General features: G+C 41.4%; 3 protein-coding genes across 6 annotated transcripts; 2 read left to right on the forward strand and 1 right to left on the reverse strand.

Annotated features, from left to right (window-relative positions):
• Positions 1-13,063: 13,063 nt before the first annotated feature.
• Positions 13,064-22,468, forward strand: KCNK18 (potassium two pore domain channel subfamily K member 18). The gene is made up of 3 exons (XM_028728556.2): positions 13,064-13,283; positions 14,343-14,486; positions 21,657-22,468. The coding sequence occupies exons 1-3, from the start codon at positions 13,064-13,066 to the stop codon at positions 22,466-22,468; spliced, it is 1,176 nt and encodes a 391-aa protein (XP_028584389.2).
• A 29,532-nt stretch (positions 22,469-52,000) lies between these two features.
• SLC18A2 (solute carrier family 18 member A2) lies at positions 52,001-79,160 on the forward strand. 4 transcript variants are annotated; one of them, XM_028730122.2, is made up of 17 exons: positions 52,001-53,134; positions 53,550-53,652; positions 56,617-56,767; positions 60,922-61,279; positions 65,285-65,343; positions 65,971-66,054; positions 66,609-66,701; positions 67,617-67,706; positions 67,817-67,860; positions 67,940-68,000; positions 70,424-70,519; positions 71,912-71,990; positions 72,228-72,279; positions 73,966-74,029; positions 75,633-75,752; positions 76,755-76,888; positions 77,465-79,160. In XM_028730122.2, exons 3-17 carry the CDS (start codon positions 56,647-56,649, stop codon positions 77,573-77,575), a joined length of 1,566 nt encoding a protein of 521 aa, XP_028585955.1. In that variant the 5' UTR covers positions 52,001-53,134; positions 53,550-53,652; positions 56,617-56,646; the 3' UTR covers positions 77,576-79,160. The 4 variants fall into 4 exon arrangements, with proteins under 4 accessions (XP_028585955.1, XP_077786406.1, XP_028585954.1 ...); XM_028730121.2 differs by lacking the exons at positions 52,001-53,134; positions 53,550-53,652 and adding an exon at positions 53,671-54,151; XM_028730123.2 differs by lacking the exons at positions 52,001-53,134; positions 53,550-53,652 and adding an exon at positions 53,671-54,005.
• A 2,296-nt stretch (positions 79,161-81,456) lies between these two features.
• PDZD8 (PDZ domain containing 8) lies at positions 81,457-121,638 on the reverse strand. The gene is made up of 6 exons (XM_077930279.1): positions 121,163-121,638; positions 120,231-121,125; positions 103,170-103,292; positions 99,560-99,662; positions 88,597-88,759; positions 81,457-85,811 (listed from the first exon to the last, which is right to left on the reverse strand). The coding sequence occupies exons 2-6, from the start codon at positions 121,100-121,102 to the stop codon at positions 83,521-83,523; spliced, it is 3,552 nt and encodes a 1,183-aa protein (XP_077786405.1). The 5' UTR covers positions 121,103-121,125; positions 121,163-121,638; the 3' UTR covers positions 81,457-83,520.
• Positions 121,639-128,376: the final 6,738 nt, after the last annotated feature.

The following is a 128,376-nucleotide window of genomic DNA, read 5'->3' on the forward strand; positions in this document are numbered from 1 at the left end:
CTCTTTTTTCAGGTACAGGACTAAGATAGAAACATGGTTCACTAAATACAACTAGTCTATCTCTTAGATGTTAATTATCTAATTAACAATTTAAATTATATAATTAACATGGCCTAAATGAAACAGTAACTGCTGTATTGATTGCACTTTCTACGCATCCCGCTTGGCATAGTCAACTAGGAGGACCAAGTTCTTTCCATCCTGACAATCTTCAAAGTGATCAGGTGCCCTCTTGTGGCACAATTAATTATTTCTGCGATACAGTGGTACCTCAGGTTAAGTACTTAATTCATTCTGGAGGTCCGTTCTTAACCTGAAACTGTTCTTAACCTGAAGCACCACTTTAGCTAATGGGGCCTCCCGCTGCTGCCGCGCCGCCGGAACACGGTTTCTGTTCTCATCCTGAAGCAAAGTTCTTAACCTAAAGCACTATTTCTGGGTTAGCGGAGTCTGTAACCTGAAGCGTATGTAACCCGAGGTACCACTGTACTTTCAAAGGGCACAAAGTTTCTATAATTAATCACAACAAAGATCCACTACAGATTTGCTAAAGAAGAGATACGGACTTCGTCAAAACTACTCATTGAACTGTATGGCTAAGAGCTAATTTATACCAGCATCAACAACAAAGAAGCCTGTGGACCTTAAAATCTTACAAGATTTATTGCGGCATAAATTTTCATGGCCTTCATCATAGAATCATATAATTATAGAGTTGCAAAGGACCACCAGGGTCATCTAGTCCAACCCCCTACAATGCCCCTACAATCTTTCATCCAACGTGGGGCTAGAAGCCAGAACTCTGAGATTAAGTGTCTCATGCTCTACTGACTGAGCTAGGTCCATGAGGCTCAAAAGAGCTGCTTTCTTACAGATGTGGGATTTTGCTTGGAGAATCCACCTACCCACCACCAATGCCTTTCTTTTAGATAAAACAGAGTTCAGCAATTGAGTGGAGAGTGTTATAAGGTTGGCACTGCGCCTAATTGTTTCTGGATGGAGTCAGGAGTTTCCTGTTACTGCCCCGTGCTTGTTTGAGATGCAGAGTAAAGTTCTTAACTGGGGTGGAGGGTGCCCAGGTAGGAAAAGAGGACAGGGCTCCTCTGCACTTTTAGCAGTTGTGTCAAGGTGGGATTTTCAGAAGGTGTGGCTTGCATGACTATGTTGTTGCTGTTTTGTTTTTGATGTCCTGGTTGTAGAGTGTTCAACAAGAAAGGACATGACACACAAGGAATAAGGAATGGGGGGGGGGCATCTCTTCAGTTATTATGCAACGCAGCATCCTGATGGGCAGCACAAGATGATTTTGTCTGGCTGCTGCAACTTGACTGTGGACTCAGGGTACAAGGAAGGAGGTTGTGAAAGCAGACATGACTTGGCTATCTCCTTTAACCAGCTGCAATAGGAGCAGAAGTGCCTTGATTTCCTCTACTACCCTTGCATCACCAGCTTTAGAGGAGAGAGGAAAGTAATGAGGAGACATTTCCACCTGAACAGGTGATTAAAACATCATTTCCATAAGCCTATGAGGAGTAGTGGCTGTTAGAATTCCTGCTCCATGATTGCAGTCATGGGATTGTTGTCTATCACATTACGGTATATGTTTTGACTCCACAGAGTGGGAAGTGACGGAGACAGGATGTTTGTGTTACTGTGTTCCGTGAAGTGGGACTATTGTCCTTCGTTCTTTCTCTTTGCTGTCTGATGCTAGAGAAAGAGGGAGCCATGTTGCAGTGCTCAGTTTGTGTTTATATGTAAATAAAGTAGATTAGCCAAAATGCTGAGTTGCTGAGGTCTGTTATACAAGCTGCGAAGACTCTGCGGATCCCTAAGTGTGCCGATGTCTGTTGGCATCCGTCGCTGTGATGTTTGGGCTGAAGAAAGCTTTTGAAGCTCCTGAATGAATGATCAGGCAGGAGAGAACATGCCAGCCGGGCATGTGTCTCTACCAGGGTCCTACTCGAGTGTAGGACGAGCTCCTGACAGTGGCATCCCTGGGCTTCTGATGAGGTCCACAGCCCCACAGGGGGCCCACTGCCAAGCTCTGGGACCTCCTGACTCTGTTCTGCTCCTCATCGTCATTGGCTTTTGACCTGCCTTCTCTGAGTAGGCAAGCAAGCAGGGACAAGAACGAGGAGACAGGGCAGCACAGGAACACAGGAAGCTGCCCTACGCCACCAAGGTTGTCCACAATGCGTGGCTGCAGTTCTCCAGGGTTTCAGACTGGGGGCATTCCCAGCCCTATCTGGAGATGATGGAGACTGAACCTGGGGGAGCAGATGCTTTACTACTGAGCTATGGCCATTCCCCAAGCACCCTCCACTCTTCTTGCCTTTTCTTCCCTAGGCAATTGTGTGAATTGAGCCCAAAGAGAGAGGGCAACTCAGTGGATAGTGGAAGCAGCCAGACAGGTGCTCCACTAAGAGCATCTTATCCAAGAGGCTTCCCAAAGTCTGAAACTGGCACTGCCTGCAATGATCTATATATTCTAGTACCAGAATTTCTCACTAACTCAATACACATCACAATAAAGTCATATATCTAACCTGAGCCTGTCTTCACACATATATGCAATGCTTGCTTTTTTCTTTTTCTTTTAACTAAGCGTCAACAGGTTAAGAAATGGAGCATGCAAGCTTTGAGAAACAGTATATATGGATTTACCAACAAGCACCACCGTCTTGGGGATCAACAGGCTATAATTAGAATTTAATAATATGAGTGGAGGAGTGATCTGCATGCTGTTTGAAAAATTGGAGCTTTTTCTCAACACTTCTGAACATTTTCCTTCCTAGATTGGACTCCAACTTGCCTTGCACAATATCCCTCCAGCTGAGACAAACGTGATACAAATAAGAACAATGAGATCAGCAACACTCTAGCTTTAAACACCATAAACAAAGGGACTAATTGAAACACCTCTAGCTAGTCCTGATGGAATCTGCACAACTGGTTAGCTTGGGGAGACAGAAAAGCAAACTGGATTCCCAGACTTCAGAGGGATCCTTTCCTTATAGGCCTTGCCCATGATCATAAACATTAGATTCAGTCTAGTCATTTATTTATTTGTAATGTATTCACTTAAGCAAAGGGTGGCGGTGATATTCTGTAAACAATGCATAGCAGCAGTGGTGGATGGTGCCCATTTGGGCTGGTAGAGAGCAAGGCAGGGTGGCTGGCAGTGGGTGGGGCCACAGTCAATGATGGGCGGGGCCAGAGTGAACAACAGGTGGAGCCAACTCATGTGTCTCCACCCCCTGCTGAATTCTACAAGGGACAACATTGAGAATGAGGAGGAGGAAACTGACAGGCAGTGCTTCCCTTTGGGCTGGATCTAAGGAGGTAGGTTGGGATGCGGGTGGCGCTGTTAAACCACAGAGCCTAGGGCTTGCCGATCAGAAGGTTGGTGGTTCGAATCCCCACAATGGGGTGAGCTCCCGTTGTTCGGTCCCTGCTCCTGCCAACCTAGCAGTTCGAAAGCACGTCAAAGTGCAAGTCCAGTGGGAAGGTAAATGGCGTTTCTGTGCGCTGCTCTGGTTCGCCAGAAGCGGCTTTGTCATGCTGGCCACATGACCCGGAAAAACTGTCTGCAGACAAATGTCAGCTCCCTCGGCCAGTAAAGTGAGAGGAGCGCCGCAACCCCAGAGTCGTTCGCGACTGGACTTAACAGCCAGGGGTCCCTTTACCTTTACCCTTTACCTTTAAGAAGGTAGGCAGGCAGGGACTGGTTGAGGGCAGTGCCCCATTTGCCCTAATGGACAATGGTGGTGATGTGGGGAGCAACAATTCTGTGCACCCTTTCTTGAGAGCAAGCCCTATTGAATACTGTGGTGTTTACTTCTGAATGGACATACAAGTGTAGATTGCATGGTGCACTATGCTGGCTGAAATTCCCTTTTCTTCTTTTGTATCTGACAACTCTGTTATGCTGCAATCCTAAACACAGTTACAGTGAAATCCTATATTTGTCTACCCAGAAGCAAACTACAGTGGTACCTCTGGTTACGTACTTAATTCGTTCCGGAGGTCCGTTCTTAACCTAAAACTGTTCTTAACCTGAAGCACCACTTTAGCTAATGGGGCCTCCCACTCCTGCTGCACCGCTGCCGCACAATTTCTGTTCTCATCCTGAAACAAAGTTCTTAACCTGAGGTAATATTTCTGGGTTAGCAGAGTCTGTAACCTGAAGCGTATGTAACCTGAAGCGTGTGTAACCTGAGGTACCACTGTAATTGAATTCATACCTCCTGGATTAATACATGGCTTTGAATACAGCCCATAAGATTTTGCACTTCCGTGGATTTTGCAATTTGCTTTTCAGCTCGAGAAACATGCCAAAACATCTTAAGCATGTGCATTTTAGGATCAAATATATTCAAAAATGCATATATCCATGAGACAAATATGCATTTAAATATGAATTTGCATATGAATTTATATATTTATTTTTCAGATTAATGCAGCAATGGGATGGAATAGGCTTTTGAATAATACATGCATTATTGCCATAGACTGGAAATATTACAGGGCAGTTGAATTGGTTTGTTACGCATATGGCACATGAAAAGGTGGCCCATTCTGTTTTTAATAAAGCCCACACCCCTCAAGAGAGTAAGATGAATCTGCACACAAACATCCTTGTGTGCTATTGTGCGCCTTTAACACACAAGCCGTTTAAAACCAAATTAAAGCTAGGGAATCTTAGACTCATCAGAGAAAGCAATGAATGCTGTTAATTCCAAGTGATGTTAATTGTGATAGTTTCTGGAATGTGAGCTTCACTCTCTAATGTGTCATCTCCAGTTAAACTGGTAACAACACAATTAACAGGGCCACTCTTCTAACTTGCAGGGCCAAACTTGAAGAAGATGAGTATATTGTAAAAGAAAATATTGACTTGTTGATAGTAATTTTCAGTCAAGCATGCACTATTTGTCTATTTAGAAACTTTTTAGCTTGCCTTTCAGTAAAAGCAAAGTGTTCCCAATGCAGGGAATGGCAATATCAAAGAGCCATAATCCAATTAACAAAGCCATCCAATAAGCCATAAAAACAAATAAGTTTCAACTGCAGGGAAAAGCAGCAATTACAAGTCTAATTGATATATTCCATAGTCTGTCTGCTTAAACACAATCTGGTTGCTTTATTGTGGGAGATGGTTTCCCTATATTGTGTCTTTAAGCAAAACAGCCTCCCACAGAGCTTGCCCCAGGGATCTGTGACGAACAACAGATGCTGATGGACTACAAAGCCCATCACCCCTGACCATTGGCCTTAGGGCTGATGGGAGTCCAAAATAAAAGGAGGGCACCAAGCTGTGGTAGCTTATATACAGCAGAGGGTATTCCTGCAAATGTCCTGAACTCAAGCCATGAACGGCTCCAAAGGCTACCAGCACTTTAAATTGGTCCCAGAAACAAACTGGCAGCCAGTGATGCTCATGCAGTTGTACATTTCCTATAACTAGAAGCAACAGTCACAACAGCGTCTGCATTCTGCACCTGCCAAATCATTTTAAAGAGGGTGTATCATAGTGGTCTAAATGGAGAGCAAAAGGTGCACTTGCAGATTTCCTGTGGTCTAATCTGTGTCTCTCTGGTATTTTGATATCTGAAAGTGTTTGGCTTGATACCTTATTACCTGATCTAATTTAAAGCAAAGTAAAGGTAAGAAAAATGCAGTGCGGGCTATCTGAATAATCTAAATTTGCAAACATATCTGCAAGAGTTAATACTAAGATGGATCAGGGCGGGGTGGTTTGGCTCATGAACTAGCCCAGTTTCATAATAATAAGGGTATGAGTCGAGCTTGCCCAATTATTGATTGTAGCCAAGGACTTTCCTACATATACTTGCCTGACATTTTGAAACACCTTTGAGTTGTTGAAGTGAAACATCTTAAATGAGGCTTTCCCCGCCTTTCCCTAAAAGCCTGGTTTAACAAATCATGTGTTCCTTGAGTGCCCTCTTGTGGCTCTTTTTACTTAAGTCAAAAAAAGGCTGTAAATAGCTGAATGGTGCATGTAGGAATTGTGGAGCATTCCTGACAGTTGACTTCCAGGTGGGTACATGGCTGCTGTGCTTTGAATCTTAACAGCAAAAAATTATAAAAGGATCCCATGGAGGCAGCAAAAACGACGCATTTACACATTATATAACTTGGTGTCCTATACTGAAGAATGCTTAGAATAATGGATAATCCAGCACAGGTCAAAATCCACGTATTATTCTTTGATCACCATCAATTCTATGCATAACAAGCTAGAGGGAATAATCAATAAGCCAAAGTGAAAAAACAATCTTGAAAAATACTCTGGTAATAGCTCATCAATAGTCCTGCAAATTTCCCGTTGTTTCTGTTACACCACCAAACACTGGGCAGCTTCAGCGTAAATGAGGTCAGAATCTGGCCACAATCCACCACAGACTGACCAGTGCCAGGCAATTTATTGTTGTTACTTAACTTTAAATGGCCCATTGGCTTCCTACTATTTGTGGTATGCTTCAGAAGAACTCTCAGTCCCAAATGATTAAATACAAAATAACCGTGAAGCAGACAGGTAGATGAAATGGCTCTCTAATGGAATGGGCCTGCTGAGCTAATCACTTTTGCTCATATAAACATTTGATGATATAGAAGGATACCATCTTTGTCTAATGCAGCAAAGAAATACTTTGGAGTAACCGTAAACAAAACCTATTTTCCTTCTGGGGTACAACTGTTGCACACTTTGTACAACATTTACAAAGTGTAAGCATTTACTGTACGAAGATGTCTAAAGCAACTGACGGCAGTTGCTTCACATATGGCAGAGGGAAGGGCATTCCACAGTACAGGGGCAGCAGAAGAAAATGCCCTCTGCAGTGAGCCGAGAAGAATTTCCCCATATGATTGAAGTGATCTTACAGTTCTATGCAGGGCCAGGTGGACTTCCAGGTAACCTGGTCCTGAGCTGTTCAGGGCTTTATATATTGACAATGTGATTCTTTTCATTTTGCCTTGAGAGGGATGTTACATCAATGTGCATAGTACTCAAGGTTTGTCAAGTAATGTTGACGTCCATCGGGCAGAAAACCCCACAAATATCTCTTAACCCCCACTCTGAAATTAATAATAATAATAATAATAATAATAATAATAATAATAATAATAATAATAATTTAAACCTCCAATGCAAACAAATTAGATGACCAACAATTTATTGCTTCCTGAAGTGATTGCTTTACTCTCATTAGCCGTGCAGCTCAGCTTCCTTTGGTGGCTACTTCAATCTGCCTAATGGTAGGGTTGGACATTGTCCAGGGTTTAATGAGTGAGGCCAGTTTTCTGAGGCCTGGAAAATCTGGTTTCTAGCTTGGGCATTGGGGCAGAGGTGGCTCCAGTTGTCCTGCTAGATTATCTCCACAAATGATGTCCCCAGGCTGTTGGTTCTGATAGACCCCTCCACAGCTTCCATTACCATCCGCTATGTATCAGGATACATAGAAACAGGTCTCAGAGGCATAGTGTATGGTGGCTCTTGTCAGGGTATGTTTCAGAAGGTCCTGCTTGGGGATTCTTCTTCCCCATGGACTTGTGGCACATGAGCTGGGGCATTGTCACTGTACTACCCTCTTGGCTGTGATGGCGCTACTGCTCATCAGGACTAAGATGGGTCAGGGTAGGTGGCGACAAGGGCAGGGGAAACTTTGGGCTGGTGGGAAACTTTGGGTTGGTGGGAAACTTTGAACTAGAAACTCTTGGGCAAGTCACTATCTCTTAGGTGGCCATTGTAGATATCACATTCCCTGTCCCTCTGTATGGTGTCAGCGGACATATAGGTCATGATCACACAATACTTCAAGGACCGCCTCTTTCCATATGAACTTACCTGGAAGCTGAGATCATCCTCTGAGGCCCTTCTTTGTGTGCCTCCTCCATGGGAGGCCCCGAGGTTGGCAACGCAAGAACGGGCCCTTTCTGGCTATCCATTTGTGGAATGCTCTCCCCCAGGAGGTTCGGCTGGCGCCTTCATTTTACACCTTTAGGCACCAGGCGAAACATTGCTCTTTAATCAGGCCTTTGGCTAATTGACATCTGATGCCCTTTTAAATGTTTTGTGGAAGGGGGGATTATTGGGTTGTCTCTGTTTTTGTTTTTATTTGTGTGTTTTATATTGTAATTTTGTGTTATAAACAGCCCTGAGATCTACAGGTATAAGGCGATATGCAAATTTAATAAATAATAATAATATGTGTTGGTCTTCAAGGTCATTAGTTTTAAGCCTTTATGTCAAAAGCAAGCGTATTTCTCTCTTAAGATTGTTAACCTTCTGCATTGGGAATGAATCACACATCAAGAGTTGGGAGTGCTCCTGCTATTATTTAAATCCACAAGCACAAACTTGTTCTCTAAGCACCATCAATGCTTGCCAGGTGCTGTAGAGCAAAAATGTGACCTGAGTATGAAGATAGGATTGTGGTGCAATTTCAGGATGAAGTAATGGCATCTCTCTGTTAAGTATAATAGTGGCACAAAACCACCATTCCCATTTGGCTCTTTTAAATGCTACTACAAAACTTGGCACAGTGGGATATGCCCTTGATACTCTAAATGGCATTCCTCAATAAGGCCCATCAATAATTTATCTAAGAGCAATATTTGTAGAAGCATTAAATTAAACAAAGGTGCCATGGGGAATTTAAAGATCCTCTTCTGCCAGGTTAAATCGGAAGAAGAAGAAAGCAGTAAGCGGATGCCCCATTTCTCTTGAAAGAAAGATTCCCCCGATTAAGCCAGTATCTCAGTGGCTAACATTAACTCTACCCCATACCGCACAACTGTCCCATTTTAAGCAAGACATCCTGGATTTACAGAAACTACCCTGGCTTCTGAGCCCAACACCAGACGTCCCGTTTGGGCTGTGCCAGAGTGTAGGACCAAAAGACACAGATTTTTTGGTTCCATGCTGTGGAGCAAGTCAGTTGGCTCACACCAGAATGTGTAATTTATGTACTAATTTATCCAAAAGAGATAGAAAAAGCAGAATCATGCTATTACGAGTTGTGTGTGAGATTCCTTCTGCCTTCATTGTGATGTGCTTAGAGCAACCAAAAACAGATTCTTAACCCAGTCAACTCTTCAATACAACTCATTGTTTATTGTTGAATAATTTTCGTATAAAAATCGCTGTATCAATAGAATAAGGGTTTTTTAAGAAAAGAAAAGAAAAGAATCTAAATTGTTCAAATGCAACCAGCACAGACACATTAAAAATATTTTCCTTTTATTTTCTGGTGCTGTCTAGATCCTGAGAATGGTATATTTCAGTCCTAAACACACTTATATACCTGTGGAACATATTCCTTAATAAGCAAGTATAGTATTTAAGACCATAAAACCACACTGACAACAACAATATTACAGTCAGCCAGGCTTAGGATTGTAGCTTATCTTAATGAGATCACCAAATAAATAATAATAATAATAATAATAATAATAATAATAATAATAATAATAATAATAATAATTTATTATTTATACCCAGCCATCTGGCTGGGTTTCCCCAGCCACTTTGGGCAGCTCCCAACAGAATTATATTATATCTAAATGTAAAAGGTTTTCCTTTATGATAACACAAACACAGTGAGCTTCTTTACTCCATAAAATGCACATCTATTGTTAGTTTAACAACATTCAGCTCCTCCATTTAAGCATTTACAGATGACTTGGTTCAGAGATCCATTTAGATGAATATTTATTAAAGGTAACTGAAAGACACCTTTGGCTGTTTCCACCCTGTTCTTTCCAGCTCTATGAGAAGTCTAATTAATTTATATTCAGGATGTAAAGCATAATTCATCACATATAAAAACTGTTCGGGAAAGCATGAATTGAAATTTAAAGGTACTGTGAGATATATAAAAAAGACCATACTTCTGGGTCAAGTCCTATTTATATCTGTACTATTTAAAAAACTAATATAATTGAAGAGAGGCCACCAAAGAGGTAAAAAAGGAATATAATTTCATGGTCATAAACCAGCGTTGGGTTATGTGAGCTCAAGACCATTGATTTTAGTGTAATGTTAATGTGCATGTGTTGGCTTTTGATCATTTGGAATGCCTTGAGAAGCTACTATCCTGGTCCAGCAATGCCTAATGGAAGATACAATAACCCATCTATTAATATTTCAAGAGAGCAGCAGGCAAGGAAGTTCAAAATAAGAGATGAAAATCAATGTCCATATAAATGAAATGCTGTTGTTTGGTTATTGGCTATGGCTCTGTCACATCTAACCATATGGTTTCAGGTAGTACCATCTGTGCTGGTGGTAATACATAATATTCACCATAGCAGTCTTATATTGTAAGATGTGAAACTGGGATAATGGCTCAAAAGATGAAATGGACAAAGAACGTGACAATATTGATTTACGTACCCAGATTTGTCTTAGCATTAATATCTGATCATTGTGACCACAGGGACCCCAAAACATGGAGATAGTTAGTTGCATCAAAGCAATAGCCAATCAGAGGTGGTCAAAATGGTGCATCAATTTAGACTGTATACAAGTTGCACCTGCAACAAAACAGTGATGTGCAGAGTGGGCCTGTTCACATTTCTACCCACTCCAGTTCATTCCCCTTGCCCTGCCCAGTTTCTCATTTTCCTCCCAACAAACTATTGGGATTTGTTTATGATGAATGCATTTGCTTCACCACCACATATCTCCCCACTTTCTATGTCCTGGCAAGCAGCAGCAGCAGCAGCATGGCTGACAGGAGGACAGGCACATGGTGCCACACTACCATGCTATCTGCCACTGCTTCTGCTCTTGATCTCCAAGGCCTGCCAACCTGCCCACTCAGCTCAGTGATCTTGAGGGTGGGGGATTCCTGCAGCCGTTCTTGTCTGATGGAATGCCTCGAGTACAGTGTGGCATGTAGCAAACATTGCCCCTTTCCTTTTACTCCTTCCCCCAATGAATCACTTAGTGATGGGCAGGAAGGGAAGACGTATAGTATATGTATAAATTATATGGACTTGAAATCTGAGCATTTAATGCTTGGAAGTACAGCAGTTGACTATAATGGAACACCTAAACAACAGCTCATTGATAAAATAATGCAGGGAGAGTTGTTATTGATTATCTAAAAGCCTTTCAGTATCCAAAGAAAGAGCTTTCTAATTTGAACTACTGTGATCCAAGAAAATTAGAAGAACTGCCTGCATTCTAATTTGCACTTATCTAACGGAATAATTGAATTAGGCTTGTCTGCAGTAATCCCCCTCCCCCTATTTCCACAGAATATTTTCATAGCACAACATCTCTGTGTTAGCAAATGAAATAGACTTTTGAAAATGTGTTGGGCTTTACCTTTTATTAGTACAGACCTGAACATGGGGAGGGAGTGCAAAGATACCCAGTTTCTTGATTCATGTAGACTGGATTGTGCTCAGGAACGGGTCAGGTAGTCTGTGCCCAGTCAGAAGGCTACTCAACATCTTCTTATCCCAACATCAGGATGCTTTCAGGAGCATATTAAACAATGTCCCAGCAATTTCATGAAAATACTTCTCAGAGATATAACAGCACCTAGCAAATAGGGACTGGCAGCCTGGTTTGAGAGAAATGAGTAGAATTCCCAGGCCTAGGAACTGAATGTGGTCCTTCAGGCCTCTTCCCAAGTGTCACACTCTCATCCCCAAACACAACAACAGTGGCTCTTAGTTGAGAATAAGAAAGGGATCTTTATTTCGGCTAAAAATGTTACAGGCTCAGCAGCAAGCATAGGGCCCAGAAATCAGGATCCCAAGGTAACTCATACAGAACTGAACAGAAGCAATGCAGATGTCCCAACAATTTCCCCTCCCCTCCCACCAAGCTTTTAAATATGAGTCAGGGTGAGTTAACTTGCAAGACTCTCTCACTTACGTGACCATTCGAAGTCATGCTCTGTCTGGGCTAGTGCATCTGATCCAGTCCACAGAGGCAGCACTTGGTTACCGGCAACAAGACTGTGTCCTGCTAACTCCTGCTTCTCCTCCACCTCTTCCTGCTCAGCCCCTCCCGCTGGATGGAATGTATCCAAACTGTCCAGTACCTTGCTGCAAACACTCCATTTGGGGGTTTAATGTTGCCTACTGCTGGTGGGAGACTGTCTGGAGGAATCTTCTTGTCCACTTGGGTATAGGTTGGGGTTCCACCACAGCAGAGCCCCCCCAATAATAATCTACCCTTGCAGAACACATTTTAAAAGGGCCATCAGCCAAAGGTTAAAGAGGAACGTTTTTGCCTGGCACCTAAAGGTGTATAATGAAGGCACTTAAGGCATTCTAATCTGTATATATACACAGGATACTGACCTACAACACAGTCCTAATCCCGTCTACTACTTGAATTCAATGGGGCTTATTTCCAGGTTAGTGGGGTTATTGTTGTTGTTATCATCATCATTAGGACTGTAGTCTTAGTGCAGCCAGGAGGCACCCAGAAAGCCAGGATGAAAGGGTGGGAGGAATAGCAAAACAGAGTGATATTTTGAATTCCCTGGGAAATAGACATTAATCCATACAATGGCAGAAGCACAGTAGATACTACATCTTCACTCCTTGGGGACACCCCCTGATCATATTCCGATCCATTATCTGTATCCATTATCTATACTCTGCAGTTTGCTTTCTCTTACTGGAAATTTCGTTTCAGTTGTTGCCAGAGGGCAGATCGCAGGAAGTTATACTGCACAGTACCCAAACTATCCCCTCCTTTCAAATATCACGTAACTGTCGGAGAGGCTGTACTGTAGCTTGTCATCTGCATGCATTATAGCTCCGGTGGAAATCAATAGCCATTCTGCACAAAGTATTAACATCTGACAGACGGATATTTCTCAGACATGATTGGTTGCAAGCTCTCTCCAGGCTCCTTTGGGTATTGTGAGGATAACTCCAGTTATAATATCAAGAGCGCTTTAAGCATGGAACAGAAATAGTGTATTCTATTCCTCTTAAGCGGAAGAGGTTTCGCAGGAGTGCTGGAGCCTTCTTGAGTCTGCTTTTGCCTAGACAAAGTTTTGAGAAGATGAAGACAGAACCACCGCCTTCCCAGACAGAGAAAAAGTCCTGCAACCAAGTGTTTTGGACAGTCTTCCCTCATGTCTGCTTCATTTGTTCCTTAGTGATCTACGCATTGCTGGGTGCTCTCATGTTTTCTCACGTTGAAGGCAACAGAGAAAGCAATGAAACAGAAGCATATCAGACTTTCATGCGACAGCTTTGGAATCTGTCAAAGAATTCATCAGGTATGTGCACAAGTAGCATTGGCAGAGATGTATTAACCCAAGTTTATTTCACAGAGTGGATGTCAATTCTCTTGTCCTTTTGAATGTCTGAATCCCTGTGACTCTGCAATATACTGTGTTGGGTGGTTGGTTTGTTTTTTTTGCTTGTTTTAATGTGAAAGGATTTCTCATCCTCGGAGGAATCTCTGCTCCCAGTTTCTGAACATCATACTTATCTCTGGTTTATGAAAACAGCTGCTGCTTAGGTCTTCTTCCCCATTTTATGACTTTACCGTTGTATAAATCTTTCTCACCCCGCAATCTTGGTCATGGGTTGTGGGGCACTGCCCATGAATGGACATTTTGGTGTGAAACAGATTCCTTGGTTCCAGTAAAGCAGTTCATCATTTCGAGACTTTCTTTCACACCAATCACTGTAGGCGGCTGTACCATGCCTGTCCTACAATGCTACAATCCTAAAGTCAAGTTTTGTACATATCCTAAGAAGCAATAAGTCCTTTTCGAGGAATGTGATTGTTCCAGGATGCATCATTTTAAGAAAGAACGGGTTTGAAACAACGGTGATAATTTATTGAAAAAATATTTATTTAAATTGTCAGGAACATTTTGTTAAAATTATGCTTTGAATTCAATCTCAGGTTTAATTTTATGATGTTTTCTTTCTTCTATCAGTCCTCAGTATTTTCTCCATGCCTTCACTCAGTGCTATGGAAAACATGTAAAAGCACATGATTGTGTTACCAAGCAGGTGCTGTTTGCATTTATTTCAACACCAGCTAGAGTGGAAACCCCCACCCCCACCCAGGAATTAGGGGAGAACAGCTGCCAAATCATAAGCGCCCCCCCCATCCAATCATTACTTTCCTCTCCATGGAATGATGCACTGGAAGAGAGGCGTGTGTGGACTTGTTTTTAAAAAAGCTAAACCTCAATAAAAGCCAGCCAGCCAGCCAGTCTGTGCTGAATAACTCAATGGTCCATAACCCTTACTTATTGTCCATCATCCAGGACCATAATTTTCAGTTTGTTTAATACTAAATCCCACTTTCTTATGAACAGGAAATGAGATCTCCTTTGATGAGTTCAAGGAAGAAGCACGTAAGCTGATTGAAACAATTGAATGGGAATGGTTTGGCGACCCTAAAAAGAAATGGTCCTTTCTGGGCTCTCTCTTTTTCTGCTGCACTGTGTTCACAACAGTGGGTAAGTATGTCTTTTCGAAAGTATTTTGCACTTGACTTGTTAAGATAATTGAGCTCATCAGCATGTCTGCAAGAAATATATAAACCCCAGTGGGGACCTGTAGCTTCTTCAGCAACAGCATATGGCACCAGAATCTCAAAGTTACCTACATTACACCATGAATATAGTCATTTGAGGGTGAATGTCGGTGTCCATGTACATAGGAGTAACTCTCATTGAACTCAGAGAGATTACTTCCAAATATATTTATGCATAGGGTTTATGGTTGCAAAGCTACAATCCTGTGCTCATTTATCAGACAGTAAGTCACATTGGGACGCGGGTGGCGCTGTGGGTAAAAGCCTCAGCGCCTAGGGCTTGCCGATCGAAAGGTCGGTGGTTCGAATCCCCACGGCGGGGTGCACTCCCATCGTTCAGTCCCAGCGCCTGCCAACCTAGCAGTTCAAAAGCACTCCTGGGTGCAAGTAGATAAATAGGGACCGCTTACTAGCGGGAAGGTAAACGGCGTTTCCGTGTGCGGCTCTGGCTCGCCAGATGCAGCTTTGTCACACTGGCCACGTGACCCGGAAGTGTCTCCAGACTGTGCTGGCCCCCGGCCTCTTGAGTGAGATGGGCGCACAACCCTAGAGTCTGTCAAGACTGGCCTGTACGGGCAGGGGTACCTTTACCTTTACCTTAAGTCACATTGGATACAGTAGGATTTACTTCCCAGAAAACATGTGATTGTACTGCAAGTTACATCAAGGACCTCTCATAAAGTTTTTACATACAACGTGAATACACTTCTTCAGTGTTATAAAAATAGCTGAAACAAACAAGTAAGTTAACTCATCATTGGCTGCAGAAACCTCGCATAGAAAGATGGGGTAAAGCTTCCAGGATTATTCATTGGGGCAGCCATATAAGGGAGTACAGGATGAGGGTCCCCAAGCACACCAAATCTAGAAATCTTACATTTCTGTTTGGAAAAGGTTTAAAGTTATTGATGCTAAAAAAATAATATTTGCAATATTCGAATATAACTTTATTATGTCAGTTAGTATTACGTGTAAAGACGTGTCTCTAATTTATATACATTCTGAAGACTTGTGCTTCGTATTTTAATCCCCAATTAAATCACATCACATCAAATCTTTACTAATCTTGTCGATGAACAACATTTAGAGAAGAGGATGAAACACACGTAAAACACATTTCCTTCATATTTAATTATATTCCAACAGAATATTAATACAGTATTATTAAAAATAAAGTGATAAAATATCAAACATTAAAAACTTCCCTAAACAGGGCTGCCTTCAGATGTCTTCTAAAAGTCAGATAGTTGTTTATTTCCTTGACATCCAATGGGAGGGTGCCACTACCGAGAAGGCCCTCTGCCTGGTTCCCTGTAACCTCACTTCTCGCAGTGAGGGAACTGCCAGAAGGCCCTCGGAGCTGGACCTCAGCGTCTGGGCAGAACAATGGAGGTGGAGATGTTCCTTATTTTTAATTTTGTTGGCCTCCATCTATCTTGAGAGATAATGGAGTGTGCCTGGGGGGTAGGCGCAAGTCAAACTGCTGTGCTAGCAGCACTGAAATGATTCCCATGGGGCACAAACCAGGGCAGTGTGTATGGAGGTCCCGGGCTGCCAAGATGACAAGACAAGATCCCCCTCTCAGCCTCTCTGTTTTGGTTCAAAGGAAAGCCGAGCAATATGTTTGGCACCAGCATTGCTGCAGGAGTTGCCGGAAGGAGGTGTACAAGATGCCATCCAACTGTCTTAGGGACTCGACTCAGGATTTGTGTAGGGTTTAGTCCTTAGTCCTTTCTTCTCCCAAAGATATCCCGCAAGGCAGCAGAGGTTTAGGATCAGCGTTTTCCTTCTCCTAGATGGGCTGCCTTGCCAGGTGTATGAGCCCCATCTGCTCGTCACTTCCCTCTACAAAATGTGCAGAAACCCACTTCTTTCTTCACCATTGGACCCACTACTGGTCTTGTCCACTCAATCTGGCAGCGCCTGTCTTCACGTGCAGGAGAAGTCCCTAACTCACCAAGGGTTTGAGACCCATCGGCTACCCTCACCTGGTTTCGCCAGCCAGTTGAAGTCATTCCTGGGATATGGCTGCTGTCATGTGCTGACAGCTTCTAAGAGCCACAGGTGAGAGCTGAGTGCAGGGTGGGGACCAAAGTGGACAAACTACCCCAGAAGAAGAACCACGTGTCCCCCACCACAGGTACTACCCCTCTCTTAACACCCCATTTACCCCTCATATTTAATTCAGCTGCTAATAATATTATTTCATCTCCTGTCAGAATATACTGGTATATAATCAAATTACGAATTGGGAGCTCCCCCTCCAGAAAAAAACTCCAATTTTTTCTCAGTGAAATATGATTGCCACTACCTCAAACCAGGAAGAAGAAACCAGTCAGGAGGACACTAGTCAGCCATGAAGCTCACTGGGTCACTACCTCTCCACCTAACCTACTTCACAGGGTTGTTGTGAGGGTAAATGGGAAGGAAGAGGAAATATGTATGCCACCTTGAGCTTCCTGGAGGAAAGGTGGAGTATAAATGTAAGAAATAAATGAATGAATCTTCAGGTCATCAGTTGGTATACCCCAATTTATTTCTTGAGATTGAGGTAAAGACAATAACTTATAGGGGCCACTTCAATAAACATATTATGTGGGTAACCAATGATATTCAAGGAGCAAGTAAAATCTCACTTGGAGTTCTCTTAAAGATATATTAGCAAGGATCAATGTTAAAGGTAAAGGTAAAGGTACCCCTGCCCGTACGGGCCAGTCTTGACAGACTCTGGGGTTGTGCGCCCATCTCACACAAGAGGCCGGGGGCCAGCGCTGTCCGGAGACACTTCCGGGTCACGTGGCCAGCATGACAAAGCTGCATCTGGCGAGCCAGCGCAGCACACGGAAACGCCGTTTACCTTCCCGCTAGTAAGCGGTCCCTATTTATCTACTTGCACCCGGGGGTGCTTTCGAACTGCTAGGTTGGCAGGCGCTGGGACCGAGTGACGGGAGCGCACCCCGCCGCGGGGATTCGAACCGCCGACCTTTCGATCGGCAAGCCCTAGGCGCTGAGGCTTTTACCCACAGCGCCACCCGCGTCCCAGGATCAATGTTAGTTTTTAACATTTGCATTTTCCTTCCAGTGTAGTACATCATATGGGGAAATCTAGTCTTCTTCTGCTAGCTAAGTCATTTAAGATGACTGTTTCAAGAAAGAATCATCTAAGCAACATATGCATACCAAAAGATTCACAGTAATAGGGACCTAATTCGTTTGTGGCTGACAAATGTCATATTGCTATTTCTAGCAATTGAATTTATAGTAAAATAATCAACAGGGTAGATCCAAAAGGTATCTCATAACAGAAATATTACATGACATGTAATAATACATGACAATTTTTAACAAAAATAAAATATAAATATTAGTATTGATGTCATATGATGATTTTCAAAAGTTAAGACGTGATTGACACGGTTCTGCATTCTCTTCCCCCCCTCCTCACTTGTGGCTGGTTGCCATACATTGGCAACCTATTTCTTGATTGTGAGCACTTTGGAACTACACCAGCTTTTTGCAATTATCATTTTTGCTGTCGTGTCATCAACAATTCTGGGATTACAAGACAGTGCATGTCTGATTCATAGTCACTTATGAATCCAGGCAATAAGGATTTGGGAGTTAATGGCCAATTATAGTCTGTCATTGATTTCTGTTTAAAAAAAATTCCCAAACTGTTTAGACAACAGTTTGGGAAAGAGGGGATGTTCACTGAGACCTTTCATGAGCATCAGAGGAGGTACCAACTGGCACAGCCATCCTTTGAAATTCGCACACCTTTGAATTTTTCAAATCACTCCTCCAGGGTAAAATGTGCATGAGAATCAACTTATTGTTGAAATATATATATTAAAATACATTATATTCAAGAAAACTGCTTTCCAAAAATGTGTATATTAGGTAAAACTGTGTACAAAACTGTGTATATTAGAAGAAAAGGAATATAAAGGGACAGAAGAGTAAAGACTACTTAGCTAGATGGACCTGATATGTGGCAAATTCCTACTATCTAACTGAGATCCAGTTTAGTATAGTATTTAGAGGGCCAGGGAGTTCCACGTTCAGACACCTGCCCTCTGTCCTTGGGCCAGAAGTTATATCTCAGCCTAGCCAAGACTGCTGTGAGGATTAAAATGGACCATAAGACATTTTATTTTTGACACCACACATTGCAATCCAGCAACAGCATTCCAAGTGAGATGGGCTGAATCAGTTTGACAGCTGGCCCACTGCAGACAGCGAGGCTGCAACCCGCAACCCACTTGCTAGGGTAGAGCTTGGCAGGTGGGTTTGGATCTTATGGCCTTTAGGTTGCAGAAAGCTATTGGATCAGATGTCTGTCAAGAGCCATCTGTCCCCGTCCCCTTGTGCAGGCAGAAGAGTGGAAGAGAGAGAATAAAGACGAGGATGGGTGTGGGGGTTAGGTCCACTTTCAGCTCCGGTTATGCCAACTGCTGGCATTCAGCCCGCCATAGCTTACTCTCAAAGACAGATGAAAGGTTGACCATCCTTGCACTAAGGAGTAAGCTTCATTAAGCTTAGTGAGATTTGCTTCTGTAAGCATGCAAAGGGAGTTTGCAGTGATGCAAGTAGTTCATGCAGAGTAGTGACCTTACTCATTCTGACTTTCCCATGCTGTAGCCTCACAGTTAGAAAAGCCGTAGAAATGTTTCTATAACTGAAGTATCAAAAAGTTGATTGTAAAAAATATTTCCAGTGAAATACTAGTTTTCAAATCCTGGTATGGGGCAAATGATAAATGAGCAAATAAAGGAATCCAGTTTGAATATGACATTCTTAGCAGCTGCAGCAAAGTCCATTTGTATTAACCTAGAATCATTATAAAAAATTCATATGTTGGGTATTTGCCACCTTATATGTTGAACAGAATAGATAACATTGACTATTAATTACTGGAAACATACAGGTGTTGTGAATGAGGCAGAAAAATAAGAATCTATCTTGCAGGGAAAGAAAACCTCCAAGAAATTTGAAGATATTTTAGTACAGCTGGTTTTCAACGTTATCTTAAAGCAGCAAACATATAAAAGAATATTTGTCCAGCTGTAGACTTGAGCACTGGAGATTTCATACTATCATAAAGCTGGGAATAATAATAATAATAATAATAATAATAATAATAATAATAATAATAATAATAATAATATAGTTCCCTGCTCCAAAATAAGGCTTATCCCTCCACCAGTTTTCTTCCCCTTCCTGTTCCAATCCATATACGCAATTCAGACTGTTGTGGCTCATGAACTAGAAGGTGCCTGTAAGACAAAGATTTCCCTGGACTCAGGAAATCAAGCCAAGCCAGCAAAATCATGAAAGCGATGCCAATCTATTTGCTGAGGTTTTTGTTGTTTATTTGAGATAGGAAAGGAGGACACACTCTCTGTTGCCTGTAACCTCAGGCAGAATTTGTTAGTATTTGGGTGGACTGTATTGTTAAAGTATTTTACAAATAACAACCCCACCCCCCCAAAAAATCCCAGAGTCTGGGCTTAAGCCTTTTCGATTACTATCATTAAGAGATAAAAAGGAAACAAAAAACCCCCCACTCCATACATTTAAATTATAGCAATTAACTTCCTCCTCTAGCCAATCCCTGAAGTCTACATTATTAGTTGCTTCCAGGTGGGAAAGTAAGGAGGGAAAGGCATTCCAAGCTTCAAGGCCACACATCAAGTTGGCTGTAAAGTTGAGAATGGAATCTAAAGACTGTAGGAACACTTAGTAGCAAGAATGCATGCAGTATTTGGGACATACTTCTATAACAACTTTTCTGGGAGTAACTCAGTGCAACATGCTTTTGAGTAGACACAAATAAGATATGCTGTTAAACCTTTGGTTTGCTAACATCTCTTGATGAACTAAGTAGCATATGTAGTGGCAGATCTTCTCATAAACTACTATCTTCACATTGTACTTTGTATGCAGTGTGGAATCACTGTACCCGCCCTAACCCAATTTTCTATTAGTTCTTAGGAGGAAAGGACTCTGATCATAACATATAGGAATGTTATTAATGCAAGTTGACATTATGTGATTTGATTTGTTGACACTTTGCCCTTTGCTGCTAGATCTTTAAGGGAGAGTGAGGCAACTGCCTCAGGCAGCAGAAACTAAAGAGAAGGGAGCAGGCAGAACCGTGTGACCCATACAGACTGCCCTGAAAGCCCTAAGGTAGCTTGCTGTCCTCAGATGGGGTGGATAATTTTGTCCCATTGCCAGATGTAAGAGTCAAGTACAAGTTTTGTCAACTTCCATGCATGGAATGGGAGAAGTGCCATCTTTCCCTTTGCCTCAGGCAGCAAAATGTCTTGGGCTGGCCCTGTGTTGTAGTCAACTGGTATATTACAAAGAGATGAAGTTGAAGTATGCTAACATCTTGCTAAATCACCTACCAGCACTTAAAAAAAGAAAAATCAACCAAGGATTACCAATAGTCAGTCTTTAGTTGAGCAAAATATACCCAAGTTAGATACAGTGGTACCTCAGGTTACAGGTGCTTCAGGTTACAGACGCTTCAGGTTACAGACTCCGCTAACCCAGAAATAGTACCTCAGGTTAAGAACTTTGCTTCAGGATGAGAACAGAAATCACGCGGTGGCGGCAGAGGGAGGCCCCATTAGCTAAAGTGGTGCTTCAGGTTAAGAACAGTTTCAGGTTAAGAACGGACCTCCAGAACGAATTAAGTTCTTAACCCGAGGTACCACTGTACTGGAAGAATGTTGTTATTTGCAGATAAGCATGAAGAAACTAAGGATAAACTCTACAAAAGGAGGCATCCTTTCCAAAAGAATTTAAAAAATGCACAAAAGGGGACTTAAAGAAACCATTTCGTCTTGCATTGTAGGTAGGAAAACGAAGTTCTGCATAGTATTTGTCACCTGCAATGGAAATACATGAATGTAGTAGAGCCGTCTGTTTTCAGACTTCACGTTCTGGGTGGCAGGGAAGCAATATTAGATAAAGGGAAGAAATTCTTTGCATATTTCATCAGCTTGGATTTAATTGACATACCAGTGAACAAACAAATCAAATGGAATTTAAATTGTGCTTCTCTGATTCTGTTTGGTTTCAGGTTATGGTCATACCTACCCTGTGACAAGACCTGGGAAATACTTGTGTATGCTGTATGCATTATTTGGCATCCCTCTAATGTTCTTAGTTCTCACTGATATGGGAGACATCCTCTCATCTATATTATCCACATCTTACAATAAAGGGAGACAACTACAGTCAAAAATATTAGCCAGACTTTCTCTTGCATCCTGCTGGAAAAAGAAGAGAGACTCAAAATCTAGATCCTTAGCCCTCAGGCAAACCAAAGTAGTCCTTCATGAACCTTTAAATATCAAAGAAGTGCTAAGACATCATTCTTCACTGAAAATAAAGCCTGGGCAAAGTCGAAATGTTGAAATATTTGAACAACTTATTGCCAGGGAGAACCAGTTTCTTGAACTACCGAGACCTGGCAAGTTTGAACGATGGAGTTCATGCCCTGAACTGGATTCAGGGACAATGATGAACCACATGATTGACAATATTGACAATATAGGGAAAAAAGTAGAAAAGCTGGATGTGCCATTTTGGTTGATGATGCTCATTGTCTTTGTATACATTTCCTGCGCTGCGGCCATCCTTCCACGCTGGGAAAGCCGTTTGAATTTCGAGGGAGCTTTCTATTTCTGCTTCATCACCTTAACAACAATTGGCTTTGGTGACGTTGCCCTGGAACACCCCAACTTCTTTTTGTTTCTGTCATTTTATATTGTGGTCGGCATGGAAATCGTCATCATCGCTTTCAAGCTGGGACAAGACAGGCTCATTTCTTTGTACAAAAAGTTGATCTGCTGCATCGGACGGAAAAATGCCCCACAAAAAATGGTATGAAAAATGTCCATCTAACTAAAAGGAGAGGAAGCAACATCAGTTCCAAACTCATGTTGATGGGCAGCTGCCGCAGGCTATTGCAAATGCTTTTGTTTTTCCACCTTTGATTCAGTAATGGAAAATCACGATGGGTGATTATTTTCATTGACAGTGGGATCTGCTGTAAACTAGCGGAATGGTTATGTAGCAGCTGAACACAAATGATAGTGAGGGCATTCCTCCCCTTTAAGGAGTAAAACTAATGGAATAAAACTATTCTTTGGAACACTAGGTATTATAGATGGTGCCTCTCTGTTAAATATGAATATTTACAATTGTGTGGACATATCCACCATTTGGCTCCCCCTACTCCATTGGCAATGACAGCGGTGAGCTAGAATAATTGATAATAACAATGAAATATTTACAATATTAATATACCACATCTTACTGAAATTGGTTCCATGTACGTTTACACAATTGAAATAACAAAATAAAACAGACAATTGGTAAGATTTCAAAATGCTTAAAATTAAAAAGCCTGGGATAATAAAAGGGGGGTTGTTTGGCACCTAAAATATGATGGTGATTGATCTATCGATCAGTCAATCAATCAATCAATCTAAATAACACTTGATGCAAAAAAGGGACTTCAATATGGTTTCCAGGTATATTTTAAAAAATACAGAATGATTGAAATATAGGCATCCAAAATTAAAATGTGCAATAAAACAATTTAATCAAAATATAGACAATTGAATCTGCAATTAAGGGGTCATCCATAACAACAGGAACTCCTTGATGGACATCGGTGAATGAAGAGGTTCCTGTGGAAGCTGGTTTTCTCTCAGCTGCCCCTGATCTCAGCATGGCAAATGGCTTTGAAAACCACTGAGAAGAAATCCAGAAGAACCCACCATGTTACATTCCCTCTGTCTCTCCTAGAGATGGTTATCAACCAGGGCAACCAAGGCAGTTTCAGATGGCAGCATTACTACCATGTGAACTTCCTGGGGGATGCCATTCCATGAATGAGGCACCATGGCTGAGAAAGCCCCCTCTCCAGTTATCACTCACTTCACTGATGTCACCCAGGTCTATTTAGTTGTCACATCTGAACCAGAAGTGGCTGTATAAGTTCTGGACTGGATGCTGTGGTGGGCTGGATGAAGGCTAGGAAACTGAGTGAATCCTGGCATGACAGAGCTTCTATGGGCAAGTGGTTTCTGTGGTCAGAAGACAGGCCAGCTGTCTGTTCTGGGCAGGGTTGCATGACCTTTGAAAGTGCAGGCATGCAGTCTGGGGGATGCTCCTACAAGTGTCTGTCACTGGAAACTCAGGTCTCTTCCTAGGCTTGAAAAATCTGCCAATAAGCCAATATGCTACTGGGTCCAATCTCTTTTTTTTTTATATAAAATATTTATTCAAGATTTTAAACATTATCACCAGACATATAAACCCATCCCCAAAATACAATAAACAAAGAAAAACACACAGAAAAGAAAAACATACAACATCAAAATCAAATTCTTAATATCCAAACTTTCTTGACCTTTTTAGACTTCCTCACGTCTCTCGTTCCTGTATTCCAAATTTATAAAATTCTAAACAGCAAGTTATCACCTTGTTTCAATTCTTATTTTATATTTATTCCAATATTATGTCTCTAGTTTTACCTACATTAACCAAAAGCTTAAATATTTAATTTAGGCATAATATTAACTCCGAAATTAACTTTTTCTGAGATTTCACCTATTCTCAAAATCCTTTCAACTAGCTTACTGATGCCACATTTATTTTTATTCTTGCATCTTTCTTAACACTCATAAAGTTTACAATGTTTTTGTAGGTAATCCTTGAATTTCTTCCAATCCTCTTCCACTGCTTCTTCTCCCAGGTCGCGGATTCTGCCAGTCATTTCTGCTAATTCCATATAGTCTATCAGTTGCATCTGCCATTCTTCCAGCGTGGGCAAATCTTGGGTTTTCCAATATTTAGCTATAAGTATCCTTGCTGCTGTTGTTGCATACATAAAAAATGTTAGATCCTTCTTTAACACCCTCTGGCCAACAATGCCCAGAAGCAAGGCCTCTGGTTTCTTAGGGAAGGTATACTTAAATACCTTTTTCAACTCATTGTATATCATTTCCCAGAAAGCCTTAACTCTAGGGCAAGTCCACCAGAGGTGAAAGAATGTTCCTTCAGTTTCTTTACATTTCCAACATTTGTTATCAGGCAGGTGATATATTTTTGCAAGCTTGACTGGGGTCATGTACCACCTGTATATCATTTTCATAATATTTTCTTTTAAGGCACTACATGCCGTAAACTTCACACCGGTGGTCCATAACTTTTCCCAATCAGCAAACATAATATTGTACCCAATGTCCTGTGCCCATTTTATCATAGCTGACTTAACCGTTTCATCTTGTGTATTCCATTTTAGCAGTAAGTTATACATTTTTGAAAGAACCTTAGTTTTAGATTCTAACAGTTCTGTTTCTAGCTTCGATTTTTCCACCTGGAATCCTATCTTTTTGTCCAAATTAAAAACCTCTTTGATCTGAGCATAATGTAACCAGTCCCGCACTTTATCTTTTAGTTTCTCCAAACTCTGCAACTTCCAAGAATCTCCGTCTTTTTCTAGTATTTCCCAATATTTCGGCCATTTGGCCTCCATGTTGAGTCTTTTCTGGGCCTTAGCTTCCATTGGTGACAGCCACCTTGGAGTCTTATTTTCTAGTAAATCTTTATATTTTATCCAAACATTAAACAATGCTTTCCTGACAATATGGTTCTTGAAAGCCTTATGACTTTTAACCTTGTCGTACCACAAATATGCATGCCATCCAAATACATTGTTAAAACCTTCCAGATCCAAAACATCAGTATTTTCAAGAAGTAGCCAGTCTTTCAGCCAGCAGAACGCTGCTGCTTCATAGTACAACCTTAAGTCTGGCAGGGCAAACCCCCCTCTTTCTTTAGCATCAGTTAATATTTTAAACTTAATTCTGGGCTTTTTGCCCTGCCAGACAAATTTAGAAATGTCTCTCTGCCACCTCCTGAAACACTCCATTTTATCCATAATCTGTAAAGTCTGGAACAAAAACAGCACCTTTGGCAATACATTCATCTTTATAGCAGCAATTCGGCCCAACAAGGAAAGTTTCAATCTAGACCAACTTTCTAAATCCCTCTTAGTTTCTGACCAGCATTTTTCATAGTTATCCTTAAATAAACTCAAATTCTTGGCTGTTATATTTACCCCAGGTATCTCACTTTCTTAACCACATTTAAGTCTGTCTCCTTCTGAAACCTTTCTGACTCTGAAGATGTCAATTTTTTTCCCAATACCTTGGTTTTCTGCTTATTTAATTTAAATCCTGCCACCCGACCAAACTCATGAATCAATTGTAATACCCTTTTCGTATTAGATTCTGGCTCCTGTAATATCAAGACCAGGTCATCTGCAAAAGCTTTAAGTTTATACTGTTTGGCTCCGACCTGAATTCCTTCCACCAACCAGTCCTCAATCTCTTCTTCTTTCTTTGGCAATCACTCATAGCCAAATATGGTCTTAACAGTGTGTCCGTAAGTGACTGTGGAGGCCAATTCTGGACCCACAGATCAAATTTAAGGTGCTGCTGTTAGTATGTATATAAAGCCTTAAACAATTTGGGGCCACTGCCAGGCAAAGCCACCCCCTGAATGGTCGGCAGCAAGAAAGTGGACAGGTGAGAGATGGCTGAGGGCAATCTGAGGTTGGTGGGCCAGTTGCCCATTTGCCCTAACAGATCAACCTCTATCAGTAGCAGCAGTGATGTTATGGAACTCCCTGCCAAAGAAGATCAAGCAAGTTCCATCTGTATTAACTTATAAGCAAAGATCTTTGTTTAATCAAGCTTTCCTGAAATGTGACCAGTTTTGTATTATTAGTTATTTGACTGACAGTACAGTTTTCCTGTTTGAATTTTATATTGTTTCATGTAATGTTTTGTATCATTCAGCACTTAGGTGGGACTTTCCTTTTGACTGAACAGTGTATAAATTTGCTAAAGAAAATAAAGAATAACAGGAAAGAACCTTAGCTAATGATCTGAGAGTGCAAGCAGGAAGGCACTCCTGGAAGTACTGGGATCCCAAGCTGCTTAGGCTTTAAAAGTCAATGCTAGCACTTTGAGTGGGCATAGAAGTGGGCAGCCAGCCAGTTGAGCTCTTTTAATGATATATGACCTGAATAGGCTGTGCCAGTTAAAATCCTGGCAGCTGTAGCAGCTCAAGCTTCCAAACAGCTGCCTTCAAAGGCAGCTCCAGATGGAACACATTATAGGAATCCAGTTGGGAGGTTATCAGGGCATGGGCAACTGTGGCCAGACTAGCCTTGTGCAGGAGAAGCCACAGATAATAAACCAGGCAAAGCTAATGAAAAGCACTATGACAGCCTAGGTTGTACTTTGCCCCATGAGAGAGAGAAGGAAGGCAACTAAACCAGTCCAACCAACCCCTTCTTGGCCACTTCACCACTGTCACCAAGTGGATGTCTTTATTTTTCTCCGGCTTCCTCTGCTAAAAAGCCCTTTAATTGGCACAACTTGCTCCTAATACTGAGCAGTGTGGCATTTAGGGTGCAATCCTAATCCTGGCTGCCAAGTGGCAAGGCTTTACCAAGCAACAGGCACTCTGCCACATCTCCAGCCCCGACACACACAGCAGCCCACATGGAAGGTGGAGGGAGGCAGCAACAGTGCTGGAGCTGATGCTTCAACTGGGCCCAGTGCCATCACACAACAGCAGTGGCTCAGGATGAACAGATCCTAGGGCAGCTTCCCACCTCTACAAAAATACTCCATTTCAGGGTAGAGGAGATCCCGTAGGAAGCACTGCTGCACACCGAACATTTCGTAGGCAGAAGGATAATAACATCAATGGAATGAAACCTGCAACATTTCATCAGTGGCAGAAGGCTGGAGGCTAGCTTAGCCAGGAGAGCTGGGTGCAAGTGACTGAACACTCCCACCCCTGGGCCTGGGGCAAGAGAGAAGATTGAATTGGTTTGCCAGGCACTGAATGAATAACAAGGTCTCATACCCCCCCCCCATGAAGCTTTTCACAATGTTCCTGCATATGTCCGATCTTTCTTTGTTACTTTGCAGAGAACACTTGGATAGAGTTTAAGCACTCCTCACACATCCTAATCTTCTTCTTTTTTATGGCTCAACTATGTATTATGCGCTGCTGATAATGGATGGTGTTCAGAATTGTGTGTGTGTGTTACTAATAGCTTTTGTGGAATGTGGAGGTGAAGGGCCAACTGATTCTCATGCTTACAGAGCTGGAGAAATGAAACATGGCTGAGAGCAAAAAAACAACAACAACCCAAAACAACCCAATAATTTCTCAAAATCATAAATATCGCAATTTTTCTTATTAAGCATAGTGAATGCATTTCTTCTATTTCCTACAGTACTATCACTAGAAACTTTCTTTCACAACAATGTACTCCTGTTATTAAAGCACATAATGAAAACTCACCTTGCAAACAGCAAAGATTCCTCCCCCCAGGCCTGCACTTGCTTTGAGTTAGCAGTCATTGTGTGCACAACTAACCTGATTTAATGTTCTAGCTGCAGTTACTACAATATTTTCAGAGAGTCAGAGTTGGGCATGCACTGTCAGTGTTTCTGTAAAACTGCAGTCTGAAAAGCACTTTAAATTCTTACACCAAATTTTGCCAATGATAACTTGGCTGAACAGACTGGTGCCTTCTCACTAACCTCTTTCATTTTCACAGTGAAATAACCATCATCTCATAGCAGGGCTGTTACAAAGATTAAATCAATAAAACTTAATGTATACCTTGATCACAGAAAAGCGTTGTCATCCTAATGCATGAATATTTTCCCAATGGTGCTTACACTTGGTCTCGAAAGTGGGTTTGATTCTCTTTGTCACACAAATCCTATATACAAGTGCATTTTGATTGTCAGAAAGTTCAGTAGTGCAGAACTAGGTATACAGGCTCTCGTATCAGTGAAGTATTCCTGGTAGGGTCACTGCTCTGACTTTTAAAACCCTGCTTCAATACAAATGGGCAGTTCTTCAGTATGTATCATTTGATTATGCTGGACTCCTTTTACAGTTGACATTTTGATCTGAGCTGATTGTTTTTCCCGTATAAGAAGCAGGAGCACTGCTAGGTACTTAAGAGATTAACAACCCAGGCCCATGCCACAAATTGGCACAACATGTGCATATGCTAATTTATATGCATAGATGCAAGTTTAGGTGTCTGAGTGAATTAAGATGGTGTGGCTGGGGTCTCTCTGCCACTGTGCTTCATAGCATCCCCAGCATGCCCTGTAAGCAAAGGCTGCCCCCCCAAACATTGCACTAATTTATTGCCCTGCCAGTGCAAGGATTTCTGCTTGCACAATGGGCCTTGCCCCCTTCCCCATGTGTGCCCCTCCCCAAATCTGCTCCAGAGGCTAGGGGATACCCCCAGATCAGATTTAGGGGGCCTGTGAGGGAAGAAAGTCCCACTGCACAAGCAGAAATCCTTGTGCTCATGGGACAGTTCCTTAGCACTACATTCAATGCAAGCCAAAGCAGATTTTTTAACAGTTTGTTTTTAATGGTAAAGGAGTCCAGAGATCTGGGGCCCAGCATAAAAGATGTGGGTCTTGGAGGGGGCCTGCTAAACCACCCACTAACCACACCCTGGTAAGAAGTGGAAAAATAAAAATCCACGTTCTGAGTTCCTGATCTTTTTGCAAACTGTTAATGATGTTTGTCCAATAAAAGCAGTTATTTTATGTTTGTTTCCTATGGTTTAAGCAAAGAGTATTTAAATAAATGGGCTTTCAGTAACCTCAATAATCATGATTGATTGCTAGGAATTAATGAATAATTTATCATATGCTTTAATGTATGCAAAACAATACCAATAAAGGTTATGCCTGTATCACACCATTCTAGGTATTTAATCTTTAGTTTCATTTGGCAGCTGTTGTTCCAAAATAACAGCACTGTTTGGAGTGACTTACGAATTTCTTTCAGGTTGCCTGATATTTACTTATGCTCTACAATGCCTCTAAGCTTGCCCTGATATAACTGAAAAGTAACGCACACAATTTCACCCAAAGCTCAACTAGTGCTTCCAGGAAAACATAGGTAAATATGAAGCTGTCTTGAAATTACTCTGGAGATGTAAATTTGGGTGGCCCCTCTGAAGTGGCACTGAGTATGGACTCTTAAGTCCCCAAAACAGCACTATACACACAGAAGAGGGAGATATCAACAGACCTGGTGCAACCCCAAGGCTTGCAGATAAACAAAAGGAAACCTTTAGAAAAAGCCTTAGGCGTGGAAACCCTAAAGCAAACTAAACATAGTGGAAAGGGAAAATTGAAAATAGGCGTGGGTGGGAGATGGAATGCCATAGGAGCACCAGAAGCTGCCTTATTGCCAGACTCACATACCCCAAACACCACCGCTGAATGTCCAGCACTCATTCAGCAATTGGGTTCTCTCCAGATTGACGTTTGCTGCAATTTAGCATAAAAGAGCAGGTTTTCTCCGGGAAAGGAGCAGGGCAAGGGGGAAAGGCACAGCACAAACAGAAGTGTGGAACACTTAAGAGGTGTTTTTAATATTTCATTCAGAGACACCCAGAGCGGCTGAGGCAACCCAGTCAGTTGGGTGGCATATAAATAATAAAATTATTATTATTATTATTATTATTATTATTATTATTATTATTATTATGTGTAAGTAAGACTAATAGCAGTATAGGCTCAGCAGCAAACCTAAGGTCCAGAAGTCTAGATTCTAAGAGATTCATAACCTAATGGATGCTTCGAAGACGTCCTGAAAGGTAACATGTCCCTTCTGCCAAACTTTTAAAGACAAGGCAGGCTGAGCTTCCTCGTTACACACTCTTGTTCTGTGGGCCTGCTTTGCAGACATGTGCTCTCTCTGGGTGCATTTGAACCCACCAAAGAAGGTGGCACCTTGTTTTCAGTGACAAGACCGTGTCCTGTCCCTCTGCCTCCAGCACCACTGCCATCTCCTCCTGTTCTGCCCCTCTCTTTGACTGCTTGAAGTCCTGCCCGCTCCCTGAGGCTTGGTACTCCCTGAAGGGGCAGGGGAGAGAGCTGGCCCATCTGCTTCTCTCTCTTTGACATCCAGAGGCAAAAGCAGAGGACTTCCCTTCTCCATGTCTTTGTGCCAGCTTTCCAGCCCTCCATCGGCTCTTCCTCCTTGTCCATCTGGGGTAGCCAAACTATGACACATCCTGATGGAACCACAGGGTCCATGACACCTATTCTGAGCCAGACAATTGGTCCATTTAACTCAGTGTTATCTAAATTGACAGGCCACAGCTTTTCAGGGTTTCAGGCATGATTGAACCTGGGTCCTTCTGTACATAAATCTGTGCTCTTCCACTGAGGTCTAATGTCAGAAATGTCAAACAAGCATGCTCAACGGTTTGAAGTGTCTCTCACAATAATGTGGAAATGAAAGAGAATGGAACTTGATCTAATATCACCATAATTCTGAGGATAGTTTCTCCCAGGAAGACACCAACAATGTAAAATAGAATATATTCTTTGACACAACAGAGCTGTGTCAAAAGCCTGATATTGGCTTGGAAAGGAACATTCTCAATAGTGACAGTGCATTTTTTCTGGGGGTACGCAGGGATACGCATTCTTCTAAACATTTTGTGAATCTAAGTTTGGCCTCCTTGAGGGGGAGTATTTCAATATGAGTAGGAAAATGAGAGTACCCCTAAACATATTTGTTTTAGAAAAAAACACCCTGAATAGTGGCATCCCAGTTTGGAATGCCCTCCCCTCCCATGATAATAAAGTGTCAGCTCCACATAAAAATGTGACTATTCACATAGCCATTTGGCTAGACTAGTGCCCTCTCTTGGCTGATGGAGTTGCTGTACATTGCTAGCACATTGCTTGGTGTTTGTTTTTTGTTGTTTTTTTACATTAAGTTGTATTTAAATGGAATATTTTTGTTGTTGTATTTTAATGTTGTTCCTTGGCCTGAGACTGTGTGAAGAATAAAGGGCTGCCGCAAACGAACAAATAAAAGTATGCTGTGAATGTCTTCATGCAGTGCGAGCAAAATGCTCTTGTAAAAGTGATTGTGTCTTGGGGGTGGGAGGAGATCATCTGAATGTATCCGTAATTCCATGGAAACAAGATAATCAAGAAAAGCTCTAGCACAGACCTTCTTCTAAAAGCTGGTGATACTTGATTCTCCGCTTCAGCAGAATTGCTTGGCTTTCATGCTATGTTTGCTGTTGGTTGGCTCCATGCTGAGTGCTCTGAAGGAGCAACTCATTGACTTGCGGAAAGAATAAGTGACTGTTGACACTGCTGCCTATTGCCATATGTGATACAAGGTCTCAAGAAACAATCACATGTTTAGAGGATTGTGCTTCCAGACGGCACATACTACTCTTCCATAAGCTTGCCTTGCTATTCATTTCAAACAATGGGTCAAGTACTGAGAGACTAAAATGCAAACAAGACCAGCAGTGTTAATTCAGGTGAAGGCTTTCACATTTTAGGTGGTTTTGTCCTGCAGAAACATACTTCAATACTGCAAGATGTAACTGATAACTAGGAGTTTGTGGTTCGAGGACCCGACCCCCGCAGTGTGAAATGAATACACAAGGACACGTGATATAAGGTTAATGGGCAAAGAAAGGCCACAACTTTATTGATTACAGCAGTGAAAAGGTATTGGCTTAGGCATTGGATGTCTAAAACAAGGGGGTTTATTCACCAGTAGGTGGAGCCTGTTGATGCTAATCCAACTATAGGCTCTCCCCTGATGTCACCGAGGGTCGTGCCATGGCCTCCCGCCAAGCAGGCATCGGACAGAATACACGACCGCCAGATTCCTTTAACGGAATACCCAAAAATTGAAGGCATAGGCGATGGCCACACCTAGCCCTTCGACACACCACAGCACATTATTCCAATGCCTAACCTACCCACCAATACCACAAAAGTTGTGACGATTGCTACGAGGTAGGCGAAAAAACCAAAAAGCCTAATGCCAAATGGAAAAACTCCTACCAGGCCCCCTGGACAACCAGGGCGACCAACCTAAGGTCCATAGCAAGGCCAATGACCTAAGCCCTAACTCAAAGGGAGTGGAGGGTGGGTGACTCGCGACGAGACGACGGCGAAGAATGAGGCCGGGGCAAGGCTGGTGCCGCAGCAAAAGGCTGCTGAACACGCCCCCTCTGAAGCACCTGGTTGGATGCCTGCCGAGGGGCGTGGGCGCCAGCCAGGTGAGGTGGAGGCAGGGGGCAACGCCCCCTGCTGGGCGGTGCTCGGGCTCCCGCCCACAACCACTCCCCTCTCTTGCAGGGAGGAGAGTCTTTCTGATTTGCTCTATATGCCCCGTTTCAACTTCAGCTGGTGGAAACTGTGCTTCCGCTTTGGGTATGGTTCCAACATTTGATAAACTGGGAGCTGTCTTTAAAAAGTGCATCCTGCCTGCAAGAAATTAAACCATTTCCTTCAGTAGTGGCTGTGTATGTAATATGTTTAAAAAGTGAAAAGTGACTGGCCTGAAGTCACCCAGTGAGCTTCACGGCCAAGTTGGCATTTGAACCCTGAAATGCCTTCTCACGAGTGGAAGGCAAGTCCTCTCTTTGGGTCCAACCTGCTGGATTTTATTTTGTGTTTTCATTTCACATTAATATGGTACAACAGATTCTAAATTATAATTTGAAAATTATTCCAGGTAGGTCCTTGAAGAAATATTTAAAATTAGCATCCTGTTCAATTCCAAATCTACTGCTACTTAGCTCAAAATTCCTGCAGCATATGCTTTTAAGTGCTTTGTTTTCATTGGCCAAATCTCTCTCCCCCCCCCAGTTAATTGTACTCTACGCCACATAATGAATTTAAATTTTAAATTAAAGAACTTACATCAAATTTCAAAATGTGGATGTATTCATTTTTTTAAAAAATCAGCTTGCCCTAATAATTCTTCTAGGGCTGCCACTACAGTATCTATCACATCTACATCATATGTAATGAAAACGTATTTATGGCTTGGTAGCAAATATATTGCAGTATAGCTTGTTAAAGTATGTCCATGTCGTAAATTTGGCCAATTTACTAACATAAAAGAGTCTGGTGACATCAGCATTGTTGTCTGTCCATGTCCAAATGATGCAATTAAAAAGCATTGCAAATAAAGCATGTGCAGCATGCAATTGTCCAAATGGAAAGTGTTCCAGCTGTACTGCCTTTATTTTTTCAAATTACATCTTGGAGCATAGCCATTTGACCAACATTTATAAAAAGGCCAATGTCTTATCAGAGCATTCATTTTTTGTGTGCTTCCATTAATAAATACACATTATGATCATTGTGCAAACACACTGGAGCCTTCCAGCAAGCACCAGGGAGAAGAATGCAAAGGTTTCAAATTATAGCACTTTCCATTATGAACCAGCTATCTTGATCCCTGCAGGAGGGCAGAAGTGGGCTATTTGAAAGGAGCAACAAAGCAGGATTCCCCCCCCCCCCCACTAGCAAGGGAGGAAATAAATATAGTGAGCCTATTTGTGAACAAATATGCAACTTCTGGTATATGGACAAAAGTTGTAGTTGTTTTGTTGTTGTTGCTGTTGTAATGCTCACACCTTTGAAGGACTTTTCAGGCCTGTGCTCACTCGGTTCCATTAAAAAACAGCAACACGTCAACAACAACAACTTGGGATTTTCATTAGGAAAAACTATATACAGTGGTACCTCGGGTTAAGAACTTAATTTGTTCCAGAGGTCCGTTCTTAACCTGAAACTGTTCTTAACCTGAGGTACCATTTTAGCTAACGGGGCCTCCCACTGCTGCCACATGATTTCTGTTCTCATCCTGAAGTAAAGTTCTTAATCCGAGGTACTATTTCTGGGATAGCAGAGTCTGTTACCTGAAGCGTCTGTAACCCGAGGTACCACTGTATGTGCCTTAAGAACATGAAAACATAAAATGGGCCTGCTGGATCAAGCCCATGGCCCATCAGGTCCAGCGTCCTGTTCTCACAGCAGTAGCCAACCAGATGCCCATGGGAAACTTGCAAGCAGGATTCCAGCACAGGAGCACTCTCTCTTCCTGTGGTTTCCAGCAAGTGGTTTCAGAAGCACAACTACCTCTCTGGCCATGGAGGCGGAACATAGCTATCATGGCTAGTAGACTTCGATAGCCCCTTCTCCTCCAGGAGTTTGTCTAATCCTCTTTTAAAGCCATCCAAGGTTGGTACCCACCACTGCCCGCCCCCCTGGGAGTAAGTTCCATAGTTTAACTACACCCAGAATGAAGGAGCACTTTCTGTAATCTGTCCTGACTCTCCCAACATTCATTGGTGCTATGTACTGAGTTGAATAGGATCCAAAATGCAGCAGTCTGATTGGTCCTAGAACAATAGGACCCAAAATGCAGCAGTCTGATTGGTCCTAGAACAAATGCAGCAGTATGATTTGTCTGCAGGAGCCACCCAATCCAGATAGAAGTGAATCCACAACCTGATTGGCCTACAGGAGAATTCCGGAATTAGCCAATCACGTGCAGCCCATTGTGTAAATAATGTATATAAAGCAGATACTTTGGGGAAACTTCCATTCCTCCCCACCACTATGAGCTGAATAAAGAGCATGAAATCCACTCTTGACTCTGAATATATTTCAAATGGACATCAGACTTGCCTCTTCTTTTCCGTTTCAGTAGAGGGCTTGTTACAAACATTATTCAGAACCTGCTGATTTAAAGGATGAATTGGTGGCATGGTCTGGAAGGCAAACACATACCCCCCCCCAGCTAATTTCATAGTTTGAAAGTAGTGAAGTGACCTGGTCTCCTCCTTCTCCAATCCTGCTACAGAAGGCATATAAAATTCTTTCTCTTGTTCTTGGTACATGGCCAAATAGTTGAGGGAAGATGGACAGTCGTGAGCGATTTCTGCAGGAACAGCAGCCTCACTATCTCATAGCAATATTTTCTAATTTTGAGAGACGTTGTTTTCTCACCCAAACAGCAACAACAAACTGCACTGTAATTCCAAAGCTATGGCTTTTGTAAGAGTGCTTTCAGGCCACATCAAACCATTATCTGCTTTCACATCTATAGTAACTGCATCCCTGATGTAATCTCATTGGCTATTCTTGAGGTGCCCAAAGCTGACTCATAAAGTGTGAGCTTAAAAGCCCACATGAAGAAGTGCAAAGTCTTACATATTAGACTATATGCCTGCAGGCAGTTCTATTGTCCATTTAAAAATAAAAAAAATGTACAGTGCATCACTGTAGGCATACAGTGGTGCCTCGCAAGACGAAATTAATTCGTTCCGCGAGTTTTTTCGTCTAGCGAATTTTTCGTCTTGCGAATCACGGTTTCCCATAGGAATGCATTGAAAATCAATTAATGCGTTCCTATGGTCAAAAAAAGTCCAAACAAAGCCAAATTTGGTACAACAAGAGTTTATTAAGTGCTCTTTAAAGTCACACATACTGTAAAGAGCATTTCAAAAACTGAAGGAACAATAAATTAAGTTTCTAAACATGACAGAAAAACATTTAAAAATCAACAAAGTGTACAGTACATTTTCTAAGACTCTGGGGGACAACTCGAAGAAGGTTCCTCTTCCACTCTTTGCTTCTTGCTGAAGAACCTGTCCATGGTCTGCTGCTTCATCCGCCTTTTCAGCACCTCCCTGAAAGGCGACATGACCCTCGTATCAAAAGTGTTCACAAGGTCATGTGCCACGTGCTTGTCAGGGTGGTGCCGCTGTGCAAAAGCCTGCACATCCTTCCACTTCAGGCAAATGTCCCTCAGTTCTTTGGAGGACAGCCGTTCCTCAGTTGCTTCCTCCTCTTCCAGCAAGGCCTGCTCCTGCGCAGCCTCTGCCTGCAGTTCGACCAGCTCCTGGGTGGTCAGCTCGTGGTTGTGCTCCTCCACCAGCTCGCTGATGTCCTCCTCTGTGACCTCCAGGCCCATGGTCCTCCCCAAGGCAACAATGTCCTGCACCACTGTTGACTCTGGTGCATCAGAGTCACTTGGTGCCACACAGTCCAGCCACAGGCTGCGCCAAGCGCAATTCAAATTTCTCTGGCTGATCCCGTTCCAGGCCGTGGTGATCATCTTCAAGCAGGTGACGATGTCAAAGTGGTCCTTCCAGAATTCCCGCAGGGTGATGGTGGTGCAATCAGTCACCTCGAAGCATCGCCTGAAAAGCTCCCCCAGCCCCTCCCCAACTGTTGCAAACCCCTCCCCAACTGTTCCCCCAGCCACCCAGCACACAGAAATTCAAATCCAGAATTTTTTTTAAAAAACAGCACAGTGGCTCAATGGTCACAGAAAATCATAAAAATGCAGAAAAAAACCACACAAGCTTCCAGATTCTTGCAAACCCCTCCCCAACTGTTCCCCCAGCCACCCACCACACAGAAATTCAAACCCAGATTTTTTTTCATCTTGCAAAGCAAGCCCATAGGGAAATTCATCTTGCAAAGCAGCTCGAAAAACGGAAAACCCTTTCGTCTAGCGAGTTTTTATGTCTAGCGAGGCATTCGTCTTGCGGGGCACCACTGTAATTTGTTATATGGTGCATTATGGAACCTCATATCAATATAGTGAATGCACAGTGATAGCAGAATACTCCATCGTCACTGTAAATATGCAGCACATGGGCGAAGCATCATTTTTTGCTGGCAAAATCTTCCCAGACATTTAGTCAATTTCTGCCCAGACACTTTTTGCAATATTCTGGCTATGTCCAGGAAATTCCAGACATATGGCAACATAAGATGGTTTGGACAATGCAGCTGTTAAAGCATAGGAGCTCTGGAGTGGAGGTGGGGAGGGACCACCCTAGTAATAACTTGCTTTCTTAGACATCCTCCCAAGGACTTTTATTGCGTGCTTCCAAATGCCTATCCTTTTGTTTTTTGTTTGGAAGGCTGGCCTCTGTTCTACTTGCAACACAAGTTCACTCATCAGACAGACTTAGCAGTGGCCACCAGATGGCATCACTGAAACACATAGTTTTGAAACACAAATTGCTCGTGGACATAAAAAATAAAAAGACACCAAATGGAATCCTCTGACACAAACTGTTATTCTTTGATCCCTTGCTTCAGTATTCTCATTCCATCATTATTTTTGTAAGCATAAAATGTCATGCAAAGACCTTAACTGATTTTAATGTTGCAGGTAAATCCCATGGTACAGTGATTTACAAAGCCATTATTTGGGGAAAATGAGGTAGTAGTAGTAGTAATAATAATAATAATAATAGGCCCAGCCACAGTGCAGCTCTGTGACAGCAAAGCCCTCAATTTTCAAAACAATTTGGCTAGTACTTTAGTATACTGTTCTTAATATTAGCACATTTTAATTCAGAATTGTTATTGAGAAACAATGTAAAAGTACCCAGTATATTCTGTCAACTCAAAAGTGCGCACTTATAGTCTAGGTCATAATTAAAATTAGAAGACAATGTGAGGAATAAAAAAAGTAAAAATGCATTTTAGGAGAATTAGAAATTAATCTTCATTAAACTTTTGTATATTGATATTGGGGCATCAATATACAGGTCTTAGGCTGCACTCCTATAGACACTTACCTCAGAGTCTCATCAAAGTTAAATTGGCATGTATAGGATTGTGCTGTTAGGCTGCAAATCTGTGCAAGTTGAAAGCAGGCTGATCAGGTAAAAAAGAACACAGGGCACCTGCACCTTTAATAGCTGTATAAAAGAGAGAACTTCAGCAACTATTAAAGATACAAGAGCCCTTTCTCCTTTTTTCACCTGGCCACCCTGCTTAGAAGTAATTCAACCCAATGGAATTTATTTCCAAATAAGCACCTATATTGTTGTGTCCATATTTCTTTTAGGGAATTTAATATTGTTCGTATTTTGTATAATGTATATAAAGAGCATTTATTCAAATATTGTTATATGGCATGTTTCAAAATACAGAGCCAGCAAGAGCATTTCTGAGCATGTGCAAGGAATACCTCCCTTGCCATTGAATGCTGACTGCCTACAACATCAAGATCTGAGACGAGAGACAGGGGATTCTGCTCAGAGGTTGGGCTTCCAGTCATGCACAGGTATGTTAGATATTTAAGGCACAGCAGTCAGTCAGAATAAAGCAGGCCTATGGTCTCATTGATTTTAATGGGAGGTATTTAAGCTATAACTCTCTTCCACTGAAATGAAATGCTTTGGTTGGATCATGCCAGTAGAGATTAAACACTGACTATATATAACACATGTCATATCTTAAAACAGTTTTAACAAGTGACTTAAATATTGGCTCAGTGCTTGCTCTACAAGGGATGATAAACTCTGATGCATTTAATAAGATGCTTATGATAAAAGCATACCCGACTAATGCCAGGTGTTCAAATGATGGACTGAGAAACATATTTTCACTACCGCCTTTTTGGGTTTGCTCTGTGACTGTGTGGGTAGCCAGAAAAAGGGCAGGGTTTCAGCAGCTAGGGTTTTTACAACTGGTAAAGGGGGTCAGGGAATAGCTCCCTTTCCTGCGCAACTAGTGTGGAGAGCCTGTTTGCAAGTCATTGGTCCCTCAGTCTGCTAGCCAAAGCTTCTCCTGTTTCTTGAACTTATTTTGGGTGGGGCAGCCGGAAGCAGCATCTCTGTGCATGCCTCCAAGTTGTGCAAAGGACTATGCTAAGTGGTGTCATGCTTAGGGATGCTTGAGGGGGGTGTCTGATGATTTGGGACAATATTAGCAGATGGCAATGACCTAGAAGGGTGTGCCTTTTTGTGAAAAAAGGCCTTCAAGATCGAAGCTGTTATTCCTGCTATCTTCCCTTGCTCCTGCCTGCAGTGCCCTGGGATGCCTTTCAGATCTTTCGTCAAACATCTCGTCAACATTGAACAAGGTAGCAAGTGAGTCACATAATTAAATGTTCATCTTCTGCTTAAGCTTTTCATTCAGTGGTGAATCTCCTCCTTTACTGGTTGCCCGTTTCCTGGAATTTTAAGCCCTGTGCAGGTTTTGATTAGTCCACCCTTTGTCTCAGACGGCAGCATATGATTCACAGTCTTGATGGTACAGCTGATTGCAAGTGTTAGCAGTGCAGCAGGCTTGTAAAATGTCAGCTGTTGCACAAAGGTCTAATTGCAGAATGACAATGGCCTCCCCTCCCCTTTAAGTACTACTGTGACCACCACTGAACCCTTCCTGCCCCAAACACTTAAGAAAACACAGGAAGGCCAAAACACCAGTGATTTTGCACCTGTGAGACACATATGCTGCCTATTATGGTCTTGACTTCCTGAAAAATGAAATGCTGGAGATTTTTGCATAACATACTTTCATTAAGAAAAGAAATACGGTCTCTCTTATACAGATCTGATAAAACAGCTGACAACTTAGCCAGAACCAGGGGGAATGAGAGACGGAGATCTGTACTGAACAGCTCCATATATCCATTCCTGTGTCTTTGGGAATCAGCCTTCCCCAACTGGGTGCCCTTCAGAGGTTTTGCACTACAATTCCCATCAGCCCCAGCTAGCAGTTAATAAGTATTTTAAATAAAAGCAATAAAATATTTATATAAAAGGAATAACAGAGTTCACATTCTCCTGGTCATCCGTAGCAACCTGGAGCACGTTCAGGGCTGTAAAATTCTGCAAACGTGGGTCAATCATTTTAATTCAACTTAGATTTCTGTAGAGCTTAGTCATATCAGAACTCCTGTTGTTAGTGTCAGCAGGAGATAGATCTGGCCCTCTGTCTCTCGCTTAATTATGGTCTCCTGTACAAAATGTTTTGCATTGCAGTAGTTCAGGGATGTGCAGAACATTTGCTATGGATGTTGAAATGATCCTCTGCTTCGATTCAAACTTTAAAGCTGACTTTCTCAGAAGAACAAAGCGGCAGCAGGATGTAATGAGCATCCAATGATCGTAAATTACTTCTTTTATCTCTAATTTGCCCCTTTATTACTTTGTCTTTGTCCTCCCCCCCCTTTTTTTTACAAGGAGGGAATTCATACTAATATTGCAAATTTAAGGATGCAAGCAACAAAGGCAGTCTTTTGAGGGTTTTTTTTTTTAGCCCTAGCAGGTCTGTCTGGTTCTAGGAGACTAGAACTGGCATATTTAAAAGGGTCTTATCTGCCAAGATTCAAAACATCAATGTATTTATAAAATATATGATCCAAATACTCTGGATCCACATACTTCACACATACACTGTGCAAGTATTATTATTAAATAAAAATGTGTCCCTTTTTATTTAAAGAAGAGGTGGCATGGTTTACACTTGCTTTGAAGCCCTTCCCAGATGTGCAGAAGTTTGTAGGAATGACTTAGTGGTGAGGAAAAGGTACTCTGTACAAGCTCATGGCGTATATCAGTTTTCACATACAAATAATAATAGTTCCAGCTTAACAGGAAATTGAAAACAACAATGCCTGATCATAAAAGAGACTTCAGAAACAGTTGCATTTGTAACATTCTGAAAGTCATATTACATGGTCATAAATAGCTACCTGGTAGACATGCTATGAACATCTGAGTGAGAATTAACCTATACAATGTCCTAAATTCCATCTAAATTCCAGGAAATTTGGAAGACTCCATCTGAGGTTTATCTCTGTGGTCTCTGCGGTTCCAAAAAAATTGGCTTGACTGGTTATAGCTGTGCCACCCTATGCATGTTTACTTGGAAATAAATCCCAGTGGGTTCAGTGGGGTTTACTCCTCAGTAAATGTGTATACAATTGCAGCCTGAATCCTATTGATGTGATTGCACAGTTTTTAGCTTCTACTAAGCTTTGGCTCAATCTTGTTTAGAAGCCATATCGTCTGACCCAGAAGCCCACTCTCCTGATCCCAGATGTGTGGGAAGTACTGTATTTCTCTCTGTGATGAAAGCAATACATTCTGCACTAGTTCAGAGGCGCTTTCTTCTTCATTGCATTTTGCAGGCTGAAGACAATTTCTCTGGCTAAGCCCTGAACCAAATTACATCCCAGTTCTTTTCTTCTTTTTATTCCTCTCTTGGTTCACATTGCATGGCGAGTAGCCAGAAGCAAAATGGCCTTTGCAGTGAGAGAGAGAGAGATAAGAAAACGGAAGCTACAGTTGACTCAGCACTAGCATTGTGGTCCAGTTTGCTAAAGATCTTGATTTATCTATCAAGCCTAAACATGCCATCCGCTTCCCTTAACTCATCTTTATTTTCAATCTCTGCTGCAGGAAGAGGCTTTAAAGGCAGATCTATGAAACTGTTCTAATGGTGTTTCAAATAAATGGTGTTTTGGATGTTTTCCATTTGAGTGGTGGTGGTGGTGGTGGTGGTGGTGATTACCTGCCCTTCACCCTAAAGTCCCAGGTGGGTTAAAACTATTTAAAATACAACATTAAAAACAGTCTTAAAATAAAATATTTTAAAAATACAATAACAAAGAACAAGGTGGGTCCTGAAAATATACAGATCAGGTACATTCCACAATAATGGACACATATCAGGAAATCTAATGAACATTTGTAATTAACACAAGGACAGTGACCTAATGAAAGGGTGTTTAGTTCACAAATCTGTCATTTTAATAAATGAACTGAGTAATCAGTTACAATTAAATGAATTTGCATATTACCAAACACTGATTATTTGTGCCTTTTGGAGATACTGAAGGGAGTATAAGCGGATATACAATTTGTTGAACAAAAACTGCCATCCATTATTAGTAGAAAGGCCGCTGTTTTATGTTCTTTACTCCTTTTTACAGCAGAAGCAAAATAGCCTCACCATCCCACAAAAAAGGAAGAAGTTGAAAGTGCTTAAACTCACAGCTCCAGCAATTAAAACTTTCCCAGGTTGAAAATTGCCCCGACCCAATAATTTATTCAGTGTAGGTAACTGAGACTGCCATTCCTATGAACACTTAACAAAAAGTAAATGCTGTGGGTTTTGGATCTTGCTGCATTCCACTGATAAAACATATTAATTGTTGCAGCCCTAATTATGACTTTCAGCTTCAGAACCCACTGGTATATTTTCACCATGTCTTTAAATCCTCCATCATAAGATATTTCACTGACTGTTCTTTCTCTTTGCAGTAAATGTATAAGGGACAGGAATATTAAACCTCTGTCCTAAACAGATACTGCTAGACTACCTATCCTAAAGAGCAGCTGTTTGCCTTAGAAAAAGCTGCCCATCCATTCCCAGGCAACTTACTTAGGATTTTCTAATAGCAACGTGTACATCATCTGAAAATGTCTGGAAGGTGGAAATTACTTGTACGTGCTGGGGACAATGTTCCATTAGCAGCAATTTATTATCCTTAAGAGCCGCACAGGAGCGTTTATTAACACAACAGAACACAGACATTCACAATCTGTTGTAGTATCACATTGCATTTGCCCATTTGTGAATCAGCACTATATTGCTCATTTTATTCCTAGACCAATTTTTCTATTTCTTAAAATCTGTCCTAAATCCATAGGACCAAGTGAGGGAAGGGAGGGCAGTGGGTTAATCCTGCAACAAAATAAATTGCCGTAATTGAGAAAATGCACAAAGCAGGCACATGACATTACCCTTGGTGTTAGTGCTTATAAAATGCATGCGTTTTCCAGCGATATTTTAATTACATTCAACTAAGCTAAGGAACAGTTTTCAATTCTATGTAAAAAGCTTTGAGAACTTGTTTAAAAAGCAATATAAACATTCTGTATGAATAAGACTGCAATCCTACACTTACACGAGTTCAATAGGGTCTGCACTGCAAGTTTCAGGTAGGACTTGCTGCAAGATTATTTGCACCTCCTAACATCAACCACTGGCCTGTGGATGAAAGAGTATCTGTGTGTGAACGCAAGCAATGTGTACATCCAAACATATTGGCTTGGAGCCTAAGAAAAGTTAACCTCAGGACATTCAGGGAGGTGAAGTTTCCCATTCCTCCCTCCCAGCTGCAGGCAGCTGCAAGGCTTTTCAGAGGTTGGGGAGCCCGCCTGAAGAACATGGCAGGAGGTGTCAGGAAGGGCTGCTGAAGTGCAGAAGGAATGGGAAATGGTCCTTCTGTGACTTAATTTTAGCTTCATTCTGTAAGCTTTCTTAAATTAACTCTGCCCCCCCCCCAACACGACCCTCAGACACCTTCCCTTTGTACTGTCTCCTGTCCCTCCTAATTTTTTATTTTAAAATTTATGGGGTTTTCTTTGCTTTTTCTTTATTTGAAGGGGCTGCCTTTGCATGGGGGGTGGGTTGCCTGCTTTTTTGTCTGGGCTTTATTTGTTTTGGGTGGTTATGTTTTCCCTCTTTTTTGGTGGTTCTGAGCATCACCAGTTGTTATTTTGTGAGATAGGTATTTTGTAGTGCCTTAACAGTTCTTTAGATTTCCAAACAAGTCTCCAAGCCTCTGAAGGTTGGAGATTGCTGGGTTAACTTACCTTAGGATTCAGGTCATTGTCATTATACCAGTTTAACTTATATAACTGTCCTGTCTTATCTATAGTCTGAAGAAGGCACTGACAATTTCCTCTTAGAGATACTTTCTCCACCCCCATAAAGGATTCATTGGAGAGATAATAATGGTTAAACCAACTGCCATCAAGCCAGAGAGCCAGTGTGGTGTAGTGGTTAAGAGTGGTAGACTCGTAATCTGGGGAACCGGGTTCGAATCTCCGCTCCTCCACATGCAGCTGCTGGGTGACCTTGGGCTAGTCACACTTCTCTCTGAAGTCCCTCAGCCCCACTCACCTCACAGAGTGTTTGTTGTGGGGGAAGAAGGGAAAAGAGAATGTTAGCCGCTTTGAGACTCCTTTGGGTAGTGATAAAGCGGGATATCAAATCCAAACTCTTCTTCTTCTTCTTCTTGTCTGTGGGAAGAGCTGTGTGAAAGAACCAGCCCTGACCTAGACATTGATACCTGCTCAACTTCTGGGTCAGGTCTGGGATGCTTTGCGGGAAGGGTTGTTCTTGAGTCTTGAACATCTACATGTGGAAGCCCATATTATCTGACACTCTGCACTTCAGTCAATGTCTTGATGAAGCATGTTTGCAAGCCTCTGTGAACCTACTGACACCACCTAGAGAATGTTTATATTAAAAAACAGCATATAAACTTCAAATGAATAAACAAACCAGTCACTAGGAGAGCCCAGCTAGATCTTGTTTTCTTTTCCTAAAAGCAAACTTTGGGCTGGATTTGCATCAGAACCATGGCACAGAAGAGGTGGTTTGAACCCTCCCTCACCACCCACCTGAGCCTCCCTATCCAACTCCTTATGTAAGAAAATAACATGTAGGGAGATCCAATAGCAGATCTCCCATGTTATGTCTGGTTTGGTCCTTAAGTCTATAAATTTGAATGAATTTGGAAAACTCATCAGTTTTAAAAGGGGAAATTCAGTATCTGATTCAAGTGAGCCCCAATTTTCCCCATGGATCTTATTTGAGATACACATGTATATACAAAACACAAAACATTGATGTGTGAGACATAATTATAATCCAGCATGTAATTCACATTTAGCATCGTAGCTGCCACGATGGTGGTGTTTTGGCATTCCTACATTCTTTTGCTTTAACCTTGTTGCCTTGGCTTATTTATCCCTGATCCTAAATCTCTGTGTGTATGTGTGTGGACACACACACACACGTGTCTGTACATGCACTGATTTCTCAGTCTACTTCGTGCATCCGGTTAAGTAGTCTCTTCCCCATGAAAGCTCATGCCACAGCAAATCAATTCATCTCCAAGTAGCCACTGCACTTTCTGCCTTTTTCGATGCTCATGGAAAGTTTGCTTTGTACCTTTCTTTCTACCTCTGTGCTCCTGACGAAAACTGTTTATGGGCTGAAGGCAAGATGTGACATTTTCTTTTCAAAGTTCAGGGCCCAGAGGAGCACAGATGACTGTTTCCCTTTCTTAGCTTGCCCAATGCACAGTTAAGCTACATGTGCTTGTCAAATGAACACAGAGGGGTGCACCCTGATGTAGCCAATATTTAACTGAGGAAGCATATTGCTATTTTTTATTATTATTATTTTTTTAAAATGTGGACCGTTGCACACAGGTCATCATGCAAACATAATCACATTTGAAATATAGATCTATAGTTACATCCATTTGTACTTCCACCATGCCTAGAAGGTGGTATTTACTGCTCGGTGCTTAGAAAACTAAATGCCAAAAGGTTTCAAGAGCAGTGTAAACAGTCAATATAAACACAATTTGCATGTAATGACTGGATTCCTCTAACCTCAAGCGATGGGAAGATTATTTGTCAGATGCCTTTTTGTGAGAGACAAATTTCCAGAAACAAATAATTAGGTTTGTAACACTGCAGTCAGTGTGGCTTCTTATTGATTATGAAGCTAAAGCAAAGTTGCCCTCAAGGCTGTGTCAAGTGTTAACGGAATACTAGGTTTGAAAAGACAGATAAAACAATGTGAGATTTAGCCTGGTTGTTAGCCGGCTTTTATTTTGCTTGACAGAGCCTCTCTTCTTGTTAGAGTAACGAGACATGGCAATAGAGGCCTTCCTTTCAGGGCGCAGAATGGGAAGCAATGTGTGTCTGTGTGTGTATAATGATATAGCCAGCTGCTCCTGAAACCATTGACCATTAATATTTCCCCATTGAATGGATTGCCTGACAAAGTTTAAATGTTGTGTTTTTAAATTCCATTGAGGTTGTATTGTTAGTGCTTGATATGATTCCTCGGAAGAAAACTTTTTATGGTGTCAAAAGGATGCAGTGGAAATAACAAGAATGGGACAATACTTGGCCGCAGCAGAATTTAACAGGAGAAAAGATTGACACAGGAATCCAGACAAGGAGTAGAGAACAGGGGAAATGATTTGGAAAAGCACTGCACAGGTCAAGAGTCCATGGAATTAAGACAGTCTCTTAGGAATTAAATATAACATACGAGAAATCAGTTCTCTGAGTGCTGGTCCCTAGCTAGCCACAATGAAAATCACGAGGGGACGTTTTGATAGGGTTGGAGCATCTCCATGGTTTGTAGACCTTTTAAATGATACTATCTTACATTTGGCACTTTATTATATTATTGGACTGGTTAAAGGTGTGTTAATCTTGACATGAACTTGTATGACTGCTCTGTATAGTGTTGTGTTATATTCTTTTAAAAAATATTCTTATTACAAACCTGAAATAAAAACATTTTCTCCCAACAAAGGGAAAACTATATCTACCTAAAAACAGCCCAGCGGGCAAGTGATGCTGACTTTTTCTAAGGGAAAACAGAGAGGTGCGAGGAAGAGATAATGGAACTTAAACATTCCATGCCACAAACATTCTGTTGCAGATCCCACTAGTTCAATACAACATCTGTAGCGATACAGTTGGGATGTGGAGTGGGATTGCTGACTCCTCATCCTGACTCAGTGGTTTTGCAAGGTCAGTTTTGAAAGTTGTTCTAAAATAACAGGAGACTGAAGTGGTAGAATTGTGGGTGGTAGTATGTCAGGCTGCAGGTAGACCCTGTATTTTGAACCCTTCCCTGTGTAAAAAGCTTGCTGAATGCAGTGAACAGTGGCACCTAAACTATTTTGCTTCATGCAAGGAGAAACTAGTTTTCTAGATTTTGAAAGGGGGGAGCATTAAAAATGCAAACCTCTCCCAAACCTAATGGTGGCATCTTTATGCCATTTTAATGGAACCATGGAATGAATTGCACATCCACAATAAAGTGTGTGGTATTTGAGAACATTTGTAGAGTTATTAAGGGAAAATAAGTTTATCCCTACTGTGTTTTTAATTTTTCAAAGGGTTAATCAGACACAGAAAACCAAAATACAGTGGTACCTTGGGTTACATATGCTTCAGGTTACATACGCTTCAGGTTACAGACTCCGCTAACCCAGAAATAGTACCTTGGGTTAAGAACTCTACTTCAGGATGAGAACAGAAATCGTTCTCCAGCAGCACAGCGGCAGCGGGAGGCCCCATTAGCTAAAGTGGTGCTTCAGGTTAAGAACAGTTTCAGGTTAAGAACGGACCTCCGGAACGAATTAAGTACTTAACCTGAAGTACCACTGTATTTCACAAATCAACAAACATTTTCATAATAATTGCTTTGCATTAGCCTTTCCTCAAAAAAGCTTTACATTCATAGTTCCAGTAGATTAAAACTACGTTCTAATGTAGATAGAAGCAAATCTGCATTTGTAAATTAATATTAAATGTTCACAAAATGTTCACCTAAATAAGGTGAGGCTTAAAATTGGCTACTTTGAAAACAGTAGTAATTCAGTGCTTGAATTGTTATGATTAATTTTGACTTAATTTCGGGGGATGCTAGAAAGTGTGGCATGTTAAGGATGAATGAAACACACAGAAAGAACTCTGCTGGACACAAGCAAAATAATCTGATGATTATTCTAAGTTCACTCGTGTTGATCATAACCTGTTCTACAAGGGCCCAAGACATTATTCAAGGGAAATTTAGCAGTTAGGATCACATGTAGTCACAGTTGGTACAGTCACAGTGCTTCCAAGTTTGAGTAACCAGATCAGCACCTGAGAGAGCTCCCAGTGAGCCAAACCTGGCAGAAGTTTCTTCCCTCATTGGATAACATGGGAAGATGTTAACACAGCAAGTTGTTGTTCTCCTTGGATTTTAATGGCATTTCCAGGCTATAACATTATTACTCCTCTATTCTAATTGTTCATAAATCCTACAACAAGGAGTTGGCTGGTTTTGTATTCTTAAGCTTTTGTGAAGCTGAGGAGAGGGGTTGTGCGGTTGGTAGCTCATCCTCTGACAATGTGGTTATGTATTTTGGCTGGGACAGTGCAAAAGAGGGTCCCAAAGGATCCCAATTTGAGACAACACCCCAAACCTTCTGCTTGTCTGCAACATCCCCCATGCCTTGTAAGAACCCAGAGCCAGGGGTTGTGACACACATAAATTGTTGTTGTTGTTGTTGTTGTTTAGTCGTTTAGTCGTGTCCGACTTTTCGTGACCCCATGGACCAGAGCACGCCAGGCACTCCTGTCTTCCACCGCCTCCCGCAGTTTGGTCAGGCTCATGTTGGTAGCTTCGAGAACACTATCCAACCATCTCATCCTCTGTCGTCCCCTTCTCCTTGTGCCCTCCATCTTTCCCAACATCAGGGTCTTTTCCAGGGAGTCGTCTCTTCTCATGAGGTGGCCAAAGTATTGGAGCCTCAACTTCATGATCTGTCCTTCCAGTGAGCACTCAGGTCTGATTTCCTTAAGAATGGATGCGTTTGATCTTCTTGCAGTCCATGGGACTCTCAAGAGTCTCCTCCAGCACCATAATTCAAAAGCATCAATTCTTCGGCGATCAGCCTTCTTTATGGTCCAGCTCTCACTTCCATACATCACTACTGGGAAAACCATGGCTTTAACTATACGGACCTTTGTTGGTAAGGTGATGTCTCTACTTTTTAAGATGTTGTCTAGATTTGCCATCGCCTTTCTCCCAAGGAGCAGGCGTCTTTTAATTTCGTGACTGCTGTCACCATCTGCTGTCACCATCTGCAGTGATCATGGAGCCCAAGAAAATAAAATCTCTCACTGCCTCCAGTAAATTACGGTACTATAATTTCTCAAAATTCCATTCAGGTTAGACCCTAAATTTTGTTGCACATTCTCAGGGCTGCAGAGTATTATATATATATTCTTAAAATTGCTTCACTTTATAATATAATTTCATCTGAAGCCACACTGCATCATGCTTTTTGTAGTTTTGAACTTCCTTTTCCTTTGACTCTGAATGGAGCAGAGGTCACTTGGGAGTAAACATTCAATATTTTAAGTGTATCTTAAGTGCAAAAATGTGGTGCTGTTGGGATGGACAAAATTATGGGATGGACTCGAGGCAAAGGACTGAAAATATTGCAATAAATATGGCATGCTGGTAGCTCTTATATTGAAAATCCTAAATTACCAAAATCTTCCAGAATGAACATACAGAGTTTCCTCAAAATACTATGGATTTCAGTAAGGCTACATGAATTTCTAGGCCAGCATACTGATGCAGCCATAGTATTTGAGTATGATTTTACTATTGATGGGTTTTGGCTGTAGTCGTATTATTTGAAATTATTGAATTATTATTGAAATTTAGTTTACAATTATAATATAAATATTGTGCAGAGAGAATAACAAAATGTTGCCATATTGTTCCACAGATATTGACCTCTGGATAATGAAATGATATGATAACTTTGGAATGATTTCTATAGGTCCCTTACAAGAAAAAGAGAGTGAGATGTGAGTAGCATCCAGGAGCTGATTGGCAGACCTTTGTCTTTTCTGTGAGCAGACATCTATTTTCTTCCTTCTCATTTAAAGATTCTAGTCATGACTGTGACTCAAAGCCTAATGATCTTGGAGATCTTGGCTGAACTGTGCCCATCAGAGGAGGCTGTTAACAGAAGTACTTTAAAATACTTCATCTATATTTCTTTTGTTTTAGCATCAAACGTTAAATGAACCACATCAAATAAGACAAAATAGCACTTCTGCCCACTTAATGGGCTAACTGCAGTGCAAAGTGCCCAGGGCAGCATGCAGTTACGCTTCAAATACATCTTCACTCACTGATAAGATCCAGACCAGACTATAATGAAATTAACAGTGTATATCACTGGCCCTAGCACACATACACACTTCCTAAAGCATCAGATTAAAACAAGGGCAGTATCCAACTAAGTCCTACTTAGAGTAGACCATTGAAATTAACATACCTACATTAATCATACCCATAGATTTCAGTGAACCTTTTCAGATAATTATTGTCATGTGGGCAGGGGAGGGGGGAAGAGCTATTTTCCCTCAGACTTACAAACAAAACGAATGCACACTATGGAAGGAGAGTGGAGGGAAAAGGTAGAGGAGAGAGATCAATGTGAAAAGATCAGAATTTCAGCAGAAAGTTAAAGTATATGCCCTGACTGGAAATGAAGTTGTATGGCTGCCCCCAAAACCTTTGCAGGCACAAATAATAATAATAATAATAACAGTAATAATACATTTATTGTCATTGTACAACCTGTGTACAATGAAATGAAATTAAATAATATTGAAAGGGGGATTGTACATGACTGTCCTGATAGTATGCCTTGTGAGCACAGATAACCATGAATGCACAATAAAAAGGACACCCTTAATTCACATGGATACTTGTGAATAAACAGTTTGTCTAAATGTCCATGCATGTTCTGCTGTGGCAATGGAAACCTGTCCAAATTGACCTTTAGATGTTACCACAATGCAAGTATTAATAATATATCTGTGCACAAATAAGTACTCTCAGAAACAATTTCAACCATTTGTGCCTAAGGTACTGACAAGATCCCTTTTAATATATATTGGCTTTTTGTATCTGGCGGTGAGAATGTCAGCTCCTTGGAGGCAAGGAGGGCTTGAGAGACTAAGAAAGCCGACGATTTAAACTTGAGCAATACTAAATAGCCATTGTCAACATGGACTGCAGTGAGATGGGGCAAAGAATAGCAGTCTACAGATCAGAAGGCCTTTCATGTCACGATGTTCGCAGTACAGTATATTCTGTCACAAGCAAATTTGATCCTTTCCATTCTATCTACAAAACATGTGGAAATACAACTGAAGGCTAATTCTGCTTTGATGTTCTATGAAAGCTCAATTCCTTTTTCTTCTGATGCAATATTTCTATTGATGTTTCATTAAAATGCATTAAAAATGTGATTCCCTATCACCAAAGCATTATCTACACAACTATTCATTTTTTGATGGACTACGACTTCAAACACAAATGTAATTACACATATGTTTACAGCTAAACCTTCAACTTGAAATGCATGTCTGTCCCTGTCACTCTGGTCAGTTTTTGTACATAAGGAGGTTTCAGAAGGTATTTACATATCATGAGGAGAATTATTTTCTATCCCAGGAAAATATATTAATACATACTTTGATATGACTTCTTACGTATTTTAAAAATGCCTTATTTATGCCTAATGCTTTACAGACCTTTACAGACCTAATGCTTTACACGAGTCTGACCCAAACATGCCATGATAGTTAAGCAATGCCTTTCAGTCTCTTTCATTCTCTCAAGAGCCAATGTGGGATTTAGGTTAGAGTAGTGGGCAAGGATCTGGACCTTGGGGCATTCATCACATCTCAGCCTAACCTAATTCACAGGATTGTTGTGAGAATAAAACGAGAAGATAGAACAACCATGCATGCTACCTTGAGCTTCTTGGAAGAATAAATTAAAAAGAAGTGACCAAAATGGTTAGATAGAAATGTAAAGGTAAAGGGACCCCTGACCATTAGGTTTAGTCGTGGACGACTCTGGGGTTGTGGCGCTCATCTTTCTTTACTGGCCAAGGAAGGCGATGTACAGCTTCTGGGTCATGTGGCCAGCATGACTAAGCCGCTTCTGGTGAACCAGAGCAGCACACGGAAACGTCGTTTACCTTCCCGCCGGAGCGGTACCTATTTATCTACTTGCACTTTGACATGCTTTCAAACTGCTAGGTTGGCAGGAGCAGGGACCGAGCAACGGGAGCTCACCCCGTTGCGGGGATTCGAACCACTGACCTTCTGATCGGCAAGTCCTAGGCTCTGTGGTTTAACCCACAGCGCCACCCGCGAAACATATAGAACACTAAAATAAGGACACTTATAGTCCACTACCTTCTGATGGCTAGAAAAATCTGCTCAAGTACTCTTTTCTTGAAACTCATTGTATGAAGTCTGCCTTCTAATGGAGACTTCATCACAGAGCAAACCAAGGCGTAGTTGGCACAAAAATGTTTGGCAATGGAGAATCTGACTTTATGAATTTAAAGCATTTTCAAATTCTGGATTAGAGATTTTTAGTAGCAGCCAAGAATGTAACTCTGCTTACAAAATGCAAGTTGTACATTTACTAGTATGGTCATAGAAACACATTAGGTGGGATCCAGGCTAAGTTAGGTGAAGTTCCTACTGAAATCAGTAAGACTCCATGGCTAACTTGCCTGGATTCCAATGGGACCTAAATTCAGCTAATTTACTGACATTAATGGGATTTACTCTCAGAAAAGTGGGCCCAGGCCTTAGTCTGGTTCCACCCCAGTGATCATAATCCATGCTATTTTTCTGTAAAAAGAGGTGCCAGAACTCCTCCCTTGTTCTCTTATCATCATCATCATGGCAATGGTGCCCACCTGAGAGGTGCTTAAACTGAGTTCCGCCAAGTTCCAGCTGAAGAAAAAGCTCTGATCATAATTATTATCATAGGTATGCCAATGATAGTGATTATGTTCAAGCAAAGAATAGTGAACTATGTCTACCAATGGCCTGAGAGAATCGGCTGTGAGTCTTTCTGGACCTGCCCCCTTCCTTGTGCTACGTTACTTGTGTGGTGGACAAATTATCAAATCAGCTGTGGAACCTGCTGAAAGAGATTAGTCAAATGTTGACTTCTTTTAGAAATTAGAATTCAATTATTTGTTTGGAGGGGGAAGAATAACCATGAGATTCTCCTTTCCTCACTGCCATCTGAAAACTGTTCCTAAATATATTTTGTTGGGAGTAAAATCAGTATTTTTTCTTTATTATTTTACTTCCAAGGAATTATATGTAGGATTCGGCTGCAACCAGTACCCTGCAAGAGTCCTTGGGTAAGTGAATATATATAACGGTGTAGAAATAAACTGGCTAGCACATTTGCAAAGCTAAGCAGGGTCTGGTATGGTTTCAAATTGGATTGGAGACTGTGTGTTGAGATTCGGGGGTTGGGCTAGATGACCCTTGGATTCCCTTCTAGCTCTATGACTCAGTGCCTCCATATATATCCATTATAATTCAAGCTGATCCCTTATAAAGCATAATAATAATAATATATTATTTATACCCCACCCATCTGGCTGGGTTTCCCCAGCCACAATGAATGCCTACAGGGAAACATAGGAGTTTAATTTGTTGTTGTTGTTGCTGCTGTTGTTGTTTAAAAACTTATGCTATTTTAAAGGTCCCTGTGGTTTAACAAAGGACCCATGCCGTTTCTAAATATTTACACATTTGTCTATAACAAAGGAAGGTGCATCTGCTATTAGCAGCAGCGTGGAGGAGGCGAGGAGTGTCAGTATCCTGTTCAATGAGTCCCAGCTGGAGACGCCAGAAAAACCCAGCTGGCTGAGTGAGTTCTTTACACATCGCGCCCCTAGTATTTATCCCTCGCCTCGCAGCTGCAACAGGGACCAAGTGCACGGCAGCAAGCGATGATTTTGCTGCTTTCTTCCCGGACCTCCAAGCCAGGCGCTTGCCAAAGTCTGGCAGAGCCGCCTGAGTAGAGCATCCTCCGGGAGCTCCTTGCAAGCATTTGGTCCAAGGCAGCGGCGAGGTGACGCGGGGAGTAAAAGCGGGGGCTGGGTGGAGGTGGGGCTGGGAGAGACGCTTGAGTCGAGTTGGGTGCCTGCTTGGAACAAGCAGCGCCCCAGAGGAGTCTGTTGGGAGCGATAAGGATCTGGCGTGACGTCAGAGAGGAGTCTGGTAAGTGGAGCTGCCCAGAGGCGCTGGGAGCTCTTTCGAGTTCTGCTGGAGAGGACGAGGCAGCGTTTTGCTGAGGCGGAGGGCAGCAGGCAAGCAGCGGCGAGCTCGGGGGACCGCGGCTGGGGAAGCCTCGCCCGCCCAGGAGGGTAAGCGAAGCCCCTGGCGCGCGGGGAGGGAATTTAGGCGGGAAAAGGGAGCAGGCGAGAGAAAAGGCGGGAAAAAAGTGAGGGCGAATGGCGCGCCCAGAGGGAGAGGCGTGGGGTGGGTCTGGGAGTGGGGGGCGCTCACGTGGAGAAGTGAGGGGGGCGGGCAGGAAAAAGGGGTCACGAATGTGAGGTATACTTGGGAGGGAAACCTCGAGATTTAGGCCTTGCAAAGCAGGGGTGGGGGGGAAAGCTGTGCCCATGGCTGGACTGGAACACCCATTTCCCTCGACATTTATTTATTCATTGCGCTTATATCCCACCTTTTTCTCCGAGGAGCTCAAGGTGGCGCACGCGGTTCTCTTCCTGCTTCAATCCCCACAACAACCCTGTGAGGCAGTGACTGACCCAGGTTCACGCTGTAACCATTACGCCACACATGCTGGATGGGGCGGCTGATGGGTTTTGGAGTCCAATAGCATCTGTAGGGCTGCAGCTGCCCCACCCCAGCTGTGTGGGATACTGAGATGGAGCAGGGAAAGTATCTAGTTGGGCAATGGAGGTGACAAAATACTCAAATAAGTATTGGAAAAAGGGCAATAGAAGTGGTCTAGAAGCATTAATCCCAGTAACCTTGGTTGCTGTGGCTGGCTCAAAAATTGATGCTGGCACATGTGGGTTATTAGCTTTGTAAATTGGCTGCTGTTTCTTGAAATCCTTAAAGTAAGGGTGTTTCTGCACTAAGGTCAGACCTGAAATTGGGCGAGAGTGCTTCTGAGCATGCACAAAGAACATTTGGCTCACTGCTGGACTTTCAACGCATCTAGGTTTAGGAAGCTGCTTGTAAGTTAGAGAGAGTGGCTTCCAAGCTGGTTTAATTGTTGGCAGTTTTATTTCAGCACTTTGCAGGAGAGGACAGTGGAGGAAAACAGGGAGCACAAAGGTAGTGCTCTGAAAGTGCACACTGAGTTCACTTTATGTGTCTTGTTGTGTAACACAAGCTGGTTTTTTGGACAGTGCCAAATATACATTCAGATTCCATTCTGATGAATGGAGATTTCAGTCATCTACTGTGCTCCCACTATATGGCTGGTTCAAAACTAAGGCTTTCTTAGTTAGCAGGACATACCGTAATGAACCTCTACCCAAATGCAATTGCAGAAAAAGAGCAACCAGTCTCTGGTGCAAAAACTGCTTTGTCAGTCAGAAGGGAGTGTAATTGTTGGTCAGCGAGAGTGTATAGTGGGGTTTACATGCATTTGGTAGTTCACACAATAATACGCCTTTGTGTTAATAGCATCCTTACTTTGTGTCCTTTGTGTGAAGGACACTTCTCCAACCTGTTGAATCAGACATGATTGTTGAAATACAATTTGCCCTGTTTGCAGGTTAGAAAACAGAGACATATTTTTTCTGTGAGGGGAATTTGAGGGATTGATCAAGGTGGTGCAGGAGTCTCGCTTTGAGGCAAATTTGCCCCTTCCCCATTGTGCTGAGTATCTTGTCCTCATAGCCCAAGTTGTGGCAGTAATGTAGGGATCCCCGGTCTGGAGTTTCGACTAGGGTTTTGACCTAGTCAAATGTTAGTAATCCATTATTCCTGTCTGATATCATGTTTGTTTATGGCCAAACTAGATTAAGCAGTGAAGAATTAGAATGTGAGCATTTTCTAATATGGGAATTGGAACAAAACATAATTCAGAGAGATATGTTCAGTCCTCTTTGAATGTAGATTTTCTTTAAAAAATGTATATATTTGTAGCATTTGGAGTTCTAGATGTTTATGATTTGAAAGCTAAGCAGAAGATACATACTCACTGGATACTGCTGACCATTCATAGTGCTTTGAGAATATTCTAAATGAAACTGAAGTGCTTGATGTTCTTTGCCTTGGGAAATATGTGTAGAGGGATTAATTAATACAGAAGTGGAAATGAAACCTGCTGGCTAGAGATATCTTCCATTTATACCAGTTCAGTTAATGCTCATACTGTATTTGAATGCATCTTTATTGCCCTTATTTTAATATGTTTGGGTGCTGGTGCACTTCATTGCTAGTTCTATCTCCACCCTTCCCCACAACCCCTTTAAATCCTACATAATTGGACTTGGCACAGTTTATTTTTTGGTAGTCAGTTTTATGAAAAGGGCAAGTGGCTTTTGTATAGTAAATTAGAATGGTAATGCTGAAACCAATGAGAGCTTGGCTGGAATTATCATTTGTTTTCATAGTGATCACAGGAAAACATTGATTTACTTGGCTATTATAAGTAGGTCCCGAATGCAGAAGCGGCCTCATTGACCCCTCCCTATTATGCCCAGGAATGGAAGAGAAGCAAACATCTCTTACATTTCTGGTGGCAGATTGGAAATCATGTTCTTCCTTAAGAAGGTTGCCTTGAAAACAAAAGGGGATGAGGCATTTTAATTTTGGATTTGTATTAAAATATTATTTTTTATGTTTGTAGTATAAGCCATTACTCAAGGGAAACTAAACCATGGCTTGGAGGGAATTCGGTGTCCTCAGCTGGCTCAGAGAGAGTCGGCAATCCCGGAAACTAATCTTGTTGATTGTCTTCATTGCTCTGCTCTTGGACAACATGTTGCTTACTGTAGTTGGTACGTAGTTTTTTATTCTTTCCTCTTCTTTTTTTAACAACCATTAAAGGAGGCTAAAATGCTACAATTGCTATGAAAGTGCAATTGATTTCTTTATAAACAAAGCTAGCCATTTGTTAGGACATATCGCTTAACCATTTCCAGTTACAATTATAATAGTATTGCTTCTGTGGATATCTGCAGGAACCGTCAAATAATGCTTTGAATAAAAAAATTATTCATAAGACAAAAATAGCAATGTAATTTTTTTTTAAAAAAAAATCTACAGTACTTTCCTTTGTGGTTTCACAAACCAAAATGACAGTGAGGATAGGACTTGAGATGCATGTTTCCTTTTGATAGGTTATTTTTCATCTTTGAGCTTATGAGACTATTTAGCTTTGCAAAGCTACAGCATTTAGTCATCATAGATTATGAATATGGCCACAGATGGAATAAACTTGCACCACTGCTTGTATTTAATAAGAATTGGCCAGAGAAGTAAACACGACACCCATATTAATGCAGGACATTATTTGACTTCAGCAAGGTATGATCAATACCAAAATACTGTTAGGTTGGCATTCAACCTAGTTTTACTCAGAGTAGACTTACTAACATTACTAAACCCATAGTGAAATCTTCTTAAGCTGCCCCGCTCTTGTTTTTGCTGGTCAGCTTGTAGGGCCAAGTTTGAAGCAAGTGGTTACTATCTTGGAATAACACAAGTTTCCTGCTTTGACTCAGCTGTGCTGAGCTAATTGCTCTGGGTTGTATGTCTATGCCAGTGTTTCCCAACCTTGGGCCTCCAGCTGTTTTTGAACTACAATTCCCATCATCCCTGACCACTGGTCTTGCTAGCTAGGGATGATGGGAGTTGTAGTCCAAAAACAGCTGGAGGCCCAAGGTTGGGAAACACTGGTCTATGCCATTACCAAGATGTTATCTTGTGTAATTAGGCGTCAAAAGGCAGGGAGGAAAGCATCCACAGTGCTGTAAAGTGAGGAACCTGAGAAAGCAACATAAGAACATGATGCTTGCTGCAGTACATTGCTACCAAGATAAACCATTGTTTATCTTGCTGTCTGAATGTAGCCAATGAAAAGGCATGAAAAATTTCTTTCCATGGCATTGAATACTCAGTAGTGGACAGCATGGTGGGTAAGTTGCTTCTGCTTGCTGGGAGGGACTAGGTTCCAGGATGCTCCTTGGCAGAATGAAGGCTCTGTTTAAATATAGACCCAAGTGTTTTAATTGTTGTTGCAACCAGTTAATAAAGTGCTTAATCAGAAATTATGTGCTGTAGAAACTTTGAAGATTGCTTTATACTTGTCCTTTAAGTTGGCCTCTTTTCTCAGTGGTTTAAATCCACCATGCTCTATACACGATTTCTTCAGCATTTCAAAATATCGTGGAAGTCCATTTTACAAATTCCTTATTGCTGTGCAGTCTAGGTTTACCAAAATAAACTGAAATCCATAAATTATAGAGCTGATGCTCTTCTGTCTTGTATCTCCCCCACTATAACACACACAAACACACATGAAACCTTGAGTGTCAACCTGGATTTAATTCTACTACCAAGTCATGTGTGTGATTGATGTTAAGGAGATTTGCTTTTAAAAAGAAATAATCTGACATCTATGGGGTTTCCCCCTAACTATAAACCTAGCTTCACCTTCATTATTCAGACTGCCACTTCAACATAGTGAAATAATTTGGAATGGGACTGGCTTCAAAAATAGACTTTCCAAATGTTGCTAACCTTTGTAGTTGATTTATCATATCTTCATTTTCCTGTCTCAGTTGTCTAGATTTCCTAGCTGTTCCAGTTTATACTCCTGCCTTCTCGGTGCTTTGCATCTTCCCCCTCTCCCTGCTTGAAAGCACCATGTAACTGTTTGGGTAGTTATTTGAATAACACCCTTTTATGGCCGTTTGTGCTCTAACAGGAGCAATACAATGTGTCTGAGTGACACTCTGAAGTGTTTATTTTCCTTTGTGTTTGATGTTATATTCTTGCCAGAGTTGCTATTTTGTTCTGAAATTGAAAAACACCCTTTTGCAAATTTGTTGCTGTATCACTTGGCCTTTCACATCTCAACAGAAAGGTTTCCTAAATAAATATAATTGTTGCCACAGTAAATTGATCCAGACATCTGCAAGTCTTGATGCACGTAAATGACTGTTGATTTTGTCACTCATATTTCCTGATAAAACATGCTGCCTCGCCTGCTTCTACTATTTTTAGTTCTCGTTTCCTTCCTTTCAATACAGTTAGGATGTAATTAGGATTTTAAATCGCATGCAGAAGTTTAATCTTACCTTTCAGAGTTTAGCTTTATCCTTCCTGCATTATATAAAAGGAACGAGGTACTAGTGGTGGTAAAGCCAATGTTATATGGGATTCTCCAGCTTTTTTGTTGTCAGGAGCATGGGATCACGTAGGAGGCAGGGCCATGGCAAGTTGCTTCTCTGCCTCTTTGGTTACACTTTAAGTCTCTTTAAAATCAATAAAAAATAGCTGTGACTTAGCTCCCAATGAAATCAGTGGGACTTAATTGCAAGTGTTGCATTTTAGTCTGTATATATCCTTTATTTTTTAACGTTCAAGCTTTGTGTAAAACAGTTTGAAGAATAAACAAACTTAATAATAAAATAAAGAACAATGAAAATAAAGAACTCTGGTAAAAGGCCTGCAGAAGAGGAATATAGTGTTCCTGATAAAAGATACTGAATGAAACTTGTACTATAAGTACACAATGCTCTCTAGTCTAGATGTTTACTACAACTGGCTGGGGCTGATGGGAATTGTAAATAAAACAATTCTTAGCATATTGGAACAATTATTGTGATGTGTTGAAGACAATACCAGTTAGGTGACATTCAGTATAAACATCTCTTGTTTATATTTTATTCCCCTACTCTTGTAATATTAGTGCTTCTTTTGCCTCAACAAATGAAATATATATGAGACACAGAAGGACAATTCTTTTATGAAAGGGAAGTGTGTGCATTGCATGTGTCACTTTCATTCTTGATTTTAAATGATTGGAAGTTTATATTGTAATTCATATCAAAAATACCACTGGAGTCTGTGGGGTATACAGGTTAAAACTGTTGATTTGTGTTAGAACTAAAAATCAGTTTAGGCATGGCTTCCACTCACAATTTTCCAGCTGTTTGTGCATTCCCAAGCCCTATCCATTTAGAAATGGATTTGAGCACAATCCCACTTCTCTTTTAATCAAAACTTACCCCACTGTTATTTTGCAATAATGTATCGTCATGATGCTTATTTATATGCCACTGTTTCAAATTATACTCAAATCACAACAGTAAATAAAGAATAAATGTGTTCCATAAAAAGCAACAGATATATTAAATACATCTTTCAAAGTATTTTATACCCACATCATCAAACCAACAAAGAAATTCATCTTAATTACAGTATTATTAGCTACATATTTGCACTAAGGTGTCTCAAAGCAATTTACATAATAAAAATTGAAATACTAAATTTTCCTATTCATACATATGAAAAACATTTAAATCTGTTTCATCAACTATATGGGTCTTTCCCTTCTCCCTTGACCTGTCCTCTCATACATTTAGTACCTAATAGCTGGATTACTGGTTGCTGGTGCTCAAGTCTATCCAGAAGCCCTTCACCCACAATATTTGATAAACTGGCACTCTCTATTTGCCAAACAGAGGACAAATTTTCGGGAACTTTATAGTTTAGTTTCCTTGCATTTTAGAGAAATGAACTTTGCATTGAAAATGGATGCCATGCAGAACTTTGTTGAGCCTTGTTGCAAATTCTCCTGACTGTATGGAAAAGAGTAGGGGAGAGAGGTTGAATTTCTATCGTTTTAGAAAGTAGCGGCACCTATGTTTTCCCCAAAGATGGAGGTAAGATAGGAGGATGCCTAAGGTGTCAGTGTTTCAGTTTGCATGAGAACTTCCTGCACATTTTTTGTAAGGATCACAGCTTATGATTCAGTTATAACGTATGTACTCTTCCATGATTTCTGGCAATAAGTACTGTATAACCTGAAAGCTTACATAATCTTCTTGTAGTTTGATCCAGCAAAGTTATAACATTTATATGTGTTTTGATAGTGGTATTTGTATATTTCCTTATATAATATTTGTTCTGTTTGCTTTTTCAGTGCCAATTATTCCCAGTTACTTGTACAGCATTACACACCAAAAAAATGCAACTGAAATCCAAACTATTAGGCCGGAGACATCTACATTAAGCCTGAATAGTTTTCAAAGTATCTTCTCCTATTATGACAACTCCACAATGATTACTGGAAATCATTCTGAAGGGACAAGACCAGGAGATTTTTATCACGCTCGGACAGAGCAAATGGTGGTAAATATGACTAAGGCATCACCACCCTCTGACTGCCCCAAGGAAGACAAAGACCTGCTAAATGAAAATGTCCAAGTTGGTTTGTTGTTTGCTTCCAAAGCAACTGTGCAGCTGCTTACTAACCCTTTTATAGGGCCAATGACAAATAGGTATGCTCTATCTCTTACGCACTAAAGTGGCATTTAATACTGATCTGCCAGTTTATATATCAGCATTTCTGAGAGAGGTTTGCCTTTTTCCTTTAATCATTTGCATTATGTGTATGTTTTCGTTGATTGCTCACATTAATGGATTGCTCTTACTAAAATATATATCTGAATAGTAAATCTCCTCCAAGCCTGCAATATTTTTTAAATAACAGGGGCTTCTATTGGTTACGTTAAATAATTTTAACATCTCCTTCCTTCTGTATTCTTTGAATAGCACTTGTTTATGAAGGCTTTTGTAGAAAGAATGAACCTCTTTTATACCAGGGTAAATACCAGCATGTGTGAAGTAGAAATACGTAACAGTGGTTGTTATACTTGTAAATTTTTTGAATATTTATTTTTGCCTTCAGAACTTTTCAGGATTATTTCATACAACTACAAAATATGAAATTGTAAGATTGAAGAGCTTCTGAAGGTTTCGGATTTTTACATCTCAGAATAATATATATAATCTAAATCTAAATCATGATGATGTTTGTAACCTATCCATCCGACAGGGTTGCCCTGGCCACTCTGAGCAGCTTCCAGCATATTCCAAAATGCAATAAAACAGTATCTCATACAAACAGGCCACCATCTTGCTTGGTTAATTAAAAACTAGTTGGAAGTCTGGGAGTGAGGGACCAGGACCCCCAATTTCAGCAGGTGCCAATGTCCTCAGCCTAGGGGAATTTGTATCACAGGTCACAGGCTGGTCAACTCAGTAGCAGAAATTGGTTGCAGGCTGTGCAGCTATCTATTCTGCTAAGGCCAATTGTGTTGCCACAGTAAGTTACTTTATGGATTCAGAGGCAATAGGCATGCTTGAGTGAGGAAAGCAGGTTTTATTAAAGCACAAAAAGCATATAACTGAAGAATGCACACTTACCGTAATGGATCACAGTTTAAACAGACTAAATAAGGCATATTACTGATAGCTAAGCAGAGCTAAAAATCTATAATAGCATATCTCATGCCCTTTCTGCTGCTGGGGAAATCCTTGCACTCACAGAACATTCTCCATGTTGGATTCCACCTAGTGTCACAATCCTATGTTTCTGAACATCAAAGTCAAAAGCACAAAAAATAGGGGTAGAAGCAAAAGCTAACAACAATATTGTGATCCACTCCCACAGAGTGCTTAGCAACTGCTCCACCTACTGATTATGGTGGCATTTGCTGGTGATACATCCACATTAGCCATGCATGAAAGACACCAATAAACAAAGAGCAATGAGTGGAATTCCAGGATGATGTTCCACTCACACATACTATCATACACAATGCACAATCATGTTATGAAGAAAAGGCCATAACATGTCTGTCAGAGCTTCAGTTGGCCCATTAATTAGGAGATCTGTATGTAATACCTTTATGGAACCATCATCTTCCTTTCCCAAGAAGGATTCAAGTCCTGATGCAATACCAAGGATCCCCACAAAGACAGCATGAAGAACATTGCATACATCACATTTGTATTGGTATCCATGTGAAATTGTCCCGAAACAGAGAACACTAAAGATCTGGGATGAAAAGAACTATCAATCTGCCCTACTCCACTTTTCTTTTTGTTTTTTATACACACTACATTTAAAGCACATTCAAAGTGCATTCTTATCCTCAAATAATTCTGGGCACTGTTGTTTAAGTTGGTGGAAATGTAACTCATGGGGTCAGCTGCAATGCCCAGAATTCTTTGACTGAAAATGTACTTTGAATGTGCTTCCCTGCTATAGTGTGTACACAACTTTAGTCTGGCAGCCAGATCCACAGAACATGTGGGGTTTGCTCATCATATGTATGCATGTTCTTCCATGTTGTGAAAATGTCCAGACTGCTGATGTTTGCAAATGGAAAAGGGCACATGGCTCTTGCACCATTTAATAGTTGTTTAGAAGATACAATTTCAACAGGTGTTGCTTGAATGACAAGCTGTGCCTGCCTCTACTCAACTTCCCTCTTCTACACAACTATTAAAGGTGAATCATAGAATCATAGAGTTGGAAGAGACCACAAGGGCCATCGAGTCCAACCACCTGCCAAGCAGTCCTATTGAAGAAGTCCTATCTTCTCTTTCACCTGGCTACTCTATGTGCAGACAGAACTCTTGGAACATTGAATCTGTGTTTAATTTTTATAATACTATTCTACTTTTTAAATGTATCTTTGTAGAAGAGATTTCAAAATAGTAAGCTGTTTAGAAGTGCTTTTAAGTAAATATGATGCAAGTGAAACAGATTGTTAGTGTTTCTACAGATGGAAAATGTGTGATAGGTAAAGGTAAAGGGACCCCTGACTGTTAGGTCCAGTCGTGGACAACTCTGGGGTTGTGGCGCTCATCTCGCTTTACTGGCCAAGGGAGCCGGCATACAGCTTCCGGGTCATGTGGCCAGCATGACTAAGCAGCTTCTGGAAAACCAGAGCAGTGCACAGAAACGGCGTTTACCTTCCTGCCGGAGCAGTACCTATTTATCTACTTGCACTTTGACGTGCTTTCGAACTGCTAGGTTGGCAGGAGCAGGGACTGAATGAGAGCTCACCCTGTTGCGGTGATTCGAACCGCCAACCTTCTGATCGGCAAGCCCTAGGCTCTGTGGTTTAGACCACAGCGCCACCCGCATATGATAGGTGTATCACAGATAGAGTTTTGGAACAATGTGATATCTGAGCTGCAAAGCTGGCTTTCACTTATAGACCACTTGGAGGATTGTATCGTGTAACAGCTGTGCAGCTAACTGTGCACAAATAATAGAACTGTGCTATTACCATGTGCTAATACCATGTGGTATTATAAAGTAGAATTAGACACTTGTTGCAAGTATATTATTTTTCCACATTATTTCATTGCAAGAAAATAAATCTATAAATGGTTTAACGTTTAAATCATTCTTTTTAATGTGCATTCTCATTACCAGTCAGTTCTGTGATACTGGATCCATCTTTTCACACAGTCTTGGCAATTTATACATACATTGCTAGTCACTGCCTGCTTTCTATCAGCCTAACAATGCACACTTTTCTGGAGATCAGTACTTTCTTTTAGCTGGAGACATACCTTTTTAAAGATGTTGGATTCTGAGCTGCTCCACTTTTGCCCCTCCTGAACGACAAACTAAGCATTGTATCAGAGCATTATGAAGAGAAATGTGCTGATCCAAAGCCTCCAGTCTACCAGAATAATTGGTGGCTTAGAGTGGAAGTAGCCATTACCCAAAGCAGATGCTGCCAAGAAATTAACCAAGCCAGTGTGGTGCACTGGTTAATGTGTTGGACTAGGCCTTGGGAGATCACCGTTCATATCCTAGCTCAGCAATAAAGCTTACTGGGTGACCTTAGTCCTGTCATAGGGTTGCTGTGAGGATGAAAGGTACATCATATAGAGCATCTTAGAGGAAAGTTGGGATATAAATTTAATATAATAGATAAAATGAAATCTAAACATAATTTTCTGCCTCTTGCTCCACAATATATGACAGTTGTGGTTGGCATGGTGGGGCAGAGATACTTACCTGATCTAGACGGTAACTTGCTGCTGCTTGCCAGGCAAGGTTGGCACAGTGCAAATGCACCAGCAGAGTCAATTTGGTGCTCCTGCTGGTGCATTTGTACTGCAACACCCTTCTCAGTGCCTTATCCCACCCCGCCTCTCCTAGTAAGCAGTGGTGACTTGCCTGCTGGGAGATCAGGTAAGTGCCTCTACCCCTTGACTCTATCTGCTAGAAATGTGTTGATAACTGCCCTGTTGATAACTAGTGGCATTTAGGACTTAGTGAATGGTCCAATAGCACCTGATGCTTTAGTATTTGTTACAGCTAAATAGTAAGGCCCAATGGAGAGACCACAGAGAGGTCCATGTAACTGAATTTTCTAAAGCAGCTTTCTAGTGAAATAAGTCTTTTAAAGTATGTTAAGATGCAGGAAAGCATAAACAGCAAGCCAAAATATTGTGTTGGTTTTGTTTTCCAGAATAGGCTATCAGATTCCCATGTTTGCTGGCTTCTGCATCATGTTTGTCTCAACAATTAGTAAGTGCATTTCCTCCCCTGCCCATGTCACCAAAAATTATTATATTATAATGGAGATGGAGGGGTGGACGGATAGGAAATACACAAATGGGGAGACTAGTTTAAAGCATGCATGAGTGTACTGAGGAACTTCCCTGCTTATATTGTTCCATAACAGTATAGTATGGACGTGATCATTCCTTGCTTCAATTTGGGTGGTGTTGCTTGGTGCCTAAAATATTTGCTTTTCTTGTCCAGTCCAAAATGTTGAATCAGCAGCACTATTTACAACCTAACACAGTCAGTGGGAAGAGAAGGCTGGCATTTCCACTTTGCCCGCCTTCCTTTGCTAGTTTACAAGCAGCCGCAGAATAATTAAAGAGGAAACTCTATGCTCTTCTGCTCATCCATCTGAATGTTTCCTTGTGCTGTATCCATGTTCTTATGGAGGTTTGACATTAGCTTGGCTCTTCCTGTGCTATTTTCAGCAAAGCACTTCTGCCAGCAAGTGTGAACTGTATCTGGTTTGGGACACTTCCTGTGGTGTTTTTTTTATGGTAAATGCATTGTGAAATGCCTTTACAAGATCCTGGATCAATCTAGTTCAGTTTAATACAGTTGTGTTGGTGTGTTCTGTCTTTTCCACAGTGTTTGCCTTTTCAGAAAGCTATAAGTTACTATTTATAGCAAGATCTCTTCAAGGAGTCGGATCTTCTTGTTCTTCTGTAGCTGGTAGGTATTCATATGCACTTCATGATATAGATTGGTGGTTGCTAGATCTGTCATTTTGAGCAATCAACATATTCTTGACTCTGTCGTTTTAGCTAAGTATTTCTTTAGTTAAAATAATTTTTACTTTCATTTACTTCCTCTATTTAATCAGATAAATTTTGTCCATCTAGCTTTTTGCTGTTTACAGATAAGCTGAAATGGTCTAATGACCCCATTATTGTTGCTTTTTAAAAGAATTATTGCATAATTTTCTTTTGCTTTAAAAGTTTTAAAATTCAGTTTTATAGGTCAGATGATATTAATATATTCTGTGTGAGGTAGCATACGTTTTACTGCAGGTCTTCTTGGCTCTTGGGATTCCTTTTCCTTCTCATTTGGGTGTTCTATTTTCAACAAGCTTGCTAAGTTTAGCTTTTTTTGTGAACAAATGAAGCATGTTCTTGTGCTTCATATGTACCTTGCTATTCATATCACTGTGTGATTTCCTGTCTGATTTTCACACTGAGAAAAATCATCAGTACTGACTTGTCCTTTTTCGTTTACTGCTTATGCAGGTATGGGTATGCTGGCCAGTGTGTATACTGATGATGAAGAAAGAGGCAATGCAATGGGGATTGCCTTGGGAGGCATGGCTATGGGGGTATTAGGTTAGTATGAGGAAATTCATTGAAAAAGAATGTGTGGTTCCCCCCCCCCCCCAAGTTCTATCTCTTTCATACACTGATGCCTTTATGTACCTACACTACAATAAATGCATGATTTAAAATGCTCTAATCAACAGTGGCTAATGGGGGTGGTGTTGGTGGAGGAGGCAGTCCCCATCCCAGCAGGGGTAGTGCTGCTGCCATCAGGACACCACTGCCTTTGCCTTCTTGTGAGCGACTGCTGTTTCTAGTAAATTAGTATGTGTTTCCATATTGGTACAGATTGGAGAAGATATACCTGAGGCGCTGTGTAATCTTAATTATTTCTGCTGTATATCATTTAATTGAGTCATTTGCCTCAGGATTATTCCTTTCTGCTAAGTGTCAAATATTTCAGTTATTAATATACAGGTATCTCTTTGCCCTCCCTCTGTTTCATAAAGTCATTTTAGTGACATAGCTAAAATATGCTAGAACAAGATCTGCTTGTTCAGTGCCACTTCCCCTCTCTCCTCTTCTGTGCCCCTGGAGGAGGGTTGTGTGAACTCCCAAAACAGGTTTGGTGGAGGGGGACGGAATACAGTTGTATCTTGGTCGTTGAACGCCCTGGAACTCGGACATTTTGGCTCTCGAATGATCAAAATCCTGAAGTGACTGTTCCAGTTTTCAAATGTTCTTTTGGAAGCCGAATGTACGACAGGGCTTCCACGGCTTCTGATTGGTTGCAGGAGCTTCCTGCAGCCAATCAGAAGCCATGCTTTGGAAGTCGAACGGACTTCCAGAATGGATTCCATTCGACTTCCAAGGTACAACTGTAGTCCTGTTGCATGAGTGGACCTCATTCATTGTGTACATACCCCACTTAGAACTATGTTGAATTCCACCCTAAGAAATGTGTAAATGACTTTTTTTTGGTAGTGGGACCGCCTTTTGGAAGTGTAATGTATGAATTTGTTGGGAAGACAGCACCTTTCCTGGTGTTAGCAGCATTGGCTCTTTTAGATGGTGGTAAGTAAAATTCCCATATCTATGACATGACCAATAGCTTTGAATTGTGACATTGTCACCTACTTTTATTTTTGAAAAATACCCCAACATTATGATTTCTTTTCCTGCAGCAATACAATTGCTAATTCTGCAACCATCCAGGATACAACCAGAAGTAAGTAGTTCAACAATTGTTTTTTTTTAATGCTTGTATTACACTTTCCCTAAAACTGAGGTTATTTATCTGTTGATAGAGTCAGAAAGGAGCATCGCTGCTGACACTCTTGAGGGATCCATACATCATAATTGCTGCAGGTATTTGCAGTTATTGCACACTTGCATTTATTTGTTGTGGTCATTCTGATCTGTATTTGGTAGTCTGTGGGAAGGATCACTTAGTCCAACTAAGGAAGGATCACTTGATCTGCACGCACCAGCATGCAGCTTGTGCACATTATGGTTAAAACTATAATGTGAACAAACAGCCAGTTTTGTTTTCAGGTATTCAGTTGTGATAGAAGGACAAATCTACTACCTTGTGCTCATAGACATGAGTTTTTCAGGTGGAGATTATAGTGGAAAGATTACATTAGACATAACATTTTATCTTTGTAAGAACAGCACTGAACTATTGCTTCTTGCCCTCAGGATCACAGCACTAGTGAGACCACAATATTGTTTTAGGGATTCTTCATACAGAGTCTAATGCAACTTGGCATATTTGAACAAAGAATGACAGCAGTGGTCATTTTTTTGCTGAACTGTGTTACAAGAGGAGAGCCTTTTCTTAGGAGAAATAATTTATCCGTGATTTAAAACAAATTAGACTTGAATTTTAAAGATAACAAGCTCCTTTAGCTGTAAATGGCTGCAACATGAGTCTGTTGTATTTTTTAATTGTGATCGAAAGGGTATAAACATGTTTTGAAGGTACATTCAGCACTGAATGTGCTGTTCGACAAAGTGGAGTGGCAGTTTGTAGATTCAGGGCTTCTTTACATAAGACAAACATCCTAGATTTCCAGGTAGGAAAAATTGCATGAACATAGTGTGTGCATGATGATTCCATACTGCCTGCTTTGTCACATGTACATATTGTAATCCAGAATGATGGGGCATTAGTATGATATATTGCTATGGCAAAATAAACCCATGTGCGTATTGTTGCACACGGCATAGTACATCAAGAATATATCAAATAGTCCAAAGTTGAAATTCAGATATGGATTGACAAATGCTGTTTAGCCCATGTCCCTTACATGGAATATCACATTTTCTTTTGACTATATTAGATGCACTCAATATATTGGGACATTGTCCTGTTAAACATTTGATTAGCTGGGATCTGGCATCCTGTTAAATTAGTGGTGACCATTTCATCACAGGCTAAGCAGCAGAGAGTAAGGCAGCCCTCATATATGCATCATCATATATATAGAATTAGTGTGATCTTTGTCAGCTTTTTATCATGAAGAATAATCCTTAATTAAGATTAATTTGGGTGTGTACTTACAGTACTGACAATGGAGTCCTATTCATGTTTTCTGTGGAAGTAAGTCCTCCTGTCTTGAATATGGTTTACTCCCTAGTAAGTATGTTTAGGACTGCATCCTGAATCTGCTTATGTTTTGCACGCATGCAAGTTCATAATATACCATATAGTGAATGTCATCCACAAGTATATGCACATGTCCCAAAGTGTGCATTTGAATCCACTCTTAGTTCTCATTAGCTTTATCTCTCCAGGCAACAATTCTATTTTATTACAAGTGATCAATTCGCTGGAGCCTGTCTTTGCATGCAGGGGAAGTCCTTAACTGCCAGATGTATCACTATGCTTTCCTTTGGACCACATTAGTGAGGCTGAGAGGGGGGTATTGTCATCTGGGCAGCCCAGGACCTCCATACACACTGCCCAGACTTGCACCTTGGGAAGGTCACTTTGGTCTGACTTCACCCACTGGAGGTGCACTCCATTGTCTCTTGAGACAAATGGATGCCAACAAGTGATCAACGCTCCAGTTCCCATAGGGATGAAAGGGACAAAAGGCAATTCAACTAACTAAATGTTCTGGTGGATGGATTAATGTTAGCACAACGAGACTTTTCCCCCTTATCAACCTCAAATCTGCTCCAGAGAGTTGGTGGGACCCCAATAACAGATTTAGGAGACGCATGAGGGGGAGCATGTTCCATTGCAAATGAGCTGACAAAAAGTTCACATTAGTACTACATTGAATACAACTGAAAGTCTTCGGTGTTCCTCTTTTATTCTGCTTCAGGTAACAAATCTGTGTCCAACAAAGTAAACTGTTTCTGAACAAAATTAGAAGTATATTTTCAGATTAATTGTTTTGTTACAACCGGAGCATGTGAACCAGGTGCAATAGAATTATTGGCAAATCTCCTATTGATAACTGTGCTGCTCCTACTAGAGTTCACTTTCACAGTATCATCACATACTGAAATATTTTGTCTTTCTATTCTGAAATGCAATGAAAATAGGGAAATCTTTTGGGTGTTTTTTTTTTGGGGGGGGGGGATAACGGGACTATATATGAAATTACAGATTAAATGACTTTCCTCCCACACTAGTAATTTAGAAGTAATCAGTCTTGTATTATTTGACAAGCAAGTCTTCAAAAGACGTTTTGTTTCTGTAAGTGTTGCTTTTTCGAGCTGTTGATTGGAATTTAAGTGAAACAATTCCAGCAATTTGTTTTCCATCTCTTTTCAAGGATCAATATGTTTTTCAAATATGGCAATTGCTATGCTGGAACCAGCTTTGCCCATCTGGATGATGGAGACAATGTGTTCGAGAAAATGGCAACTCGGTAAAGTGTTTTCTTTCATTTATTGTATTTCTGATCCTGAGAATGTTTGTGATTGCCATCTCAGATCATATGACAAATGGTAACATTTTTTTAAAAAATGTGTCTCTAGACAATTGAGTGAATACTGTAGATTGCTGGTATGCCATTATATAGTTTATATTGCACATAACCAAGGGACACTTTGGTACCTATTTATTGGGAAGGCAGTGGAAGACAGGAGTGCCTGGCATGCTCTGGTCCATGGGGTCATGAAGAGTCGGACATGACTAAATGACTAAACAACAACAACATCCTGATTTCAATGAGAGGTTATATGATGCTGTCATTGAGCATTCATTTTGGTTGGTTTGTTATGCATTGTTAACCTACACAAATATCTGTGTGTCTTTCTCCCTTCCTTTCCCCAAGTAACTCCTTTACATTCCACCTGTTTTTCAGCACACCCCACCCCTGGTTGTGTCAGCTTTCTGTGTGCACTGAGCATGTTCATTCTTCATTGGGCTGGTTTATTCCCCTTCCCTACTTTAGTGTTTGTTCCAAAGTTTTTTGGGGTGTTTTTTTTTTGTACTTCTGTAGATCTCTAGATATCCTGTTCTTGTGCATGAGTGATATGGTTTTGGCTACAGAAAGGTGAACCGCTGAAGTCTTTTGAGTTTGGTGTTGGTATATGTGGTATTTTACATTTATCATAACCCAAGTTCAGTATAGGAAAAGAGAATATGCATGATCAAAGTTATTACATATGTATCCTGTCTTTTCTCCAAGAAGCTCAGGGCAATGTGTTGGGAGTTTTACCCATTTCATCCTTATAAGTAACCTGCTGTTTTCTGGGGGTGAGGAAGGAGAGGGGCTGAGCCTCACTGCCATTACATGATGTCATGGGACCTCATTGCTGTCCCATCTCCAGGCTGTCAGATGTTTGCCTGCCTTCTGCCCCCTCCCCTTCACTCTGGCTGGCATGAGCAGCAGGGCTGCAGATGCAATTTGTCCCCTCTGTTTGAATAAATTCTGCCCCGTCCAGGTCTGGATTGCAATACTCTTAATCTTAATTCATCTCCTTTTAACACAGTTTATTATTGTGTTTAATTTGGAAGCTACCTTTCTTTTGTTTTATACACACACACACACACACACTACTTCACTTATGCACAGATACTGGTGTCCGATAGCAAGTATTATTTTTTAAATATAACAATGGTCTAAATTTGATGGATAATCTTGCTAGATCAAACAAAAGGCTTGAAACAAACCGGATATTAAATTTTTTTTGGTTCAGGCTGAAGACCTTCATTAGATATGTTCTAATCAAAACTGCTGTGTCTGAACTTATTGCTTTTTCCCAATGCTTCACAGAAACCAGTGTTGATAAGATAACCCGTTCATATTTTTCAGGCGTTGCTTTTATTCCTGCCAGTGTCTCTTATCTGATTGGAACTAATATTTTTGGGGTCCTTGCACACAAAATGGGACGGTATGCTGAATTTAAACATTATCTAATTCCTTAACACAGTTGTACAGTATTTTCTATTCTTTCAGTGTAGCTGCATTATGAGAAACAAACTGCAGCTTTCATGATAAATAAATTAACCTGCTGCTTTATTTTAAAGTTAATATTTTAGTAGTAATTGTAGTAGAAATGCTGAAGTAAAACACATGTTTAGTGCCTACGTTTCTTGGTGTCTAAAAGATAATGTTTCTTCTTTCATAGGTGGCTTTGTGCTCTAATTGGGATGGTAATAGTGGGAATAAGCATTTTGTGTGTGAGTAAAAGTTGATACTTTGAAGAGCAAATTCTGTTATTTCTATAATTTCTATAATTTACTGATGGTTCTATCCTTTTGGTGTGGGTATTTGTAGATGTAAATTGGGGGAGGGTATTTGGGATTCAGTGATGACACTAACTTTCTTCAATCTTAATTTGAATGTAATCCCCTGAAGGGTGCTATAGCATTCATACTTTTTTGGTTTCATGCATGAGAATATGGAGAAGAGAGCTGCGGGAAGATTCTATTATATTTGTTTTTTTATCTGGGCTGTCTTTATTTGTGGTTGCACTCAGTCTCCTCATTTGCAGCAGCGTCACTATGGCTGATTAGCTTCTTTTAACTTGAACCTAAACTGTTATGGGTTATTAGATGTTTCATGTTTAATGCTAGTAGGGAGCAATCATATGCTGCTTGGGAGGACAGCTGAAGGGCCCTAATGAACTGTGGACCTCTGTGGGTGGGTGGAATGAATGGTGTGGCATGATGTCCCTGGTGTGGCAGGAAAAAGCTGCCAGTAGTAGGGCCAGGATCAGGACACGTTTGGGGAGTGCCAGGTGAGGCTGTGAATCTTCATGATCCAATTCCCTCGTTTCCCCAAAATCCCACTTTTAAAAGGCTCGAGCTGGAGCTGGCATAGTTAATTCCCTTCCATTGCCCATAATATGAAGATTGCAGGAAAAGGATACCCTGGCCACTGCACCCTTCTCCTTGCACCCTGCCCTTTGATCGCTGTATGTCAGAACTTACTGACTACAGAGCATAATATTAATAACATTTTTTTATTTATGCCCCACCCATCTGGCTGGGTTTCCCCAGCCACTTTGGACGGCTTACAGAATCTATAAAACATAACAAAGCATCAAACATTAAAAACTTCCCTATACAGGGCTGGCTTCAGGTGTCTTCTAAAAGTTGTATAGTTCTGTTATCTCCTTGACACCTGAAGGGAGGGTGTTCCACAGGAAGGGTGCCACTAACGAGAAGGCCCTCTGCCTGGTTCCCTGTAACTTTGCTTCTCGCAGTGAGGGAACCAGCAGAAGACCCTTCAGTGTCTGGGCTGAGCGATGGGGGTGGAGATGCTCCTTTGGGTATACTGGACCGAGGCCATTTAGGGCTTTAAAAGTTAGCTCCAACACTTTGAATTGTGATCGAAAATGCACTGGGAGCCAATGAAGATCCTTTAGGACCGGTGTTATATGGTCTGGTGGCTACTCCCAGTCACCAGTCTAGCTGCCGCATTCTGGATTAGTTGTAATTTCTGAGTCACCTTCAAAGGTAGCCCCATGTAGAGCACATTGCAGTAGTCCAAGTGGGAGATAACCAGAGCATGCACTACTCTGGCAAGACAGTCTGTGGTTAAGTAGGGTCTCAGCCAGTGTATGAGGAGGAGCTGGTAGACAGCTGCCCTGGATATAAGATCGTGATTAGGGATCCCCTCAGTATTTGAAGACTTAGTGAGCTACTGGTATGTGAAGAGTTTTCATGAGGGTAAGCAAGAGAGATTGCAAATATAATTGTTCAGTGAAAACAGTACAATAAACATTAGCAGAAATCTAATAGATCAGAAAGCTAATAGATCAGATGAAAGAAACACTCACCAGTAATTAAATGAAGGTCATATGATACAATCTAGTAAGCAGCTTGATGTTTGATTTTGAATGTTTGCTTTTCTTTTTTCAGGTGCCACTTGCTAGAAATATATATGGACTCATAGCACCAAATTTTGGGGTTGGTTTTGCCATTGGTAAGGAAAACACAAAATACTTGTTTCTGTTTTTTGATGTATTCTATTTTTTTTGTGAGTCGCTCAGAGAATGTATGTTATTGAGTGGCATATACTGTACAAATACTAAGTAAGTGAAACTGTAGCTGGGAATTTGATTTAGTGGTTGAAAGTATGACTTCAAAGTTATATACAGGATCACATTTGAATGTTATCTTAATAGACATGGGCATAGCCAATGGGGGCAGGGGGGGCAGCTGCCCCCCTAGATCAAGTAAAACAATAGAAATAACTAACCAATCACATCGGTTCTGCTCCCCAACAAAGACCTCCCCTCCCCCACAAAAATCCTGTCTCCACCCATGCTAATAGGGTTAAAAACAATCTGCACTTTAATATATTTGTTAATAGATAGGACTCGGTTTAGATTTCTCTAGATGGGGTGAATGTCCACCTGTGTGATAACTGGGGAGGAGTAGTCCTGCCAGGTGTGCATTCATGTTATCGCATTTCAAGTAAGGGCTGGTGCATATGCACCAGGCTAGTGACTGATAGGAAAAGGGAAGGAAGGGGAAAGTGCTCTGTTAACTTATGGGGATTGCCTCCCATGCTCTGCTGTGTTCTAGATTTTAATGATTATGTTGCAGCATGTCACTCTAAACAGTAAGGCCCGTAAGTAGACTTTCATGTGTGGCTTTGCTTACCAAACTCTGTATGGATGGATATGCTTAAAAAATCAAGGGAAGCTCTCTAGACTGTGGATGTGTTGATCCTTTCTGAATTAGGCCTGCTTATGTGCATTTCCTAAGAGATGGTTGCTTTTGGGGGGATGGTGGCTCTGAATCCAGAACCCTTCCCAGCTTCCACTGCTAATGGGTGATCAGCACTGCCACTCACAGCAGTGGGTGTGGCCCACAGCTACAGGTGAATAATTCTGGCTTGGGCTTTGGCTTCTGGGGGGGGGGGTGTCAGAAAACTTAAAATTCTTTGTAATTTATATGACATAAATTTTCAATTTTTTAAATGTAAATTCCCTACTGTTCCTTTCCTTTCAAAGAGCAATTTATGTACTGCTTGAAATGCAACAGGTGAACAGATTCAAGTTTAAGTAATTCCACCAGGTATATTAGCAATCTCATCTTATTTCAAGCAAGTGTGTTTAAACTGTGCTGAGAGTAGTAAAGTCATGTAAGTGTCTTTATTATACAGTACAGGAGTTGACAGGTGATGAAATAATTAGATATTTAGAAATTTAGCTTCTTTTGAAGGTCTTAAAAGTTCTCTGAATATCATTTTTTCTAATTCTGGAGAAAAGGGTCAGAGGGCTGTGCAAGATTATAATTGTATAAGGTTTTGCGAAGAGGGTGGTTTTGCATTTGCTGGAAGATCTTGTGTTTAGGACAACAGCACCATCTTAAAATGAAAAAAAAAACCCCTCATACATTCAGAGATGGTATAAGGAAAATTGAACACAACATATTGGTCATAAAAATGAGCAATTGTCTCACTGTTATCTTTTTTTTATATATTCATGCTTTAAAATAAGTTTTCTAAACTGTGGAAAGAGGAAAAATGAAAGGTCTTTCTCAAAATATCATTTGTTTTCTCCCTATCTTATAACCAGGGATGGTGGATTCTTCGATGATGCCTATTATGGGTTACCTTGTTGATCTGCGCCATGTTTCAGTCTATGGAAGTGTCTATGCAATTGCAGATGTTGCATTTTGTATGGGATTTGCTTTAGGTAAGAGCTGAATTTGCTTCTTGAAATGCATCTAACAGTACCAAAAGGATATTACAAAGGCCTTGGAGCAAATGCTGGCAATGCCAGCTGCCTGGTAGGCTGCAGCAATAGTGGGGTTTGCTGCATAGAATATGCAGGTGATAAGGCTGTAGAAGAAGGTAAGAAATATCCCTTTCCCATTGGCACTATTAGCTGTATCACACAGTCATGCTGTTCAGTCTCCACACTATTGGGGTAAATATCTACCCAAGTCTCTGTTAGGACAAGGCAATTGCATTGAAAACTCCATCAGCTAGACTCTCTTCTGAACTGATCAGTAAGAGTGTTTTGCTTACATACAGAGATAACAGCTTCTTACAGGGATGACAAAGTTGTCACAACCTGGTCAGTAAGGAACAGCAAGAAACTAGCTAGGCTGAAGTCAAAACCCCTGACATTCCATTCATCTACATTCATTTTCTCTCCCACCTTCACACTTACTTTCTGTTTACTCTCCAAGAGAGATGTGGCCTTAAGATCTTAGCTGGCCCAGGCCTGTTATAGGCCCAGGCCCTTGCAGACTTCAGACCCATACATTCTGCTTCCACAGATTACAGAAAAAGAGAGGACTCATGAACTGGTATTAATTTGTGGCTACTGGTGGTGGTGGTGGGGAGGAGAATAGAGGGAAGGCAGAATGCCTTCCATTTCTGTAATTATGGGAACTGTTGTCAAGCCTCTTGCTTGGTAATGAAACAAAAGCACTGAACTAGTGGGTAGCTTTAAAATCCATGTTGAATTTGTACTATTTTCACTGGCTTTAAAAGGCATTTAAAAAAATCAATAATTTTCCAACACACAGGTTTTCAAGCATACCGTATATTTGTTAATTCTGCTCATACAGTATATTATGTTAGGACTTATTTTTTTCTTGCTCACAGATTCTTTTAGGCTAGTTCTTGTTTTTCTTATGTATGTACCCTAAGACTTTTTCTTTTTTTAAAAAAAATGTGTTTCCCAAAGGTCCATCTGCTGGTGGTGCCATTGCAAAGGCAATTGGATTCCCATGGCTCATGACCATTATAGGAATCATTGACATCCTCTTCGCTCCTCTGTGTCTGTTTTTGCGCAGCCCTCCTGCCAAGGAAGAAAAAATGGTAAGCACAAACTTTTTCTCGTTTCGCTGTATTTGAATTCTGATATATTTTAGTACATAAGCAAATAGAGAAATGGACTATTTTGTAATGTTCTATTTCATTAGCTGAAATCAGTATTTTGTATTGAGTGGGGTAACTTGGTTTGCACAAGACAAAAAAAAATTACAAGGCTGGCTTATCTTTGGAAACCAGCAGTAACAAAGTCACTATATTTTGGGTGAAGTTTGAATTAACAGTGCATGTTAGACATCTGGTTTTATTTGATGTGTGAGGCTTTGCCACATTGATGCTGGAATTCAAGTAACTGTGAAGAGTTCACATGGAAGGGTATTTGAGACTAACACCTTCTCTGAACCCTCATGCTAGCAAATTGTGTCAAAAACCTGAGGCAACTTTAGGAACAGTGGAATGTCTTGAGAACCTTCAGGCATCTGATTTCAGTGTGAGAGCCCTCAGGGTTGCTGCAGTGCATGCACAGAAGCTAGGAGATACTTGGTCCCAATTCTAAGCCATCTGTTGCTGAAAGCAATAAAATGCTTAACAGATATACTAATGCACAGCTTTGTTCTTTTGCAGGCAATACTTATGGACCATAACTGTCACTATAAAACCAAAATGTATACGCAGAACAACATCCAGTCACATCCAATAGGCGATAATGAAGAAGAATCAGAAAGTGATGAGTAATTTCTGAAAGCCATATCAAGTAGTTTAATGTATACAAGTGTTTCCTGTGGAACATCTCATCAAGACGTTTTAGTTGTACTGTACTTTTAATGGTAAAATAGTAAACAAGAAAAAGCCAAAGGTAGCTTTATTTATTGCCCTTGATTATGAAGCAGATTACCCACTGCCTTATAAAAGGAGAAGGGAAGCTTTTATAGGAGTTTGCTACAGTGTCAAGAATTTGTGCATTTCACATTATGCACTATATTTTTGATTAAATTAGTAGTGTAGATCTAAATCCAGATCTATGCCTTTAAAATGTCCATTCATTAACACTTTGCTTATTCCACCATTTTCTCTATTTGACTGATCAGCAGCAGAGAGTGCCTGAAACTAACAATGATAAATTATCTGATTGTACACTATATAAAAAAATGAAAATGTTGCATTTGTCAAATAGCTTTCCTTGAAACCATGAAATAGAATACGTAATTCCCCTAATTATATGCATTTCCCCATTATTCCTAGAGGAAAAAAAATCATTGAAAAATAAAATATGGAAATTGTGAAGGATACATTTAATTGAACTCCTTATTATCAGATAGTAGGCACTAAACTAAAAATGGCTATACATTTTGCTTGCCAACACATTTGTGCAACTTAGGTGGAAAAAATCTATCTGTATAGAAATATTGATTCACAGTGCATTATATGATTTAAATTTCAGACAAGTGTTACTAGGTGCACACCATAAATTAAATCCAAATTGTGTCAGACACTTACAGATGCATAATACTCGCAGATGGACAATCCCTCCCATATAACACAAGAGAAGACAAATATATGACACTAGAAGCAAGACTGGTCGATGTCTGAACAGTTTCACCTAGTCGATTTGAAACTTCTCAACAATTTGGATGAAATCGGTTTTTCTTTCTTTATTTTTATTTCTTAAAGCTTTATTTTGATTTTTAATTAAGAGAGTTGCAAGACACAAATGTCTCCTGGGGGACCTGTGTGTCTGCCCAAATAATATAAATCTAAGAGCTATCAATTAGGTAGTCAGATTTTCACTCTTGGCTGGCCCTCGGGCATGAGGAGACTACAGAACCACAGCCTTAGAAAGTATTCCTGCTCTGGGCAGAGTAACTTGCAGCAAGGGGATTTGGAGAGACGAGGACTGTGTAGATTGCTGTATGGGAGGAATGTAATACCCCTGCCTCTTCTAATTGATAGGCAACTCAGCAGTCCATTGAGCCCTACAACAGTGTTGTCCTTCATTTGGACCTGAGCTCATGAAAGGATGTGTGGTGCCCTTAGTTGTGAAAATAGAATTCCAACAAATGATAGACCATGTATCAATATCAAATATTTAGTGTCATGTACTTGTCATGCTGTTTGTAAAACATGATCTCTGTGCCTTCTTTCATTTATCAACAGATGGTTTGTGTCTTAAAGCAGACACTTTGTTTACATATTTTTGTAAGTGTATATATTGGTCAAAATTAGAGATGCTGTAGATTAATTATTGTTAATTATGCAGAAAAGTAACAACTTGGAATGTTATCATTTCTTGGAAAACCCCCAAAATAAACGGTGGACAATTTGATGTTGTTTTGCTACAAGTGATGTACAGATTAGTAGAATGACTCCAACATTGTCTTCTAGGAAGAAAATAGGCTTATGATTTCATCATGCTGTTGCACTCTTGCTGTAACAGCTCTTGATATGATCATACGAGAGCTTAGGGGAAGCTGTTTCAAACCACACTTGTTCCTGCATGCTGTTTCCATATCCTTCCAAGTCAGCGCCATTCCTGTAGCACAGGACAGTATAGTGACTGATAACAAGAGAGTACTCTGTTGTGTGTATTTTGCAAAGGGTGCTTCTATAGCTGTAGTTGCAACTTCTGCTGCAAAGTCACTTAAGAGTACAGGATTTGGTCGTATACAAATTCAGACTGCTTGACTTAACTTACAGATAAATGTTTGTGCTTTAAACAGATTTTCACTTGCGAAAACAGAACGTCCGTCTCTGTTCCCCCTGTGGAACAGATGGGGGCACAGGGAGAGAAGATGAAGAAGCCCTATTTATTGCAGGAGCAGAATGCTGCTCAGAGTTTTGGATATAAGCCTGTTTTATTTTGTTATATAGTCCAGGGGTGGCCAACTCCCAAGAGACTGCGATCTACTCAGAGAGTTTAAAACTTGGCAGTTCAGGTTGAGCTTTTAGGGAGGAGGAAAGCCCCATTTTTTAGGGGTTCAGGTCAAAGTTGTTGAGCTTCTTTGGGGGGGAGCCAGTGATCTACCAGAGACGTCCAGTGATCTACCCATTGGACATGCCTGTACACTATCAAAATGCTTCTGAATGGTTCAAATTATAAATCAAATATCCTGTGATAACTATTCAAACATGTTTTTAAGCTTTTTCTAATGGAAACAGTACTAATGCGAATAATACATGGTTTCAGTAGAACCTTGAATAATATACCTCACCCATCAGACTGGATTGCCCTAGCCACTGTGGAAGTGAGATCTATGTCATAATGTGTGTATCTGAAGAAGTGTGCATGCACACAAAAGCTCATACCAATAACAAACTTAGTTGTTTAGCCGCCCTGAGCCCAGCTTCGGCTGGGGAGGGCGGGATATAAATAAAATTTATTATTATTATTATTATTAGTTGGTCTCTAAGGTGCTACTGGAGGGAATTTTATTTTGTTTCGACCACGGCAGACCAACACAGCTACCTGTAACTAGAACTATGTCATAATGGTTGCATTTGTTTCAATACATCTGAAAATGCTGTAGTCTGCATATTGTTTTTCTATCAGACTAAACTTCAGAAACATCCCTTCAAGTGGCGTCGGTATAACTTGGGTCAGGAGATGGTTAACTTTATTATTTTAAAATGAAAATTAATACTGAATCTGAAGTACTTTATGACTGAAGCTTTAATTTCATGGTAAAATGAATTTCAAAATGTTTTTTATATACCCACAAGCATTAGACAATATGCCATAGCTGTTTCACAAAAAGAGCATCATTGCGGAAATTCTCTTCTGAACACATTGCACTGCAATTTTATACCTGTAGGCCCACATCCATATGAAGATTTGTCAGTTTTTGCATGTGAAAAAGACATTGGTCCTGTCACTTTGATACATGTTTCTGGACGGAGGAGAAAGGCTCTGTAGTGTGCAGCTACAAAGGGATGTGCTCTTGGACTCAGGTTAAACCCACACAAAATGAAATATAGGCCCTAAGCAACTTTCCAAGGTTGCATTGCCAGTTTCAGGATATGTGAGACTGAAACATTCCCCCCACAAAAATCAAAATACTGTGAAGTTTAGGTCTGCAATGCCAAAGTGCATTTAAGGAATTTATACTAATTTGATGTTGTAGATTTTTATCTATGCAGCTTTGCAACAGAATGGATCCTGATAGGCAGCCTACAATACTTTCAATCCCCTGCACTTGTTGAGGCCCCCCAAATGCAGGAGAAATTTAGCATGCTACCTAGAATGTATCATTGAATCCTCTGTGCGGATGTGAAAGATGTTCCTTAGCTAACAAGTCAATGGAAAGGAACAGTGAAAGCAGTCTATACCACTAGCCCATCAAGCTCAGTAGTGTCTACAGCGAGTAGAAGTGACTCTCAAGGGCTTTAGGCAGGTGCCTTTCCAACTCTATCCGGAGACGTCAGGGAGTAAAGATGGGGCCATCTGCAGACAAAGCATGTTCTCTATCACTGAGTTGTTTTCCAGGGCATCACTGAAAGGATTCACTTGAAGATAAAAACTTTGGATGTCAATCCTCTACAACATGGATAAGATAATATTTGCAGATAAGTACTGAAAATATCCTATAAATATAACAGCTTGCAACAGAGAAACTGAGAAGTTATTTTAAAAAATTTATTAAAGCTTGTTTTCATGATAAAATCATGTCTGACAATCATCTTGGGCAGACTTTCTATAAATATGTGCAAGTGTCAAGTAGTTACATACCACTACATCAAGATATCCTTGCTTTCAGTGGCATTTTTTATTTTCAGCTATGTACAGTAAAGCACAGAAGCAAAGAATATAATAGGAATGTATTAATACAGCTTGCCTCTCAAGATCAGTGTTTGTTATAATTATGTTTTCCCTTGCTACCATACAATTATTTTGCCACCATTCTCACGCAACATTTAGAATATTGCACTACATTTAATTTATTATACAATCATCATAGCAGAGTATTGATACCAAACTTTTCATGCCCGTTTCATTAACTGATAAACTATAAGGTATTATTTTGAAAAAACCTAATGCCTATATTATTTTTGTAGCTGTTTTCTCAAATGAGCAAGTGTTTCAAGGCAGTACCTGGACTCAAGCGAAAAACTAATGGAGAATTATTCCAAACCACCTCAGTTGGTAAGCAACCCAGAAAATAAATTGAGAGATAAAATTCATTAAACACAATGTTGAACTCTTTTGGAGGGGTTTATTTTTTGGAAGTATCTAGTATAAGTTATGAAGCAAATTTTTTAAAAGAGCAGAACTGTACCCTTTTTTACTAGTATGGATTGTATTCTAATTTAATATTCGGCTCAGTTATGTTTTTTTAAAAGCAAAAGGTTATTCTTAAGGCCAAAAAGATGTGAAGAGGTTGTTATCACTCCTATACAAACTGAAAAGCAGATTCAACATAATAGGATATCTGATTGCTTGTCTGTCAAAATAAGAGGCTTTAGGTGTGCTAGCTTTGCCAGTTTCTACAGGTGTTTGTATATATAGCACAGGGCCTAAAATAATGATATGGAAAACAAAGCCTTATGACACATAAATGTCAACCCCCCCAAATATATTTCTTAGCAGACCAGCTGAGGCTTTTAAAAAAGAAATTTAAAAAAGGTCCCCAATTTCTGTTGGGCCCAGGAACCAGTAAGGAAACTCACATGCTATATTAAAAAGCTGGGTATCTAACTAGCATTTTTCTGTTCACGATATTTTAGCATTTCATTTACCCTTTAAACATTAACACACAAAAGTCATACATTTTGTGGAAAAATCAATGCTTAGGTAAACAGAAAAAGCTACAACTCAACTTAAAAATAGGTCTTTATGCATTATAATATTACAGTGATATGTTCTATAAGGCTTCCACCTATTTTTACATTAACATATCTTTTGCTGGTACATTTCCAAGAAATTGCTATACAATATTGGTACAGCTTATGATCAGGCGAAATTGAATGTTTGTGGTCTTTAAGGAAGGAGAGAGGGGGAGATGAGCACCTACTGATAATTATTTGAGCTTTGAACTAGACATGTTTTAGAATTCTCTCCCAGCTTACAATTCTGCTAAACCCATAAAGGAAAAAGGTATTCAAGTGTCAATTAAGCTTCAAAAATCTGTGACTGAAAAAAATTATGGAAAGTAAGCATCATGATATGTAGTAACACCTTTACTAAATAACTGAAAATAAAGCCTGTGTTGGCTATGATGCATGATTGGCAAAAAAACAAAACACCCCTGCTCTGAAATAAATCAAAGAGCCAAATAATGAGACACAATCAAAATCTTCAGAACCTGGTCCCCATGGCTGTAAATTTCAGCATGCAGTTAAAAATCAAAACATTAAACTTAATAATGGAACGGAACAAAAAATAAAACAACTGTATTAGCATGAAACTTTAGAAAAAGTTCAAATAAATTAATCTTCCAGTATAAACTTCCAAAATGTTCTTTAAACACAAATTGGACCAGCTATGTCAACAAAAAACAAGAAAGGGGAACTGTACTTGTAAAGAAAACTCTAACTATACTATTACAGAGATTTAAAAAAACACCTGTGGAAAAGCAGCTTGTATACATTTTACCAGTGTTTAATTACATTTTAATGTATCTGGTGTGGTTTTGATTAAGTGCAAAGTATTTTCCCAGTTTATCATTCTCAAGGCCAAATGTGCAACATCAATCTACTAAGTCATCAGATCTTTCAAGCTCTCCTTCTTTTAGTAGTTGTTCGAGTACTGGCTCCATTACTAGAGCACTTTCAACTTCATTATCCATTTCTTCGTCTTCATATTTATCCTCTTTTCTGGATTCCAGGTCTAAAGCTTCTATATCTTCAATGCCTGCTCTGTAGTGAATCATAAGGAGTGTTAGGGCTTGCAGTCGTTCACCTGATTTAGCCAATGCAGTAGACAATAGCATTTTTTTCCTTGTATCTGTTGTTTCTTTCTTTTCTCTTATTAAAGAATTGTTATTTTCCAGTTCCTGGTCTATTTCATACTGTAGTTTTTCCAACATAACCTCTAATTTTAGGATTCTTTCTTCTGTAGGCAAACCTCTATAAAGGTCTCGACCAATTTCTTTAACAGCAATGTAGACACTATCATCTAATCCACCTTCTTTTCTTGCTAACTTTATCCCTGTACTTGCTTGCTTGGAAGGGCTACTTGGACCACCAGTTTCTGTGTCGCTACCTTCATTATCGGAACCATGTGGCGTGTGCTTTGGCGAAGGTTCTACTACATCAGCCCCTGGCTCACTAACACGAACTTTAGGAACTTGACGAAGATTTAACAACCGGGAGCTAGTGTTGATGATATGTCTTGTTAAACCTGTTGTTCTGTTTGCAGTTTTCAATTCTGTATCGGCACGAGATGCTGGTACGCTTAGAGAATCAGGGCTATCAAATTTAAAAGTGCGAAGGTCTCGTTCAAGCCGTCTTGTGGCTCCTAAACAAAATGGGCTTTCCGTTAGACATTTTTCTTGACATTTTTTGTGACAAACGTATGCACAAACAACACACTGTGATGCTGCTTTAGTCCAAACTTTTTTTTTGCAGTAATCACACCAAGTTGGATTCTGAAACTGGGTGTCCTGAAAATTATGCTTGTTTTCAGTGTAGATAATCTGTCCAAAATAAGGATCCTCTTTGGGAAGAATGGGAGCAGATTCATCTTCTGAAATATTTTCTTTTTCTTTTTCCAGGAGAAAACTGGAGTCTTCTGGTTCACCCTCTTTTAAATATTTAAAATGTATAGTAATATCACCGTAACAAAAATTTTCATTGAAACCTTTGTGAGAAATCAAATTACGCAATGCAGTTCTAGTTACTGAAGCTTTAGGTGCAGGAGGATTTAATCTAAATTGTCTAATGAATTCCATGGAGGATGTAGCTATACAATCTAAAGCTATTTCTTCAAGTTTTATGCTTTCATATCCTAAACAGAGAAGCCCACCTAATTTGAAAGGATCCCTACACCAAACAGCAACATTTAGGTACTTGTGCTCTTTTTCTACTTCAAATATGTAGGAAGAGGTCTTTGTCCTTGTCCATTTACCTAATCGTTTGCGATAAGGAATTTCTGGTGTTTCCCATGAATTATGGTTTTCTGTAGCTGATCTAGAACTTTGTGAAGATTCTGAAGGTTCTTTTACTGTTTCTAATTTGTTTGTAACTGCTTTGTTTGTAACTGCTTTGGGACTCTGTAATGATTCTGAAGCGTCCTTCATTAATTCTAGTTTGTTTGCAGCTGGTTTGTTTGTAACTGCTTTAACATTCAGTGTGGAATCGGAAGGCTCCTTAACTGCTTCTGGTTTATTTACAACTAATTTGGATCCTGTAGGTTCTTCTTCTATATCAGTATTTTTTGTTAGCTTTGCTGAATTTTTATCTCCATTACTTGCAGGAAGTGGCTGCTTCTCTGGTTTCTCAGCAGATAAGTCACCAGTTTCTAGTGTATTTTGAACTTCATTAGGAAGTGGTGTGATTTTAAACTGTGGCCTGGGTGGGACAGGAGGTTTACTTGTCTGTTTGTTTGTTTGGTGGGTTGCATCCATATTTTCAGAATTTTTTTGTACCACTTGTTTGGCTGCCTCTCTGAAAAGTGCCTTTCCAGTTGCCTGAGGACTTCCAAAATGTCCCTTGCGGCTTGGTAGCGGTGATACAGTTCCAGGTGGTTTTGCTGTAGATGACACTGTGGTATGCTTGGGACTGGTTGAAGAATCATCTCCGGGTTCATATGACTTTAATTCATTTGCCAAATCCTCAAATTGTAAATCTAGTTCTTTGTTTTCTAGATCTACTGATGTCTCCTCATCTGGAAACACTGAGTTTACAAATGGTGCAAGACTATCTTGCGGTACTGAATTCTGTTGGTTATAGCCAACAGGCCTCTCATAATGTACGATGACTCTGTCACCAGCCTGTCTGATGAGCTTTAGCACTTGTATTGTTGATGTAATTTTCACTCCTGTCAAAAAAGAGAAAAAAATCCAAGAATCAACCGTAATGAAAAAAATATATATAGCTGACTTTATAAAACATTCATGCCCTGTTTCAATGAGGACAATGGTCATACCAAACACCAGATTCTGCTGACTGGGAACTGTGTGCACAGAAAGGGTCCGACACATGGAGATCTTGGCAGCACTTTGAGCGGAATATCTTGTTTCCATGATGAACAAGACAATCAGATTTGACAGCATACATGTGAAATGGAACTCTGGCCCCTCCTAGTGGTAGGGTGATAGGCACCTGAATTCAGCTCCTTATTGATCCTAAAGGGAATTGGTACCATCAAACATGGCAGTGTGAAACACTTGGTTCAGTAGCTAACCATGTAAACCATTCCTGATTCAAGGAAGAAGACACAAGCTATTAACACAAACCAGAGCCATGGAGAATATTTTCACTTTTGTCACTCCAACTGATGATGAAGAAATAAATATGAACTTACAAAGATAGAAATAAGTTGCTAATATACCAGAATACCACATATAGAAAAATGTTCAGGAATCTGTTTTGTGAATTCCGAATTACTGGATATTGTTGCACAAGAACCCAAAATACTTCCTCACTTTCGGAATGGCTGGTGCCTAATCATGTAATATGGGCCAAATTATTTATATATTTTTCAGGTCTCTAGGTAAGGATTTATCAATAATTATTGTTGCATCAGCCCATAGTGCCTGCAAAAACCATGATCCATGTTTAGGTGCAGCTGGAATCTACACACAGGCAATAGCCAGGGAAGTGAAACTGCGAAGCAACAGCTGCTGGGAAAAACCACCCTGTAGTTCTGCCAGGTAAGAAACATTGTGATACCATCTAGAAGATTTTAACAAAAGGTGGTTTCAGATGAACCCCATTCACATTTAAAATATTGAAGAGGGTGATGTGCTATACCTCTAATGTACCTTCCAACCTTCTAGAATGGTGCTGGGGGGCTGCAGTAAAAGCTGCCTTCCCCGCCCCCCTGCCACATGAGTGAAGTCTAGGTTCAAGGTCACCCTTTGCCAAATGCACATTTGAATGTGCATTTTCCACACATACTCTAGCAGCTGCATCACACTGGTACACTACATACCAGGAACAGTGTCAGTGCCTTTTGGTTTTGATCTGCAGGCACTGGGGTAGGTAAATTTATCTTTCCAACATAGCAATTCCACGAGTCCATCAAGGAGGGATTGGGACTGAAATTAGCGCACCCTCAGATTCCAAAGTTCTATTGGGAGTGAAGTGGCAGGGCAGAAGAAAGGAAGGGAGCAGTGCCCCCCCATCCTTCCTTCTGGTTCCTCCACCTTTTTTATGATCCCTCCCCTGCTGTTTTTGAATGGTGGGGGGCAGGCAAGAAATGTCATGTCCAGGACTAGCATAGTTTGTTCCATACTTCAGTTGTGAGCTGGAGAATGGGAGGGCTTCCTCTGGCACATCTTCCTTGCCCCCCTTATGTCTCTACTGACCAGGGGTGCCACTTGAATAAAATATTGGGAGGGCCCAGGTAAGTTCCACCCCACATAATCACATGATGCAGTGCACGCACACCATTTGAATGGCAAAGCCCCCTCGGCCCCTCTAGGAGCTGGCTCCTATACTACTGACATCTGCAATGCAAGGGTGCTGTAGTTTCATAATGGTTAGGAGACAGCTCACAAGATCAATATCACTCACCCAAGAGTGGGCCTCTCTCTTTTTCTCTACCCTGGAAAGAGATTCTCTAAATATCCTCTAAGATCCCATCTCAGGGATCATAGGATTGAAGTGTAAATAAACTTTTAAAAAAATTGTATTCATGAAAAAGAAAAACACAATTGCACGTAAACAAAGAAATGTCTAATGAGTGGAGACACCATGTCTGTCTTTGAGTAGGAACAATTTAAATGTGTTTATATTGATCTTCAGATGCTTTCAGTGCAATTATGGAAGTCAGGTGTTAAGGAAGCTTTAAATCCACAGTAATGCATTACAGCAAGTACTTTCAGAGCAAGTGCAACCTAACTGTTAACAGCAAGAGGCACAAAAACATAGTTTTGGATTAGAACAAACTGTAGGTGTAAGCTAGAACCACAGAACTGAAAAAGATTTTACTGTGTCTGTTTTTCCAAGGGTAGGTAAAATTAACATCTTAGGGCTGACAGGATTGGAACCTCATACACAGGCAGGCTTGGAACTGGGAAGAGGTTTTATGATGTCAAAACAAAACAAAAACCTGAGGGAAAGAAAGCCAAGAAGAGTTTGTATTTGATATCCTGCTTTTATCACTACCCTAAGGAGTCTCAAAGCGGCCAACAATCTCCTTTTCCCTTCCTCCCCCACAACAAACACTCTGTGGAGTGAGTGAGGTTGAGAGAGAGAAGAGTGACTAGCCCAAGGTCACCCAGCAGCTGCATGTGGGACGCGAACCCGGTTCACCAGATTACGAGTCCACCTCTCTTAACCACTACAGCACACTGGCTCTAGGAGGGTGAAGCAGCAGGACAAAGTATGGATTGAAATGAGCCCAAAGAAAATGTAGAGAGAGAGTAGGGCTTGAGGAAAAGGACAGTTACAACTGGAAAAGAAAGCAAGAAGAGGTTATAAATAAACCTCAGGTCACTTAAGTACGGGACAGGAGTGAACAACAACAACAACAACAACAACAACAATATGCTACGTGTGGAAGAAGGGACTAGTACAGTATTAGGGAAGCTGGTCCAGAGAGGATAGCTAAAGATGGATCTGACATACAGTTTTATCCAAGTTGTTTTACTACTTACCTCCAATAGCTATAAGCCTATCCCCTCTCTGAAGATCAGCAGCTGCTGCAGCTGAGTTCGGTGTGATAGTTTCAATGACAACATGCCCTGTTTCACCTTCCTTAACTTGTATTTGGCGCAGAGTGAGTCCAACACTTTGTGAATTTCCTTTTATTAGTTCTGCCTGGGAAGAAAGAAATTGTAAAATTGTAAAATGAAATGACATTTAATCTGGTATCTAATAAAGATTTAATGCATAAGGTTGCTATGTTTTCTCTAGACAAATCTGTCTCACAAAATGTGGTATGTTTAAAACAGGGTTGATCAATAATGAACAATGTCATTTTCTATCCATGTTTGCAAAAATGAATGCTTTTTATCAAATAAAGTTGAATATAAACATGTTACGTGAACTATAGCATACTCCAACTCAGCAGAACACTATGTGATCCATGACTTTAATCAAGCCAGTTAACAGAAAAAGAAAACCAAATTAAGATCAGCTCTACAGATATCATATGCTGTATTCAAAACCATGTGGCAAACAATTTGCTTCTTCCAGTACAAGTAGTGCTCAGGGTCTCAAGCAGAAGTTAATCTGAAATGCTGCAAATCAACATATTTTGCATTCAAAAATCTTATTTTACTAAAGATGAAGTGATTTGAAATCATAGAGCATTTATTGCTGTAGGTGTAGGGGATAAACTAAGCTCAAACTATTTCCCATTTCCTTTTTTCAAAAAACATATGGGCATCAGGGAAATACATCTGTCTCCCTTCTCAGAGGAACATTAAGTTTTTTCCAGGTACAGTCTGAAGCAAACAAAAAGCCTGCAAAACCAGGGGCAGAAAAACTTATACATTTATGGTGGACACTGACAGGTGGGAACACCCAGGTTAACTTATTTAAGATAAATCACTTAGAAGTGTACCTGCACATTTTGCTTCAGAAACTACTTTTCTAGGACTACTTTTTAAAAAATAAATAAATAAAAGCTCAGTGTCTGGGCATGCCAATGAAGGCATTTGTGGGTATGATGGCACCTGGCAGCCCCCAACAGACATCTAAAACTGATTTATTAACAATATGAAACACATACCAATAAAACAGCAGCTGCAAAATGAGGCTCTCTCAACAGAAGTTATAGAAGTCATATAGCTGGAAGGGACCCCGAGAAATCATCTAGTCCAACACCCTGCAATGAGGAATCCTGCCCACAGCTGTCCTTGGGTGGACCTGAACCACTAACCTTCTGGTTAAAAGCCAGATGCACTGACCCGTTCAGCCACCTGGCACCACCACCCCTCCCCAAAGGCTTGGGCAAAAAGGTACATATTTTTTCCTGCTGACAAAACAAAAAAACATGCTGGAGTGTGACACCTCAGAGGGGAGTTCATTCAACAGGTGCAGAGCCCCCACAAGGAAAAACCTTTCATGGGCCCCTACACAATGGACCTCATTAAGTGCAGTTATTACCCAGATTCCTCTAAGCAAGGGTTACAACTCCTTACTGTGGTCGTGTGGCTGCAATGGTGGCTTTTGCAGAGATCTTGGGAGAGTTCTGCGAGATCCTGCTGGAAGCTGCCATTGCATGACCCTAGTAAGCAGAGCTTTGGCAGGGGTAGAAGGGTGGGGGACACCTCAGGCAACACAAGGGGACAGGCCGTCCCTGGCATATGTTTCGCATGCAGAGGGGTCAATCCCTGCCATCTAGTAAAGGAAAGCAATTAGTAGAGCTAGAAAAGTTAACTGCCTGAGAAGTTGGAGAGCCACTGACAGTTTGAGTAATACAGGGCTAGATGGACCAACGTCTGACAACTTCATATGTACAAATGCTCATATTTTCCCAACTTAGAAAACATTCTCTACTGTTAGAATATGTGATTTATATAAAAGGGGGCTTTTCTGGGCATACTTGTAATAGCTTATGTTTACCTTCGAATTGCAAAGCAGTAATTTTTCAGAACACTCAGAAATAACCAGTTTCTGTGACATGCAAGACGCAATCTCTTTAGCGATTAGCATGAATTGCCCAGGTATTCCAAGCAATGACAATTATGGAAGCAGCAGATACAAACAACTACAACAGGGCAACTAGCATTTAGGAGGACAGTGTCTGCACCATGTAAAAAGGAAGCCATTGGTTTTACATGCAATTCTGTTCCTCTTCTAAAGAAAGCAATTTAGAAAAAGATGCTAGTGTAACTCATGCTGAATGGTTATTACTCATTGACTTTTAGTTCTTGCTAAATGCAGTTGTGATGTTCTCTCTGTCCTGAAAAAATGGAAAACAATTGATTTTTCATATTTCAATTCTGACAGCCACTGATAGAAAAGATTCCTCTAATATAGCACTTGAGCATGGATCAGTTATTGCAAAATGTTGCACAATCTCACATTAACTGACTCATAAAGTCAATTTTCAAATATTGCAAGAAGAGCTGGGGGGGGGGGGGAGAATCAAGAGGGTTTGGGGGCCAGAAATGAGTCCCAATCTCTCCACACCATCAGCACTGCTTTTAGAAATCGCAGTTGACTTGGCAGAATAGCTGTGATTAAAATGTCTATTCTTCCAAATTTTTCATGTTTTTTCCAGGTTTTGCCCATCCATATTTCCTCCTCTTTTCTTAAAAAAATGGCAATGACAGCTAATTCTATTTCTATGAATAGAAATTCTAATTCTATTCATCTAGTGGGAAAATATAGAATAAATTATAAAACATTATTTAGGCATAGATGTAAGGGAGGTCTCAGAATGCCCAATCTAGAAATTATGCAGCATTTCAAATTAAATCTCTGATCCCCTTGATTAGGGGACAATATGACATTCAATTGGTGCAGACCAAGGCCCCTCCCTCTTCACCATCAGTAAGGGCATTTCATTTCCAAAAACTGTCCCAGGCTGAGTAGAGCAAGATTCAAAACTATTTCGCTTTTCAGTGCATAGCTCTAGCACAAGGTGCAAGCTAGCTCTTCTGTAAGCAGAATATACTTAACATAAAAAGAACATCTTAGGATTGCACCCCTTGTCTATGGTTTCCTAAGTACCAATAGTCTCTTCTGCTTTTCCATTTCTTTTTCCTGAGCTATAAAATGTTTCTACCTCTTTGTGTTTATTTCCCCCCAAGGACTATTGTTCAACATTACACTGTGCTGTATTTTTCACTTTTCAACAGCAGCTGACTAAACCAAATTTCAGTGCATCTCAGGGAAGCAGAATGACCCCAACAGTGCCATGTGCTGTGTGTCAGGAGTGCTTTCATCTGCTTCCCTGTAACTGCTTTTGTTTGAAAAACCATCTAGGATTTTTTTACCCCAATATTATAATTCTTAAGCTGAAACTAAGATAATGACATAGGTAATTTGGGGGGAGGGGGATGTTTTACTATCCCAAGTGAAATTCTAATATGCATCTGGGTAGTAAAATGTTCCAAAACAAAAGCAATGTGTTTTCTATCAGAAGAAGGGCACTTATCTGCTTCCTTGGGTTGATTTTTGTTTTAAAAACTGTGTGGTACATTTGTTACTCCAATATACTAACAGTGGCTGAGACAGAAAAAGCACCTCAGTGGCAGAAATCAATAGATTTCACAGGTTTTTGTTGTTGTTGACAGAAATAAAACTTAAAGGTTGAAATTTGGGAGCACCCTAGGTAGGTGACAACTGTGCAGATGATGATATATCAAGAGGGACTACTTAGGTGTAAAGAAAAGTATCGGTGGGGGAAATTTTAACCACAATTGGAGGGAAGAAGGTTTTTAAATAAACTAATTGTTTTACTGGCAATTTTATACTATAATTATCATTTTATTTAAATTTTATTGTGAACTGCTTTGAGCACAATGTATTTGTGAAACATATCAGTATTATTTGCACAGTATATCATGACTATTATTCCTCTGCATGCAGTAATTTGACATTTCATCTCTATATATGCAGCTGAAAACTGTCTGTGCTTTTAATACTTTTTAAAAAATGATCTTTTCTGTGAGCCTTTCAAAGAGTAGAATGTTCAGGAAATTCTGCAAGTCCTAGAGACAGAAAGAGTGCTACATTTTTGCCCTTTTTGTTCCTATTTGCAAACAAAGGGATCTATGTTACCTTATCATTTTAAGATCACTCAGTTCTGTCAATTACCATAATACATCAATAAGGCAGTTTTATTTCCTACTGAGGAAATTTGTTAGCTTTCAAATGTCAGCAGAAAATCATGAAGAGTAAACCTCTGTTTTCATCACTGAACTCTGGTGGCTCATATCCTTTGACCTATATACTTTAATATCCTCTAAACACGAGTGTGGTAAAATAATTAAAAGTGAAAAGATTCTACAGTATGATGGCATTTAAATGATTTGATAGCTTGGAAAAGTAAAGATGGAATTATGTTCCTATGCCATTAAATCAACCAATATTGTTTTGAGTTTTATTGTACAAAAATAGGTTTAATTTATGGATTTGTTTAAATGCCACTTTCCCTTCAAGGATGATTAAATGCTTTAGCACAGAAGTAAAAATAAGGAAACAGCAATGTAAAGAAAACAAACATTTTTGGACAATCATATGCCCTAACACCTACCACTTGACAGGGGCAGAGAACAGACCCAACACTGGCCTGATTTGCACAATAACAGTAAACAATGGTTTAATAAAGCACAAGTTGTCCCACAGAAGTTCAAACAAACTATGGCTTGTTTCTCCAAAGTTTGATATGTTTCTCTTTTGCCTTGTGCCTTTCTGGTTTGGTAAGCACATGATATGGGGTGGCTGAACAAACCATGGCTAAGGAGGTGTTGGAGGTCTACAGGTTAACACAAAGTCATAGTTAAACAAAGGTTCACAAGTCAACAATAAGCTTCTGATCATGTTTTTTGACATAAAAAAATCTCACTAGTGTACAGGGTTCACACATAATAAATAATTTCTTAGCATATGTGAACCAGACCACATCAGTGTACTTCAAAAACCCTTTGGTAGGAAGAAATATGACTGGAAATGTCACTTAGTTTGTAACACAATTGGCCAGATTCAACTAAATAGCTGCGCTAGCAGAAGCCAACACAAGATGTCTGGCTGGTACAACAAGGCTTTCCCTTGACTCCTTCCTCTGTGTGCCCCATCAGCTATAGGGGGTCAGGAGAGTCCCCAGAACTGCATGTGGCAGGAGGACAGGAGAGATCATTCTATCATGTAAGTCATGCTAAGGTGATAGCTATGCCAGCACAATAATTCTTGTGCTGGCATAACTAACTCTTTTTAGTGCTATTTTGAATTCCACCCAGGGTATTTTTCTTTAATGCTTTCAGTAGGTTATCTCTTGTGCCTTCCCCCTCTTCCTCCCCATAATTCATATCTGGGCTTAAGCCTTTATTAAATTTTGAACATTCTCTCCTAAAAGATCATACACTCCCTTTGCCAGGTATATGGAAGATGGCCAATGTAAAGCCAAGTTTTAAATACACCCAGAGAAGATCCAGAAAACTCAGATCTGTCAATCTAGTTTCTGTCTCAGAAATACAAACTGGAAGAAACCGCCTATTAACAATTAAACATTCAGAAAGCATCAGTTTAGCATGTTTAAAAGGGAAGTCATTCCTCAGTAGCTTTCTGGAGTATCACCAAATATGAAGATAAGGACAGCCTGGTGAAATGAATTCCAAACCTTTTAGAAAGGAATCCCCTATCAAAGGCTTCTAAAAAATATGGTTATCATGCAGTAAGAAGGAAGATCCTCTTATATAGACTGGCAACGAGCTAGAAGGAAACAAGCAAAAGTAGGAGTAAATGGCCGTATTTTATTCTTTTATATAAAGGAAGATTAAAAGAGTAGGCTCTCCTCCAAGAACTGAGATCATTACTATCATAGAACATCTTTCTAGTAACAATGAGAGGAAATGCTCGGTAAGGCAATATATTCGTTGCTTGTTACTGAGCTTATCCCAATCATAGAATCATAGAATCATAGAGTTGGAAGAGACCACAAGGGCCATCGAGTCCAACCCCCTGCCAAGCAGGAAACCAAGCAGGAAGCCAAGCAATAACTTGCAAAAATATGTTTTTGGGCAGAAGAGAGGCTGGTTTGCACATAACGTTAAACCATAGCTTAGAACTACATACATGAACTAGAATAAGCTTGAGCAAAGTCTTGGCCTCATGTACTCTCTCACCCCCCCCCCACCTCACCCTGTACAGCTGGGAATAGAACTGGCATGTTTACATTCAATTTCCATGAATCCTGGCTTCTTATTACACACAAATCAGGGGCAATTGTTTAAGGTTAAATTAAACAAGTCAGATTCACAATCCATGGTTTGAAGTTGGCTTGTTCTGAAACTTAAAAAGAGTTTGTTTTATGCCATAACTAACAAGCCAGAAATTTGAAGTCTACATGCCAGAAGTCCTTCTCTTGGTCATATGGGAGGAGGTGAGGTAGCATATTAATCTGAGGCTTCACTCTGCTCATTCTAGTTTGTTCATATAGTCATAAAACATGTTTAATGTGTCCAAAGAGAAACAACAACAACAACAACAACAACAACAAGAACAAGAACAACAACAACAACAACTAGTATTGCTAGTGCTATGACATCAGCACTTGGCTTCAGAAGGAACAGATTCTAAACATGGCTGCAGTAGCTATGAACCAGAACACCAAGAATGACAATTGGCCCTTGAACCATTTCAACTTTGCCTCTCTTTTAGATATGAACTTGCAGGGCCAAGGACAGATGACTGTTTTGCAACCTTTCCATGGACTACCTGAATGGAGTGTGCAGACCATATTTTGAGAAACTCTGGTTTGAACACAAGCCAGGACTCCCAAGTAAATCACACACATACATAGACACAATATTAACTAGATTACGCTGGAACCTTGTAACCAGGCAATATATTCTGTACAATATATCACATATGCTTTAGAAAGTCATTTGAAACTAAGCACATTACCTGGAAACCACCATGTTTAGTTGGGTCAAGAAAACAAACATTGTTATCACTCTTACAAACAGGCCATATTGTTTACACAAATAATTAGCTTTCATGCTGAGTCCACCTTTATAGCTGAAATCACTTGTCACTGTAAATCAGTTTCAAATGAGAAACATGGCTGTCTGCAAGTAATACTGAAAACTCTGCCTTGTGTCCAATATTTATATAAGCAACAGAACAGATTACCATGTGAATACAAAATGGATTGTCAGCACAGTGCATCTGTGAAAAATAAATACTCCTCTTTGTTTCTTTTAGGATTTGTAGCTGCTTAAAGAAAATAAACCAAGTTAAGTTTATACCCTAGGATAACATATGCCTTTACAAAACATGTGTTACAGTGCACTGAACCATCATTAACACCTAAGCCATCCAAACATTAATTAATTAATTAATTAATTAATTAATAATAGTAAACCTACTGTTTCAAGAACAGAGTTAAGAAAGGGGAAACTGTAACATAAAATAGGACTGGGAACACCTTGACTTTTCCTCATCCAAAGTAGCCAAGTTCAGCTAAAAAAACCACACCTTGGTGCATTCACAGTATGTACAAAATTGTGTCCTTTATTTATTGGAAGGATCTTGGAGGGAAAGGACAGATATCATATGACTGCAGACATTATTATTATAATAATAATATGCACATCAGGGTAATGCTTGCAACTGTTGCCAGGAAAGGGAAGATAGAGGAAAGCTATTTCAACAGAATATAACAACTTTAAATCAAGGCAGTTACTAAGTAAGCCAAATAGTTAATGCTCGACATGAGAAAGCAGACAGCTTTCCATTTTACATGCAATATGGATTACAGAAAGTTATGCAAGTCTCAAAATTATCCCCCATTGTATTTTCAAATGCTAAGTTTTACAAGACTTGGTATTTTCATAAAAAGTGACATTTTCAAAAATGGAAGGTTTTTTATTTGTTTTTTGCCTTAATCTCAGTTCTTTCCTTTGACAGGATTAAAGACTGAAATGGCAGACTTCAGTAAGCTCACTAAAATACTATTACTGAGAGACATTTGACTGAGTCGATTTACACTATTATTTCACAACTACTTCAAGTTTACCAAGTAGTTGAAAAAATGGCATTTTATTAGAGTATGTATCATGCCACACCTACTGCAATTTCTTGCAATGGGGGGAAAAAAAAAACCTAAAAGAGGACCCAATAAGGTTATATATTTTGATATGTTTATTACATTGGGTGTCATGAAAGTCCAGCTCAAGCCAACAACAGAGTTCCTTGTAGTCATCTACCAGTGAAGTAGCAGCATAATGTACCCCAGTTGTCTTCTCTAGCCATTAATGCTAATAACCCTCTAGGAATGCCATCAATTTTGGTACCCTCCAGTGTTGGCCATTTACTGGATGACATCAATTCAACCATATGATTAAGTTGGCTTGTTTTATAATAGCTATTTAAATTCAGAATGCCGCATCTGCCAACCAATAGGTAGAGAGATATAGTAAGACTGTTTTCTTTAACCCAGTTGGCACATAATGCTAAACTATGTTTCAGCATTATGAGAGAAAGCAGTATGAGGAGCTTGTGCACTCCTTCCTCCTCCTCCTCTAAAGTGACCAACTGAAGATCAGAAGCATCTACTTCTGTTTAAGATTAGCTACAGTTTGGCTTTGTTGAAACCCTAAAACGTGACTAACCTTAACTATGTTTAGCATAAGCAAGTCAGCTGCATAACCCAGGGTTCAAAGATGGCTTGTTTCTACTAACCATAGTTAAGGCCAGTGCTTTTTTTCAGGGGGGGACGTAAGGGTATGCAGTACTGGCACCTCTCTTTTTTGGTTAAAAAGTGTGGCACTTACTCTAACAACTTCATGGTGAGTACTGGCACCTATTTTTATGGGGACGACGACAGTGGTTAAGGCTAAGCATGACCAATTGCATTTAGTCTACAATGGAAGCAAAACCATCTCTTCAGAGCAGTGCGAGAAAGGAGAGCAGATAGCAGGCAAACCCAAGGTTTACTATGGTTCATTCTGTTAATGTTAAAACATGGTTTGGTATTCAATGAAAATGCAGTCTTTGTTAATCGGGAGACTCAACAATTTGTTTGTTTGGAAAAAAGACTAACACTAGTTTAATTTTCCAGGTTTCAGTTTTAACAAATAGTTTGTTCAATGTCACTTAATGGAGAACATCTAAAGTCTAAAGGAAAGTCCTGCCTTACTTCATATCCAACTACTGATTAAAATCAATCTAGTAATGGAAAATGGAAAATTTTCCAACCACAACAACTACTGTATATTCCATAGCCAACAACATATGAAAAGGGTTGTAGCTTGGTTATAGGTTATGGGCATTGCATGGGAAAGGTCCAAGGCTCAGTTCCTGTCATCTCTAGGTAGGGTTAGGCAAGACTCTGGTCTGAAACCCTGTAGCTGCTGCCCATCAGTGTAAATACCAAGCTAGATAACTTGGTGTAAGGCAGCTTCATAGGTTCACTTACCATATTAATCTCAACTTTGAACTGGATAAATAAATCCAGAAACCCCATATGTAGCGACCTCTCATGTACAATATTTTATCTGAAGTATTTAACTTTTGCAGAGTTACATAATAGTATTGATTCTACATGCAGTTTCACTATTACCATGCCCAAACTATCTCAACAGCATCCATGTGCAACCACAACTATTTCCCATTAATACGTTTGTACATTTGGTTTCTCCATGTAATGGTTTATTTGCAATGCTAGCATATTAGGGGCAATGTGGAAAATTGCAGCCCATGCACCATATAAATTTGCTTGAAACAGATCCATCTTCCATTGTAAGTGACATTTGAAGTAATGCACTGGACAGGTTTAATAACCTAGAATCTTTGTTCAAAATCAATTATACACCAATATGTAAAGGGACATGATTTGATTAAAGTCTCACTATTTTTAGTCATTGTACATCAAGCTGTCTAATTTATCCTCATTGCTTACATAACAAAAGTATGAAAGCAAGACCTAAGGTGGGTATTTTGCAACTGGAAATAATTATAGAGGATAATTTATAGTAAGAAAAAACTGTTTTGTCAACTGCCCATGAACAAATTTAGCTCTTTCTGTAAACTTGCAAAACAAGAAATTGTTTGAAAATATCCAGACTTATGACATTTGAGGTCCCTATACTGTGATTTAGTTTCTAGGTCACAAAGGACCATTATTCACATGCTAATCCATTACAATTCATTTATTTCAGTGGGATCAATTTCTACATAAGTGTTTATAGGTGTACATTTAAAAAAATAGCAGTGGTATGGGGAAATCAGAATATTTCTCATTACAATGGAGGTTGTAAGGATTGAACCAAGGATCTTTGATTTACAAAGCATGTGCTCTGCCATGGAGCTATGTCACCTATCCTCACCATTCAAATATTACTTTTGCATGGAAGGGCTGTGGCTTCATCTGATCCTGTGGATACTCTGTGTAAGATATCCTACCTCTCTCTACAGTGTTGTCACTGGCTTTGCCACCACAGATAAGGCTCCTTCTTGTGTTGCCACCCTTGTAGCACACAAAGAAGGGGCCTCAGATGATGATCACTGGGTCTTGGTCAGTTCATATGGGGAGAGGCGTTCCTTCAGGTATTGCAATCCTGGCCCAAGAATTGACAGGGGAGATTTCCATTGGGATCTACAGAAATCTCTCTCAAAGAATGTGGGGAGCGGTGTAGGTGAGTGTGTGAGAAATAGATCCTGCCCTTAATATTTTGATACACTGTATTCATAGTATTATTTCAGTGCTATTTATTTAAACAAAATTTTTGATGTAATTGGGTAAAAGGTTACATAGCTACTTCATGTGCATATTCTTAAAGGTGGAGGGGTTTCCTATTGGTTTTATCTCATGAACTTCTTAGAGACAAGAAGTGAGTACTTTGTATTCAATTGTGCTTGCTTGTCAAGTTATTAAGTGAAATGAGGGGAAATATGAGCCATCACATAAAAATAATATAAAATAGCATATATATAATTTACCGTCTTGATAAAAGATCTTTCTTTTTCTTCCCAAACTTTTTCACCCAATTCAAATGTGCAATGAATAGATACTTCTCTCTCATAGGATCCAAAAATAAGTAATCTGCAACACAAGAATATCAGTAGCATTAACACAAACATATATTTTAAGCCATCATTCATTGTTTGTAATTGGTTTAACATTTGCCCTTATTAAGGAACCCCTTAAAATATTAAATAACTTGAATGTATAGCTAAGCCCACATGATTCTACTTGACAAATGTAGCACAAGTAACATCAGAAGTTTTATAAAGCACTTGCCCCCTCTAGTGGGAAAGGAGGATACATGAACTTGTTCGGATGCAGTTTCTCAATTTCTCAAAAACATAACATGCACACTGAAGTACAGTGGTGCCTCGCAAGACGAAATTAATTCGTTCCGCAAGTCTCTTCGTCTTGCGGTTTTTTCGTCTTGCGATGCACGGTTTCCCATAGGAATGCATTGAAAATCAATTAATGCGTTCCTAGGGAAACCGCCTTCAGACCAGGTCCGGGGACAGACTGTCCCCGGACCTCTTCTGAAGGCTGGGGGGGGGGGGACAAGGGCTTTTCTTCCCACCCCCAGCATTTTTAAAAACCCTGGGACAGCGGAGGACTTCTCCGCTGTCCGGGCGATCTTAAAATGCTGGCGGGCGGCATTTTAAAATCGCCCCGGGACAGCGGAGGACTTCTCCGCTGTCCGGGGCGATTTAAAAGCCCCTGGGAAGGCAGGCAGGGGGGACAAAGACTTTCGCCCCCCGCCCGCCTTCAGAAGGTGTTCCCGCCCCCCCCCCGGCTTCGCAGCAGCGCTACGAAGCCCGGCGGCTGGGGCAGGTGTTCCCGCCCCCCCCCCCCGCTTCGGAGCAGCGTTCCGAAGCGGGGTGGCTGGGGCAGGTGTTCCCGCCCCCTGCCCGGCTTCGCAGCAGCGCTACGAAGCCCGGCGGCTGGGGCAGGTGTTCCCGCCCCCCCCACCCCGCTTCGGAGCAGCGTTCCGAAGCGGGGTGGCTGGGGCAGGTGTTCCCGCCCCCCGCCCGGCTTCGCAGCAGCGCTACGAAGCCCGGCGGCTGGGGCAGGTGTTCCCGCCCCCCCACCCCGCTTCGGAGCAGCGTTCCGAAGCGGGGTGGCTGGGGCAGGTGTTCCCGCCCCCCGCCCGGCTTCGCAGCAGCGCTACGAAGCCCGGCGGCTGCGGCAGGTGTTCCCGCCCCCCCCCGCTTCGGAGCAGCGTTCCGAAGCGGGGTGGCTGGGGCAGGTGTTCCCGCCCCCCCACCCCGCTTTGGAGCACCGGGAGAAGCGATCTCCCCGCAGCCCCTTGCTTCAAAAGAGGTCCGGGGGCAGACCTCTTTTGAAGCAAGGGGCGGTGGGGAGAAGCGATCTCCCCGCCGCCCCTTGCTTCAAAAGTGAAGACCCGCTGTCCCCGGGGCAAGCTTCGTTTTGCGAAGCAAGCCCATAGGGAAATTCGTCTTGCGAGGCAACTCGAAAACGAAAAAACCTTTCGTTTTGCGAGTTTTTCGTCTCGCGAGGCGTTCGTCTTGCGGGGTACCACTGTAGGCAGAAAGTTGAATCTTGCACTATTACTACATATGTAACAGTGATAAAGAATGAAGAAAATTGATCATATTTTAATTGATCAATTTTGTATTAACAGCCTAGTACTCAAGACATGCATGCATCCATATTCTGGCATGCACACCTAACACCATCACAGAAGAGGTGTGATAGGAAGAAAAAATAATGATAATATTTAAAAGCCGGCCCAGGATCTACCAGATCCCAAGTAAGTCTAACTACCATATCACAACAGCATCATGCACAGTCTGCAGCCTAGAGCTGGCAAAAGGATCAGGCCCAATAGTCCTTCTCAATCCCATTGCCATGAGCTGCTGGGCTGTAGCTCTGCAAGGACTCATCAGCAAGGAGGACGGATTTGTCTTGCACACTAAAATATTAAAATACCAGCGGATAAAATGTAATTCATATACTGCTGTCTGCTATTTTGATGTTATACTTTACATTACTCTGTCAAGTGAATGATCTGTATTTCATCTGCTTGACAGCTCCTATCATCAGTTCTGTTTTTAGAATCTTTCAACAATTAAAACCTTGCAGATATCAGAGGCAGGGAGCTATTAGTATTATAAACTTGATGTTGTAAGTGCAACTGTCAACAAGTACCGTATTTTTTGCCCTATAAGACGCACTTTTCCCCCTCCAAAAATGAAGGGGAAATGTGTGTGCGTCCTATGGGGCGAATGCAGGCTTTCACTGAAGCCTGGAGAGCGAGGGGGGTCGGTGCGCACCGACCCCTCTCGCTCTCCAGGCTTCAGGAAGCTATCCGCTAGCCGTGGGAGACGCAGCTCTCCCACAGCTAGCGGAGACCTTGTCAGCACCCAGAAGCTTGGGGTGCGCTGAGCTCCGCACGCCCCAAGCTTCGGGATTAGCGCAGCGGTCCGCTAGCCGTGGGAGAGCCGCGCGAAGTCGTGGGGCTCTCCCCTGGTTAGCGGAGACCTTGCCCGCACCCAGAAGCTTGGGGCGCGCTGAGCTCCGCACGCCCCAAGCTTCGGGATTAGCGCAGCGGTCCGCTAGCCTGTGGGAGAGCCGCGCGAAGTCGCGGGGCTCTCCCCTGGCTAGCGGAGACCTTGCCAGGACCCAGAAGCTTGGGGCGCGCGGAGCTCCGCACGCCCCAAGCTTCGGGATTAGCGCAGTGCTCCGCTAGCCCTGGGAGAGCTGCGCGGCTCTCCCATGGCTAGCGGAGACCTTGCCAGCACCCAGAAGCTTGGGGGCGCTGAGCTCCGCACGCCCCAAGCTTCGGGTTTAGCACAGCGCACCTGGGGGGGAAATAAAATTTTTTTTCCTTTATTTCCCCCCCAAAAAACTAGGTGCGTCCTATGGGCCGGTGCGTCCTATGCGGCGAAAAATACGGTACTCTGAATATTTGTTCTGTTATAGAACCCACTAAACAAAGCTGTGCTCATAACAAAAAGCTAATCATCCCCGGCCTCCAAATCAACCAGCCTTAGATTTCAGTAGACCAGATCAGTAATTGCAATTGTCATGAGTTTTAAGGGTTGACAATACATTTTAAATTTGAATTGCTATCTAAAAATCTGCTTGACAGAGTTACTAAGAAGTGCTAAGAAGTGCTAAGACAGTATTTCTATACAAATTTACATGGCAGTAAACCACACTGAACACAGCAAGCACTTGATTGCACCATTAATACTTAAGCATGAAGCAGTGTTACAGTTACAGTCTATTCCTACTCCATTTAGAACACCAACAAAATGAGAAAAGGTACTCTTCATTTGAAATACATTTTCGAAGATACAAAAAAAAAAAAAAAGGTACAAAAAAAAGAAAAGAAGAAAATGTGCTAATAGAAGCTACGAGCAACAGCTTCTAATCGTCTTTGTAATTAGCAGAGAAAAGCAAACTAATGTAAAGGAACCCATATTTAGGAATTAATTTTAAATAGTGTTGGTTAACAAACTCATTTTGTTTTTAAGAGCTACAGTCACATTCCACAATCCACAAGGGAAATCCAATGGAAGACATTCAGTGAAACCAGACATGCAGAGAGTACCAAGAACATACCTTGAACATTCTATTAAGGAAACTTTCAGTCGTCCTTCAGTTAGTGAAAAATTTTGTATACTGAGATTCCAATCTCTAAATTCTTCAGGTGGCACAACTTGAAATGGAAAAAACGGCTTGAACCTAGTCAAAATATATGTATAAATAGGTTAAAAACTTTCCCCCATAGGTGAAAAAAGCATACAAAATTTACACACTGCAACGAAGAGATGAAAGGTCTGATTGTAAGAACAAAGCAACTGCGTAAGTAACACTATACAATACAGTGGTACCTCGGGTTACATACGCTTCAGGTTACATACGCTTCAGATTACAGAAATAGTACCTTGGGTTAAGAACTTTTCTTCAGGATGAGAACAGAAATCGTGCTCCGGCGGCGCGGCAGCAGCAGGAGGCCCCATTAGCTAAAGTGTTGCTTCAGGTTAAGAACAGTTTCAGGTTAAGAATGGACCTCCGGAACGAATTAAGTACTTAACCCAAGGTACCACTGTATGTCGAATTGAATATGAAACAGTTATCAATTGGAAACTTGATTTAAAACAGTCTTTTTTCTTGCCAATTTAAATCACTGATTAAAATTAATCTACCCAGCCCTTACCCTCTTCCCAAACTTTCCCCCCATAGGTCACTTGAAAATTGCTGAGTGTCTTGTTGGACCATTTGATGTTTATTCTGTCTGTTGTAGAAATTGTAATGTGCTGTGCTAGGTGCTGTATCATTTTTAATTGTATTTTTATTACTTTTTTATTTCTTATACAGTGGTACCTCAGGTTACAGACACTTCAGGTTACAGACTCTGCTAACCCACAAACAGTACCTCAGGTTAAGAACTTTGCTTCAGGATGAGAACAGAAATCGTGCTCCGGCGGCGTGGCAGCAGCAGGAGGCCCCATTAGCTAAAGTGGTGCTTCAGGTTAAGAACAGTTTCAGGTTAAGAATGGACCTCCAGAACGAATTAAGTTCTTAACCCGAGGTACCACTGTATTGTATTTTATTGTATTACAATTTGAATACATTGAAGTTCAAAGAACTCAAATATTAAGTGTTCTTCACAGACACACTGTGGACCACTGTTTGCCGATCCCTACAATAAGGTATTTGCCTGACATGCGGATTGGAACTGAATGGCCATGTCCCTATCGCCAGATGTTGAGGCTGGCTTTTGTTGCAACAGCAAAAGCCACTTTTTACCCTACTGAAACTAAAGTCAGCCAGCCTATTCATGTTATAAATAAATGATTTGCAAATATCTGTTTCTTCCATCAGTATATTTTGGGATCCCTAAAATCTCCGTTGGGCCTGGAAGTTCCAGAGGCTCAGACAAAGTTTCCAAGTTATCCACAGAAGTTCAATTTTTACTGAGTAACAAGTTGCATATGGCTTATTCTTATACTCTATGGTTATACTCTTATACTCTACACCTTATTCTTTATACTCTATGGTTTGAAGTTGGCTTGTTTCAGTAATCTATCTTTAAGACTAACCACAGTTTAGTTTGGTTCAGACCCACTCTAGTCATGGTTCGGCACTAAAATTGCCCTGGTTGATGACTTATTATGAGAGAGACAGAGAGTGTGCAACCTTGTAGATCCTCATTTATCTCTCAAAAGCTTTTTGATACCACCCACCCTAAGTGTCCTTTTGGAGGTTGAGGACTGGAGGCACTGTGATATGGTGGGTGTTTTTCCAGCAGGGCTGTCTCCAGACAATAAACATTGGGAGACTTCTTCTAGGTGCCGTGACAGTTAAGCAGAAGAGTCCTGCAGGGTTTTATTCTGTTCCCACTGCTGTTTAATGAAACCATGGTGAGAGCTATTGAGGAAGTATGGAGCATAGCATCACCAATATACTGATGAAACGTGACTCTATTTTTCCATAAGCTGGTCAGATGGTATAGGTGCTGGTGTGTGTGGCTTCAATGGCTAAGAGTGTCTATCAGCATTTATGGCTAGTTTGCCAGCTATGGTCATTCCTAGACCAGGATAGCCTAGCAGCCCATGCCCTAGTAACCTTCTAATTAGATTACTCTAACATGTTCTACAAGGGACTGCCCTTGAATACTTGAAAGCTGCAGCTAGTGTAAAATAGAGCTGCAAGGATTCTAAGTGGTGTTGCACTCATTGCCAAATGTTACTGGGATAAATTCAGGGTGTTTGTTAGCTTGTGCAGAAGTGGAAGCAGCCGGGTACACTTGCCCTGGGCCTCAGAGGGACTAGGGACTGGCTGCTTTTTTGAGTTTATAAATTTGTTCTAACAAAATTCATGCCCTGGGCCTCAGACGTCTGCCTATAAGTTCTAAAGAACTTGGAACCCAAATACTTGAAGGAGTGCTTCTGCCTATATCAGCCTGCCTGAGCCATTGGATCTCATTGACAGCTTAGCTCAGCAGTGATTCTAGAGAGGGCTTTCTCTGTAGTGCACACATTTATTGAAATGCACCCTCCGAAAGGTGCATAATGTACCTTCACTACTGTATTTCTGGTGCCATCCAGACAGCGTTTTGCCCAGGCCTTCACAGAATACTGAACAAAACAGAATCTCTGGATGAGATCAGCCACAAGAAAAGCAATCAGTTTACTGCAGCTATACATCTCATTTTAATTGTGTTGTTGTATTAATTATTTGGAAGACTGATTTAGAATTTGTTTTATTGCTGTTTTAATGTGCAATTGTAAACTGCCCTAGGATTCTGTCACCTAATGGGCAGTATGAAATTGGGTTTTTTAAATATAACAACAACAAGAACAACAACAACAACCTGTGGTTAGTTAAAAATGAAAGCGAAAGCTTCTATTCTCTTTAGAACTGAACAGGCAGTTGAGCGAGGAGTACACAAGCTGAGTTTCACCTCGGCTTGTTCATGTAATGATAAATCCAGTTTTTAACCATAGCTTATTGTTACAACCAGATGCAGCCAAGTAAATGCCAAGATAAAATTACTATAGACTTCTATCCTTCTAAGCAGAGTTCACATTAATTTGCTCACCTTTGCATACATAAAATGTTAATGGATGCAGATACTAGCATGCTAGTATCTTAATGGATACAATACTAGCATGCTAGTATTGGAATAACTGCTGAAAAATAGTTTTCTCAACAGGAACAGCATAAAGAAATAAAATAACTCCTAACACATTCTAATCAGAACTATCTGTCAATGTTGTGCCACTGAAATTATGAGTTTATGTGTGTCCTTTCACTGACCTCTATGAGAAGGGGAATATCAAATGACAGGATTGCACAACAAACCCTTATGATCTCCAGAGGGGCAGCTGTGTTAGACTTAAAGACTAACAAATTTTACAATGGTATCATTTTATTATGCCATTCAGAACAATTTCCTCCTTATCATGTGGGATAGTGTTTTCCGAAAAGCAAACTTGTACTGGAAATAATCAGTACAAGTTATTTTTGTTAGAAGCTAATGTTTATACACTATTACCAAGACAGTAAGTTTATATCACAGACTTCTACTATGGCCTGGCATATACAATATAACTATTGCAATACATTTTACACCCTGCAGATCTGATAACTGGTCATATGGCTACATTTGCTGCAGATACAAATTTTACCAGTGCTGCAGAACTACAGTGCTCTACTACTCTAACCAAGGGTGCAGATGTTTATCTGCATTCACAATGCAGTTTACAGAACCTTGTCAAGATACTCATTGCATATTATTTAAGTTTAAAAGCAAAGAGAGCAGAATGGAATTTGGCATGTTTTTCAATACGGAACTCCCCAAAATAAATAATTGTCTCCATGAAGCAGCTTGTGAATTCAATTTAAAATAATTCTCAAGCTCAGCATAATTTAAAATTGGATTTTCTTGAGACAAAGAAGATTTGCAACTTTAGGCAGATCCATTTTCCACCAGCAAAAGATACAGAACCTGTTCTACAGCTAGGTTTAGCTGAACTGTAGCGCTCATTTTAAATTTGTAAGATACGACTAGTCAAAGCTTCAGTAATGTGTGTCAATAATATATTATATAAATACATGATTGTTTCAAGAATAAGCAGGCTTCAACAAATCCACTTGTCATGGTTAGTGCGGCACCACCCCTGAAGAGGATGACAAATGGTTAGTCTTTGTCATCAACTTCAATTTTCACCAACTTGAAAATTCTTTAAATTTACCCACCCTCCTAGAAGATTAATACAATTTTGGGAAGAGGTTAACCCAGCTACCATCTGCCAAACCTACAAAACTGGGGAGGGCTGAATACTTCAATCAAGCACTATCTTAAATAGAATAACGATTTATAACTTATTATTGCATTTTTATCCCATCCTTCCAAAGTGATCAGACTGGTGCACTTGAACTAACATATTTTATACTCAAAACAACCCTGTGATGCAAGTTAGACCTCAATACAATAACTGGTCCAAGGTTACAGAATGAGCTTCATGGCAGAGTAGAATATGAAAAGAATCTCTCCAGCCCTAGTCCAACACTACCCACTAAACTACACTGCCCTTTGGAAGATCCTCTAGCCGAATACATAAGACAGATGTTGCGCAATCCTCTTCATAATTTTTTATACATGAAAGTTATACTCAGAAAGTTCTGAGTTAAATAGAGCTTCTTAGTTAAATGTACTTATGATTCCTTTCATTTTTAATTTCTAAGGTATGACCAGTTAAAACGTCAGTAATGTGTGCCAACATCATTATATAAACAAGCATAGCTTCCTAAATATATCTGTTATTTTTAGCTGCCACCAGGAAAGATGCTTGCCAACATCAGACTATAAAAATAAAATGATTTCTCTTATCCTTTTGAGACAGAGATTCAGCATTAAACTTTCCACTATTCTGTCTCATATTTTCAACATGCAACACCTTTGAAAACCTCTTAAGTTGTTGAGTTCTTAAAATATGTCATCAAAAACAGTAATTTAGTGCTGCCAATTTAACCTTAACTAAAGGCTAAAAATTGAATGCATGTGTCCCAATGAATTTAGTGGTGTTTATTCCCATGTAACAGGAATAAAATCAGGCTATAATAGCAGTTATTGCAGTTATTAACTCTTGGCTAGCTGCTTATATATCATACCATAGTGAGGAAACATTGCAGAAGCAGTATGTAAAAACACATAAAACTTAAAATAGACTCTTGTTACTTCTTCTTTCACACAATCTTTAAGAAACATATAGTAAAATGATGTGTCCTTGACTGACACCCCTGACCATTATCGAGTTACAAAGATGTTTCTGCTGAACAGAAGTTTGGAGGTTTGATGAATGTATCTTCTAAACGTACGTCTGACTACTTTCAAGTTATGAAAATACTATCTTCTCATTACTGCCATAAGAACAAATGTAGGAAGAAATTTGAAACAGCCCTAAAAAGTACATACACAAATGCATGTGAACAGGGCTTTATGTGGGGAGGAAAGAAGCAGCCACAAGGAGCTGCTGTTTTGAGCGGAAAAGTGGGGGAAGTTTAAAACAGAATTATTACAAAATCTCCACACACCCCTCCAGCAGCTTTCCCTCCTTGAAAGGTTCCATATAAAAGTTTACAAGAGTACTTAGGCATTGCTACTCGCACTTCCATGGTGGAAAATAAGTTTGGAGGAAGATATGATTTGGAGTAGATGGTTGGCAGGGAAAGCGGTTAAGTACATACACAAACACACCCCAGTCAGATTTCAGAGGGTGCTTTTCATTTTTAAGAACACACATTTGCATGTGATATGCAGTTGCCCCTCACAGAAAATAAGGAATATTTTCCCAGTTTTAAAAGATGTGTTGTGACAAAGATGTGAAGTAAAAACAAGTACTCCATTACTGCTCTTGCATTTCAAATTAAAATGCTGCAGTGACTAGAAGCAATAACTGGCAGAATTCTCACTTCAACGCAGTTCTTAAAGGCACAGGAGTCCTCTCAGGACATAGATCTGGCACCCCATGACCTCTTGGCTCCCTCACCCACATCCCCAATGCTTTTCCTTTGGCCTCTTGGCTCCTATACTTGCTTTCCCCTCAGGATCATATATTTCACCCTGCTTTTCTTCATTTGCCTAGCCTCTGGGCACACTCTACTTCATACATTCCCTATCCTCCCAGGCCTTCTCCCAGTCAGCTTAGCTCACCCCATACAGCTTTTCTTTCAATAAAGTCTATGGGGTTCTACACACAGACAGACAATTATTCCTTTTTATAACTTAGACAGTGAACCTTTTGTTGCCAAGTTCTTGGTTCTCTGAGGAGTTAGAATGTTCTGTGCCATCACACGAGCTCATCTGATGTCCAAGGCATCATGTTATAACAGACACCAATTATGTTCAGTTTAATTTCTATAATAAAGAACTGTCTCAAAGTAAAAAACGTAAACTATATTTGTAACTTATGCTTTCTGGAATATACACTGGCAATTTTTAGAATGCAGGAAGATAGAGGATTAACATAATGGTTCCCAGAAAGAATATTCTCCAGTTACCTAGAGTTTACTTGAAAATATTAATAATTGTTCCGCACAATAATTACCTTTTACTGTTGTATCTGTGATGCAGAAATGTTACAGAAGCTCTAATAAAGATGGTTAGCTATTCAACAAAGGCAAGGGAGAAACAATATGCAAGAGTATGCTATAGAGATAGACAAATCTGAGGAAATATGTTGATAAATGGTCAGAATGAGGATTCACATTATTCATTCTTTCCTAAACACCATAGGTGCCACATAAAATGGTTATGACATATTCCAAAACATAAAGAATTCCACTGGGAAACTGTTAGCATCCTGCAAACCTAATCTAAGAAACAAATTGCAAAAAAAGTATATTTCAATTTAAAATTACCATACCTGCAAGTTAAAATCATATTTCTCAAGTGAAACAAAAAAGTAAAGAATTCCGCTCCTTTTATGTAACAGACTAATGTCCTTATTATATACAGAGCTCCCTTACTGATTTAGCTATGTTAAGCAGATTAGGTATCTAATGGATGAACTCGCAAGACCTTGAATTAGGAAACACAGCAGCTGGCAGATTTTTCATATTACTTATGTGGAAATAACTTCTCATAGAAGCAGGTGTGTGAAAAGCAGAACTCAATGCTTTAGTTGCAAAGCACTTTTTGAAATGCATGTAGCAAATATTTTTTATTATTATTAGTGTAAACCAAGCTTCAATAAAAGTTCCCCAGGCAATGAATAGTATACAATAAACCACAGAACTGTCCCCCCAAAACAAGAAACAATACAACTATAATTGTCATAACTATGATAAAAAAATAACCACCAGCAGCTTAGATTATCATTATGCAGTACTGATGTGACCATCTCATAAACCCCTGAAGGCCAAGTGGAGCAGATGCTTCAATTCCGTCTGATGTCTTTTCATCACCTGAAGATGCATCTCCAGATGGAGGAAAACCCATAATCAGGGAGCCATATTGAGAGGTTAAGTATGAAGGGTCTACAAAGATAGGCCTAAGAAAGAAGACAGAAACAACACTGCCTATATGGTGGCCCTGGACAAACAGCCATAGTGACAGAGGCTGCAAAATTACCCGTACTAATTCAAAACAAATAGCAAGCCTCTACTATAAGCTTGTAATAGTAAATGTAAGGTAAAGGTAAAGGTAAAGGACCTCTGGACTTTATAGCACATGGATGGGTGCATATTGTAAGATCTGAGTGCTGGAAAACCAAATGCAATTAGGAAGGCTGTTTTCAAGCATTACTCTTCTACAGGAGGTCCCACAGGCCCAAGGGATTGTTTCTCAATACAGGCATTCTTGCTAATTATATATACTTCATTTCCACAAGTCTTTTTCCATGGGACTGGAGCACCTTTGCTAAAATTAATATTTAGATTAATTTTAAAAAAGTAACCTAAAGGGAGGGCATGATGAAAGTTATTAAAATTATGATTTGTGTGGGCAAAATAAAACAAGGTAAGTTTGTCTCCTACCTTCTTAAAACTTGGATGAACTTAGGATCATCCAAAGAAGTTTAATGGTGGAGATTCAGGAAATAAAAAAAGAATTTCTTCTCACAGTGTGTAAGAAATTAAATGAAGTCACTGCTACAAGACACTGTAATGACCAGTGTTAAGCTATTTTGTAAAGAGTATTAAACAAATACATGGAAGGTGTCTATCAAAGACAGGCCTCCATGTTCAGATGCAGTATGCCACCGAGTATCAGCAGTTGTGGAGCAACAAAGGCAGTGCCCTATTCCCTTCATACCCTACCTGTGAGGCACAGAGATGCACTAGGTTAGCAGCTATCGGAAAGTGGATGCTGGACTAGATTAACTATTAGTCTGCCCTAGAAAGTATCTACTTAAACTCTTAACTTTTCCTTCCACAGCTAGCAATTATACCCATCCACTGATTTATTTGTGGAACCCTCTTGTAGTACTGCACCTTCAATGCAACAGTTGTTTGCCCCAGAGAATTAAGTGTCCCAATTAAAAGAATGCTCTAATTCTTTTTTAATTGCTAATACTTACTAGAACAAAATGCAAAACAAAGAACACAAGCAATAGACTATTTACTGTTTTATGTCCATATTGCCACTTAATACCTATATTGTTTGTTTGTTTTGTTTATATACCACCCTTCAGACAGAGTTGGTTGTATTCTGTAAACCAATAAAAACACAAAAACCAATAAAAACCAATAAAAACACAAAAAATACATAACTTAATAACAAACAATATATCTGCAGCTTGAGGTCAAAGTTGCCTTCCCCAGTATGGTGTCATTCAGCTACAGCTCTCATCATTCCTAACCATTTGCCATGCTTGCAGGGATTTGAAGTCCAAAACAACAGGAGAGCAGCACATTGCGAAAAGCTTCATTACCTGAACCTTATTTGTCCTATGTATGGGTGATTAGAAATGTTGAAGTACCTTGTTTTTGTACTCTACATTACTTTATCCTTTCCAGGACTTCCAATTCTTGACATACTTTAATAGCTTTTTTTAAACAATAGCATTTCATGCGCTCTTTGAGCAAAACAGCTATTTTTCTTCATCTCTGAAAGATCCCTTCATCGAAAACGAGTACCTCTTTGAAAAGGAGTAATTACCACACCACTTCTTTTCAAATCTTATTAATTAGTAAATAGGCTGCCTATTATTATTGTTCTGTCCTTCAGTCATATACTGGTAGGAAGTACTATTCCCAAATATCTGGAAATGACTTGACACCAAGGTGACACCTTGCCAAAAAAGAGAAGAATAATTTGGACAAATGTCAAAGCCTTGGGGTTGATCCAGCTGGGTCAACACATTACAACTCAGGCATACTTCGTACTGAGAAGATTGATCAGCGTGTATTACTTCAGCCTGCAAGAAATACCATAAAAAATGTCTAGCACATTTATGTTTTAGTCTAACCTTTATCCCGATATGCTAGTTTTCTAGTTACCAAAAGCAAGGCTGCAATATGTAATTATCCAGTTAATCAAATATCCATTTTGATTGGGTGAAAAAGGTGCCCATGATCAATAAGGCATCAGGCGCCAAGTCCCAAACCAATGGATTCAAGTTACAAAAAAGGAGATTCTGACTAAATATCAAGAAGAACTTTCTGAGAATAAGCGCTGTTTTAACAGTGGAACATACTCCCATGAGAGGTGGTGGTCTCTCCTTTCTTGGAGGTTTTAAAGCAAATGTTGGATTGTCATCTGTCAAGTATTACCTAGTTGAGATTCCTGCCTTGCAGGGTACTGGACTAGATGACCCTCGGGATCCCTTCCAACTCTACAATTCAACTTAGAATCATAGCATCGTAGATTTGGACAGATTCTATGATTACACAAACAGTACTTAAAACCTGCAAATGCCACCTTAGAAAAGGATTCCCTCCTCTTTAAATATCTAGTTTGATTATCACTTTAATACTATCCAAGTTCAATATTATTATAATTATATCAAGTTTAACTAAATCTAGGCCACTGCATCAGAATACACAAACATACAAAATCAGGAAAACTTTTAATCAAGGGAGAAGTTCTATCAACAGAACCAACTGAAGGATATAAGAAAAACAAAAGAAGCCAATTTTAGCTTCACTTGATCTAGAGATGGAAAATATCAAATCAGAGCCAATATTGTTACGAAGCAGCTATTAATATTCTAACTCCTTTTTTTTCCGTCTAGGGAGAAGCTGTTTTTAAAAACAGATATGCACTAGATATGTTTTTAAAATACAAGATGTGCCATGTGAGAAAAGGCTCTTATAACCACAAAGTTACATTTTAAAAACCAGTCTAAATTTGGGATTATAGTTCAAATTAGAGACTTGCTAGCTGAAACAGTACATCATTCCAGGAGGGGTTTATTAATACAGTGGTACCCCGCAAGACGAACGCCTCGCGAGACGAAAAACTCGCAAAACGAAAGGTTTTTTCGTTTTCGAGTTGCCTCGCAAGACGAATTTCCCTATGGGCTTGCTTCGCAAAACGAAGCTTGCCCAGGGGACAGCGGGTCTTCTCTTTTGAAGCAAGGGGCGGCGGGGAGAAGCGATCTTCTCCCCGCAGCCCCAGGTCCGGGGACAGCGGGAAGCGCTTCCCGCTGCCCCCGGACCTCTTTTGAAGCAAGGGGCTGCGGGGAGATCGCTTCTCCCCACCGCCCCTTGCTTCAAAAGAGGTCCGGGGACAGCGGGAAGCGCTTCGCGCTGCCCCCGGACCTCTTTTGAAGCAAGGGTTTGCGGGGAAAAGCGATCTCCCCACAGCCCCTTGCTTCAAAAGAGGTCCGGGGGCAGCGGGAAGCACAGCGCTTCTTCCCCGCTGCCCCCGGACCTCTTTTGAAGCAAGGGGCTGCGGGGAGATCGCTTCTCCCGGTGCTCCGAAGCCGGGCGGGGGGGAGGGAACACCTGCCCCAGCCGCCCCGCTTCGGAACGCTGCCCCGAAGCGGGGCGGGGGGGCGGGAACACCTGCCCCAGCCGCCCCGCTTCGGAACGCTGCCCCGAAGCGGGGCGGGGGGGCGGGAACACCTGCCCCAGCCGCCCCGCTTCGGAACGCTGCCCCGAAGCGGGGCGGGGGGGGCGGGAACACCTGCCCCAGCCGCCCCGCTTCGGAACGCTGCCCCGAAGCGGGCGGGGGGGCGGGAACACCTGCCCCAGCCGCCCCGCTTCGGAACGCTGCCCCGAAGCGGGGCGGGGGGGCGGGAACACCTGCCCCAGCCGCCCCGCTTCGGAATGCTGCTCCGAAGCGGGGCTGGGGGGCGGGAACCTCGCACCCCGCCGCCGGGCATCGGAACGAGGTCCTGGACCTCTTCTGAAGGCAGGCGGGGGCAAAAGTCTTTGCTCCCCCCGCCTGCCTTCCCGGGACAGCGGAGACTTCTCCGCTGCCCCGGGCGATCTTAAAATGCTGGCGGGCGGGAGCGAAGCGTTCGCTGCCGACCCCCAGCATTTTAAAATCTCCTCGGGGCAGCGGAGACTTCGCTCCCGCCCGCCAGCATTTTAAAATCGCCCCGGGACAGCAGGGGCTTTTAAAATGCTGGCGGGCGGCAGCAAAGCCCTCCTGTCCCCGGAGCTTGCGGGGTGGGAGGTGGGAAGAAGGGCTTTTCTTCCCACCGCCAGCCTTCAGAACAGCCTTCTGAAGGCTGGCAGTGGGAAGAAAAGCCCTTGTCCCCCCCCCCCCCAGCCTTCAGAAGAGGTCGGGGGACAGACTGTCCCCGGACCTGGTCTGAAGGCGGTTTCCCTAGGAACGCATTAATTGATTTTCAATGCATTCCTATGGGAAACCGTGCATCGCAAGACGAAAAAACCGCAAGACGAAGAGACTTGCGGAACGAATTAATTTCGTCTTGCGAGGCACCACTGTACTTCAGAAAGCACCTGGAAGATTGCCTCACCAACATCAGATTATAATAGATCTGGAATCTGCATACTACAAACAGGGAGAACAACAACAGCTAGATCTGTGAAAAAATAACTTTTAACCTTTGGTACTAGCAAAACTTATTAGACTCAGTGGCCATATTTCAGTTAATGAAAACACCAACATGTGTAATAATCACAGATCAATTTTGTCACCAGGAACAAGATAAACTCCTATGAGGAACCAAGATCTGTGCTTTCCAAAGTCACTAGGAAAATAGACAGTTGTATCATAAAGGAAAGACCAGAGTTGTCTCTCCCTTTTCCATTTCACTCTTTTTGGCATTTAATTCAACTGTGAGAATGGAAGTGGAAAGTCTTTTTACGATATTTCAGTGTTTTGGGTTCTTCAGCCAAAATGTCCAGCTTAATTAAAAAAAAAATGAAGCAAGAAGGAACAGCAACCCTAGCCACTAATGTCCACTTTTCTAGAAGCAAGTTCCACACACAACGGAACAGACTTCTAGGTAAATAGGAAAAGGATTAAAATTTTGAAAAATAAAATAAAAAGCTGTCTATTTTCTGTCTATATTAAGGTATTATCTGATGAATAAAGGAGGTCACTTTTATACTGTGGTATATTCCAGGCTGATTATGGAATAGCCATGCCTGTAAAGTTTAGCTGTTCAACTGTGGAACAGATTCCCATGAAGGGTGGTGGACCCTCCTTCCTTGGAGGTGTTTAAGCAGAGGTTGGATAGCCATCTGTCATGTATGATCTAGTTGAGATTCCTGTAATGCAGGGAGATGGATAATGATGGGGTCCTTTCCAACTCTAGAATTCTATGATTTTATAATTCTGTGGTATCAGTGATTTACTGTCAGTTAGGCCCTACTAAATTTTCTCTACCAATATCCATTGGTTAAAATCCACTGTAATGCAAGGTGTTCACTCACACAATGGGGCTTCTCTCCTCCCTCTGCACCCCCCACTCAAAATCTTCCTGAAAGTTCCAATATTCAGCTTCATTAGATATCCACAAATTCTGGCATTATGAGGGAATTTTTTCCTCTTTCGACTTTCTATGTGCTATGCATAATTTTATATGCTTATTTCATGTTGCCTCTTACTCATCTAAACTGAAATTCCCCAAAAGCAAAACTTACACCATTTGTTCAATTGCAGAATACTTTGTAGTGTGCAAACAACACAATCGCTCCAATGATTAGTTGAACGCTGCAAGGCACTCCCACCCCTGAATGAGGGAGTCTGCTTCCTCTCCAAGGGGATCAGGCTGATGGAAACAGAATCTTCTAGTGCTCAGGAACACATGCTATGTGAAAAACTATCCAACATCTCCCAGCGCCTTGCATGGTAGCTACTATTGCATTTAGAATAAATCCAAGTACTTTATTATTATACATTATAAAGCTCTAAACTTAGTATTTGGGATTGAGATATGTAGGATATCTCAAAATTGGTGTTTTTAAAATGTATGGGCACACATCCACAATCTAACATTAAGCTGAAATACCCTGTACAACTAATGATAAAGATGGTAAAGGGAAAGGAAGGAAGAAGACAAGTACCGTATTTTTCGGACTATTGGACGCACCGGTCCATAGGACGCACCTAGATTTGGGGGGGGAAATAAAGGCAAAAAAATTTATTCCCCCCCCCCGCCAGGCGCGGGGCTGGGGCGGGGAAGCCCGAGCTTCCCCCTCCCCCAGAACGGGACCCAGAGCCATGCCGAAGCTGCGCGCAGCTTTGGCATCGCTCTGGGAGCTTGCGGGGCTGGGGGAGGAGGAAGCCTTCCGCCAGCCTCCAAACCATGTCGGGAGACAGCGGGATGGCGCGCTGCGCCTCTCCCGCTGTCCCCCGAGTTTGCGGGGCTGGGCCAGCCTTCTAACCAAGTCGGGGGACAGCGGGAAGGGCGCGCTGCGCCCCTGCCGCTGTCTCCCGAGTTTGCGGGGCTGGCGACGGGGAGGAGCAGGCTTCTCCCCCCGCCAGCCTTCTAGACAAGTCGGGGGACAGCGGGAAAGGCGCGCTGCGCCTCTCCCGCTGTCCCCCGAGTTTGCGGGGCTGGCAACGGGGAGGAGCAGGCTTCTCCCCCCGCCAGCCTTCTAGCCAAGTCGGGGGACAGCGGGAAGGGCGCGCTGCGCCTCTCCCGCTGTCCCCCGAGCTTGTGGGGCTGGCGGTGGGGCTCTCCTGAAGCCTGGAGGTTGTGGGGCTGGTGGGGGGGAGAAGCAGGCTTGCTTCTCCCACCCCCAGCCTCCAGATCAGGTCGGGGAATAGCGGGATGGCGGAGCGCCGCCATCCCGCTATTCCCCGACCTGATCTGGAGGTTGTGGAGCTGGGGGGGGGGGAGAAGCAGGCTTGCTCCTCCCACCCCCAGCCTCCAGATCAGGTCGGGGAATAGCGGGATGGCGGAGCGCCGCCATCCCGCTATTCCCCGACCTGATCTGGAGGTTGTGGGGCTGGGGGGGGGAGAAGCAGGCTTGCTCCTCCCACCCCCAGCCTCCAGATCAGGTCGGGGAATAGCGGGATGGCGGAGCGCCGCCATCCCGCTATTCCCCGACCTGATCTGGAGGTTGTGGGGCTGGGGGGGGGGGAGAAGCAGGCTTGCTCCTCCCACCCCCAGCCTCCAGATCAGGTCGGGGAATAGCGGGATGGCGGCGCTTCGCCATCCCCCTATCCCCCGAGCTTGTGGGGCTGGGGGGGGAGAAGCAGGCTTGCTTCTCCCCCCGCCAGCCTCCAGATCAGGTCGGGGAATAGCGGGGTGGCGGCTCTGCGCCTCCCCGCTGTCCCCAGCTTTTGGGTGCAGGCTGCTGCCCGCAAGCCTTGCGAGCCCGCGGGACATCCCGCCCGGCTTGCAAGACTTGGGATAGCTTCCTGAAGCCTGGAGAGCGAGAGGGGTCGGTGCGCACGGACCCCTCTCGCTCTCCAGGCTTCAGCAAAAGCCTGCATTCGCACCATAGGACGCACACACATTTCCCCTTCATTTTTGGAGGGGAAAAAGTGCGTCCTATAGTGCGAAAAATACGGTAACCACTCCTTTCAGGACAAGCTCCACACAGAAACATAATTTCTACCTGCATTAGTGGTTAAAAGACAAAACCAAAAACTGTGAAAGGCAGCTGATCTGGACTAAATATCAACAGAGTACATAATCTTTTGAACATGGCATGGGTGTTTTAAAGTGTTAGAAGAAAAGGGTGTAGTCAAGGGGTGTCAGTGAACAGACAACAACTTTTCTCTTTCTTCTGCTACTTTGTACAAAGTCATTTTGCCAACAGAGACTATCTACAAAATAAGAGAGCATTAAAACCATGCCTCTTAAAAATTCTAGCAAGTTTATGTAGTTTACCAAAACAAAAAACAACACCCCCCGCATGCTTCCAATTTGCAAACAGAGTTCCATAAATACACTCACCTGTTTGCCAGTTGCAAGCATCCCTGCACCAAACACTCAGCACAAAAATATTCCCACCCCAGGTTGGCCATAAATAGAAGAGTATCAAGAGGAAACACAGAGAGTCCTCCATTCCCAGAGTTCTCTGCAGGTCAAAGAGTACCAAAGAGTGAATGAGATATTATTTACATCTCTTGCAAGAGAGAGAATATTAGTTATTTTCCCTAAGTAGAGAGGAAAGAAAGACATGAAGTTTCTTTCCTTCCAGAAAGGCTTTTGCAAATCAGAGTAGAAAGGGGTTTCATAGGCCACCTAGACCAACCCCCAGCTAGATCCAGGAAATCCAGAGCAAAAGCATCCCCAACAGATGACCAGTCTCTACTTGAAGACCTCCAGCAAAAGAAAGCCCAACCATATACCCCAAATAACTGATTATTGGTTTCATGTTCTTACCACTAAAAAGTTTTTCCTAACATGCAACCCAAGTCTAACTTAACATGCAACACTCTGGTAACTTAGGCCCATTATATATGCTCTTGCTCTGGGATAGCAGAGAACTATTCAGCCCTTCAGTATTTATGCTTGACAAATCTATGTTGGCTTCTACTAACCACTGCGTTTTGTCAAGATTTATGCTTACAAATTTGTCCCTATCTAATCTGTTCAAGTTTCTTTCCTGGTAGCAAAGCAGTCTAATCTTCCACTTTTCTGAGAACTGGACCAACATTTGCCTATCTCCAGTCCTTGCCTATTCTCAAGGATATCTAACATGATAGACAGATTCTGAGAATACATCAGCAGCTTCTTCTAGTACCCAAGAATGCAATACATCTGGCCCTAAAAACCAGAACTCTTTTAAGGTAGCTAGGCATTTTCTGACCAATTCCTCTTCTTAAATTGCAATCCTGACCCTTAACTACTGTCGCAAGGTCACATACAGTTCCCCTTTTAGGAGAAAACAAGAGGCAAAAGTAGTTCCTTCTCTTTATTACCGGTACATACTAACATTCCATCATCCTTACAATGAAGCAGGCCTGGTTACCTTCCTCTTCCTTAAACCATACAATCCATTTCATTACATAGTATGCCAGCCTCAGTTTTCCTAACACTGTCCTAACAAGTCTGGGTATGCATCTGTATTTGCCCTCTGTGACGACCTCTCCTTCCTTTCATTTTTTCTAAGTCTCGGGGTGTGTGTGTGTGTGTGTGTGTGTGTGTGTGTTAGTTCATCCCCAAACTTTTTGGTCAGCAGCATCAGCTCTTTACATTTTGCCTCATATTTTTCTCCCATTAGAATTGTGATTTGCCTTTATTAACTTCTTCACTTCATGAACTCCCACTAGCCTTGGGCTCCTTTCTTTATTAGTATATCTAGCCATGGAATCCTACCTAGCATTTCTCTGAGCTGATTAAACCCAGCTTTCCTGAAATCAAAGGTACATGTTTGGCTCTATTCACCTTAAGCTTTCCACATGATCAAGATTTTCAGCAGACTGGAAGAAAACAGCAGTGAGTTACTGCTTGCACTTTCTTCAAAAAACAACAACAGAATAAGGAGCACCATGAGGTGTGGAATGGGGGAGTGGGGTCAGTAGTACAACTAAATAATGGCTTTGATAAGGCAAACCAAAAATCTGTGGACCTATGCATATGTATACAAACCATTTCATCTTCTAAAAATGCCACCTTCAGAAGGCATTTTTGCGAATGTTATCATCATTGTTGTTATTACCATGTTTCAAATACTACTAAACAGTGTTTATTAAGAATAAGTCAATAGAAAGTTTTCCTTCCAACAATTCCCCAAACTATAATGTGAGTAATGTATAGCTTTGCTCCAGTTAAACCCAAAGCACCTTACCTGATTTTATAATGAGGTAAAGTATGTTTGCGCCTAATGACTTTCTTGAACTGGCTGACAATGATGGAAGTAAGTTGTGGCAAGGGCCTTCCTTCGAACTGTGACTTGACTTCAAGACCAATCACAGGCTCGTCGACAAAGGCGAAAGACCAGTGAGTGAAGGGCAAGCGGGTGAAAACCAGCCTCACCCGACCCACCACCCTAGAGATCTTGGCAAAGAGATATGCCGACTTGCCAAAGACAAGGTCGGCATCAATGGCCAAGTGGAAGCCACCGTTGTACTCAACGTCCACCTCAAAGTCTAGTTCCTCGGGGCATCCTTCCTCGCTACAGGTCACCGGCCTCAGGATCTTGATGTTCTTGAAAACGGGCACAACGTTCCCGAAGGCAACATCTCTCAAGCTGAGCCCCTCCAGCACCTTGCCTGTCACCTTTGTCTGGAGCAGCTCCTCAAACTCCACCTTGATCTTCCTGGTGACCCAGTGCCTGACAAAGCCAGTGTCCTTGAGCTCCCTGAAGAGAAAGAGACAGATGGCATTGAGCCAATAGAGGGTCTCCTCGGTGAACTCCACCACCGAGCTAGAGGAGGAGTCCGGGTGGGTGCCCTGGTCATTTTTGGAAGGGGACTGGCTGGGGGGCACGCTGCGGGAGCCAGCCCCCTCTTGCACCCCTCCGCCGCCAACGAAGCCGGCGAAGTACTCCTTGAGGCTGGTGTCGGGCACTGCCCGGGTGGTGTAGATGCCGGTGCTGGGCGCCGAGGACGGCCCCTCGGGGGCTTCGGGCTTCCTCCGGTAGAAGAGCAGGATCTGGCACAGCAGCGTCAGGCAGGAGCCCAGCAGAGCCGACAGCAGCATTCCATACACCGACAGCATCGCCTCAGCGCCTCTCGCCGCCCCTCACGCAGCCGCGCCGGCTCCCTGCGAGCCGCCTACCCCGCGGCCCTCGCCGCCTCACGCCGCCGGCGCCACGGCCAGCCCCGCTACCTCCATCTTGCGGGCAGCGGCTTGAGGGGAAACGGGCGCCGCCGCAACTCCGTCAAAAAACAAAAGCAACAACCCGGGGAGCTCGAGGTCGACGCAGCCCCCCCCCCGCAACGCTCGCTCCCCTCAGCCGGCCCCAGACGACAAACCGCCGCCGTATCCACAACTCCTTCCCTCCGTGGCCCGCTCCGCCTCACACAGCAGCAGCAGCGGCCGCGGCATCCGGGTCTTTTCTCGTCTTCTCGCGTCCACCGCCCCCTTCCTGAGGAGAGACCAACTGCCACTTCTCTCCCTTTGGCTGCCCCGTCCCCTCTTCTGTCTGGATTGTAAGGGCTGGGGAGGTCCGGGAGTGGGTGGGTTACGTCATAGGCTACGCCGTCCCATGCGCTGACCTCATAATATTGCGGAGGGAGGAGGGGAAAAAAAGGAAGGCGGAAAAAAGGAGATAGGAAGTGCGCATGCGTGTTTGTTTCTGGCCCCTCCTCCTCCTCCCTTCTGTTGCTTTTGGTTCCCGCTACTCCCCCCGCCCGTCCGGCATGTTCTGTGTTCAAGGCTGGTTGAGAGGTTAGTTAGTGTTTATAAGGCAAAAGGGTTGAAAGTGTGAGGGTCCTTAAAGGCACCGCAAGAAGGAAACGTGGTCGAAGCCTGTTTCGAGGGCTGAATCCTGTCTCCACCAGGGGGATTGCGGAAGCGGTGTTTTCTTTATCAGCATAGGATGCAAGCGGTGTTCTAAGAATAACAACAGGGATTCTGAATTCGGACACGCGTGCACCCGCAACCCGCTTTGCTGGCCTGGATTTTATTTGCTCTCTTCCCACCTGGTCCACCGACAAAGCAATTGCAACCAGCGCATTAGTTTATTGAACTTATAAGCCGCTTCCCACAACAGAACGTCCCGAAGCGATAGAGTAAAACATACACAAGCACATCAAAAATATAATTAGAGCAGAAGCATCAAATGCTTGGGTGCTACCCGAATGTCGTGGGAAACAAACGTCCTTTTTTTGTTTGCACTTCACCGGCATGCTCCTCCCACCCGCGTCGTTTTCCGATCTCCGTGAAAATCACTCCCTTTCTCCTGCTTTTGGTTCAGATTTAGGCAACTACTACTGCCAAGAAAATGAATGAAAATATGCTAGCCAAGATAACATTGGCACGCAGCTTATACTTCACTGAACATAACAGTTTCAAGCAAGAAGGTAGCCGGACCTTGAAGGATTGCAGTGACTTAAATATGCCGAATCAACGCGAAGGATGGCTTTTGTAATGAAACAGACAAATCGAAAGGAACCTGTAAACTTTTTCCCCATGCAAAAATAAGGGGAAGAGGGAGAGGAGCGGGTGCGGAGCGGGAGTGGGTTTTGGGTGTGAAATTAGGCTCTTGTGAACATGACAAAATACCAAATCAAAGTCCAGCGGATGGGGGTTGCCTTTATTTACCTTTTTAAAACAAGGCCTTTAACCTTAAGAAACACGCAGAACTTGTATATTGCTTCATATATGCTGTTTACGGACCAATTACACAATGCAACTGAATTAGGCACAGATTTCATGATGCTAAAGGGAAAAGAATAACAAACACAGGTTTTCCGGTTTTCCATTAATGTTATCCAGATTCAAAAGTGCAATGGAGTATTAATTATTCAGAGTCACTGTTGTCCCTCTTTTCCTCTAAAATAATGGTTATTGGATGGTATGAAAAACTACATGTCTCTGAGTGATGCTTTAAGATTGCAGTCCAAACAGCACCTACTTGAAAAAGCTGAGCAACAGCAAGATTCCGGGTTCTCGGCACTTTGGGTAAAGAGTTTATCTTTGAGACAAACCTGCGACTAGTGTTTTTGAGAATAAAGGTTTGTTTTATACAAATTTACAACCTGAGTTTTGATGGAGGAAGTGCAGAACATTACACTCCAATAGTGGCTCTCATTGCTCCTCTCATAGCTTCAGCAAGTTTGGGTCTAAAGCAGCAGCCCGTCATGTCCCCATCCATGTCTCGATGCAGCCTGTTCTAGCCAGCGCACATTCAGTCTTGGCCTTCTCCTTCCCCCAAACCCTTGCTCTGTTAAAAAGACAGGTGGTGATATCACACCTCATCTTACCTGATAAGTGACCTAGAGATAGGTCAATTAATCAAGAGTCTAAATTTAATCACACTGGACAAAGAATTGATAATATTGTATCCTTTGTGACCTTACTGCACAATGCACTTCTACATTGTTGAAATAAAATAATAAATACCTGTAAGTTAAAATTGACTTTTAAAAAAATCCTTTAAAAAACCCTTAGACATGTCTTCTGAATTGTTTTGGGGACGGATCCAGGGCGGGGATAGGTGGATGTCTGACCTGCCCCCCAATCAACATACTGCAGTGCGTTGTGGGGGTGGGTGTTTTTTTTTTAAATGTCTGGCAATGTTTTGTTGGGTGCCATCCATCACCAAACACCCTCAGTGGGCTGCAGCTGTTTTGAGCAAGTCTGGTGTTCCACAAAATTTGAACAAACAAACAAATAAAGAAATAAAGTGCCTGCACAGGCAAAAGGATGCATGCCCAAAAATGAAACCAGGTTTTCCACAACTCAGGGCGGGTGGGCTGCTGGCGGGGCAGGCAGGCAAGAACACACACACACACACACACACACACACACACACACACACACATTTTAACTCACTGTTTTGCACAGGTCTGGTAGAATATTCAGGGTGGGTGGGAACACATATTTCAAATACATCCCATTGAACACTGCCCCCTTGTGCGGATGGAAAACAATGAGATGATGATTTTAATTGAAAGGGCTCATGTGTGGACATACATATGCAAAAGCACACATTAAAAAGTTTGATGTACGTGACGCACAAACTCATTAGCACTTGGGTATGTATACAGCCCTAGTCCTAGGACCTTCTGGGAAGCACAGAAGCACATGAAGGCAACTACCCTCTCCTATATCTTACCCCTCAGTCCTTGGCATTCAGAGGCATATCAACACTGAAATTATAAAGCATTTCCTTTGTTTTGAATGACTACCCTCAGTTCACAACACCGTATTTCAACCTAACATAAGGTGTGCTCTTTATTTCCAACACAAGAGCTCTTGTTTTTGAAACTGGATCTGGCAACCCTGCTTTTGCATAACCACTTTATGGAAGGGAGGCTGAAATTGCTGACAGGTGCAGCTGTCTAGCCCTCCAGTGTCACATAACATATCGGGATGCAATTGGCATGTGGCACATGGACAAAAAAAATGACATTAAGGGATGTGAATAGATCCAACCTGGCCAGATAATGCAGGACACATTGCTGCAAAGAGGAGGAGACTGGGCAGATGGCTTTTTGTCCTCTTACATATTTATTCTCTCTCTCTCTCTCTCTCTCTCTGTGTGTGTGTGTGTGTGTTTTAAAGGGAGCTAAGGCAATTGTCACAGGTAGGTAGCAACTTTAATTCCAATTTGTTATTTTTGTACACCAAGTATTTCTGATTCCCAACACATAGATTCATCTTGCAACATAAACACTGGCAGATTTCCAATTATGTGTCTTTTAGCAAGCTACTTTTTTCCATTGTGTCTTTTGTGTGGAGAAGATGGATAGGGAGCAGTAGAACCTTGCCCTCTCCAATGAAGCAGGAAAGTTGGAAGATTAAGGAAAAAATAAAGTACTTTCATACTTTACATAGCGCATAAATAAACTGGGGTATTAGCCCTCACAAGAGATTGTGATGGCCACCAAAGTGGATGTCTTTAAAGAAGCTTAGACAAACACAAAGAGAAAAAGGCTATCAATTGCCACTAGCCATGATGGCTATGCTTTTACCCCCACTACTGAAGGCAGTATGCCTTTGAATACCAGTCGCTGGGAATCACAAGTGAGGAAAGTGTTGTTCTTGGTCCTCCAAGCAGGCTTCTCCTGGGCCACTGTGAGACCAGAATGCTGGAAACCAATGAACCTTTGGCTTGTTCAACAGGGCTCTTAAGTTTTTTCCTTTGCTAATCACATTACATGTATAGTTAGGGACTATTACATTTACATTATATGAGATCAGCAGAAAGGCAGGAATGTGAAGCCCAGTCAAGCAAAGTGTGTGGAGCTACACTAAATCAACAGCTATGTTTACTGTGGCAGTTTGATTGCTTACCAGAAGCAACATACAACTCTTTGATTTCAAAGTTGCCACACTTCTGGGATTAATATTCAGGGCCATTAACATGATTTATTTTGTCCACAGCAATAACACAGGTATTATATGCACCACAGAAGGAGCCCACGTATTTTTCTGTATTAATAATATATAAATACGAGTTAATGAAGGGGGGGGGGGGAGAGAGAGCAAGAGAGACAGTTGTGTTAATTGACTTTCCGAGATGCTAATCTATGGCTCATTAGCTTTAAACATAGGTCTTGCAGCATGGTGCCATGTAGAAATAATGTACTTTAGCTGGAAACACAGCACAGTAAATGCAGCATGGTGTTCATCCATTATTCAGCTTATAAACACACACACCCCTCTATTTGTTCTCTGGAGAGTTTTAGGAAGCAGGATGATTAAAGGCGCAGGAAGAGAGGTCTGCAGATAAACATCCATAATAAAAGCCTGGAGAGGAATAAAGAGCTGGCGCTTAAGTATGCAGGAAGAACTGTTGCCTAAGCTACATGCTGTGGTGGTAGTAAAAAAAAAAAGGCATCTCAATCACAAAGCAGAGATGGGGAACCTACATCCCTCCAGATGTTGCTAGACTACAATGCCCATCATCCTTGGACAGGGCCAGTCCAAAATATGGCAGAGTGAGACAGTTATCTTAGGATGGAGGAGGGGTGAGGACATTGGTGCTCCCCAGATCCTCTGCTCACTTCATTATTAACTTGGCATATATGATTAACTTGGCATATATGTTTAAAACAGCCTTTTCTAGCTTCCATGACAAACTGTGAGAGCAACTCTGGTATCCTTCTGGCCACTTTGGCCAGAAGGTCTCATTCTGAAGGATCCCCTTGGCCTTTTCTCAGAGTGAGGTGAGGCAGTGAGGAGGTAGAGCAGAGAAACCACCACTATTGCTGGTGATTGGGGGGGCACAGTGTGGAGAGACACAAATGTCTTTGCAATGGCTGAAATCTTAAAGATGCAAATACTCAATGTAGGGCAGAAACTCAAACCAATAAAAATTTATTGAAACCAAATATAGTGACATGGGAGCCAGCCACCTTATGATTCAAACAGCATCCACACCTTATTGCCAAAAATACACTAAATTCTATTTTGAAGCACAGGCACAAAACCATACCTTAGCCAAAACACACATATTTTCTCATCCTTCTATTTAATGCCTCCCTCTAGCCCAGGGCTGAGAAACAATGTTGGACTACAGGTCCAATCATCCCTAACCACTGGCCATGCTGGCTGGGGCTGATGAGATTTGGAATCCAACAAATATTTAGAGGGACACAGATTCCCCACCACTCCCGCAGCCCTCCATGCGCTGGAGAGTTAACTTCTGCAGCAAGGCTTTCCTATACATGTAGGCTCCCAAACGGTTTAGAATCCTAATATTCCAGGGTTCTAGACCATGCAAGAAGCTTTCAGGACTAGAACTGGCTCCCTGCTGCAGAGGTTCAGCCCCCAACAAGTGAGAGAGCTCTGGGAGAGGTGACAATGATAATGAAGGAGCGGTGAGGTCAGCCAGAGAGTATTGCCATGCTTCCCCTCATGCAGTGATAGTCGCATGGGGCGAAGAACTCTGGGAGGCTTAAACTAGTGATTGACAATAGTTCATGCCGCCTTATGTAAATATATGCAAATCTGTTCTCTTCCGAGAGTGATGAATTTCATCTTTCCTTTTGTTGGCAATGCATACATGCCCACCCTTGCTGCTTTTTATGAAACATTTAGACTTCTGTACATATTTTTATGGGACACTGGTGGCGCTGTGGGTTAAACCACAGAGCCTAGGACTTGCCAACCTTTCGGCAGTTTAAATCCCCGCAACAGGGTGAGCTCCCGTTGCTCGCTCCCTGCTCCTGCCAACCTAGCAGTTCGAAAGCACAGCAAAGTGCAAGTAGATAAATAGGTACTGCTCCAGCGGGAAGGTAAACAGCATTTCCAATCGCTGCTCTGGTTTTGCCAGAAGCGGCTTAGTCATGCTGGCCACATGACCTGGAAGCTGTATGCTGACTCCCTTGGCCAATAAAGCGAAATGAGCGCCACAACCCCAGAGTCGGCCACGACTGGACCTAATGGTCAGGAGTCCCTTTACCATTACCTATTTCTACATGTATTCAGTGCTTTTTTCTGGGGGTACTCAAGGGTACACAGTACCAGCACCCTCCCCCCCCCCCCCGAAGAAAAGCACTTGTTAAAAGTGTGGCACTTACCATAACAATATCATAGTGAATACCGGCACCTTTTTTCTAGAATAAAAGCACTGCATGCTTCCCAATCTCTGAACAGTGAGAGATTTGAAGGTGCGAGTGCATATCTCTTGTTTTGTTTCCTTGAAATTAAGATCACTAGAGACTGAGTTGTATTTGAGATATATGGCTTTATTTGCACATGAGCATGAAATTTAAGGGCTCAGAACATTAACACTCTTTCTCCCTCATTGTGCTGAAGTTGCGGGGCAAAGCCCTGTCTTCAGACTCAGCATAAGTCCTCTGTGTTTCCCAGTTCCAGATACACAATAGGTAAGATGAGACTGGCCCTTGACCTTTTAGTCACCCACTGAGAATGACATTGCCTCCACCTAGGGGAGGGGAGGAAGAGCTGCCCCCTTCTCCTGGAAGCATATCACACTAGTAATTCCTATAGGAACACACCTGTACTTGGCCTACTATTTACTCATGCAAATATATACTTAGCAGAACTTGTTAGAACCATCAACTTAGCAAAATGACTACTTTTGCAGCCTCTTCCCTACAGAATCCCATCTTACAGATATAAAACCACAGGCTTGGAGGAAACCTAAGGTGACATCCAGACCAAGTCTGCATCCTGTAACATAATTGTTTACGAAAATGGACACGTGTTTCAAACTTGGATATTCCCTTTAAATATACATAAGCAGGGCCCTAATTCCTTCCCACAGCAGCTTGACGTATCTTAAAGGGGAAAGCTGCATTTGAAAAAGAAGTATCAATGACTTGGCGGCGGCATTCCCCATCTGGCATCCTTAC

The sequence above is a fragment of the Podarcis muralis genome, chromosome 6, assembly GCF_964188315.1.
Source record: "Podarcis muralis chromosome 6, rPodMur119.hap1.1, whole genome shotgun sequence".
Lineage (NCBI taxonomy): Eukaryota > Metazoa > Chordata > Lepidosauria > Squamata > Lacertidae > Podarcis > Podarcis muralis.

Coding starts and splice junctions, on each gene's coding strand:
- KCNK18 (XM_028728556.2), top strand. CDS start 13,064: ATGAAGACAGAACCACCGCCTTCCCAGACAGAGAAAAAGTCCTGCAAC. Junction 13,284..14,342: donor TCTGTCAAAGAATTCATCAG/GTATGTGCACAA, acceptor TCTTATGAACAG/GAAATGAGATCTCCTTTGAT. Junction 14,487..21,656: donor CACTGTGTTCACAACAGTGG/GTAAGTATGTCT, acceptor GTTTGGTTTCAG/GTTATGGTCATACCTACCCT.
- SLC18A2 (XM_028730122.2), top strand. CDS start 56,647: ATGGCTTGGAGGGAATTCGGTGTCCTCAGCTGGCTCAGAGAGAGTCGG. Junction 56,768..60,921: donor CATGTTGCTTACTGTAGTTG/GTACGTAGTTTT, acceptor TTGCTTTTTCAG/TGCCAATTATTCCCAGTTAC. Junction 72,280..73,965: donor TGGGAATAAGCATTTTGTGT/GTGAGTAAAAGT, acceptor TTCTTTTTTCAG/GTGCCACTTGCTAGAAATAT.
- PDZD8 (XM_077930279.1), bottom strand. CDS start 121,102: ATGCTGTCGGTGTATGGAATGCTGCTGTCGGCTCTGCTGGGCTCCTGC. Junction 99,663..103,169: donor TCCTTAATAGAATGTTCAAG/GTATGTTCTTGG, acceptor CTTGTGTTGCAG/ATTACTTATTTTTGGATCCT. Junction 88,760..99,559: donor AAAGATCTTTTATCAAGACG/GTAAATTATATA, acceptor CTTTCTTCCCAG/GCAGAACTAATAAAAGGAAA.